At 43.7% G+C, this 144,179-nt stretch overlaps 3 protein-coding genes across 5 annotated transcripts; 2 read left to right on the forward strand and 1 right to left on the reverse strand.

Moving 5' to 3' along the window:
- Positions 1 to 44,956: 44,956 nt before the first annotated feature.
- LOC308339261 (uncharacterized protein) lies at positions 44,957 to 75,535 on the reverse strand. 2 transcript variants are annotated; one of them, XM_080797744.1, is made up of 8 exons: positions 75,305 to 75,535; positions 63,572 to 63,852; positions 63,229 to 63,299; positions 50,338 to 50,424; positions 48,465 to 48,591; positions 47,663 to 47,758; positions 47,065 to 47,147; positions 44,957 to 46,604 (listed from the first exon to the last, which is right to left on the reverse strand). In XM_080797744.1, exons 4-8 carry the CDS (start codon positions 50,347 to 50,349, stop codon positions 45,957 to 45,959), a joined length of 966 nt encoding a protein of 321 aa, XP_080653870.1. In that variant the 5' UTR covers positions 50,350 to 50,424; positions 63,229 to 63,299; positions 63,572 to 63,852; positions 75,305 to 75,535; the 3' UTR covers positions 44,957 to 45,956. The 2 variants fall into 2 exon arrangements, with proteins under 2 accessions (XP_080653870.1, XP_080653871.1); XM_080797745.1 differs by lacking the exons at positions 50,338 to 50,424; positions 63,229 to 63,299; positions 63,572 to 63,852; positions 75,305 to 75,535 and having other exon boundaries at positions 47,578 to 47,758.
- An 11,293-nt stretch (positions 75,536 to 86,828) lies between these two features.
- On the forward strand, positions 86,829 to 92,236 carry DEFB108B (defensin beta 108B). Of its 2 annotated transcripts, XR_013966441.1 has the most exons (3): positions 86,829 to 87,304; positions 91,519 to 91,847; positions 92,208 to 92,236. XR_013966441.1 is itself a non-coding variant. In XM_080797131.1 (2 exons), the coding sequence occupies exons 1-2, from the start codon at positions 87,124 to 87,126 to the stop codon at positions 91,677 to 91,679; spliced, it is 342 nt and encodes a 113-aa protein (XP_080653257.1). In that variant the 5' UTR covers positions 86,829 to 87,123; the 3' UTR covers positions 91,680 to 92,236. The 2 variants fall into 2 exon arrangements, 1 of the variants encoding a protein (XP_080653257.1); XM_080797131.1 differs by having other exon boundaries at positions 91,519 to 92,236.
- Positions 92,237 to 113,160: 20,924 nt separating this feature from the next.
- On the forward strand, positions 113,161 to 114,434 carry LOC308339031 (beta-defensin 109-like; the record flags this gene model as incomplete). Its single annotated transcript, XM_080797384.1, has 2 exons — positions 113,161 to 113,260; positions 114,229 to 114,434. 2 exons carry the CDS (start codon positions 113,161 to 113,163, stop codon positions 114,432 to 114,434), a joined length of 306 nt encoding a protein of 101 aa, XP_080653510.1.
- Between the last annotated feature and the right edge of the window lie 29,745 nt (positions 114,435 to 144,179).

A 144,179-nucleotide genomic window follows, 5' to 3' on the forward strand; every position in this document is an offset into this window, starting at 1 on the left:
TCTCATTGGTCTTTCTTTTGAATTTCAGACATGATAGTGGTCAGCCTATCATTGAATCCTGCTGTTCTGAAATCTGAGGGTTCCCACTGCCTGGCTGCTGCAGGAAGAAATGTAACTTTGTTTCACCTCAGTCATATTTGATTTCTAATATTTTAATTAAAACAGTTTTTTAAGTGTGAACATCCCTAAGAATATTCTTGTCACTAAATGCAATGCAAATCGCTATGGATTGACTACAGGTCTTGTTTAATCCAGAAATGATTTTCAGAACTCTCCCATACACGAATAACCAAATGGTGGCCTTTCTCTGGGCTATCATTTTCCCAAAGGAACAGCTGTGCAAATGATCTTCAGGAACTAACAGCCTGAGTAAGGGATGCGTTTGCATTTTAAATGTAGTGCTGTTACCGATCACCCAGAGATTGCTTTCCTCCATGGAAAAGACTAGAAACTCGGTGATTTTGCTCCTTGCCGTAGTTCAGGCTGACATACTCAAACTAGGACTGGGCTGAGTACAGTGATGGGGAGGGCCACTGAGCAGTGGGTAATGGAAAGTCATGTACTCGAATGGCTTTTTCTGAGTCGGTAACACCAGAACCAGTTTTGGAGACAGCCCTGCATGCCATTCAGCCTCTTACACATTTAAATTTTAAAAATCTCCAGGTCTTACACATGTCTTGCAGAGGAGATCCTCAAACGATCTGAGGACCTGTTTTCTTACTGTGGGGGTTTTGTCTGTGCAACTATATAGTGTGAGGTAATGGGATAGTAAAAAAAAGTTGGTTCCTGTGCGTCATCATCACAGAGCTAGTGACAGAGATGCACACTTATGAAATTACAATAAGAATACAGACAGTCTGTGAGATAAGTATTCTTAACCCATCATTGCTGAGTTCACAGACCAGTTAGTGCCTTCGAGGGAGCCCCACTGCCTGTCCTCCCACAGCCTTAGCACAGAGGCTAAGGGAAGATTGGGCGGGCTGCTGGGAAGAGGGGACGAGCACCTCTCAGTAGGGTTCTGAAGGTTGCCACAACCCTGAAACTAGTCAATCTGCTTGGACCTTTTTTTAGTAAACTAATCACATTTTACAGAGATGTTTAAAGCAGCAACAACTCTTAAGGGTGGTTTCCATTTCCTGTGGACAGTTCCCCAGTAACAAGCAGAAACCTAGAAACCAGGCGCCTCATACAAGTTCATTGTGTGATAGTCTCTGGGAGAGAGACTGTTTTATTGCTGTTACATGAGCAATTGCCTCTAAAACTTTTAATATGGTATATGGCAAATTGGGAAAATGTTTTTTTTCCTGGAGGTGAAATGGCTAGATTTAACTTTTTGTGTGACCGTGCCCTTCTCTGAATGTGACAAAAAATAACTATAGAAAGAAAAACCCTGAGTGGTGACATCTACAAGATGGAAGGCTAGGAGGTCCCAGTGCCCATTTCTCCCACAAAAACAACAAATAGACAACTACAAACTGGCAAAAGTAGCTCTGAGAAAGCTGTGGCCTATGACAAAGAAGCAGCAAAAACCTTGCAGAGTTCAAAACCCAAGGATGAAAAGTTCAGGCAGCATTCTAGCAGTGTAGCCCTTTTCCCCAGTCCAGAGCAGCTCTGGCAGCAAGAGGGGGTCCACCAGAGGAGTTCCACCCCACGTGGAAAAGGGAAGGAGAACAAGCCTTACCACTGGGTAGTGGGGCTACCACTTGTAGCCTTTGCTACTGAACTCTCCCATGGTCTCCTTCACAGCTGACTCCAAGGCCGTGAGACCTGCCCATAGGAGCCCTAGTTGCTGCTATGCCCCATCCCCCAGGACTGGGATGTGACTTACCATGCTCAGTAGCGGAGCTGCCACTGTTCTGAGCCCCGCCGACAGCAAAGCATCCTTCTCTGCTCCGTTCCCCACCCAAATTCCCAAATCACACTTGGACTATCACTACCCTTGACCCTGCTACCACTGCCCTGACACCTGCCCCCAGGCCTGGCCTGTCATTGCCAGCGCAGTCGAGGGCACACTGAAGCAGGTACTGCCATGCATTATGGATAGACAAAATAGAAAGCCTTTCTGGTAGCAGTTCCTGTAAATCAAGAGTTCAGTTCTGTTAGGCAAATACTGAGCTTTTCTGTGTGAGGTACTGCTGTATGCAGGTGACAGAGGCCCATGCTTACAGTGAGTGAGCACGCCCTGTGTGGGAGACAGACACAGGTAACGAACATCAGGAGGCGGATGGCAGAGACACCCACCACATGTGGTGAAGGCAGGAATGTGACCAGAGCTCGGCTTGAAGGGTTTGGAAGAATGATTTGAGAAAATGGTCCTGAGCGGAATCTTTAAGCATGATTAGAATTTAGTTGAAGATGAGCAGTGAGAAGGAAGAGAAGAGGGGAAGGAGATCTCTGCAAAAGTTGGAGCATGGACACAGGCATGGTGTCTGTGAGGAGGGGGACTGTAGTATCAAGTGTGAGGCACAGTGGCCAGGTAGGAGGCTGCAGAGGGACCCCACCACCCCTGCTGAGCCCCTGCTTGGGCAGCATGGACTTTACCCCAGAGGCAGTGTGAGGTACAGACACAGAGAAAACACACCACTAGAGATGTATTTTTTAAAATCCTGCATGAAAGTCACTGTGGTGTATTTCTCAGATTTTGAAAAGTAACTGATGGAAACAAATGACCCAGTTAAAAATTGGACAAAGGACTTGAACAGACATTTCTCCAAAGAAGATCTACAAACAGCCAATAACATGAAAAAGTGTAGAAAATCACTTCATGAGGGACATGCAAATTAAAACGACCATTGAGCACTTGACACTTGTTAGGATGGCTTTTACTTAAAAAATAATAAATGTTGGTAAGGATATGGGGAAACCAGAATCCTTGTGTATTGGCCATAGGGATGTGAATGGTATAAAATTTCTCCAGTGGAAAAATTTTGGCAGGTCCTTGAAAAGTTAAATGTAGAATTATCATATAAGCCAACAATTCCACTTCTAGGTGTACGTCCCAAATAATTGAAAGCAGGGAGTCAGATACTTACACAGCAATGTTCATAGCAACATCATTTGCAGTCAAAAAGTAGCAACCATTCAAATGTCCATCAACAACACATGAATGGAGAAACAAAACGTGGCATATACATGCAATGGAATAGTATGCAGCCCTAAAAAGAAATGAAATTCTGACATATGTTACAACATGGGTAAACCTTAAAAGTATTTTACTAAGTGAAATCAACCAACCACAGGACAAATACCGTATGATTGCATGAGGGACCTGTAGTAGTCAAATTCATAGACAAAGTAGAACAGAGGTTACCAGGGGCTAGGGGAAGGGAGCCATGGGGAGTCTTGGATGAAGAAAAAAATCTGGAATTGCATAGTGGTGATGGTTGCCCAACAAACGTGAATGTACTTAATACCACTGAATTAGATGATTAAAAAATGATTAAAATGGTAAGTTCTGTTATACATATTTTACCACAGTTATTTTTAAAAAAAGAGAGAGAAAAGACTGATCTACAAACTGAAGGATAAATGGTTGGAGGATGCCTGTTGTTTGTGAAGGACAAAGGGGTGGGGCCCCCTGAGAAAGTGTGAGATGTGCTTTCCGAGGTCAATGTCAGAGACTCCACTATTGCAGCCCTGACTCACAGCCCAGCAAAGAAGTCATGGTTTATGTCCGTCTCCACACAACTGGGAGGTGTTGTGTCTCCTGTTAACTCCAGTAACATAGTTAAATAGTTAAATTAACATAGTTAAATTCGGTAACACAGTGTTTGGCATAAGTGTTGGAACTCTCATCAGAGACAGAGTGTGTGCCATGGGACAGTGTGGGCAAGTGTGGACAAGTGGTGTGGAAGTTTAAAGATACACGTGAGTGTGTTTTGTGAATTAGGATATCTATTCCTGGTTCAATTCCAACAAAAATTCTTCCATATGGTCTCCAAAAGACATGCCCAAGAATGCTCGCTACAATACTCACATTGTGCCCGTCAACAAAAGGTGGGTATGCAAGTGTTGAATAGTCACCAAAGGGAGAATTAAACAACAGTATGAATTCATGATCCTCAAATCAACCAATGATTAGAACAAACTTAACAGACAAAATGTGAAGCCAGACGCAAAAGGGCACGTGATCTGTAAATTTCAAATTTAAAGGACAAGGTGAATCCATGCTGTCAGAAGTGGTGGGAAGGGGCTACCTTTGGGGTGACAGAGACCGACAGGGTGCCCAGGGGTTGAGTGGCAGGTGCTGGTCCTGTCTGCTTCTTAACCTGGTTGCCAGTTGCAAGGGATTCAGGTTGTGAAAATACATCAAGTGTTTCAATATCAGTAAAAATTTTTGAAAAAGTGGAAACAAGTTTTCAGAATGCTCTACAGAATTCAGTTGTGGCACGAGGTTGGAGACAGGGCTATAGAGTCTCTGGGCATAAACCAGATCTAGCCAGATGATCATTGTGATGATTAACGATTGTCAGAGCAGCAGGAAGACCCACAGATCAGGCCGCGGTGGCTCCAGATTCATACATTTGAACAAATAGTCAAGCACTGAAGCAGACTCACCCATGACTTTTCTCCCGTACACGGGCCTCCAGAGGTGAGCCAAGCTCCTTTCCCTGACTGCCTCCTCTTCTACCTGGGAGCTGTGGAATTGTTCTTGTTGAATAAAAGTCCACCCTGGTAAAAGGCAGTTTTAAGCGATTTGAGAATATTATCAAATTATTTTAGCAATTTCTAAAGGTTTTGATGTTTAAAAGGTTAGTATCTTCTATTTTGTTGGTTTTATTTAGGTTTCCTGAAATAAGGAACTTGTCTGAATTTTTTCAGTAATTTCTCAACGAAACTGTAGTCTCTCGGTAACTGGAGAGCCTGCCACACTGCTGGGAGAGAGATCGGGGTCTCCCTATTCTGTTTCTAGTTTCCACACTTGACTTATGTCTCTGCTCTCCCTTTTCTCTCACGCACATCATCATGTCTTCAGCCAAGAAATCCTTTTCCTGTGTCAGGTTTGTGCAGTGCTCCACAAGAAAATGCATTTCTTGACTCAGGCATTCGTCATAATGTCCACATTACTAGCAAGGGGACTTTGAGACCACATGATTGTGTGCATTGATTAAACAGGTGGTAATTGGTGGAGCCAATTAAGTTTATAAGTTTATAAGATAATTATAAACTAACTTCTTTGCATACTCCTGGGTTTTAAGTGATAACCCAAGATCCCTATGAATAACCAAATACTTTTATTTATATTCACAATATATTTGAAAAATTGTATGGGAAGAAATTATTGAGAGTGGAAAAATCCATAATCTAACTTACCTGTTCTTATAATTTTTAATCCTCTTTAGATTTATTCTTCTGTTCTCCTCCAAGTTATGCAGATCTTCAAGACCTTCTTTTAGTATTTGAATAAAATAGAATTTGTTTAAAACATAGTTTAGAATGGATTTTTTAATGGCAAATAACCTAGTGAGGTGTGACATTTAGAGGTACCACATGTCACTCCACACCTTGAAAATGTTACCTATTATTTCATATCACAAAAGCAAGAACTATTTAGGTTCAGCACGGAGGTATCTCAGTTATTTAAACACTTACTGATGGCAAACCAGAATCAGGAATAGCAACTAGAAAAAAAATAAGTATATATAGAATTTAAAAAAAAAAAAAAACAAACAAGGGGCACCTGGGTGGCTGAGTGGGTTAAAGCCTCTGCCTTCAGCTCAGGTCATGATCTCAAGGTCCTGGGATTGAACCCCGCATCGGGCTCTCTGCTCAGCGGGGAGCCTGCTTCCTCCTCTCTCTGCCTGCCTCTCTGCCTACTTGTGATCTCTGTCTGTCAAATAAATAAATAAAATCTTTATTAAAAAAAAAAAAAACAAGCATTGATGATTTTTGCTAACTTCTCCAAGCAATCTTCTTACCATATTTGATCAATTTAGGATGGTTTAGATAATGTATGGATAAACACGTCTGTGACCCACTTTTTGTGTCATCACGGTGTGCACAGAAAGATGCAGTTTAGGGGCACCTGGGCGGAGCAGTCGGTTCAGTGCTCAACTCTTGGTTTCGGTTCCGGTCGTGAGATCAAGCCTTGCATCTGCCTCTGCATTCAGCAGGGAGTCCGCGCCAGACTTCCTCTCCCTCTCCCTCTGCCCCTCCCCCCTAAAATAAATAAATTAATCTTTTTAAAAATATTTTTGAAAAGATACAGCTTGAAAAGTGACAAAACGTGGCTGCAGAAAGAGAACATCTTCCAGTAGGTGGCCAACACACAGGTAGGTAGATGTGGTGGCTGCAGGCTCAGGACACAGGCTCACCTCCAAACCCAGAGCCGTTGTGAATTTCAAATATTGGCATTATTTCTTTAAAGAGAATGGTCTCTTTAAGTTTTAAGACCAGTGATCTCACCCTTTTTCTCCCTTTTTAGTTGAAGAAACAAAAGCATAGAAAGGTTGTTTGTATTCCCAGATCCAAGCACAAAATACAGTGCAAACATAGCCCAGAGCTGAGTCTTCCTGTACTGATAATAAATACTAACATGATGGAAACCAGTCTTCTGGGAGAAAATTGGTACCAGAAAAAAAGTACCACTAAATGATACTGAAATAGAATTTAATGCAACCAGGTAAAACAAGCTTCCTTGATTTCCAAAGGTGTTAGGAAACAGGGTCCTTTAGGCCAGTGAAATCACACACACTGATAGCTTTGTGTTATTGTTTCTAGTTTCTGCACATTTGAATTTCGTAGTAAGAATAAATGAAGTTCCCCATAACGTCTTGATTCTACAGAACTAGGTGTGTTGCATCTACTCAGATTCTAGAACACCACCACTATTATAACTACTGAACATGATACATTGTCTATAAGCAAGACACCTCAATAAATTTGCCACAATTCAATATTCCAAATATAAAAGATTGCCACATCCATCAATATCACTGACTTATCAAACATACTTTTTGGCAATTGCAAATGAATTTTAAGTCAATTTATAATTAGATGTTATTTGTTTCAAGTTTTTATTTAAATTCTAGTTTGGCCAATTAAACTTTTCTAGTCAAGTTTAGTTGATCAGTTTCATTTTATTTCATGGCTCCATTAAATAGATTATAATTTTCTGACTACTGCAATGGGGACGGGAAATCCTTGAGATTATATAGTTCTGCTAGTACTTTAAAGAGAAATGACAGTAATTGTCACATCTCTAACACAGAAGCCCTCAGCAATTGCTCATAGGAGGAGACAAGGCAAAGAGGAAGTCTGGGGGGCAGCAGGAATGGGAGGTCGGTCAGATTAGGGCCACATATCTTTGTGGAGTTGAGTCTGCATGTCCATGAATGACCGTGGAGGCTCAGATTTCTGGCTGTTATGCTATAGTCAGAAACATAAGGGGTAAAGGTACCAGTCCTGAGGTTTTGTCACAATGTAGGAAAGATGCCTGTGCAAGTTGTGCCTTATGTCATGTATTTAGTCCCTTGGTTAGTGTGAGATAGTCCTGTCAAGCCGGGCAGGGGTCTTGCTTCATGCAAGGGCCCTTGGTGTTCCATCTGATTCTCTGATAGAGCACGGCCAGCAGTCAGGGAACCACCTTCCAGGGGAAGGTGGCCCTGCAGGGGCCTCATTTCCTCTTTGGAGCTTCCCTATGTCCCGCTCCAGGCGGTAAGTAGAACAAAGATGCTCACTTTTCAGGAACATACAGTGAAATGATTGTAATGCCAAAATTAAATCCTTCATGCCACTTGACCTGTCATTCCAACTGCTAAGATATGATCATTGACAAACAATTCTCCTGACAATTTATGGAAATGTCCTAACTAGATTATATATACAGACACACACACACACGTCTGTCTACGTGAATATAAATTTCGCTAGGAGCTTGGTGTTAGGTCATCTTCCATATCTTTTAATGTGATTTATATTCAATGCTAAAGTTTCAGTGGAACAAATGCTTATTTGACACAAATTACCGGATGTAATTTGCACACCTGTCTCTGTGTTGTATTTTATGAACGTTGGTCATGTTCAGTAACGCATCTTACCAAGAATACTTCTAAGAACAGAAAGGTTCTCCTGGCTGACTGTGCTTTGTGTGGTCTGAACTGGGGAGAGTCAGTGGTGCCCTGGTGACGCCTGGGCTGCTTTCAGGAGTCCAAGGTACCATCACTCATTTGTCCTTGGTGCTTGGGAGGGATGACTGAGGGACTCGACTTCAGTGATCCTGCCACTCTCCTGACTCCTGCACACAGTGTCTTCCTGGTGCTAGTCTCAGAGTGCTCAGACTTCTTATAGGTGGCCCAGGGATCCCAAAAAGAATGTTCCAGGAGAAGGAAGTGGAAGACACCAGTGTCTTAACTACTGGGATGGAAACAAACACATGAGTCTTTCTTCCTCTTCTCAGCAGTCCCGGTCCCCACCCAATTTCAAATTTGGGGACATGACCTCCCCCCGGTCTCCAGGAGGACTGAACACAGACAAGTCCTCAGTTGATCCTGATGTAGACAAGGCTCCTCTCTGCTCAGCCGGGGAACCATCTGCCTTCAGCTGCGCCTCCACTGAGTTGAGCCTGATGGGCTTTTGATGAATCGGTGTGGTGAATCATGTCCTCAGACGCTTGAGTGGTGCAGTTTCCCAAACGCCTAGTGTCCCAGCAGCAACTCACTGGGCTGGTACCTGCGGTTGTTGCTCTCGCCCCCAACCTATGGGTCCACTTCTGGGCAGGGAGGAAATGTCGAGTAGGAACCTCACGGTCCCTTCCTCATCCTAGCCAGGGCCACTTACACAAACCTGAGGCAGGGACTGTGGGTGGGAGTGGGTGGGAGTGCCCAGGGGACAGTGGAGGCCCAGAGATGGGACTCGAGGGACTGCCCTACAATCCTCACTGATCAGATCTCGATTTTCCTCCTCCGGGTGGCTGGGACAGGGCTTCCTAATGTCCTTCCCCCTGACCAGATGCCATTTCCCATCAGGGGACTTCTGTACTGTGAACATTTAGAGAGGTTCCTCACCTCTTCTTCCTCCAGACTGAACACTTCCTTCCACAGAAACCCTCCAAATAAAACTTCTGCTGAGGTATACGCCAAGCTCATAGTATGATCAGACACTAATAATGAAATACTCAGCTGTCATGGGTGAGGGAAAAAATGACATGAAAACTATCGTAATCAACTGAAGACTTCATGGAAAGCGTTCTTAGTTTTATTCTACTTCCCGTCTGTGACCAAACTAGGAATCATGAGAATTTTTTAAAATTTTAATTTTTATTATTAAATAAAAATATGACTAGGTGTTATTAAAATAAAATTTCAGGGGCGCCTGGGTGGCTCAGTTTGTTAAGCATCTGCCTTCGGCTCAGGTCATGATCCAGGGTCCTGGAATGGAGCCCCCTGTTGGCTCCACGTTCAGCAGGGAGTCTGCTTCTCCCTCTCCTCTGCCCTTCCCCCTGCTCCTTCTCCTGCTTTCTGCTCTCTCCCTCTTTCTCTCTCAAATAAACAAAACCTTAAAAAAAAAAAAGAACAGCCTATAACTATGCTTCTTAGGTGACAAACCATAGAAGATAAGAAGAAGCCATTTTTAGGTATCTTAAATAAAATACTACTAAAATATTACTGTATCAGATGTTCAGCAATAAGGGAAGGAAAAGGAAAGTCAATGGATCAGTGAAGTAGTAATCAGGAGAAGTTCATTCTATGCACACCAAAAAGACATATTGTGACCGAGGAGCTCAGAAACCATATAGGGATTGAATCTTGGGAGTATATTATTGTAAACCAGGTTATATAGTGAGAAGGCAGTGACTGCTTATTCTTCGCAGTGATAAGCTATACTATGAGAGTTTTCTTACATGGTAGGGAATTTCTAACTGGTCATCTCATATCAACTTTGGGAAACAGTCGTAGTTTTGTTTTTGATTTTCAGAAGCACAAAAAAGAAATGACTCAGTTCGAATTGTCTTACACACTACACTAAACGATGTTTTGCTTATTCCACTGAACTGTATCTGCTCAGGGAAATTTTTTTTTAAGATTTTATTTATTTGACAGAGATCACAAGTAGGCAGAGAGGCAGGCAGAGGGAGAGAGGAAAGGAAGCAGGCTCCCTGCTGAGCAGAGAGCCGGATGCAGGGCTCGATCCCAGGACCCTGAGATCATGACCTGAGCTGAAGGCAGAGGCTTTAACCCACTGAGCCACCCAGGCGCCCCTGCTCAGGGAAATTTTAAGGCTGGTCTCCATTTGTTCTGACTTTAACAGGCTTTAGTACTACCATCATTATTATAATAAAAGAATGAACAAGTGCACAAGTGGACAAGGAAGCATTCCAAGCCGTTGCGCCCCTGTGGCCAGCAGGTGGCGCTATAGCCTCGTGGTTTGGGCTCCGAGGAGCTGAGCAATCAGAGCAGGGGTCAGACACTGGTACCCGAGGGTCTGGGAGGAACTGGACCCCACAATATAACAGAGGCTGCTGACCCCTCACAAGCACTTAGCCAAGGAGTCAGCACATTCTGAGGAGGGGAGAATGAGTGAGGAAAAGCACAGAAGGAGCATGATTCTTTGGAGTGGAATAGCATTTTCACAGGCTTATGGGCTAGCGGGGGAATAAAAATCAGGACAGGGGTGGGGGGAGAACCTAGCATAAATTGCAAAGGTTCTGTAAAATAACTTATAAAAATGAATCATAGCAGGTGACAAATGAGAGAAAGTTACTTTTAAAAATCATATTATGTACCTTTAATAGAATATAAAATAATATGTAAAGATGGCAAAAATTCAGCAATAACAGAAGTAAAGCCGATGCAAAACCGAAGAGTACTCAGCAAAGCTTTATTGTGCATCCCCTAAGCACACAGAGCATGACCCAGGAAGACTCAAATCAAATCCGGGATGAGATTCAGGACTGTATTGTTATAAAGCAGCTTATATATTGGGAGACCTGTGAGAGTTTATTCTTCACAATGATTGGTAATACTATCAGAAGTCTCTGATGATAAAGGATCGGTTCCGGGTTGCCTGGTGTCAACCTTGGGAAACAGTTAAAGCTTTGCTTACGGCTTACCGAGGCATACACAAAATATGACACAGGACCAGTGAGTCTCGGAAATAACCAAAATTAAGATTTGCTTCTTTCGTGAAATTGGTTTTTCCTGCTCAGAGAAGTTTCAAAGCTGGCTTCCATTTCTTTTGGATTTTAACAGACTTCAATATTGCTATCATTATGATCATACGAAGAGGAACGCAAATGCTTTCACACCTGATGTACCGCCCGTGGCCACCAGGTGGCGATAACAATCCTTGATTTTGGCTCCAGGTTGCTGATCAGAGTCAGGATCTTGAGGGTCTGGGAGGAACCAGGACTCTACCGAGGACAGGGAGTTGCTGGCCCCTCCCACGGACTCCCTGAGGAGGACACCACATTCTGGGAGTGGGGGAAGAGTATGAATACAAAAGGCGCCCAAGAAGCATGATTTTCTGGACTCGAATACCATTTCCATGTGCTCACGGACTAGTGGTGAAGGACTAAAAGTCCGGACAAGGAGAGTGTGGGAAAGGATTGATCATCAGCTACAAAGACTGTAAAAATAATGCCATATACCAATGCAGCTGAGCAAGTAACAAAGGAGTAAGTAATAAAAAGAACCATGTTATGTAGCTTTAATAGAGTACATAGTAAAAATAATATATGTGAAAATTAAGCTATAACAGAAGGACAGCCAATAAATCACTAAGAAATAATAAAAATTTACTGTGCACATGGGATGAGTTCAGGGATGTTATTATAAACCAGCTTATACACAGGGAGAAGAATGACAGTTTATTCTTCACTGTGACTGGTTATAAGAACTTTCTTCAGTGATACGGAATTGGAGACTGGTTCCTTTATACGAACCTTGAGAAACACTTAAAGTTTTCCTTACAACTTTCAGAACCAGAAAAAGATCAGTTGGCATTAGAAGATATGGTAAATAAGCTTTGCTTATTTAACTAAACTGGTGCTGTTGCTCAGGAATTTCCAACACCGGTCTCTGCTTTTGACTTGAACAGACTACTCCTACCGTGATTATTCTTATTAAGAGACGCAAAAGTATTCACACCTGTTAAACACCCGATGGCCAGCAGGTGGCAGGAAGACCCCCTTGGTTTGGCTCCAGGGAGCTGATCAGTCAGGATCCTGAGGGTCTAGGAGGAACCAGGACTCTCCAGGGCACAGGGGACATGCTGGCCCCTCCCAGGGACTTACTGAAGGAGTCATCGCATTGGGGGGTAGGGGGGCTGAAGTTGAGGCAAGAAAGTGACAAAATTACATGCTTTGGAGTAAAATAGCATCTCATGAGCTCATGGGCTAAAGGCTAGAGGAATAAATATAAACACAGAGAGGAGAGGGGGAACAGATTTAGATTAAAACACAGAGACTCTGTAAAATAACTGCCAGTATCAATGCATCTTAACAGGAGACAGAGGGGAGAGTAATAAAAAAATTTTATGTTACATGCCTTTAATATAACAGTGTATACAATAAAATATAGCTGTGTGAACAATGAAGGAATAACAGAACTAAACCCAGTGAATCACTGACAGTAAAGAGTAAGAGTTCATTGCGCACAAACTTAAAATTTACTTTGAGACCTTAGAGTACTCCATCAAAGCATGAGGCACAGGGGTTTATTGTTTTAAAGCATATTGTATAGTGGGAAGACATTGGCTGTTAATTATTCCTCGCGATAGAGTATAATACTATATTTTTATAAGTGTCAGGAGCTGGTTACTCATTACCACATGCCAACTTGGAGAAAAGTTTGTTTTCCTTATGAACTTCATAGGGAGAAACAAGATATAACAATGTCACAATCACGTTAACAATTAGCTACATTCAGTTATCCATTCTTGACTAAGTGGATTTGGCTGCTCCTGGTTTTCAACACTGTTCTCCATTTGCTGTGCATTTTAACAGGCTTTACTAATACCACCCTCGTTATTATCATTATGAGGAACTCCGAAGCCTTCCTGCCGGTTGCATACCCCGTGGCCAGCAGGCGGCGCCAAAACCCTTTGTTTTCCACGCCCGGGCGCTGAGCCTTTGTAGGTCAGAGCCTAGAACCTGGTGTCCTGGGAGGAACTAGGACCCCGCAGAGCCCAAGGGAACCGCTGGCCCCTCCCCGGGACTCGGTGAAGGAGGCACCACATTTTTCTCGGTGATTGTTTATAATATCTGCTTATTTATAAATGACAGGGAATTGGCCTCTGGCTTCCTCACGTCAACCTGGGGGAAAAGTGCATGTTTGGCTCATGATTTTTTGAGCCACAAGCATGAATGTACCAGGTCACCTGCACTGTCCGTATTTGCTGAAGTCTGCTTTGGACGTTTGACTCTGGTGGTATTGTCCTCTTGGTGAGTTTTTACTCTGGTCTCTCTCTCTTTTTCCTTTAAGGAAGTTGACCACCGCCATGATCATGGGAGGACCCTGAAGCATTCACACCCGGTTCATCCCCCATGGACAGAAGGTAGGGCTTGGGGTCTGCACTTTGTGTCTTGACAGCTTGTCTGATCTGCTCCTTGACATGGCATCTGTGCCTGGGATGAACGAGGACCCCACAGAGGACAGGGGTGGTGCTGGTGCCTTTCAGAGACCCCATGATCTGGGCTTCTCATTCCGGTGAGGTGACGTTGAGTGAGGAAAGGCAGAGAAGGGGCGTGAGTCTTTCCAGTGGAATGGCATGTCCGTGCTGTCTTGGGCTGGGGGTATAGGAATATTTACCAAGAGGAGTAGGAGTGGGGAAAGGATTTATAATAAATTATAGAGACTCAATTAAAGCCTACACCATTGCATTGTCAGTGATAAAGCAGAGAGATTGAAAAAGAATGTGTCATGTATTTATGTAGTGTGTATATTAAAGTAATACATAGATATAATATCAATATATGGAGTCAAGAGATATTTGTATTGGTCTTTACTGGCAGGACTCTTTAAGTAAGTGTGTATATTCTAGAATCAGTTGCCTCTCAGTGTGTCCTGTGCCTTCCCCAGTTCTGTGAGGAGGTACACGGGTGGAGAGAGACAGTGTCATGCGAGGTAAACGCTGGTCTGTTCTCTGAAGGAAGACATTATGCAAGTTTAGAAGACCTAACCATGTTTTTTTTTTTTAATTAGGTACTTTTTGGTTAAAAGAAAAATATCTTTGTAAAACAAACACCTAGTGAGCAATAAAAGGGCTTTCAGGGGGTGTGTTTAATTCTAACGACTGTCTGGTCCTCCTTGTGCGGACGCGTGAGGCTGAGACCTTTGGAGGAGTCTTCCAATGGGAAAGATTCCCTCATACTCTAGAAGTCTCCTTGGAAAATGAAGACAGGGACCACTGCATTCAGGGAGGGATTTGGCTTTGCTATTGTTGTTACCATTTATGAACCAATTCAGAGATAATAGCAGGAAAACTCTCAATACTATCCTTTTCACAAAATATCTTGCAAGAGAATAATATGAAAAATGAAACAATTTTCAGGTTTTTAGGTATTATGTTATAATAATTAAATTCATGGCTATGAGTTTAAGTGTTGATTTAAATATTCATCATTGAATAACTTAAAAATTGATTATGCCTTATATAAACTACATATGAAACCTGGGGCGCCTGGGTGGCTCCCTCCTTAAGCATCTGCCTTCTGCTCAGGTCATGATCCCAGCGTCCTAGGGTCCCCCCCCGGTTCCCTGTCCAGCAGGGAGTGGGCTCCAACCTCTCCCTCCGCCCCTCCCCTTGCTTGTGCTCTCTCTCCATCAAACAAATAAAATCTTAAGAAAAAAACAAAACTACATATGAAACTAAATGCCTGCCAAGAGTTGATTTTGGATGTGATGAGGTATGTCTTCGTTGTTGGAAACTAGGATTAACTGTCATTAAACAGGGTCTACCAGTTGTTTGTTCCTGGGCATGCCTCCCAGTGAGGTGGAGCGGGGCAGGGCTGCAGAGGTGTCCCCTGCAGGCTCAGGTGCCTTCAGGTAGAGGCGAGGGCAGCGGTGCCCTGTGCACCCTGTCTGGAGTCCCTGTCCCCTCCGCCGGCACGCTGGCCCCCCCGGCTCTGTCGTCTGCGCCCACTGACTTCAAACCCCATCGCTCCATTTGGTAGAGGTGCTCCGGGGGGGTGAGGAGCTCCTCGGGGAGGACGTTACAAGCCACAGACCCCACCCCCACCCCTTCTTCAACCCCCCCCCCCCGCCATGCAGAGCCCCTGGTGTCTGGGCTTCCACCGGCCACCCAACCTGAGCACTCAAATGTGACTTCCAGGTCCCAGCCGGGATTTCCAGGGGTCCCGCCTGCTGGTGTCCACTCACCCAGAGCTGTCCCTGTGGAGAGGGGGGCTCCTGGGGGCCCCTCAGAAGACCCCGCGGGGAGCTGGAGCCAAAGCTGCAGCCCCACTCTGAGAGGCCATGGCCGTGTGCCCCTTGGGGGCGGGGGGGGGGCAGCACCACACTCCCTCCCCATCTCTGAAGCGGAATTTAATTAATTAATTTCTCGATGGTGGATATTCTAACTTGAAATTACTTTTAGACTTGGAAAATGTATTTACTCTTAGGCTCATAGGTATTTTTCTTTTTGTCTATTTGTTTTACATGCTCGTAGTAAACTACAGTCCTTTATTGATCAAATTAAATGGATATGTATTTTGTTAATATTCATTGCAGCCCTATAATATGATTATGATTTCCGTAGCTCTTTCCATACGTGATTACTACAGCAATGATGAGGTATTTCAACCATGTCTTTGTGTAAACACATATTACCTATTTAGAGAAGGAAGGACACGTGTCTGGGGCAGGTGGCTGGGGTCATAAGCACACTGGCATTATCTTTCCAGTGAAAATTGGGATACAGAACATGATTCGACAACGTTTCTAGAACAAGTTGAAGTTTTCTTGCAGCATAGAGGTTCAATCAAAACACAGGACCTGTCATTTGCAGTAGACACAAGATTCGCAAAACAATGTTTTATTGCATGTTATGCAAAGAAAACAGAATAAAACATGTTTGTCTTCAGAGGCATCTAGTAGATCTAAGTTCTACCTGGGATGCAACTTCTCAGATCCGTTTTCAGGGAACCTGGCCCTAAGGTGAGCTCCTTTCAGCTCATCGAACCCAAGTCCTCCTCATGTCAGCTCCTTACCGCCAGGGAACTCCCAGAGCAGGGACTCCCTCTGCGAGTTATCAGCCCAGCCCCTACCTCTCCTCATAGTCGCTGCTCATTTTAATCCACAGTCTTTTTTTTTTTTTTTTAAGGCTTTATTTATTTGAGAGAGAGAGAGAGAGAGAGAGAACAGGAGCAGGGAGGAGGGGCAGAGGGAGAGGGAGAAGCAGACTCCCCGCCCAGCAGGGAGCCCAACTTGAGGCTCCATCCTAGGACCTGAGCTGAAGGCAGACGCTCATCCGACGGAGCCACTCAGGTGCCCCCCAGTTACTCATTTGACCTATATTACCAAGACCAGTGTGATCGCTCGCCTCTGACCTTTCACTGTGTCTGCTGATCGATTCCCACATCCCTGTCCCTCTAATGCTGCGGACCCCATGACTCCGTCTGACACAGTCCAGGACTATGATCTCAGTTCTGGCCTCATTATAGAGACACAAATCTCTAATTCACTTTAAAATATATCTGGCACCCCAAATATATCAACAAGAAAAATCATTTTTTTTAATGCTCCATGAATATTTCGAACTTCTAGGCATTTTGAATATCATAGTTCTCAGGGTCCCCTTATGTTTTGTCACACAGATGAAATGGGTAATTTGAAAAAATATATTTGCTCACTGCCATAAAATCTACAAACATGCCTCCATTTAATCTTATGGTTTACGCCTTTCATTTAAACGGAATGGTCATATTTAGCACAGCTAAGTCTGATTTTTTACAATGTGTTTCTTTTTCTCTTTAACTTTCTCAGACTCTATGTTACCGATAATAAATTAAATCCCCATTATTAATCTCCCCGCCACCGCTCCATCTGTCTTCTCATTTAAACGCATTAAGTATCTTTCATCTTGAAAGGCAATCGCTTCTGCCCATCTTTTCTTCTGTTCAGCCTCACCTCCTTTCGCTTCACAACAAAACTGAAAGAACAGTTTCCTGACATCACCCTCATCCTAATTAGGATCACCAGTGGTTTCCTCCTTAATAAGAGAGCTCTCCATATAAATGATGGTCTCCCTATTAATAAACCTTAATAAGATCATGGTTACCCATAATTAAACCTATCATTTCTAGGTCTCATCTTACGTGGCATCAAAGAAAATTAGACTATGACCTCTTTATGGATTATTCATTTTCCTAGGCTTCTCTGACCCTTTGCCTCCTGACTGTCCTCATACTACCATGGTCACTCCTTCCCAGTGTCTCTCACGAGGTCCTCCTCTCATCATCAAGGAGGTGCATCTCAAGACTAGCCTTTGTTCTCCCTTTTCACTATATACTGTTTTAGCAATCTCATGCATTTCTTTGATTTCTTCTATTGTTAACATCTATGATAGCAATGTCCAAAAGCGCCTATGTAGATTTCCTTTGTGAGGTGTAATTTCTACTTGCATGTGGTACGGGCACCTGAAATGAAATATATCCCACACTGAAGCCATTGACTTCTCCCTCAAATAAAATTTCCTTTTCCTCCAGTCTCCAATCTTAGATAATAGCTCCACCAGATACCCAGGGACTAGAATCACACAAACCCAAGCAACCATTGTTTTTACCTCTACACTGAACATGAGTATCATCGTTCATTTCCACCCCAACATCCAGCAGCATATCAATATTAACGATATTGAATTTGCCTGTTATGAATATGGACTATCTCTACATTTACTAAGATTCTGTTTGATATCTTTCCAGGGTTTCATATTTTTCCACATTCACATTTCTACATGTTTTGTTAGATTGAATATCTAAGGATTTCCCTTCTTTGGTGCTACTGTAAATGAAGTTTTTAATATTTTAAATTCCAATCATTCACTGATTTTATATATGTGAACAGTTGATTTTGTATAGTTAAGTTATATTTTGCTTCATATATAACCTCCATGCTTTTACATCAACATATGGGAGAGTCAGCTCTATTTCAGTTAGAATTTCCAATTTTTTTTTTTTTTAAGGAAGTCCTACCTTTAGAATTTCCAAAATTGTGGCACTGATTAATCAGGATACTGAATTTTTTTTTATGTTTTCTTTAAGCATATTTTATTTCTTTTAATTTAAGATACATTTTATTTAACCCAAATATATAAAATAAAATATATGCCAACATGTGATTAAAGTAAAAATTATTGGGCGCCTGGGTGGCTCAGTGGGTTAAGCCTGCGCCTTCGGCTCAGGTCATGATCTCAGGGTCCTGGGAAAGAGGCCTGTGTCGGCTCTCTGCTCAGCAGGGAGTCCGCTTCCTCCTCTCTCTCTGCCCGCCTCTCTGCCTACTTGTGATCTCTCTCTCTGTCAAATAAATAAATAAAATTTTTTTAAAAAGTAAAAAGTAAAAATTTTTAAAAGTAATAAAACATTTTACATTCTCTCTCGCTCTCTCTTTTTTTTTTTTTTTTTGGTACTTAGGCTTTAAGTTCCTTTTTTTTAAATTCATTTAGCCATTGTATAGTACATCATTAGTTTTTTTTTTAATTTAATTTATTTATTTGACAGACAGAGATCACAAGTAGGCAGAGAGGCAGGCAGAGAGAGAGAGAGAGAGGGAAGCAGGCTCCCCGTTGAGCAGAGAGCCTGATGCGGGGCTCGATCCCAGGACCCTGAGATCATGACCTCAGCTGAAAGCAGAGGCGTTACCCCACTGAGCCACCCAGGTGTTCCTACATCATTAGTTTTTGATGTAGTGTTCCATGATTCATTAGTTACGTTTAACACCCAGTGCTCATTACAACACGTGCCCTCTTTAATACCCTTCACCCTGGATACTGAATTTCCGTGATTTAGGAGAATCTACCACAGGGGTTTCGCGGTCCCTTAAATGAGCACAAAGCTTCCTGCGCTGCGCCTTAGCGGCCGGCAGGGGGCGCGCCGACCCGTCTTTTCTGACGCTGCGCCTTAGGCCCGCGTGGAACGCATGCGCGTCGCGCCCCTTGCCCCGGACGCCGCGTCTGCAGGAGAGCGGGAGCGACGTTCCCTCGTGACGGACGCAGGCGGCGACGGTGCGGACGACGAGGGCCCGCGTCTTCCGTGAGTGACAGCCATGTGCGGCCCGTACTGCTGGGAGGGGGCTTCCCCTGGCCGCTGAGGGATGGTTTTTCACAAATGGTGAGGAAGGAACTCGTTCTCCGCCCTGCCCCGCGCGCCTGACGCTTTCCCGTGTGGTGTTTTAGCAGAACTTGCTCTACCCGCGCGCCCGCTCCCGGAGGGGCTTCGGGGCGACAGTGCGGCCTGCGGTGGTCATTTTCACGGGTTGGGGAGTGTTTCCGGGGGAGCCCTGAGGCAGGCGGCGGGAGGGACACGTGCGGGGGTGGCGGGAGGGGCGGGCTGCGGGGGGCGCGCGCGGTTCGTCCGGTTCTGGCCGCCCGCGTGCCCCCGCGCGCCCCCGCAGACGGGAAACCTGCCGAGAAGCCGCACGGTCGGTGCGTTACGAGCCGTGGCGTTGTGTTAAGTGTGAGTGCTGTGAGAGCGCGTGGGGAGCGTGGGCCCACTGGAGATAAAAGCTGTGAGTGATCGGCTTCACTGGAGGGGGCTCCTTGCCGAGGTCCAGCGTGAGCCACGCTAAGCAGGGTCTGCCTGTGAGTCCTAACCTCCAGGCGCTCGTGAGCTTCATGAGAGGGCGCCTGTCAGCGGTTCGCTCGCGTTTGGAGGGGCGGAGTGACGTCCTGAGGTCCTGGGAGTGGTGGCGGCGCGCTCGGTACGGACGACGCCCCACGCGGGTTTTGCCGGCCCTCTGGGTTCCTGGGAGAAGGGCAGACAATTGTCTTCGGGCAGAGGCAGCTTTCATTTTGCCAAGGAATTTTAAATCCGTTGATTGTTATTTATTCTGACTACAGGCAAAGAAAGTGAAAACCTTAGTAAATGTAACAAAATAGGTACAAATTTGCGTGCGGAAAACAAACTTGGTGGAAGGTTATCGAAGAAAGTCTTACTCAGTGCAGAGCTATTTCCTGTCCATGGTAAGCAAGTGCGGTTAAGTATATTACACTGTTGTCAAGACGGCACGTCTTCCCGACTTATCAGCAGATTCAGTGCCGTCTGAATCAAATAGTCCCAGCGAGGTGTGTTGTAGATTTTTTAAACTGTTGCTAAAGTTAGAATAACCTACACAGTTAGGAAGAACACGTCGAAGATCCTCCATCCCCTTCCTAATTCCAGAAATTAACCTAAAGCTCTGTCATGATTAGAGCATGACATTGGCGATAAATTAGACGCAGAGGTAAATGGGGCCGAATTAAGGGTCTGAAAAATAGAACCACTCAAATAGCTGAATTTTGCCATCGGAGCAGAGGCAGTGCAGTGGAGGAGAGTCTGTTCAGTAACCAGCACGACTGTTTGACCGTGTGGAAAACTGAACACACAGATTTCACCACACACCAAAACTTATTTTCATAAACTCAAAAGTAAAATGCAAAATTTTAATTCTATTTGTAGAGATCTGGATATATCTTCTTACATCTTGGGCTAATTTTGTGGGTGTTGGAGTGGTCTGGTAGATAGGCAGCTCAGTTCAGGGGACCGGTTGAAATAGGGTCCCCTACTCCTCCATCTTGCCCCCATCAAAACTTTAAAAATTCTAGAAAAAAAAGTAAGAAAAGTATTTTCTTGAATTTGGGTGTAGAGGTAAGTTTTGTATATACAACCAAGAGCAAGATCCATGAAAGAGAAAAATTGATATGGTGAATTCTATCGCAATTAAAATGTGACTCTGCAGAAGATACTGCTAAGAGAATAAAAAGACTTCTGCAGACAGGGGGATCTTTGCAGAAGATATATCAGAAAAAAGATTTGTGTGGAAAATATGGTAAGGAATCATAAAACCTAACAAAGTTTTAAAAAATGTAAAAATGGGTAACGATCTGAAGAAAGACACAGAAAATAGCAGATTAACATACAAAAAGGTCCTCAGCATCACTTGCTATTAGGGAAAAGCAAATTACATGAGACACCACTTAATACTACACGTTAGGAGGGGGCTAAAATTTAGAAAAATTGGCAAAACATTTTGCTAATTAGCCTGGAGAACCACAAGGACCTCTAATAGGGATGAATATGGCACAGACACTCTAGAAGGCAGTCTGGCAGTTTCTTACTATGGAAACATAGTCTCATTGTACCCATAATAATCGTACTTCTGGATATTTACCCATCTGGACCAAAAACTTATGCCCACACCAAAAGCAGCACACAAATATTTATATCAGCTTTATCATGATGGCCCCAAACTGGAAGGAACCAAGATGTTCCTCAGTAGGTGAATATATAACCAAACCAAAGTTTATAACCGTGAAATGGAATTTGGTCCAGCAATAAAAAACAGTGAACTATGAAGACATGGATGAATGTTACATGCATATTTCTGAGAAGAAGCCAGTCTGAAAATGATACATAATATATTATTTCTTTATGTGTGATCTAGGAGAAGATGCAAAATTATAGAAATGCTGAATAGATCAATAGTTACCAGGGGTCTGTGAAAGGAGGACATTGAATAAGTGAAACATTCTGTGTGATACTTTAATGGTGGGATACCTGCCACAGTACATTTTCAAATGCCATACAGTTGTTTTTTTTATTGTGTTATGTTAGTCACCATAAAATACATTATTAGTTTTTGATGTAGTGTTCCAAGATTCATTGTTTATGTACAATACCCAGTGGTCCATGCAATACATGACCTCCTTAATACCCACCACCAGGCTCACCCATCCTCCCAAAACCCTCTCCTCTAAAACCCTCAGTTTGTTCCTGAGTCCACAGTCTCTCATGGTTTGTCTTCCCCTCCAATTTCCACCAATTCACTTTTCCTTTCCTTCTCCTAATGTCGTCCATGTTATTCCTTATGCTCCACAAGTAAGTGAAACCATATGATAACTGACTTCCTCTGCTTGACTTATTTCACTCAGCATAATCTCCTCCAGTCCCGTCCAGGTTGATACAGAAGCTGGGTATTCATCCTTTCTAGTGGCTGAGTAATATTCCATCGTATATATGGACCACATCTTCTTTATCCAGTTGTCTGCTGGATAAAGAGCTGGCTCTTTCCACAGTTTGGAAAATGTTGTGGGGACATTGCTGCCATGAACACTCGGGTGCATATGGCCCTTCTTTTCACTACATCTGTATCTGTTTTCCAAAGTGGCTGCACCAACTTGAGTTCCCACCAACAGTGTAAGAGGGTTCCCCTTTCTCCACAATCTCTCCAACATTTGTCCTTTCTTGCCTTGTCAATTTTGGCGATTCTAACTGGTGTAAAGTGGTATCTCAGTGTGGTTTTGATCTGAATTTCCCTGATGGCTAATGATGATGAACATTTTTTCATGTGTCTGTTAGCTATATGTATGTCGTCTTTGGAGAAGTGTCTGTTCATGTTTTCTACCCATTTTTTGACTTGATTATTTGGTTTTTGGGTGTTGAATTTGAGAAGTCCTTTATAGATAGATCTTGGTTACCAGCCCTTTGTCTGTAGTGTCATTTGCAAATATCTTCTCCCATTCCGTGGGTTGCCTCTTTGTTTTGTTGACTGTTTCCTTTGCTGTACAGAAGATTTTGATCTTGATGAAGTCCCAGAAGTTCATTTTCGCTTTTATTTGCCTTGCCTTTGGAGACGTGTCTTGAAAGAAGTTGCTGTGGCCGATGTCAAAGACTTTACTGCTTATGTTCTCCTCCAGGATTTTGATGGATTCCTGTCTCACATTGAGGTCTTTCATCTATTTTGACTTTATCTTTGTGTATGGTGTAAGAGAATGGTTGAGTTTCATTCTTCCATACATAGCTGTCTAATTTTCCCAGCACCATTTATTGAAGAGACTTTTTTCCACTGGATATATTTTCCTTCTTTGTCAAAGATTTTTTGACCATAGAGTTGAGGGCCATATCTGGGCTCTCTACTCTGTTCCATTGGTCTGTGTGTCTGTTTTTTGTGCCAGTACCACACTGTCTTGGTGATCACAGCTTTGTAATAAAGCTTGAAATCAGGCAACATGATGCCCCCAGTTTTGTTTTTCTTTTTCAGCATTTCCTTGGTAATTCAGGATCTTTTCTGGTTCCATACAAGTTTTAGGATTCTTTGTTCCAGCACTTTGAAAAATGCCGCTGATATTTTGATCAGGATGACATTGAAAGTATAGGTTGTTCTGGGCAGCATAGACATTTTAACAATGTTTATTCTTCCGATCCATGAGTATGAATATTTTTCCATCATTTTGTGTCTTTTTCAATTTCTTTCATGAGTGTTCTGTAGTTCCTAGAGTATAGATTCTTTATCTCTTTGGTTAGGTTTATTCCAAGTTATCCTGTGGGTTTTGGTGCTATTATAAATGGAATCAGTTCTCTAATTGTTCTTTCTACAGTTTCATTGTTAGAGTACAAGAAAGCAAGAGATTTCTGTGCATTGATTTTGTATCCTGCCACATTTCTGAATTGCTGTATGAGTTCTAGTAATTTGGGGGTGGAGTCTTTTGGGTTTTGCACAAAAAATGTCATGTCATCTATGGAGAGAGTGAGTTTGACTTTTTATTTGCCAATTTGAATACCTCTTTTGTTGTTGTTGTTGTTGTTGTTGTCTGATTGCTATTGCTAAGACTTCTAGTATTATGTTGAACAACAGTGGCAAGAGTGGGCATCCTTGTCGTGTTCCTTATCTCAGTGGGAAGGCTCTCAACTTTTCCCCACTGAGAAGGATATGCCCTGTGGGTTTTTCATAGATGAATTTTATGAAGTTGAAGAATGTTCCCTCTATTCATATACTTTGAAGAGTTTTAATCAGGAAAGGATGCCGTATTTTGTCAAATGCTTTTTCTCCATCAATTGAGAGGACCATGTGGTTCTTCTCTCTTCTCTTATTGATTTGTTCTACCACATTGATTGATTTGTGAATGTTAAACCACCCTTGCACCCTGGGGATAAATCCCACCTGGTCATGGTAGATCATCTTTTTAATGTACTGTTTGGTTCTATTATCTAGGATCCTGTGGAGAATCTTGGCATCAATATTCATCAGGGATGTTGGTCTGAAATTCTCCTTTTTGATGGGGTCTTTGCCTGGTTTGGGGATCAAAGTAATGTTGGCTTCATAGAGTCTGGAACCTTTCTTCTGTCTCTGTTTTTTGAAACTGCTTCTGGAGAATAGGTATTATTTCTTCTTTGAATGTTTGGTAGAATTCCCCCAGGGAATCCATTAGGTCTTGGAGTCCTGTTTTTTGGGATGCTTTTGATCACTGCTTTAATCTCGTTACTGGTTGTTGGTCTATTCAGGTTGTCAATTTCTTCTTGTTTCAGTCTTGGAAATTTATGGGTTTCCAGGAATGCATCCATTTCTTCTAGAGTGCTTAACTTATTGGCATATAACTGTTGATAATAATTTCTGATGATTGTTTCTATTTCATTGGTGTTAGTTGTGATCTGTCCTTGTCATTCATGATGTTATTAATTTGGGTCCTTTCTCATTTCTTTTGGATAAGTCTGGCCAGTGGTTTATCAATCTTATTAAATCTTTTTTTTTTTAAAGTAATTTCTTTTTTTTTTTTTTTAAGATTCTATTTATTTATTTGACAGAGATCACAGGTAGGCAGAGAGGCAGGCAGAGAGAGAGGAAGGGAAGCAGGCTCCCCGCTGAGCAGAGAGCCCAATGCGGGGCTCGATTCCAGGACCCTGGGATCATGACTTGAGCTGAAGGCAGAGGCTTTAATCCACTGAGCCCCCAGGCGCCCTGATCTTATTAATTATTGAAAAGAACCATCTTCTAGTTTCATTGGTATTATTCTGCTGTATCTCTGGTTTCTAACTCACTGATCTCTGCTCTAATCTTTTTTTTTTTTAAAGATTTTTTTTTTTTTAATTTATTTGACAGACAGAGAGCACCAGTAGGCAGAGAGGCAGGCAGAGAGAGAGAGGGAGAAGCAGCCTCCCCACCAAAGCAGAGAGCCCGATGCTGGACTTGATCTCAGGACCCCGGGATCATGACCTGAGCCGAAGGCAGCGGCTTAACCCACTGAGCCACCCAGGCACCCTCTCTGCTCTAATCTTAATTATTTCCCTTCTTGTGCATGAGGTTGGCTTAATTTGTTGTTGATTCTCCTGTTCTTTAAAGTGTGAAGTTTGTATATTTGGGATTTTTCTGGGTTTGGATTTGTTGTTGTTGTTGTTGTTGTTGTTGTTTGAGTGAGGCTTGGATGGCTATGTATTTCCCCCTTAGGACTGCCTTTGCCATATCCCATAGGTTTTGGACTGATGTTTTTTATTCTCATTGTTTTCCATGAATTGTTTATGTTCTTCTTTGATTTCCTGGTTGATCCAACATTCTTGAGCAGGATGGTCTTTAGCTTCCAAGTGTTTGAATTCTTTCCAAACTTTTTCTTGTGATTGAGTTCCAGTTTCAAAGCATTGTGGTGTGAGAATACGCAGGGAATAATCTCAATCTTTTGGTATTGGTTGAGCCCTGATTTGTGACCCAGTATGTGGTCTGTTTTGAAGAAAGTTCCATGTGCATTCAAGAAGAATGAGTATTCTATTGTCTTAGGGTGGAATGTTCTGTATATGTCTATGAGGTCCATCTGGTCCAATGTGTCATTCAAAGCTCTTGTTTCTTTGTTGATTTTCTGTTTAGATGATCTGTCTGTTGCTGAGAGTGGCATGTTAAGATCCCCTACAGTTAACGTATTCTTATCATTATGACTCTTTATTTCGATTAACAGTTGGCTTATGTAGTTGGCTGCTCCCATGTTGGGGGCATAAATATTTACAATTGTTAGATCTTCTTGTTGGATAGACCTTTTAAGAATGATATGGTGTCCATCTGTATCTTTGACTACAGTCTTTAGCTTAAACTCTAATTTATCTGATGTGAGAATCACTATCCCAGCTTTCTTTTGAGGCCTGTTGGCATGAAAGATGGTTCTCCATCCCTTCACTTTCAGTCTGGATGTATCGTTAGGTTCAAAATTCATTCCTTGTAGCATATGGATGGGTCCTGTCTTTTTATCCAGTCTGCACCTTGTACCATTTTATAGTAACATTGAGGCTGTTCACATTGAGAGGGATTATTGAAATACAAGTTTTTATTGTCATGTTGCCTGTGAAGTTCTTGTTTGTATAGATTGTCTCTGTAAATTTCTGTCCTATATCGCTCTCGGGGTCTTTCTTCTTTAGAACCCCCCTTAATATTTCTTGTAGTGCCAGCTTGGTGGTCACATGATCTTTTAGACTTTGCTGATCTTGGAAGCTCTTTATCTCTCCATTCTGAATGTCAGCCTTGCCATATAAAGTATTCTTGGCTGCATGTTCTTCTCATTTAGTGCCCTGAATATGTCTTGCGAGTCCTTTCTGGCTTGCCAAGTTTCTGTGGACAGGTCGATGTTCTGATGTTCTTCCCTCTATATCTAAGGAATCTCTTTCCCCTAGCTGCCCTTAAGACATCTTCTCTGAACTTACAATTCACAAATTTCACAATTACATGTCTGGAGGTCTTTCTACCCTTGTTGATCTTAGGGTTGTGTCCTCTCTGCCTCTAGGACACGAACACTTGTTCCATTCCCCAGATTAGGGAAGTTCTCATCTAGGACTTGTTCAACTATATTTTCTAGTCCTCTCCTTCTCTCCACCCCTTTAGGGATCTCAATAATTCTGACATCATAATGTTTCATGGCATCATTTATTTCTCTAATTCTGTTTTCATGGCTTCTAAGCTGTTTTTTCCAGGCCTCTTCCTGATCCTTCTTTTCTATCAGTTTGTCTTCTAGATCACTAATTTGATCTTCTGCCTCATTTACCCTAGCTGTTAGAGTATTTAGATTAGATTGATTCTCATACACAGCATTTTTAAGTTCTGCCAGATCAGCTCTCACTTCCTCCCTTAGAGATTCTATGTTTCCACTAATGGTCTTCTCCAACCAAGTCATTGTCTGGATAGCCGTTACCCTGCTAACATATTGTTTATGTCCACATCCATTAGTTCTGTGGCAGAGATCACGGTCTCTGAATTTTTCCTCTGTTGGGTGTTCCTCCTGCTAGTCATTCTGGTGAGAGGTGATTGAGGGGATGTATAGCTGAAAATATCAACCACGATCAAGGCGAGGTGCACCCTGGAAAGTTTCAGAGAAATCAGAAGTCACCACCAAAAAGAAAGAAAAAGGAAAAAAAGGAGAGAAAAAGAAAAACAAGGAAAAAACCCTGCCGAAATGAGCCCCAAAAGTAAGATTTATAAAGTACAAAACCAAAAATAAACAAAAAGACCAACAAAAGAAAAAAAAAAAGCCAAAATGAACCCCAAGAATAAGATTTATAAAGTAGAAAAACAAACACACAGAAACACTGACAAAAGAATAAGATGGGAAGGTGGTTATAAACCCTCGATGTGGGTGAGGAAGGTTATTTCAGTTATTCCTGGGTGTATCTTATTATTTTTGATAAAGGACTTGACTTTTCAGAGATACAGGGAAATTAAAACTGGTGTATATATACATAGGGGTAGTATTGAATAGGGAAAAAGAACTACCTAGAAGCTTGTATCTATATCTATCTATCTATAAAAGAACAAGGAACAAAGGTATATGTATGAAAGAAGTTCAAGTTGAAAGGTTACTATGGAATATGTTGTATTAAACATCTAGTTGACATAGTAATTAGGTTGAAAAGAACAAGAATCATGAGAAAAAAAAAGAGAAAGAAAAGTTGTATTGACAAAATATACAGGCTGTTGGGGGGAGGGGGCAATACCCAGAGCTTAATATATTGTTTTCCCCTGATGTTGGGGTTTTAGAGTTTTACAGGGACCCTGTGGTTGCTGTCCTCTTGTTCTTTTGTCTTGTCTCTTGGGGGAGGGGCCTGCCTTGTTGTTTTTCAGTCAGTCTTGCTTGGGCTGAGTTGCTCTGCCCCCCCCATCAAGGGACTGGGCTCTGTGGAAACTGGTTTTTCAGGCTTTTGTTCTCTGGAGGTTTTGTTCTTTGGTGGCATTTTGCGCTTTTTTGGAGCATCAGAGCAGGGTAACTACACACCCAGCGCTCTGCCTCAGAGGGAAACCACAGTCTGCTCCCCTCTGAATGGTCCAGAACACACAGACTCCCCCTTTGCAAATTTGATTGAACACCGCAACCTCCCACAGGTGGTTGCACCCCCAGCCACTGTCTCAGTGGTCGCCCGAGGCTCCCACTTGTCTCCGTACCCCCGTGCCACCAAAACCACAAACAATAATGGTATGGACTAGCCTGGTCCCAGTGGCTGGTGTTTCCAGGACCACTGTCTAGAGCCCATGCCCACACTGGGTGCACTCAGCCTTGGTGGAAGGGCAGGCAGCGGAGGTAGCCTTGGTGGCCTTGGACCCAGGGACCGCCGACTGCAGCCTGTGCATGACTCTCTTAAGGTGCGGGCGGGCTCCAGCTGTGGCCATCCTGGGACCATGGGTTTAGGTCCGTGCCCAATCCCAGCAATTGTCCCTTAAGTCCCTTTGTTCTTTTTGAGTGCTATTAATCAATCTCCAAGCCAATGTTGGTCCCCAAGCACAAGGCACTTTCACATTGGGGTATTGCTTTCCAGTGGGTCACTTCTGGTAGCTTCTTCCTCCTATTTATTCTCCAGTATCAATCTGCACACTCCCATCTCCTCTGTACCTCTCCACTGATGTCCTCTGCCCCTGAAGAGATCCAGAATGTATAATCTTACATCTCAGGCTGATTTCGTGGGTGTTCAGAGTGCTCTGGTAGATATTCAGCTCAATTCAGGGGACTGATTGAAATAGGGTCTCCTACTCCTCTGCCACCTTGCCCCTCCTCCTGCTGTACAGTTTTTACAGCAAAAATAGTAAATATTAATGAATTAAATTTGAAAATAATTACTTGGGAGGTAGATGAATCCCAAGATGAAATAATGTTATAGAATAATATCATTAAAAAGTATGAAACAAAGAAAAACTATAGGTGGAGGAAAAAAAGGGCTGACCTAAGTAACTTGGAATGACTGGGATTGTAAGGCTAAGATCAAAAGGAATTGTTACATAAACAGTATACTTTATTTGATAAGGTTCTTCTTCAGGGAGGTACTAGTTAGCAATTCTGAAACCATTATACATGTGAACTGGAATTTAACAATTAATAAAAAAGGATGGCAGATAGCAGGAGCCAGGTATCTCACTGTTAGAGTGGGAAATTTTAGAGATAAGCAAGGAAAGAAAGTTAAAATAATCCATGTTGGATACATCACTATGAACTAGTGTTTAGCTTAGTATAGATACTGTTTTCATAAGCTGTATCTATGGTTAGGTGTATACACAAAGATTGGAATAAGCACACACACTTATACTTTCTTACAGTGTCAGCACGGTCAAGAAGCAAACCCCAGTAGCAGTGAGCACATTTAGCTCTAGAACCTGGGTTTTTAATCCTATTCTCCAATAAGATGAACCAGGGCTCCTTGCAGAAATGGCTGATACTAGGACTGGGCGGGAAATATTTGACAACCATGGAGAATGTTGAGTTTCCAAAAAGGAAGTTACAAAATAAAACAAAACATAAAATATGGATGGGATTATGTCAAAGGAAAACACAAGCCAAATAAAAGAGCTCCTCATGCCACAGTTGGAACACAACAAAATAAAGAAGAGTTGAATTCTAATTCAAGGTATAAAATAAACATACACGGATTGATATTGATGTGAATGCATGAATGGGAAAGAACAGATATTACTTATATGGAAAAGACCCCAGATAATTGATTTAGATAATCATCATCTTAAGATGGAACATAATTTTGCACTTCTTAAATGTGGGCTGTCTACAGTGATGTTCTTTCAAAGACAATGAGCAGTACGGAGAGTGGTACACAAGTAAAGTCAGCGGAGAAATGTGACAAACACTAAGTCATCTTGAGAGCATGTAGCCTTGCTATAAAGTCATGAAAATGGTGATTTATCTCTGTTATCTTCCTCTCAAAACCAAAAGACCACAGTCGTTTTAATCATGGGGGAAAAAATCAAATATACCTTTATGGTAATTCTAAAGACTCATAATCATCAAAACAAGAAAATCTGAGAAAATGTCATAGCCGAGAGGAGCCTAAGGAGACATGAATAAATGTGGTATACCGGATGGGAATCTGCACAGTGACAATAAACCCACAGAAATCTGACCAAAGTATGGAATTAGTTAATGACATATTAATTTATAAATTACATCAAACATGGCAAGATGAAATAAGAGGGGAAACTGGGTCTCAGGATTATGGCAAATATCTGTATTTTCCCAAATTTTCTTTAAATTTAATCTGAATAAAATCTGTTCCAAATTTAAAAGTTTATTAAAAACACATTATAATTTTCTAACACATACATGTTTGATTATTTCTACTATTAACTACTCATAATTGACAGTGTGTACCAGTCATACTTTTTTTTTATTTAGAAGCATTTTGACACAGATGAGTAAATAATACAGACTGATATGTAATTGTGTATTACATATGATATATATATTTGGATTTTGTATGGTCGAGTTTATATGTCTACCCTCTAAAAATAGCTTTTCTGGGGCGCCTGAGTGGCTCAGTGGGTTAAGCCTCTGCCTTCAGCTCAGGTCGTGATCTGAAGTGTCCTGGGATCAAGCCCCGCATTGGGCTCTCTGCTCTGTGGGGAACCTGCTTCCCCCTCCTGCTCTGCCGGCCTCTCTACCTACTTGTGATCTCTCTCTCTCTCTCTCTCTCTCCCTGTCAAATTTAAAAAAATAAAAAAAATAAAAATAGCTTTTCTGAGGAGGGGCAGTATTCAGACTTTAAATTTCTCTGTCACATCTTGGCTCAGCATTTTCAAAAACTCGTTTTGGCTTCTTCACTCCAAAGAATCTTTGGAGTGTTTTTATTTGTATTTGTTTCCATACAGTTTTAGCACAAATACATTGAACTAAGAGAAAATTGCCAAAGTTTGTAAGAATGTAAACAGAGCTTAGCACCATGAAGATTTGATGCCTTTTCATAAAGCCATAAAAGTCCCAGACTGTTTTGTAAGAGCTATCAGATGTTGCTATTTTGGGGGGAAAAAGTATGCCTCATAGTATTATTGGAGGCCCAACTCTAGGAATACTTATAAATATAGTTGGCCTTACAAGTCATAATATCGATATAGCTAATAGAGTTAGTGATCACAAAAGATTTGCATGTTATGTGTAGCAAAATTCAAATGAGATTTCTGATTAGGAAATCATATTAGAGCTAAATACTATTAAGAATATATGAATACATGCTTTTTCCATTGTACAGTAGAAGTCACTGCTTGTGAACAAATGTTAGATTATAAGTTAAGTTCATATAAACAATCGTAAAATAGATGAATTATTTATTGACTTATATGGAAGATGAAACTGGACATGATCTAGCTTAAGATATTAATAAATTGTTGAAAGATGATTTTGATATAAGTGTATCTGGCCAAGCCATGACCATGGAACAATTCTGTCAGGTGTATAAAAGGGTAGAAGCTATTATCTACCCTGTCTATCTCCTGCCCCCATGATTATGGAAGATCTGTGCTTTGCTCAAGTCATAATTTGTGTGCAAAATTTTTCTGTGTGTTTAAGTTGGATAGTCTTCTTAAATATTGCACAGGTGACAGGTACACATTTTTTGTGTGTCAAATCAGTGAGGAGATGCATATTCTCAGGTCTTTTCTAAAGACTTACAAACATATGAGAATACCCATTGGGCATCAATTCTAATGCAGTCACAGCACTTCCCATGTGAATTAATGACATCAGTCAAATTAGTGGCATTTATCAAATGCATGTTTTAATACATATATAAAAATGTATCATAAGTTACATAGGTAATAAAGCAACACATTATGGTACTATAAATTTCTTTGCAACTAATCACTGTAGTTTGGTATTTTGAGCACTGTGGAAATATTTAATAAAACTTTCCAAGGAAACATCTTGATTTTTTAAAATATCAAATATTGAGTTCTTATATCCCAGCCTTGTTTGTAAATGCAGTACATGATTTAACACATTCTCACAAAAAAACCTATGAAATATTACCCACAATTAACAAATGGTAAAAATGAGTTGCTCAAAGTCACACATTTCCTCAGTGATAGGGATAGTCTTCAGTGTAGTCTAGCTCCAGAGTGTGCTCCTATAACTACTGCTTCGTACTGCTGCTTCTCAAGATAAGATCTAGATACAGCACCCACCAGTCTCTGCGGTCAAGGGTAATTCTGTTGTTTATCACTGCATCCTGAGCTCTGAGACCAATGCCTGGTACATTTCATGTATAGAGGGGTTTTTGTTTGTTTGTTTTTTTAAGATTTTATTTATTTATTTGACAGAGATCACAAGTAGGCAGAAAGGCAGGCAGAGAGAGAGGAGGAAGCAGGCTCTCTGCTGAGCAGAGAGCCCAATGCAGGGCTCGATCCCAGGACCTGGAATCATGACCCGAGCCGAAGGCAGAGGCTTTAACCCACTGAGCCACCCAGGCGCCCCTCATGTACAGTTTTTATTGAAAAAAATGAAAACTCAACCAGAATTCTCTAGAGAAGTGATGTGGTGAAATTAAACCTGTAACAGAAATATGAAAACCAAGTATTGTGAAAGGTCTCAGGACAGGACCTTGGGCTGAAAGAATTAAGACAGGTTTTATTGATGAAGTTCTAGAACCTAGGTGAGGGTTCGGTGGGGTGAGGTCCAGAGCTGATGACCAAGAAAGAATTCTTGAGACATCTTTGGTGCAAAATGGTGGTTTATTAAAGCACGAGGACAGGACCTGTGGGCAGGAAGAGCTGCTGCCCCGGGTTGTGAGGGATTGCAGGTTATGAAGGTGAGGGAAAGGGAGGTTTCAACGGAGCTTTCATATGCTAAAGAGGGCCTACAAGGTGCTGGGATACCGGAGGCTTGATCAATGTTGTCTTTTGGCAAGCCATTAACATCAAGATAGTTGGGAGATTCCTGTCTTGCAGGATTGTGATCTCTGCAAGTTAACTATTTGTTTCTCGTTTATGGCAGTCAGGGGTACCTGAGGAATGTCACATATATTACCGAGGGGAGGGGAGCGGGTGGAGAGGGGGTGCAAGGTGCCAGCTTTTGCTTTGTCCTCAGCCAGCCTCCTGCTCCCTCATTATTCCCCCCTGAACAATTTTGACCCTTAAATCTTTAAGGTAGTTGAGGTGGAAGGTCTCCTCTTCTGTAACTTCTTTCTGCTGAATAGGGGCGTTTCGAGCTGTCCCTACCTACTCGGGTCAACATTGATCAGTTGAGGAACGTATAGGGGAGTTAACGAAAGGCGGAGGCTGCTGAATCCAGCGCTGACAGTGAAAAAGTGTCTCTGTGCGTGGTCAGGATCATCTGTCGCTGTGAAGTCATTGCAGCAATGGAGTCTTGGCACCAAGTAGAGAAACACTGAACAAAGCAACATATTGAGATTAATAAAGAGATAAGAATGAGAAGCCCGAAAAGGAGATTTTTAATTGTTGGCCATAGTCCTCCTTCAAACCAGGAACTTAACCAATCACTGAGAGAGAAGGATCTTATAGAGCCTTAATCTGGTTATTCATATCTTTTATTAGTCCTGAGACATTTTTGTGATAGTCTAGGATGTATACACAACATTCTGTTTTGATAATTGCGCATGTGCCACCCTGTGCTGCTGTCAGGACATCTAAGGCCATCCTATTTTGTAGGACTGCCTTGTGTTATCTGTGAGATTTCTGTATTAAGTAAGGAGATGCTATTTAGTGAATCATTGAGTGCCTTTGTAGTATATTTATTAATGGCTTTTACATGCCAAATGACATCCTCTAGTCCCACAGATGGAACAAAAATGGATGTTAAGTGATCATACCATTTAAAAACAGATCGTGTCCATCTTTGCTTTAAATTGGGGAGATTAGCTAGAGTGGTGATGGTTTTAGTAATGTGCCCATGAATCCAGGCAAATCCTAAGGTACAGTGACATATCCACCCTGGAGGAAGGCAGGGCCACAGGTTAGTTCCACATATCCAGTGGGTTCTGTTTGGAGCTGACCATCTAATGCCAGGTCGGCTTGCCCAATCAGTAGCAAACCAGTCAGTAGCCTGGAGTCCTATTATTTGGGAACATATTTCTAATGACAGCCATCCTAGATGTCATGTTATTTGCCCAAGTATCATATGTATGATTTCTTTATTCCCGGCATTAAACTGCCTTTTGACTGAGCTGTCCAATAGTGGGTGTGAGCCACAAATGACATATCCCAGATTTGATATATGCCATCCTTAGTATAGCGATAAGGAGGGTTTTGTAACTTAGGCCCATATTTGATTGGGGAGTTATAGCTTGACAGCAATCCCCTTTCCTTCCAAATAGCTCCATGGGCTTGTAGTACCAGGAAGGCATATTTGGAGTCAGTGTTATTTATTTCTAGGCTTTGGCAATTGCAAAGTGCTAGTGAGCACTATGGCATACCTAGCTTTTCTTATTCTTTCTATGAAAAGTATTGTCATCAGTAAACCAATTGTCGTTTGTATTTTTAATAGGAGCATCTTACATCTGGCCAACTAGAGTAAGCAAGATCAATAACCTCTGAACAGTTTTGCTCTATAGAGAAGTACAATGGTCATACAGGTGACTAGGATTAAAGTTTGACAAGTTTTAAGTATTATTCCTGGCATATCTGAAAGTGTAGCCTAGTATTTAATAAGTCGGCCTCCATCATCCATTGGTGGCCTTTGGTTTCTAAGACAAATCTGGACCTGATGTGAAGTCCTTACAGTCAGAGACAGTCCCATAGTGAGCTTTGAGGCTCTTTTTATGCGGAGGGCTGTTCTATGCTTGGCTAAAACATTTGTTTGCGATTGTACCTCAACAGAGGTGGCTTCTAGGATAAATATGACTAAGGGATGAAACCATTAAGAAGCCCTTTGAGTGGTCCAGCCTTAACAATATCCTAATTACAAAGGATCACTGGCAAGTGGGAGAAAACTTGTCAAGCGCTAAGGGGAGTTCCCTATGCATCATCCAATCCAATCATAAAGAAAAGTGGGGTCATCTATAATTAATCCCATGGAGTGCGGTATGCTGGCTTTCAGGCGATTTTATTATCCCAGCCACACACCAGGTGATAGTTAAGTTATACAATTGTAGGGGAATCAGTCCCATTTTCTAGTTGTTTAATCATGTGCCATGGGGTTCTGCTAATATCTCCACAAAATAATAAGATCGACTAAAGAAGCTATTGTGCAAATTCTCTGAAGTTTACCTCAAATTGTTTAGCTTAGGTAAACAAACATTTAAAGACAATCAAGTCGGGGCGCCTGGGTGGCTCAGTGGGTTGAAGCCTCTGCCTTCGGCTTAGGTCATGATCCCAGGGTCCTGGGATCGAGCCCCGCATCGGGCTCTCTGCAGGGAGCCTGCTTCCCCCTCCTTCTCTGCCTCCCCCTCCTCCTTTCTGCCCGCTTCTCTGCCTACTTGTGATCTCTATCAAATAAATAAATAAAATCTTTAAAAAAAAAAAAGACAATCAAATCTAGAATTTAACATCTATACAGGTGTGTTACTGAACATTTTTTTTTCCTCTAAAATAACCCTCATATCTAGAGATAGCCAAATCAGGACTAATTTATTTGAGAAACAAGTCCAGTTTTAACAAACTTGGCCTAATTATTTACATAAGCTCAGCAAGAACAGTGAGTGTGATCATATAGATCTTTTACAATCTGCTTTGCTGGAACTTCTTATAAGGAATCTCTAGGTTGAACTTTTAGTAGCCTCTCCTGGCCAGAAGCCAAGCCATAGGTACTTGCCATCAGACATGCCTACAATACCTGTCGATTTGGGCAAATGCCTCTTCTGAGGTTCCCAAAGTATCCTGCCAGGGAGTGACATTCTTTACTCACCTGGTGAGGCTGCTGGGAACTCTGTAAGCAAGGTATCAGGCCAACAGTTCCAAGGGGCTTTATGGCTCCAGGTTTCAAAAAGTCAACCTTAGTTCCTTTAAGCTGTCTGGTCATATCTGAGTCTTTTCAGATATGACAATCCAGTCAAAGCCTTGGTAAAATAACCCATGTTTCTAATGCTGTCCTGTTACAAGAACAGATTCTTATTGAAGTTATGCAAATGTGACTGATTGCCAAGGAAGAAAGAATACTTATTGAGACCTTTTGGTTTCAGAGGGTTCAGATAGAAAAGTTGAATGCCTTGATTTGTTTGCAAATAAATAATTTTACATTTCTGTAAGTCACAGTCATTTTAAGAAAAAAGTTTCCTTAGTCTGGAAGAGCAAACATTAGAGAAACAGCAATGTCTAAAACAAGACAAAACATTAAGAGACACAACGCTATAATCTTTTAGTTCATTTAGTCTCATGTTACTAAATCTGGTGAATGCAGCTTTAGTTAGTTTTGGAAATTCTTACCCATTTCAGTTTTAGGATTTTCAAGTATATCAAATATCTGTATTTGTCCTGAGAGTCCTTTATATGAATCTCCTTGAAGATAAAACTCATTTTACAAGAGAATTAATTATAAATGAGAAAAACTCAGAATGGATATGGTTAGAGCTGATGAGAGGAGAGTTTACACTTTAGCTGGCAAGGAAATCAGGTTATTTCTGTGACACATAGCATTTCCATAATTACAATATCAAGCGATGATCTCTCAAAACATTAAAACTTTAGGAAATGCATAGAATCTCTAGAATAGTTATAGCATTTTCCCAAATGTGACCCAAGGTTTATCATTGGTTTAGCAGTACTTCATGAGTAACTTAGCATACCAAGGAAAAGCCTGAGTTAAACAGATTTACAACTTAAGTCTTGTCAACATTTGCTAAAATCTTATAAAGTTTTAAAGCACATGCCTAAATATAATTAGGGATGTTAAACACCTGATAAGACAAAACATAGAAGCTGGGTTTTCTGGGCAGGCAAAGAGAAAACCATTTTCATTTTCTTAACAGCAGATCAATTAATCTAAGAAAACTTTGTCCTTTTGAAGAGAGAGAATTTCAGTCTTACACCAATGTACCTTTAAAACCCATTCATTTCAATCTTAGTCCATCCTGACCATAGCTAAAATTCCTTTTCTGAAGATTTCCCTTCACAAACCTTCTACAACTTTCCTTTGCATTCAGGTTTTGTCCCAAGTCATTTCCTTCCAAACAACCATCTTATTTAGGACAAATTTACCTTTTTAATAAAATGCATTTCCATTCCTTAAATCTTTCTTACATATCATCTACTTTTCCACAGAGTTGTTTCCCTTATTTTCCATCAGTCTTAGTTACACTTAGCATTTTTTACTCTTAGAAACACCTTAATCAGTTATTAACCAATTGTGAACTGTTAAAACAGAATTCTTTAGATGGCAAATTTATCAATCAGTTAATCACAAAACATGTTTACCAACAGATTTAAATACTCTTTGTTTCTTTGCAGTAAGAAGTCAAAAGCACAAGCCTACATCCAGTAATTAATGACTTAGCATTTTATCCTGTTTGGTTAAGACCTAGATATCCATAATTAATTCCATTTGTCATCCAAACAAAACTTTAAAGTTTCAGGTTACCAAAGACTTTGAAAGCTACTTCAGCAATTACCCATTAAAAATTTGAGACAGACAATTAACCATCAGTTTAGTCATTTCTTTGCTAACAAATTTTAACAAATAACGCGAGCTTATTTGACCTTCAGTAAACTTTGATAGAATAAAAGCTTCACATTTACTGCTCTAACTTCAAAGACATGTCTATCTTAATTAAACCAACAAACTTAACTTAGTTCCAAACTGATTTACGTTCCACCTGGGCCCACTCCATTTTGAATGTTTACCTGAGACACGGGTGGGAAGATCTGGAGTGGGGGGTGTTAGGTCCAGGGGGTGCTCTTCTTGCTCCTTGACAGTGAGGAAAGAAGGAGCCGTGGTGCATGATCTAGAGGCTAGTCATGCAGGCTGCACGCACATTGGTGCAGAAACACGAGAAGGGGGAAACAGAGGAAATAAAGTGCTGCCAGGAGGCAGAAGAGGGATTCCCAGTTTTAGAGCTCATAAGCCCCAACAGTGGAGCAGACGCCATGCTTTCCCACCAGCAGTGGGGGAGGGGTTAAGCAGTCCAAGTCGGGCCAGAGAAGACAGGGAAATTTCTCCGAAACAAAGGGAGTTTCGGCAGCTGCTTGGGAATATTCCTTACGGTCTCTGTCTCGAGTTAAGACTAACCCCAGTTGGCTTCAGTTATAGCTGTTAACACGGGAAATGAGTAAAGGAGAAGCCCCCACATCTATTAGGAGAAACAGAGAGAGATAAAGTCAGAGAGTACCCTTTGCTTAGGGATGGCCCAGCAACCTGGGTTTATCTGAAGTCCTACTAACATAATTATCATCCAGTATGTCAAGATTAAGTTTACTAGCTGACTCATTTGGGCAAACACATTCTGCAAAAGCCCCTTAGTTCGGGGTCCTGGTGCAGAGCAGTGAAGGCCTAGGTATGAGCAATGAAGGTATCCTAGGTCCATTTGCCCTGTTTCCTGCAGAGGCGATCTAACTGATAGATCCCACTGAGGCCATGCAGTGTTACAGGAGCTCAGTCCTTTTCCAAGTTTTGCAGTGCAAATTATTTCCAGTGGGTTAAAAGACACCCCAAAGTAGAGTCCTTGGGAACTGAAGAAGCCTACTGAGGCCATGCTCCCAGAAACATAAAGAAGGTCCATTACCAAATCCCCCCTGACTCCTGGGTGGTGTCCCACGCAGGATATGTCAGAGGTTCCCATGTGTCAAAGGCGACCAGAGACGTCCCTCAAGATATCGCTATTGATCACCATCCTGCCTTCCCTGGGAAGGCATTCCTGCCATAAAAGGCCCAGGAGGGGTGCTGCATCCCTCCTCTTCCCCATCACATCCTAGGCTGCTGATGGGTGCCTGGTGAATGGACCAAAATACTGTGCCATGCCATGCCATCGTCTGTACTGAAAACTGCATACTGTTTTGCCATTTTAACTCATAGAAATACTAGGAAGGTTTTTACAAGGGGAAATTACCCAGTTTTGTAGCTTTAAGTAGTCTGTAGAAGACACTGACAAGAAACAGTAAAGACTGAAATCCATCATGGTCTATGCGACATTCCAACACATGTGTCCCTTACAACCAACTTCCCCAGGAAACGGTCCCTGGTTGCATTTTAATTCAATTGGGTACTGGTTTTGGCCTGCTCCCAGTGGAGGTCCTGCGGCCAGAAGTGGCTAGACCAGGGATGTGGAGGGGATCACATTAGATCAATCAGGAGGGAACCTCACACAGGAGTCTTAAGATTGGCAGCCATCCTGGTGACTTAGGTGGCTGTCCTGTGCCCAAGAGAGACAACTTTATAAAAGAACAGGAATACAGAGAGGGTATCAAGTTTCTGGGTCTTATTGCCATTCCGGCCAGGGTACTAACTTAAAGCCAAAAGGCAGATGCTCTCCTCCCCGTAGAGCAGCCCCGGGCTAGAGGATTACAGCCTGAGCAATTGACATGCAAGTGTTGCAATAAGACCATACTCCTTGAAAAACCCCTGAAATGAGAGTAAAGGAAAAGGAGAGAGAAAGTACTCACCAATTTTGCACCGAAGCTCAGAGTCCAAATGTAGACTCACAGCCCCACGTTGGGCGCCATATGATGAAGTTCTAGAACCTAGGTGAGGTTCGGTGGGGTGAGGTCCAGAGCCGATGACCAAGAAAGAATTCTTGAGACATCTTTGGTGCAAAATGGTGGTTTATTAAAGCACGGGGGCAGGACCCGTGGGCAGGAAGAGCTGCTGCCCCGGGTTGTGAGGGATGTGGGGTTACCTACTCTGCGGTTGGGGGAAGGTGAGGGAAAGGGAGGTTTCAACGGAGCTTTCATATGCTAAAGAGGGCCTATAAGGTGCTGGGATACCGGAGGCTTGATCAATGTTGTCTTTTGGCAAGCCATTAACATCAAGATAGTTGGGAGATTCCTGTCTTGCAGGATCGTGATCTCTGCAAGTTAACTATTTGTTTCTCGTTTATGGCAGTCAGGGGTACCTGAGGAATGTCACATATATTACTGAGGGGAGGGGAGCGGGTGGAGAGGGGGTGCAAGGTGCCAGCTTTTGCTTTGTCCTCAGCCAGCCTCCTGGTCCCTCATCATTATGAAGGAGTGACATGTGAGCAGTGTTTGAAACCTATTAGCCACAAGAATATTTGTGGTATGGAAAACAGCTTTGCCAAAGCTCCAAGTCTCGAATTGAGTTCTGATGCTGGGTGTTAGTGAAATACAACAGAGAGGAGAAAACTGGAAAGTCCATCTGGGAGTTTGTATTCTAGTTTTAGAAATGAAGGTAACTAAAATATAGACTAGGTTTAGGGTCATACTAAATTTTTGTCCTGGTAAAACAAAAACAAATCAAAACCAAAACCCCAGCAGCAGAGTATTTCCCATTCTTACAGACCACAGATTAAAGCTTATCCCAGAGAAATGCATGCTAATTCTTTCTACATTGTAGTTTGTCTAGAAAATAAAGGTAGGGGTATTTAAATATGCTATACATGATAATGGGTATTGTTTCAAAAAACAGTTGGGTGCTTCATGTTAGGCCCAGATAACGGGTCTGTGATTAAAGGAGCGAGACTGATACAAAGCAAAGGTCAAGCAAAGCTTTATTTCTCACCAGACTTCAAGAATTAAACTGGCCGGCCAGGGCCACACCTCTTACAGAGAGAGGGCGACCCTTCTCTGTTTCACAGACTAGCTTTTAAGGGCAAAGGCCATTTGGTCGGGCCTGGCCAGGCACAGATGGCCAATGAAATTGTAAAACACACAGGAAACTCCACAGTGATGCTAGGTGACCAATTGAATTACAATTTACCTTAGTAGACATTAGAATCTGCATATTACACCTTGATTAGGATTGGCGCCAAAAAGGGTCCCAAAGGGCGGGGGCCCATACTCCTTGGTAGCTAGGGAGACAGTATGCAACCCCCCACTGATCGGATGGATGTCTCCACCTGGTCTGACCCACCCTTGTATCTGTGTTTTGTTACCTGAGGCTGGCTTCCAGGATTTGTTTTTAAGTAGGTCCCCTGGGGGAGGGGAAGCAGGGACAGTTTAAGGGTTAAAAAACAATGTTATTGTTTAACCTCAATGGAAGCCTCTGGCTAAAATATAGAAATATAAAATAGGTCCTTACACTTCAGTTAGTAATAAAATGAAAATGAATGTTTCAGGAAAAATTGTCCAGAATTTGTTTGGATGCAACAACATATTTACCTATTTTTAGTAAGATTTTTTTAGAGAGTATAAGTAAGTCAAAATCTTGAAATGACAGGAGAAACAACTGAACTAGGCAAACAAAAATTACAAAAGTAAGTTGAGAATGAGCTATTGATAATTTAGATAATTGGGGGAATACTTAATGAAGAAAAATGTTTTACTTAATTTCAGTAAACAGCATTGTGGTGTTTTAGCTTACCCACCTACTATGACACACTGCCCAGCTCTGTGGGCCCACACTCCTGGTGCAGCGTAACACAAAGGTTCTCAAAGAATTGTGGTTGTGTGTTCTGACCTCTTTGGGAACTCTAAGACAGACAGACGGGAGCTTTCCTTTGTTTCAACTTCCTCAGAACTTTCTAGGGGCTGAAGGGCCCCCTGGGTGGCACTGTCAAGAGCATTTCAGTGAAATAAACTAGTAGCTTCTGTCTGGGGAAGGGATCAACCAGAGGGGCCAGAGTCAGACAGGCAGACCAAAAAGCCTGAGAAGGAAGATGCTGGGACATAACCGAGGGACGAAGGGCATTGAAAATCTGCTGTGTGCTGGGCAGCCAAAAGGCCATGCTGATGCCCACGGCTGGACATAAAAACACTGGAGAGCACCATGTGAGTTCGCCTTCAGCACTAGAGCAACAGCAAGTGAAGACAAGAGGGAGTTAACTCCTTGCCTAAGCCTTGGAGCAGAGTGCCAGCAGGGGCCAGTCTGCAGTGACTTGCAGAGGCTTGCTCTGGCTCCAGGCACTGTAGGAGCTCTCTCTCAAATCACAAGGGGATCACTAAGCTAAAAGAACAGACTTCAGGGCCACCTGCACAGAGTTCTTACAAAAAGTTGAGAAAAGTCATTAAACAAGTACAACCCTCATAACAGCAGCAACAGATGCGGGGAAAGCAGGAGAATCTGATTTCGAGATACATTATAATATTTAAGATATCCAGTACTCAACAACAACAAAAAAAATTGAGCCATATAAAGAAAGAAGAAACACTTCTTCACACCCCACGCACAGGAAAAGAAAATTGAACAGACATGGTCTCTGAGAAGCACTGACCTTGGACTTCCTAGACAAAGGCTTTAAACTTAGTAGTTCAGTGATGCTCAAAGAACTGAAGAAAACAATGTTTCACTAAATGGAGAGCTTCAGTAAAGAGATAGAAATTATAAAATGGAATCAAATAGAAATCCTGGAGCTGAAAAGTATAACCAAAATGAAAAATAAAAGGTTGCAACATTGGATTTGAGCAGGCAAAAGAAATAACTGGTGAGTAGGAAGAAAAATATGTTGAAATTATCAAGTACTTTATAAATGATCCAAAGATTTTACATCTTCACAGCAGACGAGGCCCATGAGCTTTAAGTCCACCAGTGCCAAACTCACATTTTTACACTGAATTGTTTTAAACAGCTGAAATTAGCATATTTTTAACCATACAGAGCTTACATTTTGTGCATACTGTGGCATCGTACCCATTATCTGCTAGCCATAAAGGTAAACTGTGGACTGTGCAAGTCTCTAAGCTGCTGCTAGCCACCACCCTCCCCCGTAGTTCTGACCCAGAGACTCCCCATCTGTGACTAACACTTCCATCTGGACGGTGAAGACCCCTTTTCCCCAGGAACTCCCTTTCCATCCTCCCCTTCTGGATGGGGGCCCCACACTGTTGCCTCTGGAAGGAGTGAGCTTGTGTGGGACTTCCCTTTACAGCAAGCTCAGTGTGTCACTCAAACAAAGCTAGTTGTGTGGGTCTGTCACCTCGTAGTCCTCTAAATTTTTTTTATCTGCCATGAAGTCCCTTGATCTTAGTACAACTGCTCAATGCACTTACAGCCCTAGGTCAGTGAAGATAAAACCTGCTATGACATGGCCTCCTCTGAGAAGGGTGTGTGTGCATCGATCTTAGGGGTCCCAATACTAGCACAGGCCCCACCCCCAACAGGCCCCAGGACCAGTTCCTCCCTTGTTGGAGACATACTGGGGCAAAGGGTATGTGAGTCCTGGCTGAGCCACTAGATAGTTCTCAAAATTTAGTTAAGCCCCAGGATTACACTTAAAAACAACTATAGCATAGAGATAAATTACATATTGTTGTAAGTAGATCAAATATAATAAGGCAGAGTGGTATATTCACATTTCAAGTTAATTTGTAAAATGTTTGCAAAAACAAAGTACCTGTTATGTGTAATAACAACTTGGTGTATGCAGTACCAACTCATTAGTTTTCACAACACCGTTTTTGTTTTTTTTTTTTAAGTTTTCACAGCAACTCTTAAGATGTAGGGACTAAGCGTATTTACATTTTAGAATTGAGGAAATGAGTCAGAAAGTTTCAGTAACGAGATCTAATTGGCTGTAATGGTGGAAATTACAACCCATGTTTGTCTCCAGGGTCTGAATTTTTAAAAAGATTTTATTTATTTATTTATTTATTTGACTGAGAGAGAGATCGATCACAAGTAGGCAGAGCAGCAGGTAGAGAGAGGTGGGGGAAGCAGGCTCCCTGCTGAGCAGAGAGCCCGATGCGGGGCTCAATCCCAGGACCCTGAGATCATGACCTGAGCCGAAGGCAGAGGCTTAACCCACTGAGCCACCCAGGCGCCCCCTGAGTCTGAACTTCTGATCCCTCTTTTGTTCCCTTCAACCCTTGTTCACACCTCCGTGTCCCCACCTGATCATGGACCCTGCCTCTCCAGCAAAGGTGCCAAGATGCTGGATATTGATTGCTCATTGTCCTCACCTATGACTTTGACTCACCCTGGCTACACAGTAGAAACACTTGTGGATATGTATTTTTTTAATGATGTATCAGTTCTACCCAGAGATGTGCTCATTTAATTGGTCTCAGGCTAAGATTATGGGACTGTGTCAGCTTGGGAAGAGAACAGATCAGCTGGGTTGTCTCTAAAGAACATCTCCCTTTGTGGTTTAGGTCCAGTATTGGGGTTTGTTGAAGGGCAATCCATTTCCGAGCCCTGGGACCAAAGCCAGGGAGACTGCCTTTGTGAGAATTTTTATTTTGTTTGGAGAAGATTAAGTTAATTATAAGGGCTTAATGTGATGTCTGATAGGGGATTTTATCATTCTTGAGTTTTCTTTGCAGGACCATTGTGGGGGTACATAGCAGTGGCTCTGTTAGGGGAACAGGAAGGCACATAATTCTGGACTCACTTGAGTAAGATCTAAGATGTGGTCACTGGATGAACTCCTGCCGTCAAAGAAGCTTCATGGAAAAACTCTAAGGAACATTCTTGGTCTGGAAAGACCGAGTTTCCCAGGGGCATAGGAGGGCTGGAGCAGCCTCATGGTTTACACTAGTATCTGGGATACTATGCTTGTGCTTCTACTACCAGGCTCATAGCACAATGAGTAAACTGTCAGTTGGGGTGAAGGTCCCTGCTTTGCCACCACCAGGTGCAGAAGGAGCTAGCTGATGGTGGGAAGTTGGAACAGTGGAGCTGATCTCTGTGGAAGGAGCTGTTAGAGGAAGAGGAGACTGTCTTGTTGAGTCTCTAATCTACATACCAAGGAGTGTAGGCTCAAACCCGTGTGTTTACAACTGCATAGAGAAAACCAGAACCTCAACAACAGATTTTTCAGCAACAGGGTTTATTAATTAAATATTTACAGGAAATAATGTATTGAAAAAGTTTTACCTTTTAAAAAATTCTGTATTCAATATGCTTAGATCAACGTTACCTTTTTGTATTTATATTCCACATTTTCCCCATGAATAGTTATTTTTCTCAAAATCCTGAATTACTGGTTACATTGTATGTCTGCCTGAAGTTCCCGCCACTGTGATTTCCTGACTGCCATCTCCTCAGGTAAGAAGCTTAATGTTGGCTGAGAAATAAGTGATCACTGACACTGAGTGCTGTACACAGTCCGAATCTTCACACGTGCCCCAAATGCCTCTCTATGAACAAAGGGTCTCTCATTTCTCACTGCAATATGAATTAGTTGTTATTCCTCAAGAGCATTCATCCTCTTACATGTTGTGTTAGTGTTTATTCAGACTTCACTGAGTTTTCTTGTGTGCACCACACCTGGTGCCTGGCTGCACGCCGTTCAGTGATCTCAGAGCTAGGGGTGCTCCCTTGTGCAGGCCCAATAGTGTGTTTCAGGTTGACAGCTGTTGCTTAAGACCTCGCCATCCCTTATTTTTTTTTTTTTTAAAGATTTTATTTATTTATTTGACAGAGATCACAAGCAGACAGAGAGGCAGGCAGAGAGAGAGGAGGAAGCAGGCTCCCTGCTCAGCAGAGAGCCCGATGCGGGGCTCGATCCCAGAACCCTGGGATCATGACCTGAGCCGAAGGCAGAGGCCCCAACCCACTGAGCCACCCAGGCGCCCCTCGCCATCCCTTATATTTACAGAGTGAGTTCTCTTACATCCTTCATGGGTTTGCTGCACAGTTGTCACACACAGGGATTTCTTCCATTTAAGCTGGTGTATGTCAAAGGAGGAAGAATGAGGGATCTTCTACATTGATTACAGACAGTTTCTTCAATGTGCAAGTCCTCTAGAGGTGTGTTTAAATGTTAACGCTATGGTTGAAGTCTCACCCACATTCATTACATTTATAATACGATGTTATCTAAGGTCAGAATATTTACTGAAGGCATTCATAATTTTCTCCCCATTGTGGGTTCCCTCGTGTCGTCTAAGAGCAGAACACTGACTGAAGGATTTCCCACAAAGATGACATTCATACGGTTTTTCTCCAGTGTGAGTTCTTTCATGTCGTCTAAGGGCAGAACACTTACTGAAGGCTTTCCCGCACAGGTGACATTCATATGGCTGCTCTCCAGTGTGTGTTCTCTCATGCTGTCTGAGGTTGGAGGACTGACTGAAGGCTTTCCCACATAGATGACATTCATATGGTTTCTCTCCAGTGTGAGTTAGATTGTGTTTTCTAAGGTCTGAGCTTTGAATAAAGGCATTCCCACAGATATGGCATTCGTATGGTTTCTCTCCAGTGTGAGTCATCTCATGTCTCCTAAGGCTTGAGCAATTACTAAAGGCTTTTCCACACAGGTGGCACTCACATGATTTACCTCTGGTGTGAATTTGCTTATGTTGATTAAGGTATGACTGGTCACTAAGGGATTTTGGACACTGTTTACTGATACAGGGTGTCTTTTCTGTGTGAGTTAACAAATGCTGAGTCAACATGAAGCCATGAGTGAAATCTTCTTCCAAATCTTTATATTCAAAGGGATCCTCTGGAGTATGAGATGCCTGTTTTGGGGAAAGAGATGGAAGGTTGTTAAAGTTGGCCCACATATCCATACATTCACTTTTCTACACAGAAATCCTCAATTAACCACTCAGTGATAGTCTCCAGTTAAAATCTTGCCAGTGTTACTTGCATACACATGATGTGTTTGTTCCTCCCCTGCCTACATAAAGATTTTTTCTTTTGTAGCATCCCAACTACAGAGCTTACAGATTATGTTTCAAAGGCTGGGCATACAATCAGTGTTTATACAGTTGTCTTTTTTTTTTTTTTTTACGATCTCAGGTTATGGTTTGGGGGTTCAGATTAATTTCTTCACTAAATTCAAACTAGTAAAAACTTTTTGCTCAAAAAAAAAGTTTAATCCCAACTTAATATGAATTAGGCTATTGTGCTCAATTATTAACATCCATTTCTAGGTCTTTCATTGGGATGACCAGGGTTACTACTCATGAAACTTACCACTGGCACGATTGCAGATGTGTCCTTCCTGCTGATATGTTGTGTGGCTATCATTTCTTGTTCTTTAAAGGCACTTCCCCTGCCTGAAATAATTGAAAACAAAACAAAACAAATAGAGTGACATTAGGGTAATGAAAATGTTGAAAAGCACCAAGACCCATGTGAGTATCTTTCAAAAACTGGCACTTTGATGGGGCAAATATGTCAAATGAAGGAATACTCTAGGAATACTAACTAATTCACAAAGATTTTCAGGATTGAATTATGAAAATATTCTAATGAAGGCAGATTGGGTAGGGAAAGAGAAGAGAAACCTTCAAAGGGGAATATTAGAGTAGGAGTTACTGTGTGAAAGTTTAACTTCATTTAAGTATATGAATATGCTTTCCCCAAAGCCAAAAGAAACACCGGCAAGAGGAAACACGAATTGTGATTGACAAATGCAAGGAATAATGACAACATTTGAAGAATTTTGCCCCAGTGTTGTTCTCCACATTTTAGAAAATCACTCACTTGACAAAATCTTCAGTTGGTATTTCCAATAACATACAGTGAGTAGGCACCTCCTCATACGGAAGCACAGGTCGCTGCAGCTCACCTGGGCTCTGGCCTTGAAGAAATCCAGTTTCTTCACTCCACAGCTCTTGTCCTTGCTCCAACTGGAAAATCAAATCTGATTTGCAATGCTGATATCCTGTTCATTGAAAAAAGGTACGTGGATTTTGAATTCTGTACTACTAAAAGTCCTCTCCTTCCCCAAGGCTAATCCTCATTAAGTCCAGGACAGGCAACTGAGGAAGAATAAGGAGAACACAACAAGAACTTGAATGGAAAAAAACACAAATCCAAGTATGTGTCGAAAATAGTGAAGACGTCTGGATGGTGATGTCCGTGCCCGAATTTAAAGACAGAATGCAGAATCCTCAGTCTTTTCAGAAATGGAGAAATTAAATGTCTCCACAGTGGGTTGGATTATTACTTTCAAACAGACACCAAATAAGCTCAACAAGAGAAATCAAAGTTCTATTTTTGTCATTGGTCTAGTTTCAATCCTTGAAATAATGACTACGGCAGAGTAATTATTTAGAAAATGTTTAAATAGTTTGTTTATGCATTCAGAAATACTGAATTCCCAGTTCTGCTCTGGTTGGTAGAGACTGAGTAGTAACAAAGACATTAAACTGTGGTCAAAAGTATATTCTAGTGGTGTGACAAACCAGATGTAGTAAAATATAAAGAAACGACTTCCTTTGAAGTAAGGTCTATGAAAGATTCAGGGTAGAGAGTGGAGTGGATACGCGGGATACACGGGTGTGCAGAAGCTGTTCCAGTGACTTGCTGCCCGACCAACTACCTTCCTACCCACCCATCTATGGAAGTGTATGCGCTGGCAGACTCACCCAGGGAGACGAGATGACGTATATTTTCCAGCATGACATCCCTGAACAGCTTTCGCTGGGATATGTCCAGCAGGGCCCACTCTTCCTTGGTGAAGTCTATAGCTACATCTTCAAATGTCACTGATTCCTAAAACATCACGGATATTCTGTTTTAGAGCATTCCCTACCGGCGTCCAGAGCAGGAGGGTTGCGATGACAGCACTGAGGAAGAAGAGGGTGGAGGAGCTGGGTGTGTAGAGAGATCAAACTAAGTCTAGGGCCCCTGTCGTTCATTCTTGGTGCAGAACTGGCATCTGCCTTTCAGATACATTACACAGATATAGTAATGAATTAATAAAACTTTACTATAAAGGAATATCACACAAAGTGTGATATTACACAGCCTCGATTTTTTTTTTTTTTTTTTTTTTTTTTAAGCAACTGGTAATTATGGGGGCACCTGGCTGGCTCATTCAGTAGAGCTTGCAACTCTTGATCTCTGGGTCATGAGCTCAGGTCCCAGGTTGGGTGTAGAGCCTACTTATTAAAATAAACACATAAAGTCTAAAATAAAAACTGGTAATTATATCAGACATATGATTATAAACTGGCACCTGAAAATTCATAACTAAAATTCACTTTTCTGATTAACTTCAAGTAACTTTACAGACTCAGTAAAAGGCAAACAATAACCATGACTTGCCACTTTTAAACCATGACACTGTTCCCACAGATGAACCTTTAATGACCTGTTGGGAGTATTGAAAGACCCAATGAACTAATGTATGAAGTTCTTCCTAAGTAAACATGTATTAAATACAGGCCATTAGTCATTAAAATATCCAAGAACCTTGAAACCATGTCTAGCATTCTTCAGAAATGAACACGTTTCATAGAGAACTTGGTATACACAGTGCAGTATTGCTCAAATCTGCAGTCTCAGTTGTTCATAATAAGGTGTAAGGTCAGAACAGAAGGTTCAGCAGCACAAGCCAGGAACCTCTGAGACAGCTGTACTGAAGGGCAGTCCTAGCCTGACCATTCCTGTGTTAGGAGGACTCCTAATTTTCTCTGGACCTTCGACACCAGTTATTACCTGTCTCCTGTCTTGTCCCTCTGCTAAAGAAGAACAGAAGCCTCTTGAATGGTTTTGCTTTATGTAGTTTTTAAAAAGTTTCTGCAAGATCTTAAAATTTACTCTACTATACGCCCTTCTCCTGAATATATAGCCACAATTACGGAGTTAATACTCCCTATACACTAAGTGTAGTTATCAAATATGAAAAAGGTTAATTACAAAAAGGTAAAATATGTGAACATATTTTGATAATGAAAATTTAGTAATCTTTTTAAGAAGTTTCCAGAAGTGCAAATATATTCTCTTGAAACTTTAAAATTGGAAAAATATGAATGATTCCTCATGCCCTTTCTGGCCTCAACTTCTCCTGTGCTCCCTTCAACACTCCACAGCCCTCACCCAGCACCTGAAACACTGGACTCGTGGAAAGCACCTCCTGATCAGACCACAGTGTTCTCCTCCTTGCTCAGCTCTTCAACCACAACCCTTTGTGAAAGGATCTTTAGAGCCAACACTATGCTCAATGGGTGGATTATGTCCCAATAAGGATATGGACTGAGTTAGAGAAAGCAAACTTCTTTCTTCTTTTCTGTAAATATACAAGTTTAATGGAGGCTGGGATAAACCAGTGTGCTATTATGTTACTAGTTATTGAGTTTTTGAATCATTATAACCATCCTAGAGTCCTGGGGAAATTTCACTGGAGCACCGATCCCTGAGGATTTCCCACCTGCAAGTGAACGTTTAAGCCAATAAAATTCGCCCATCTGACGGCCCCAGGGTGTTATTTCAGCAGAAAGAGGCTTCCCTACTCACCAGTGGCTGCATTGTCAGTAACTCAGTTGCCAGGTGTCTTTCTCTGGGTTTTCACTCTCAGACAGTCCAAGCACTAAGCAGGCAAAGCTAAGGATGGAGAAAGAAGCCATGAGATCCCAGTCCTGTGCCCAAGATTGCCAGTCTCACCTGTCATGAAGCCCCAAACCTTACCTGGGTGTGACCCCCAGCCTAACCAACAAACATGCAGTGCAGCCTATAAGAAATGAAGAGGACTTGCTTCCTCTCCTATGTTCAAAAGAAAGAAGACCAAAAAAAAAAAAAAAGACCAGGACTACAGGTGCTAATAAAAAACATACACATACAAATACAAATACAGAGATTTTATGAGTAAGAACATCGAAAGTATTGAGTTATATATGTTAATGAGCCCACAGCATCCAGAGTTATTTAATTCCTCCCTGATTCCAAAGCTTAGAGATCCTAGACTCGTGCCACATACTGATTTTTATCTCCATCTGTAGGTAAACACAGAATTTCTCAGATTTCATTATTCTCATACCCAAGCAGTGGTTCCCCAGCATCCACAGCAGCCTTCTGGAGCCATCCTCCCTTCCTGCTGTCCCTCAACTCTAACTTTTAGATCTGCTGCCCATGGACTTGGATGCCAAAAAACCTAAAAAGTCTATTTTATGATAGGGTTCATCAATTCAAGGACTTATTCCATTTGGAGGGATCAGTGGCACTCATTCTGCAAGTCTAGTCCTTAAAAATGCCCTGCATCAGAAAGGAGGAATATGAGTCATAATGTTCCTGTCATTTACTGTCCAAATCCTTTATTTCAAGGTCGTCCAGATAATCCAGAAAGCCTGTGGTTCAGGAGAAAATCTAGTTGCTCTGATTATTTTAATAAAGTGGTAACTGAAGTCCTTGAAATCCTGTTCTGTGTTAATCTTCAGTAGCTGTACTATGCCCACATTTCATTACACACACACGTATGTATATGTACACACATTTACATATATACACACAAATGTGTGAGACACAGTGAGAAAGCATGTATAAATTGTCAACTCTCCCCTAAGACACCAATAATTAGATGTATTTCGTGGGAAAGTTATGATAATGTGTCATAAACAAGGTAGGATTAACTCACCCATTTGTACCTGAGGTCCAGAAAAAGAAAAAAAAAAAGAAATTTGTATCAAATGTGACCCCACTTCGATATTTATATGTATTCGTTTATTTAACCCTCACAATAAACCTGGTGATTTTATTTACCAGTTTAACAAATGACATGAACAGAAGAGGTTCAAAAAACTTCAATAATGTAACAAAGTTACACAGCTAGGAAATGACCTACTCATATTTTAATTTTGCTCTGTCTCCTATGAAAAATTCCTTAAGGATTACACACCACACCTAGGTTTTACCTGGAATATGGCATCACTTCTAACTTAAATCAGTAGCCCTACCATCATTACAATTTCTTCTCCTTACTTTTTCACAGAGATTACACCCCACACTCAGTTCTCTGTACATGGGAACCTCTGTGGACTGGCCACTTCTCAAACATCAGGCTTTCCCCCTCTTCATGTTTCCTGCCCACTTGAATCCACACCGACTCATTTCAACAGGCACCTACCAGGACCAGCACTTTCTATGTTCCCTACACTATTAACCACTATTATCCACATTTCCCCTTCAAGATCTCAATCAACAGCAGGTGATTCCACGTACTCGCCTTTCCTGTGACTGCAGCTGACACACATGGCTAAGAAGTTGATCCCTGTCTAAAAACAGAACTACTTCTCCTAGGGGCTTTTAAATGTGTCTGCCAACTCTGTCATTCTTCCATGCTCCCATAAATATTTCAGATCTTCCCCATGCCTGCTGATGCTACACATTCTCGCCTTTGAAAAGGCAAGATTATTCCCTACTACACATACTGTGCTTGCTGTAACAGAGTAGCACTCACTGAGGGGCTTAAACAATAGAAAATTATTTTCTCACAATTCTGGTGTCACCAGGATTGGTTTCTTCTAACCCTCCCATCCCCACCCAACTTAGCTCACAGCCAGCCATCTTCTGTCTCCACATGGCCATCCCTCTGCACATGTCTGTGACATAATTCCCTCTTCTTGCAAAGACACTAGTCAAACTAGATTAGGGCCGACCCTAATGCCCTCATTGTACCTTAATTGACAAATTTTAAGGCCCAATCTCCAAATACACACTGAGGGTCGGGACTTCAACATTTGACTTTTGGGAATACAAAATCAGTCTATAAGAGAGATGAATTATCTAAGGTGACACACTAACTCAGTTTTTCATCATAATATCTACAAATATTCCTACATTCATATCCATTGCTGACTCTTTTTCTCCCATTAAATAGAAGTCGTGCTACCTCTAGGTCCAATGTCTCCAAATGAATTCCTTTTTCTCCTGTTTTGTTGAGAACTGTATTCCTGTTTATAAATTAAATTTCCTTTCCCAAAAACCTGTCCATCTCTCCACAATCAATCCCCCCATCATTTAAATTCATTGTATCTCATAACTTAAAGCAAAAATGTCCTCTGAACCTATTCTCTCTCCAGTTGCTGCCCTTCTGTCCTCCCTTCAGAATCAAACTGGAAGTGTTGTCCTTCAGCTCACATCCTTCTCTCCCTTTAACTTAAAAGGCCACCACTGATTATTTTATAAATACGTATTAACATCACTGATTGTCTCTGTCTCTCCAATAAATCCTTACCTGGAAACAGAGGAGTTAAACCTTGACCTCATTTTCAGAACTTCTTCCCCTCTATAATCAGTCCTTCTCCCACGTCCTCTGTGAAGAATTCCTCAGCCCTACTGGAACGTCTCAAGACTTAATGTGAGTGCCTGTTCTTTTATACCATGTCCTGGCAGGCACATTTCTTCAGTTGTTCCCATTTTTCTACTGTTGTCTCTAAATTGAAAGTGACCAATTTCTTATCTGGATTCCCTTTTCTGAGAGATCATCTCTGCTTGCAAAGTTACACCTAAAATGAAGTACTTCTCGGGACAATAACTCTAGCCCACCAAATATAGGAATTACTCCTTTGTCTGAATCTTAGTTAGTGGCTGGCTCCATCTGAGTACTGACATTTTAAATGCCTTTACCAAACCAACAAACACACCAGTACTATTTCTAGCCTGGGCACTACTATCATTCTTTGTTTCCAATCCCATCCACAAACTTCCTACCCCATACTCTTTCCACTCCAGTTTCAGTTCAAATCTCCATTACACAGATATTTTCATTAAATTCCAACCAAAGTAAGTGTTTCCCTTGCCCTCTGCCTTGACGTAAATAGAACTACTATTTTTTCAGGTCACACATGTAATTTGTTATAGATTTATTTTTATTTATGCTGTCCTCTAAAGACCTAAATGCAGAAAAATCTACCTACGAATGGTAGAATTAGGCAAGTTTCCCTGTGACCACTACATCTGAATTTTAAGAGAAATTCCATGTCCATAAGAAACCTGCCCCCAAGTGCCTGCAGTCAGATAAACCATCACTTCCTGATTATAAATTCCTCCCTGAAATAAAGGAGTCTGTCTTTCCTCTTAAAAATTCTATCCAGTACTTACCCAAACCCAAACAGATGGAAAAGCGAATGAAGCCAACTCTTTGATGTGTAGCTACCACACAAAGGACCTCAGAGTTTCTTTCTCTACATAAATCACCCTTTTGATGGTGATCTATCTTTATAAGCAGTTGATAACCTCATCAGTGACATAAATCAAAGGATACACCCTGGTCAGTCTGAATGCCAGTCAATATAAACCTAATTAAGCCAAGCCTTTCTAACAAAATCTTTTCTAATTAGGTAAATCCTATAGATGCAATTAGGGAAAACAGATGATACCCTTTTTGTCTAATGATATTTTTTAGAGTTGTTTTATGTTCATCACAAACCGAGCAGAAAATATAGACAGTTCCTATACACCTCCTATCCCCACAAAAGAACAGCCTCCCCCCCAATCCATATCCTACTCCAGACTGGTACATTTGTTAGAACTGATGAACCTACACTGATACATCATTGTCACCTCAAGTCCTTGTTTACAGTACTGTTCACTCTTGGTGCTCTATCTTCTGGTGGTTTGAAAAATGTATGATGACATATATGCACCTTTACAGTATCCTCAGAGTATTTTCACTGCTCTAAAAATGCTGTGCTCTGCCTCTTCATCCCTGCCCACCACCTCAACCCCTGGCCACCACTGAATGTTTTACCGTCTTCTAGTTTCACTTTTCTAGAATGTCATAGTTGGGATCACACAGTATGTACTTTTCAGACTAGCTTCTTTTACTTAGTAACAGGCATTTAAGGCTCCTCCATGTGTTTTCACTGGCTTGATAGGAAGTGAATAATATTTTTTTTACCACTGAATAATATTCTAGCATTTAGATATACCACTGAATAATATTCTTTTTTACCACTGAATAATATTCTAGCATTTAGATATACCAGGTTTATTTACCACTGAATAATATTCTAGCATTTAGATATACCAGGTTTATTAATTCATCACCCACTGAAGGACATTTGGGTTGCTTCCACGTTTTGGCAATTATGAATAAAGCTGCATTCATGTGGAAGTTTCTGTGTGGACATATGTATTCCAACTCATTTAGATAAACAGCGAGAAAGAAGCATGACTGCTGGATCACGTGGTAATAAGTTTAATTTTATAAAAAGCTTCCCAACTATCTTCCGAAGTGGCTGCACCAGTTTGCATTCCTACCAGCAATGAATTAGAGTTCCTGGTGCTCTGCATCCATACCAGCATTTGGTGGTCTCAGTATTTTGAATTTTCCCCATTCTAATGGCACAGTGGTTTTTTGTTTGTTTTTTGGGTTTTTTTTTTTTTTGTGCATTTCATTGACGACATGACGGTGAGCATATTTCAAGGGCTTGTTTTCTATCTGTATCTTCTTTGGTAAGGTTCAGATCTTTTGCCCATTTTTTAATGGAGTTGATAATTTTCTTATTGATTTTTAAAATATTTTATATAAGTCCTTTATCAGATATCTGTTTTGCAAATATTTTCTCCCAGCTTGTGGCTTGTCTTCTCACTTTTTTGACAGCATTTTTCACAAAGCAGAAGTCTTGGATTTTAATCCAGTTCACTTATCAGTTACTTCTTCCATGGATCTTGCCTTTGAGGTTATAGTTAAAAAGTCATTGCCAAACTTAAGGTCACCTTGATTTTTTCCTGTGTTTTCTTCTAGGAGTGGTTTTTTTTTTTTTTTAAGATTTTATTTATTTATTTGTCAGAGAGAGAGAGCACAGGCAGACAGAGTGGCAGAGGGAGAAGCAGGCTCCCTGCGGAGCAAGGAGCCCGATGTGGGACTCAATCGCAGGACACCGGGATCATGACCTGAGCCGAAGGCAGCCGCTTAACCAACTGAGCCACCCAGGTGTCCCTCTTCTAGGAGTTTGATAGTTTAGATCTGTTATGTGTTTTGAGTTAAATTTTTAAGAGTATTAAGGTCTGTGTTTAGATTCAGTTTTGTTTTGTGTATTGATTTCCAGTTGTTACCTGCTTCCTCACTGTTGATAATACTTTCATTGTATTATTTTTGTCCCTTTGTCAAGTATCAGTTTACGGTATTTGTGTGGGTATACTTCTCGGCTCCCTATTGTGTTTCATTGATCTAGCTGTCTGTTTCACCAATAGATTTTATTCTTTAATTCTTCATCCTTCTAAAGATCTCAAAAGCAACCTTCATCTCTTTTCCCAGAGGCCTCACCATTTGGTGGACTTTGGTAGTTTTGGGAAACAATGGAAAAAAGCTAAAGCCAAGAGCTCTATCCTGCTCTTTATTTATTTAGATTTTATTTATTTTCGAGACAGAGCATGCATGAGCAAGGGGCAAGGGCAAAGGGAGGGAGTCCCAAGGGGATCCCATTATATGCACAGAGCCAAAGGCATGGCTTGATCTCATAACCTGAGCTGAAACCAAGAGTCAGTTGCTTAACTGAGTGAGCCATCCAGGTACCCCTCCAGCTGTCTGTCTATTTATCTGTTTATTTATTTGACAGAGAGAGAGAGAGAGAGGAGGGAGCAGGCTCCTCGCTGAGCAGAGAGCCTGATGCGGGGCTCGATCCCAGGACCCTGAGATCATGACCTGGGCGGAAGGCAGCGGCTTAACCCACTGAGCCTCCCAGGCGCCCCACCTGCTCTTTATTTTTAGGAGGCCTTGTAATCTGACAACTCTGACTGTGAGCACTATGGTGACTCCAAATAACAGAAATACTTACACTTAAAATACATGCAGGTATCTAGAGTGTGACATTTTACTACCAAGAAATAGAAAAAGAATTCAGCATAGGTCTCCATCAGATTTCTCTGACTCATGCCTAAGAACTGTAATACCCTAAGCTTCAAAATATTAGGGCTTCCTAGAATAAATTATATAGCTTCATTACTGGTTTTTCTATAAATAGGATGTGCTTTGTTTTTGAAAAGAAAAGTTTCAAAGAATTAGGATGTATCTTAACATATATTGAGTATATGTATCTTAACATATATTGAGATATAAAAGAACAAATTGTTTTTGAAGAGAAATCATTCAGTATACATTTTAAATATAAGCATTTGATTTAGAAAAAGTTGTCACTGGCATCCTTGTTACCATTATCACTGCCACCACCATCAAATGCTGGTGCACTAAGGCCAAAAGAGTGTCGAACCAGGTGCTCCCGAGGCCACATGCTCCAGAGGGCCAAGGCTCTAGTCTGAGTATAGTCTGCACATGAGTCACTGCTGTAATTATGTCTGGGGCAATACAGGCAAACCCAGCTAAGTACAAGGGCTCAGAGACTTTGCGCTACATCTGTGACCCACTCTCCACAGCTCATGTTTTTACATCTGTTGTCTTACATGTATGTTTGTCTTTCATAGTCTTGGATAGATGGATCTTCTGTAGAAATATAAGCCATGGGGCGCCTGGGTGGCTCAGTGGGTTGGGCCGCTGCCTTCAGCTCAGGTCATGATCCCAGGGTCCTCGGATCGAGCCCCGTGTCGGGCTCTCCTGACGAGAGCCTGCCTTCCCCTCTCTCTCTGCCTGCCTCTCTGCCTACTTGTGATCTCTCTGTCAGATAAATAAATAAAATCTTAAAAAAAAAAACAAAAAAAAAACCATAAGCCAGTAAGTAACAGTGAACTGTTTACACACAGGAAACAGCATAAAAACAAAACAAAATTTACCTTATATTCTACACTAAAAGTGCTGACAATTCCATGGTACGATCTTTTGGGCACAATTAAACAAATAAAGTAGCCACAGTGCAATAGTGAGGATGACAGCAGCCTAACATGAACTTATGGGGCCCCTGACTCACACCAATCACAATCACAATCCTCACAGGGTGAGAATCCCCTGGAGAATGTGGACATGCGAAAGATGACCTAGCAGTCCTTCCTTTCCATGTAGTAGGATGGACATGAGGAGTCTGCATTTTGGCAAGTACACCAGGGATGGTGCTGTGGAGTGTGGAGTGGAACCCTGAAAAGTGTGAGGAAGTGGCTAATAAGCTAGAGACAAATTCTTAATATGGGCTCAGGTCCCTAATCTGACATGGCCAGATTCACCTCCTCAGAGCCACTCACTCATCCTTGGTTGCACGGAAATCATCTGGCTCATGGGCTTGCCTCATTCATGGGCCACGTGCCCCCTCACCACGTGCCAGCTCACTGTCTCACCCACGAACAGCCCTTTTACTAGAACGGCTCTCCCATCCCCAATGTGGCAGTCTTAACTTCCTTACTCTATAAGAAGCTGCTTACATATCATACCTCCTTTGAAGGGTATGATCCTTTTCCCTGAACATTTAGTCTAATGTTGGTGGCCAAACCTCCCCGTTTTCCTAGCAGGGCACGCAGGACACTTCCCTACACAGCTAGTTTGACTGTCTCCTCCTCTGGACTGTGTGAACTTAGGGGAGCAAGGATAACACCTGTCTCGGGCTCAGCAACGTACCAGAGTCTCTTTACACTGTATGGGATACAGAGATTCGATGAATGTAAAAAAGCAGTGTAAGAGTAATTTACCATTGAAACAAAGTCCTCTGTTTTAGATCCATCAAATGTAGGGCCAAACCTTCGTGCTCTGGTGGCACTATTCTTGCTCAGCCTTCTACCAGAGGCGAATTTTAATCTTCTAACTGAAACACAAAGTGATGCAACTACTTTCTATACTACAACTTTCTATACTACAACAGTTTAACAATGAGGGCCTCCAGAGTGCAGGCCCAGGATCCAGGGTCTTGCTATCTAGACTAGCCTGCTTCTGAGCTAGTGACAAGTCCTCTTCTGAGAATTTGTGAGGGTTTTCTTGTTTCATTTTGTTTTTTTCCCTCCTCCAATTCAATGGAATTGGGTTTAGTTTGCAAACTGGTTTAAGTACAGGAAATACCTGAATGGACTTAGGTCAGAGGTCTTCCTAGGATCTACAGAGCCGTCTTAGAGCTGCTGTCAATCAAGTGATCCTCAGAAAGTGGTTGGGAGACTGGTGGGGTATCTCACTACCGCACAGGCCGATGAAGTCTCTGCGGCCCATGTGCACAGACGGTCCCCTTCACACTACAGTATAACTGGAGAATCTATCCCCATATTCTGTGGGGCTGCCTTGTACATATGATGACGCAGTGCCACCTGGGAGGGAATGCTGGATAAACATGAGCAAATTCTCCTGAATGCTTTACCATGGAAATTCTTGGGCTTTGTTTTTTTAGATTGAGAAATATTTAAGTAAGGATTTACTATTACACAGGGACGACTTATCATCCAGAAAGCATTTTCTACAGACAAGTAAATATAAATGCTTGAACATTCTCTAGAGAGCTCAATACAAGTATAACTTTTAAATCTGGTTTTAGTAAAACTGTTTTTAAAAACACAAATTAGGGGGCGCCTGGGTGGCTCAGTCAAGCTCCATACCGGGCTCCCTGCTCGGCGGGAGCCTGCTTCTCCCTCTCCCACCCCCCTGCTTGTGTCCCCTCTCTCACTGTGTCTCTGTCAAATAATAAATAAAATCTTTAAAAAAAAAAGCAACAACATACAAATTAGTATGTTATACTGTTCTTTTGTGGCTTTTTTTTTTTTTTAAGATTTTATTTGACAGAGCACAAGCAGGGGGGAGTGGCAGCAGCCGAGGCAGAGGGAGAAGCAGGCTCCCCACTGAGCAGGGAGCCCGATGCGGGACTCAATCCCAGGACCCTGGGATCATGACCTGAGCTGAAAACAGATGCTTAACTGACTGAGCCACCCAGGCACCCCATGGCTGTTATTTCTATGAAAAGAAATTTCCTTGGTCAAGTTAGGTAGATGCAAATTCTGTTCTTGCTATTATCTTATATTCAATAAATAAATGTTACTGTGCCAGTATTACTGCTGTAGTAATGCCTTCAGAGTTCCAAAAGATCTATTGTATTAAGAAGATCAACTGCCCTTACATATTCCAGGTAATTCAAGTCACTTGGATCAATCTGTTGGGTTGCTAGATCAATTATTATATTTCTCATCAATCTATGTATACTTTACTAAATAAAATTTCTGAGCAACTGACCTTTATTTGATGCCTTGGGAAACTTATCAATAAATCTTAACTGGAGGTTTAATGGACACCAGGTAAAATTCTGCGAACTCTAAATGTGCCCAGTCAGCCTCACAAAATAGTAACGTGTTATGACTTCCATTATTATGAAGAACTGTGGCCCACGTTCCGTAAAGCACATGTCAGGCCCGTCACAGTCAAAACTGGTGGTGAAAGTCTTCCTTGGGGAGTCCCACAGAATCAGCAGCTTTAGACTGAAATGAGTGAGGGCTTCATGTTATTCTTACTGCCCAGATGCAGTAAAAGGAGGCAGAGAGAAGCCAACTATCCAAGAAATGTCAACTGTCCATTCAGTTCCTCACTTCCAGGCCACTGCTTCCAAGCCGGCACTGGAAAAGGCTGTGAGGTGCTCAAGTGTCCAGGTAAGCTGTTTTCATATTTGGGACTTGTATTACATTTCCCTCTGACAGGTCCTCCTTTTCACAGTCCTGGAGTCTGGAGTGTATACTGGTATGGGACTAGAGCCCACCTTTTGTTTGTTTGAGCTAGGTAATGGCACTGTCCGGGTTTAGGATATTTTCTTCCTATTGTTCAGACAAATAACTTGTAATTAAGAAAAGAAACAGCTGCATCATTCTTCCTTAGATCAGCCATCCAGTAACTTCTCCTTTGCTGAATTTAAACTGACCATAGCGTTCACTTCTACTTAAAGTCTGATTTGGACTACTGTCCACCCGTTCTCAAGCACCTTCATTATGCATCAGGGAAATTTCCAGTCATTAAGCTGTGGAACGTAGAATACGTCCAAAGAAGCCTACATGATCCATACCTAGTGGCTAAGGGGGAAAATAACTTAGAGAAACATGTAAGGCTTGAAGAGGCCGGACCACTTAAACTGTGGAGATCTGCCGTGGCAGCATCGCAGAATTCCATCAAGAATGAATCAATGCTAGAGCCACCTAAGTAAAGAGGCATGACGCTAATACTGACGCAAGAAAGTCATCCACAACCAGGGTTTTCCCCCAGGTCCTGATTGTGCAGAATCATGGAACTTCATTCACCATCGCTGAGATCTACCTTGGGCAGCAGAGAAGACCCTTGTAGTTCATCCCTTCTCAAGCAAATGGAACAGCTGTGACAGCTGGTTTCGGAAGGCACAGGCTCCTGTTTCTGGACTCTATTCCTCCCAACTATAAGAAGTGGGGTCCACTCAAGAGGTCACCGAGGCAGAGGTAGGAGGAGCTACCCTAACTGGCTTCCTTAAAAGGTAAGACAAAACATCCCAGTTCTTTCTCAGTTCTACCATTATACTCCTATCCTGGAGCAACAAAGGAGAGTTACTAATTTTTTAATATGTTCCTTCAATCCCTCTGGTAGTTATGCTTGACTTGGCATGCACTGGTTCCCAAGAGTTGCTTATAAAATATTCAGGGGTTTTGTAAATTGGATGGTACGCCCTTGTTAGCTTGAGTTTTGTCAGTATACAAGGAAATCAGCAAATGATATAAATCAAGACTTGTTTCAGAGAGTCAGTTAACTACTGCAAGACTGCCAGAAGCCACTGACCTGTATGTTTCCCTTTCCAGCAGGACCACAGAATGTGGACTCTTGCCTCCATTAGCATTATCTTGAGAGAACACTAATTTCCTCCATCATTTAGTATTCATACGGAATCCTGTATATCTGACTTAAAATTGAGAACATTACCTTAAAAATAACATGCTTTATGATTTCTAAAACAAACACATTTGTTTAAAAAGTATTTCACATTTCTGCAAAAGTTAGCACTGTGGTCCCTAGCCCAGAACTCCCATTCCAGCAGAGGTGTCCATTCCCAGACTGTAAGCCTAAAGGCTCTCTTGAACTCGCTCACATCTTCCAACCCCGCTCTGCACGAAGTCTGTGGATGACTCACAGGCGAAGAAGCCATCTGCCCCAATACGCCATCAATATTGACCACATATTAGGTGACAGGTATTCACTTATGGTCTTGCCATTTACTCAGAAAACCCTTTATCATCTTCACCTTCCCTCTCAGGAAACCAGTCTGGACAGAATTCACGTGACCTGACAGAACCCAGAGAGCATATCATTAATTGGCTCATATTTATCTGGTTCAAAAACCTGTTCCCTGACCACAGTTTATGATGAGTTATGTCTTCTCATGGTTTCAAATGCCTCTGAAAAATAGCAACTCCAGAGGATAAACGATTTGGCAGGAAGGGAAAGGATAAAAAAGGATGCTGGGTGTGTAAGTAAGGGCGGTGAGAAGTGGGACTGAGCCATTTCGTGGCTTCACGTCCACCCTTCAATAGATGAGCTTGGGCGGGATTAAAGGGGACCAGAGAATGGAGCAGAACTTTCTACAGAAGAGCCTTGGCATTCTCTCTCCTGACATGGGGTATGGACTTCCAGGAACTTGAGGGTTTGGGGTCTGGGCATCTTAGGCAAACAGAGAAGATGTGAGGGGTAGCAGGGACATCGTCAGCATTGGAGAACTTGGCTCAAATGGCGGCAGTGAATCCATCCTTTCTAGTTGAGACAATACTTGGGTAGTGAGACCGTTCACTCTCATACTGAGTTTCTAAAACTTCTGAAGATGCTGGACTACTGCCTGTAGGAACTCATCTGCTGAGAAGGAGTTCACCAGTTTTAGGTTCTGGAATCTATCAACTTCACAGAGGGTCCATCATAAGCCCCATATCTGACACTTAAGGAAATGTCCACCACTTCCAGGAACTACAGAGCCTTCAGCCGGGACAAGGTCACCACCTGCCTGTCACTGAAGGCAGGAACAGCTTCCAAGCCACAGTTGTGTTGGAAGAAGAGCAGTCATTTTCCTCGAAGATCCATGACTTTGAAATTTTAGAGCTGTGCAGCTCCAGATTTGTCAGGAATTGGGGGAGTTTGGGTGACTGGGAGTTTCCTCAAGTGTGCAACATGCAACTATAGTTTAGTCAGGTGGGGGCACCTCTTCCCAATCTCCTTTCATCAAAGCTGGAATGATTTCAGATTTATGCCTCAGCTCCCACACTGTGTAGCATCCCACACTCAGTGACAAGAACCCTGGTCCCATGTATCGCCAGGAGAGAAGTCTTACCTGCAGTAACCAAACATTATCATGCTCAAAGGACTACAATCTACTGACTTCAACTTGAATCAGACAGCGGAATGATTAATGTTCAGGGCTCTTGAACAGTATCAAAGCTCCAACGAGCCACCATATATAAACCCTCTGAGGAGGCCAGCATGGGTTCTGTGTAAGAACTGCCATCCATATAAAGCAGATACCCTCAAGCATTTTCGCAAATAAGAGTCCATACATACATACATACCCTGTAAGGTGTCAGGTACATGTCTCCATAGTGCAGAATGCTCAACTAGCATCTTCCAAAGCTTACAAACTCTGCAGAGGAAGAAAACCGACATTCATCTCCAAAGCTGATGAGAGCACCCACAGTTTCACACCTGGCCCCTTGCTGTCCTCCTCCATGGCTACAAGGCCAGAAAATGCATGAATACCCTGTTCCAACTGTGCCCTCAGTATCTTCCCTTTTAGGGCACTTGGACTGGGCCCTATGGCTCCATACCCCTCCGACACCTGCCTTTTCCCTGAGCTTTGAGGTACTAGCCCTTCCGAAGAGTGACAACACCCCTCCCCTGGACACTGGTCCATACCTGGAAATCTGACTCTCTTCTGTAATGCACAGAAATGAGAATGTCTTCAGCATCACAGAGCTAAGCAGTGCCAAGGTGATAACCAAACTTTGCTCTCTGCTGGCTGTATGCATGTACTGTGATGAAGAAATTGAATCTTTTGACTTCTTGGGTGAGCTGAAGGGTCTGAGAACGGGATAATTGTTTAAATGTCTGGAGAGGTGAAAGCAGGATTCTGGGCACCGGATCCTCTTATTTTCCTCTCAGTCACCCAGTGGAGAAGACAGGGCTTTGATTCAGATCTGAAAGAGAAACCATATATTAATGCGAGGATCTGGCAACCGGGGAAAGGTACCAACATCCAGGACACTCAACAATGCCTAAAATATACTCTATAAAATATGGTTTACCAACTGAGTTATCCAGAACATACGGGAGAATCCAAGGGGAGAGAGGGAAAATCTAGAGAAGCCGGTATCACACTGGTCAGGGGATTATGTTAGGTTTTGCCTTCAAGGCAAATTTAGATTGAAATGTAAATTTCAATTTAGAAATTCTACATTTAGAATTTTTCTACATTTTAGAAATTTTTCTACATTTAGAATTTACATTTAGAATTTCTACGTTTAGAATTTTTCTTCAAAGAAAATATAGGGATATGTAGGGAATCCCTATACACACGAAACAGGAAAGTCCTATGAGTGGGAAGGAAGACTTTACCTAGGTATCACTGTGTTTTGTCCATGTTTCCAAGTGGTACACATCAAAGGTCATGAGTGGATGAAAACCGTAAATAAAAAAGCAGCTTCTCGGTAGCTGATTATTTCTTAGATTATGGAAAATGGCAGCTAGATCGCACAAACTTTTGAAATGTCCTGTGTTAAACAGTCATCATTTTGAGCCAGGAAGAGGTCCTAACATGTATTTCTCTGCAAACTACAATCATGAATTCATAGGGTTTAAGGAGAGTTCAACTCAATGAAAATGGCATGGAAAAAATAACTAACACAGTTAACTATTAAAAAAGGAAGAGGAAGGAAAGAGAAAATGAATGAATATTAATAGTCAAAGAATCCTTTGCCTTGGAGCAAAACATTTAAGAATTATCCAATAATTTTAGTAATGGATAAGTAACAAACTATTAAAAACCTTAAAAATAGGAAAGCCTGGGTGGCTCAGTCCATTAAACATCTGCCTTCAGCTAGGTCATGATCCCAGAATCCTGGGATCAAGCCCCGAGTCGGGCTCCCTGCTCAGTAGAGAGCCTCCTTTTCCTTCGCCCTCTGCCTGCTGCTCTCCCTCCCTCCCTCTCTGTGTGTGTATGTGTCAAATAAATAAATAAATAAAAATAGGACTTCAAAGCAGAATTATAAGGATGAAAGAGATTACAAGGAAGAAGGAAAAATGACTTGGCAAAGCTCCCAAACTTCCAAAAATAAAATAAAAACCATTTAAAAGAGAATACACTGGGAGGTACAAAAAAGAAAGAGAGACCCTGCTGCAAAACCACTCATTAATGTTGCTGACAGGCTTAAAATGAGCAAAAGAGAAAAGGATTAAGTGAAAATCATTCAAAGCTGTGAAAGACAAGCCCACCCGCAACCTATGCAATCTATGTTACTGGTAAAGACCACAAAGGAAATGATATGACAAAAAATAATTTCATAAATTCAACAAAATATTAAAGCATACAAAGAATTTGTGAGTTTGTGGAAATGCAGTTTGGAAAATCACATATAAAGCAATACAAAATAAAAGTGCCCCAAGAGTCTATAATTCAAACATGAATGATTTGAGGATCATTGTAAAAACTCAAGTGAGATATGAGATGATATTCAGTGAACAAAATGTGACCATGAAGAAGGCCTACAAAATCTTTGGGGAAACCAACTGTGACCCTTAATCTTATAACCAAGTGAACTCTTCCTCAACTCCCACGAGATGGATTTAGAGAAGATTTGTAAGTATAATACACAGATCAATCAGCAATAATTTAGTGGCACGGAGACTGTGCCAAAGAGAAAAAAAGGGACACACACTAAATATTTTTAGAGCACTGCTAAACATTAAGATTTCCCAACCCTTTCTGCATTATTTGGACATAACTGCTTAGTTCTGAATACATTTATTTTCTCCATACCAAAATCACGTTCTCCAACAAATCTGCCAATGAAATGACTGATATCTATACCCATTCACCTGTCTTTCCTTCCCTTTCAGAGCTACAATCTGGAAAAATGATGTTATTAAGTGAGCTCCCTAGAATCCCAACACCAGTGATGGGCTAGACTATTCTAGGTGCTAGGGAGATAAAAGTTTACAAGTTACCATAACCAAAACAGTCCTCCTTTCTTGCCTCTTACCTTCTAGCAATACACAAATTGGAAAGCAAAGGAACAAAGTACAAGCTTTAAATATGAAGGCAGTACAAAACCAAAACAAATGTATCTTTCAAATTAATACTATATAGAAAAACCTTTCAAATCCAACCTTTCATAATTTTAACACCTCCCCACAACCCCAATCTGCCCAGGAACAGCACAGGTCCACAGCACAGGAGTCCCTAAAATTTGGATTTGTTTTGTTTTGTTTTGAAATTCAGACCTTTGAAACTCAGTCACATGCCAGAGATAAAAAGGCTTGAACATGGGCAGGGTGAGTGCAGGATTCAGATGGAAACCAGGGTCACAAATAGGTCACTTGATTCCTCTTCTGTAGAAGTTCACTGAAGAGCATGAAGTTTTAGCTCCCAGGCTAGAGGGCAGGGTGCAGCCATTTTCATCCGGCCCATGAGTGCCAAAAGCCTTCAGGGAGCAAAACAGGGACACATGGTGGAGGCTGGAGCCTGGTACACCGAGACCTGCCCACCCAGCATCCTGGAGAGGCATTTCCACGGAAACAAGATGGCCTGAGAACCAGCACAGCAGGTCCCTCCCCCAGAGGACTAGAACAAACAGCCAGGTCTCACCAAGTTTATTGATCAGAGAGTGCGGCAAAGCTTCAGCTCTAACGGAAACAGAATCGAGCTTCCTTTTTACTTCTATTCTTTATTTTTTCATTTTTTCCTATTTTCCAAGTCCTTTTATTATTATTTGTATACTCCATATGTGTGTGTGCGCATTTGTGTGTGTATATATTTGCATACTTTGATTTCATTTTATTTTTTTCTTCTGGATTCTAGATTCTTTTAACAAGCAAAACAAAACAGACCGAGGATCTAGTTATTTTCTTTTGCTTTTTTTGTTTTTGTTTTTGTTTTTTTCCTTTCTTTTTTTTTTTTTTTTTGCTTTGTGTTTTTCTTCTTCTTTTTTCTCTTTCTTCATTTTTTTTCTGAAATAAATGACAATAACCCCAAAAGGAAGAACACGAGGTAGAACTCACAGCCAGGGATTTAATCAACATAAATATAAGTAAGATGTCTGAACAAGAATTTAAAACAATGATTATAAGGATACAAGCTGGGCCTGAAGAATGCAAAGAAGAAAACAGAGAATCCCTTAAATACAGAGACAAAAGAACTAAAATCTAGTCAGGCCAAAATTTAAAATGCTCTAACAGAGATGCAAACACATATGCAGGTCATAAAAAGGAAGGATGAACCAGAGGAGCAATCAGTGATACAGAAGATGTTATTATGGAAAATAAGCTGAAAAGAAGAGGGAAAGAAAGGTAATGGACCATGAAGGCAGACTTACAGAATTCAGTGACTTAGTAAAACTTATTAACATGTGTATCATAGGAGTCCCAGAAGACAAGGAACGAGTAAAGAGTCAGAAGGCTCATTTGAACAAATCACAGCTGAAAACTTCCCTAATCTAGGGAAGGACAGAGACATCAAAATCCAAGAAGCACAGAGAACTCCCATTAAATTCAAAAGCTGGCCATCACCAAAGCATATAATAGTTAAATTCGCAAACTACAGACAAGAAAATCCTTAAAGTAAGAGAAAAAAGGTCCTTAACCTACAAGGGAAGACAGCTCAGGTTCACAGTGGATCTGTCCAGAGAACTGGAAGGCCAGAAAGGAGTGGAAGGATATATTCAACATGCTGAATAGGACAAATATGCAGCCAAGAATTCTTTACCCAGCAAGGCTGTCATTCAGAATAGGAAGAGAGAGAGATTTCCAGACAGCCAAAAACTAAAGAAGTCTGTGACCACTAACCCACCCCTGCAAAAAATTTTAAGGGGGACTTTCTGAGTGGAGAAAAAACCAGAAGCAACAAAGACTAGAAAGGACACATAACATTGACAGAAACACCAACTCTACAGGTCACACAATGGCTCTAAGTTCATCTCTCTCAATAACCACTCTAAGTGTAAATGGACTAAATCAATCAAAAGACACAGAGTATCAGAATGAATTAAAAAAAAAAAGACTCATCTATATGCTGCCTACAAGAGACTTATTTTAGACCCATGACACCTGCAGATTGAAAATAAGGCAGTGGAGAACCATTTATCATGCTAAGGGTATCAAAAGAAAGCTGGTGTAGCAGTCCTTTTATCAAGACAAATTAGAATTTAAGTCAAAGACTGTAGTAAGGGATAAAGAGGGACACTATATCATAGTTAAAGGGTCTACCCAACAAGGAGATCTAACAATTAGAAATATCTATGATCCTAACTTGAGAGCAGCCAATTATACAAACCAATTAATAATAAAATTAAAGAAACACATTGATAATAATACGATAATCATAGGGGACTTTAACACCCCATTCACAGCAATGGACAGATCATCTAAGCAGAAGATCAACAAGGAAACAAGGGTTTTGACACACTGGACCAGATGGACTTCACAGATATACAGAGCATTCCACTCTAAAGCAACAAAATACACATTCTTCTCAAGTGCACATGGAACATTCTCCAGAATAGATCACATACTGGGTCACAAATCAGGTGTCAACCAGTACCAAAGATTGGGATTATTCCCTGCATATTTTCAGACTACAATACTTTGAAAGTTGAACTCAATCACAAGAGGAAATTTGGAAGGAAGTCAAACACTTGGGAGGTTAACATCCTACCACAGAATGAATGGGTCAACCAGGATATTAAAGAATTTTAAAAATTCATGGAAACGATGAAAACACAACTGTTCAAAACCTTTGGGATGCAGAAAATGCGGTCCTAAGAGGAAAGGAAATAGCAATACAAACCTTTCACAAGAAAGAAGAAAAGTCTCAAATACACAAGCTAACTTTACACTTAAAGGAGCTGGAGAAAGAACAGCAAATAAAGCCTAAACCAAACTGGAGACCAGAATTATTAAGATTAGATCAGAAGTCAATGAAATAGAAACCAAAAGAACAGCAGAACATATCAACAAAACTAGGAGCTGGTTCTCTGAAAGAATTAATAAGATCAACAAACCCAGAGCTGAATCAAAAAGCAAAGAGAAAGGACCCAAATTAATAAAATCATGAATGAAAGAGGAGAAATCACAACGGACACCGAAGAAATACAAACAATTATAAGAATATATTATGAGCAACTATATGCCAACATATTAGGCAATCTGGAAGAAATGGATACACTCCTAGAAACATGTAAACTACCAAGCACTGAAATAGAAACAGAAAAACTGAACAGAACTGTAACAAGCCAGGAAATTGAGCAGTAATCAAAAATCTCCCCAAGTGTCCAAGCCATGTGTCTTCCCACAGGAATTCTACCAAACATTTAAAGAACTAATACCTATTCTTCTGAAGCTATTTCAAAAAACAGAAATGGAAGGAAAACTTCCAAACTTGTTCTATAAGGCCAGCAGTACCTGGATCCCCAAACCAGAAAAGACCCCACCAAAAAGGAGACTTACAGACTAATATCCCTGATGAACATGGATGTCAAAAATCAACCAAGACATTAACCAGTAGGATTCAACCAGTACATTAAAAGGATTATTCACCACAACCAAAGTGCGACTTATTCCTGGGCTGCAAGGGGGTTCAACATTCACAAATCAATGTGAAATAATACGTTAATATAAGAAAGGACAAGAACCACATGATCCTCTCAATAGATACAGAAAAAGCATCTGACAGAGTGCAGCATCCTTTCTTGATTGGAACTGTCCACAGTTCTAATAGAACTGTGAGGGAACATACCTCAATATCATAAAAGCCATATATCCCACCATGAATATCATTGAATGTGAATATCATTCTCAATGGAGAAAAGCTGAGAGCTTTTCCCCCAAGGTCAAGAACACCATTCTCCCCACTGTTGTTTAACATAGCATTAGAAGTCCTAGCTTCAGCAATCAAAAAACAAAAAGGAATAAAAGGCATTCAGATTGCCAAAGAAGTCAAACTCTGTCTTTGCAGATGAAATGATACTTTATGTGGAAAACCCAAAAGACTCCACCCCCAAAATGCTAGAACTCATACAGCAATTCAGCAACATGGCAGGCTATAAAATCAATGCACAGAAATCAGTTGGATTTCTATACACTAACAATGAGACAAAAGAAAGAGGAATTAAGGAATTGATACCATTTACAATAGCACCGAAAACCATAATGTAACTAGGAATAGACCTAACCAAAACTACAGGAGACTTATGAAAGAAATTGAGGAAGACACAAGGAAATGGAAGAACATTCCAGGCTCATGGACTGGAAGAACAAATACTTGTTAAAATGCCTATGCTACCCAGAGCAATCTACACACTCAATGCCGTCCCTATCAAAATACCATGGGGGGGGGGGGAGGGGGGGCGCCTGGGTGGCTCAGTGGGTTAATCCTCTGCCTTTGGCTCAGGTCCTGATCCCAGGGTCCTGAAATTGAGCCCTACATCGGGCTCTCTACTCAGCAGGGAGCCTGCTTCCCCCTCTCTCTCTGCCTGCCTCTCTGCCTACTTGCGATCTCTGTCTGTCAAATAAATAAATAAAATCTTAAAAAAATACCATCGACATTTCTCAGAGCTAACTAATCCTAAAACTTGTATGGAAACCAAAAAGGCCCCGAACAGCCAGAGGAATGTTGAAAAAGAAAACCAAGGCTGGTGGCATCACAATGCCTGACTTCAAGCTCTATTACAAAGCTGTAATCATCAAGACAGTATGGTACTAGCACAGAAACAGGCACATAGATCAGTGGAACAGAATAGAAAACCCAGAGATGGACCCTCAACACTCAGGTCAATTAAATGTAGAAGAATGAAACTGGACCATTTTCTTACACCATACACACAGATAAACTCAAAATGGATGAAAGACCTAATGGTGAGATAGGGATCCATCAAAATGCTAGAGAAGAACACAAGCAGAAACCTCCTCGATCTTGGCCACCGCAACTTCTTACTAGACACGTCTCCAAAGGCAAGAGAAACAAAGGCAAAAATGAACTATTGGGACCTCATCGGGATAAAAAGCTTCTGGAGAGTGAAGGAAACAATCAACAAAACTAAACGCAGCCTATGAATGGGAGAAGATATTTGTAAAGGCCATATAGGATAAGGGGTAGTATCCAAAATCTACAAAGACTGTATCAAACACCCAAAAAACAAATAACCAAGTTAAGAAATGGGAAGAAAACATGAATAGACATTTTTCAAAAGAAGATATCCAAAATGGCTAAAAGACACATGAAAAGATGCTCAACATCACGCACCATCAGGGAAATACAAATCAAAACCACAATGAGATACCACCCCATACCTGTTCAGAATAGCTAAAATTAAGACAAGAAACAACAGGTGTTGGCAGGGATGTGGCAAAAGGGGAGCCCTCTTGCACTGCTGGCAGCAATGCCAACTGGTACAGCCAGCCGCTCTGCAATCAGCATGGAGTTTCCTCAAAGAGTTAAAAATAGAACCACCTCACCGTCCAGCAACTGCAGTACTAGGTATTTACCCAAAGGATACAAAAACACAGATTCAAAGGGGGACACGCACCCCAGTGTTTTATAGCAGCGTTATCAACAACAGACAAACTATGGAGAGAGCCCAAATGTCCATCACCTGGTGAGTGGATAAAGATGTAGTGGGTATAAATATGCAGTGGAATACTGCTCAGCCATCAAAAAATTGAACTCTTGCCACTTGCAACAAGGTGGGTGGAACTAGAGTGTATTAAGCTAAGTGAAATCAGTCAGTCAGAGAAAGACAAATACCAAATTATCTCACTCCTGTATGGAAGTTAAGAAGGTAAAGAGATGAAAATATGGGAAGGGAGAAAGGAAAAATAGGACAGAGGGAAACAAGCCATGAGACTCAACAACAGAGAACAAACAGGGCTGATGGAGGCAGGTGGGTGGGGGATGGGCTAACTGGGTAATGGGTGTTAAGGAGGGCACTGGCTATGATGAGCACTGGATATTCTATTTAAGTGATGAATCACTGAATTCTACTCCAGAAACCAATATAGCACAGTAGATTAACTACCTAAAATTTAAATTTAAAAAATTTATTAGCTCATTTTTAAAATGAGAAACCCACCTTATACTTTATTTTTTGGCTAAAAGGAAGTGAAATGTTAATACACAACACAGTGTAGTTAATAGTTTATTCAGTATCTCATTCACAACTGAATTATACATTTAAGTGGCATTTCTACTGCTGCAGAGATAAAATCTTCTGGCTTAAAAAAAAAAAATCTACAAAAAAATAATTCCAGTAAGGAGCACAATAAATATCCACTGTATCTCAGATTATTTTGGTCATTTCTCAAAAATATCTGGCAATCCTATTAGGTCTTGCATGTTAATTCCAACTCCCATGTAAAATAAATGCTATTTCAAACTTTTGCTACAACAGATTAGTTTCCATAGACTTGTCTTTCCTCTTTCATTCATCAGATGATTGGTAACTTACTTCACAAATGACGTAGGTAATTTTAGAGGCAGATGCTTTGAACCATTAAAAGAATTACTTTTAATCTCAGGTTTTTTTATCTCTAACTTTATGTTTGGGTCCTGTTATTTCCTGCCATATCATGAATTTTATGTTATTGCTTATAAACTAATAATTTTACTCCCTACTTGATAGAATTCTCTTAGCACTTAAATGTTAGGTATCTTCCGATCTGAAATTTGAATTAAAAAGTTTCTGGGCTGCTGTTGTGTCCAGCTGTTGCCCTCTGTGTCCTTGAATCCACCAGGAAGTGGGGCCCATTCATCAAGCACTTCTCCTCATCTCACACTATCTCATCCCACTCCAGTTTTTGTTTGTTTTTGGTCCTCATTAGTTCATGGACATCATTCCTGCTGACATTATTTCATAGATGAACCTCCTGAATGTTAAAAGTCCTGTACTCACAGGTCTGTGCTGATAGGGGAGACTCAGTGAGGATGTCCTAAGACCGTCTGAGCCTCCAGAAAAACGTCAAACCATGGGATAAGGTCACGGTTATTATATTGAAAACATGTATAAATTTTAGGGGCACCTGCCAGGGTGGCTCAGTCAGTTAAGCATCTGACTCTTCATTTCAGCAAAGGTCATGATTTCAGGGCCACGAGATTGAGCCCGACATCAGGCTCTGCACTCAGAGTGCAGTCTGCTTGAGATCTTCTCTCCCTCTGCCCTGCCCGCTACCCCCAACCCTGGCAACCGGAGTGGGTGCGTGCCCTCTTAAATAAATAAGTCTTTTCTTACAAAAAGAAAAAATGTATAAATTTTAAGTATACTTACTAGAGAGGACTTGAAAATGAATGAACCAATTGTTCAACTTTACAAACTAAAAGAAAATAAAAGAGTAAACTGACATTTCAAATTTTACAAAGCAACAAGATAATTAGTAAAAGTTAAAAGATTAAAAGATTAAAGGAAACAAGGAGAAACTGATAGAAATCAATTAAACAGTTTTTAACTTCAAATTAAGAAATTAAAAAGGACACAAGAAAAGTTTCTTTCTCAGGCAAGATGAGTCTTACGAAGTCACTCCTGAGTGTGGAGATGACTTCCGGTCAACGTAACACTCCACTGTCCCGCCGCCACACACAAGGAGGAATTCGCTCTGTGGCAAAGGCAGTCCTCTGTGTTCACTGGAACACTGGGGACTCAGGAGCATGATGCTCCGATAGAAGATCAACAGATGGGCTTTTCGACCTATTTCTTCAGAACACTCTCCTGTCCTAGAGAGGCCCACACATTTTGTGGCAGCAGTGAGTACATGCACTGGGCTGACTTTCCCTTGAAGACACAGAACCTAGGCCCTGCTAGTACCTGCCAAGCTCAAGGTCAGAGCAGACACTTCCATTTCTCCTGCTCCTGAGCTTCTCATCTCTCTCTCATTCCTGAATCCCTAACCCCCAAACACCACCCTTATTACCCCTCCAGGCTCCCTTCACACAGTCAACGCGCTTCCGCCTCCCTCCTCCTTGGAGAGAGATTTTTGTTCTACGCTTGGTTTAAAAAGTCTGGACCCTTTCCTGTCAACCTATCTTGTGACTCCCTGCATGTGTACTGAGGCAGGTGAAGAGGAACAGCACTGTCCTCACAGGAATAACATGGCCTGGATGGGATAGTGTGGCAGGGTTTGCCTTTCACACCCCTACCCCCAAAATTTCAGATCATATACCTCATACTCCCAAGCAAGAGCCGCTTCTCTGTCATGGTTTTACTCACAATCTCGAATATTCAGTTCCTCTTTTCCAAAACATCCTATTAAACTATTAAGATATATGAAATTAAGGAGACCTAATTAGTAGCACTGGAAAACATGAAAGAAGGTCAGCAATGGAAACAGCTGAGAAATTTATTCAATTACGAACAGATGGACGCTCTTTCAACAAAGTTCCACAACAATTCAGCTCAGCCTTGATCATTTACAGAAAAAGGGCAAAGGGAACAAACATACTTAACTAGTAACTAGTTCACAGCCCACTACAGTAAAAGATAACCTAAGGGGAGAAAGATGATGTAGAATATTAGACTAATTGGTTAAACTGAAGTTTGACTGTTAACATGAAAAATTACCAACATTTTTACCAAGACCACACTGAAATAGTGTACAATCACTAACTAGGCACCAAAGAATATTTTCAGTGTAACAGACTGTAAAACCAGAGATCTCATCATATGATCTGACATAGCACATTTCAAAAAACACAGAAGTTAAAAATTAAAAACAAAACTCTACCGAATTCGGGATCTACCCTTCTTTTGCCTCCACTGCTACTGTTGCTCGACGCCCCCGCCCCCATTCCGTACTCTTGTCACATCTCCACTCCTCCTTTTTCATTATCTTCTTTTACTCCACTGCTTCTAGCCCAAGTCACGCTCTCTTACTCTTATTTGGTCTAAGCCCATCGGACCCACTTCCCTACCCTCAATTTTACCCCCGCTTTTTCTCGTCCCTCTCCTTGGCTCTGTTTCCCTGGTTCTCCCTGCTCTCTCTCTTTCCCCCTTATCCCCCTGCCCCACCTCCACATTCGCAGGAACAGAATGAAGATGCCCCTGCCCAGGGAAAGCACACTTTCTGGTGACTCAGCCAGTGGGAGCAGATGGGACAGAACAAGGGGTGTCAGCGGACGGGGCGGATGAGCGCCCCAGCACGGGGTCGGCCCGAGGAGGTGACGGTGGTGGAACCCGAGAAGCAGCCGGGCCGGCCTCGGGACGACGCGAGGAAGGTGAGAACTCAGGACCGGGTCCACAGGGTTCGGCCGCAGGAGAGTGAAGCGCCCTGGTGCCGCGAAGGGCGAGAACCCACGTCGCGAGTGGGGACCTGACGCGCGGGGTGCGGAGGGGAGACAGTGAAAAGAACAGAGGTAGAAAAGTTGCGGCGCAGACGGCCCGGGAGCCAGCCTACCGGGAGGAAAAGGCGCGGATCCACACCAGCAGCACGCGTCCCGCGACCGGGCGGGGCTCCCCGCGGGCGAGGCGGGCAGAGGTGGGGGCTTGTGAGGTTCGGGAGGCCCGGGGCTCGGGGTGTGAAGGACGCAACGCCGGGGGCATCAACGTGCGAGCTGCAACCAGAAACGCTGAACCTCACTCCAGCCAAGACGCCCTTCCATGCGGGAAATCTGCTTCCGGGTGGCCCGGAAACGGCGGGCGCGGGCGGGGCGGGGCGTGCGCGTGCCTCCGCCCCGCCCCTAACGCGTTTCCGGTCCGCGCGTACTTCCGCCCACGGGCCGCGCGGTTGCTCCGCGGCGAGCGGGTAGAGCCTCCTGTGGGGCCGGTGCCCCGCTCTGCTTCAGGTGATTGAGTCAGGCTCTCGCAGGCGAAGCTTGGCGCTGGCGCCAGCCATGCGGAGTGCGGCGCTAGTTCCTTCTCAGCCGGTTGAGACCGGCGTGAGTAAACCGTGCGTGCCCGCGGCTCCCGCGGGCTCGGAGGGCGGCCCGGGCGCGGGGGCCTCTGTGCTCGGAGACGCAGGCGGTGGCGGGGCTGGGACGTCCGCAGCTCCACCTGGTACGTGTCTGTTTCTTTTCGGTGGGACGGGTGTGAACGCCCAGCTCGCCCGTGCGAAATGTGACCCTGCACCGCGACAGCCGCGGGAGGAGGCTTCCCTGTGGCCTCCCGGCTCGCGGGGCGGCAGGAGGACTTCGCGAGCCCGGGACTGTGAGCGAGCACGGACGGCCGAGGCACGGGTGTGACTGCCCACGTCTGGAGAAGGTGTAAAGCTCACTTACCTTTGAGACAAATGTGCGTGACATCCAGCAAGTTGCCCGAGTTACTACATTTCACATTTTTATCTTCATTCCGGAGTTACTCAAAAGAGCATTTTTAATTTTGAAAAAGCAGATGTTTTAATCTATGTTTTTTTCTATTTCTAAATGTTTTGTGTCAAGTGTGGACAAGTATTAGTTTTTCATTCTTTTTTTTTTTTTAAAGATTTTATTTATTTGACAGAGACACAGCGATAGAGGGAACACAGGCAGGGGGAGTGGGAGGAGAAGCAGGCTTCCCCGGGGCTCCATCCCAGGCCCCCGGGGTCATGACCTGAGCTGAAGGCAGAGCTTAAGGACTGAGCCGCCCAGACGCCCCTGTTTTCATATACATCTTATTGAAATGTCTGTTCTCTAACATTAAAAAGCATGGTAAAACTGGATTTTCAGATTTCAGTTGCCTCATTTATACCCTTAATAAAAATTAATTGTGAAATAGGTGAGTGAAAAGTCTCCTTTTCTATTTCTGCAAATTCTGAGGTTCATGCCAGAGGGAATGTGGCAAAACTAAATCCGAGCTATTCTTGCTGCAGAAATTTCTCAAAGACGCTGCCCAAGAAAAACTCTTCTGGTTTCCCCAAAACCTAACATAAATTTCTCCACCTTTTACATTAAAATATATATATATTAAGTCTCTGGACTCAATGGATTTAAGTTCTGGAAGGATAACATTCTCTTAGAGGAACAGTAAACACTGGGGTTCATAGAGGGCGTCAGGGGAGCCCTGCCCACGGCACCTCCAGGTCACCAGGGCAGAGATCACTTCACCTGAGCTCACTCACTGGTCTCAGATCTGCGGGACTGGACCCAGATTAAGGAGGGCTGTATGTGACTTGGGGTCAGGGAATCCAACTACCTGAGCCTCTCCCCCATTCAGTCCTCCTCCATCCCCCGCTCTCTACAAAGAAGTCAAGTGGTGCAGTTCTGCCCGTGTGAACTATTCCGCCTCCAAGCCACCTTCTCCATCAAATCTGTGCTCTGGTTTACACCAGAATGCTGCGGGAGGCTGGAGGTTGACCGGAGTGATGACGTGGGTGCACACAGGATGTGCCTTGTTTGGAAGTTCCCTATGAAAAGCCAAGCCCGTAAGAGGGGGTCTTAGTAGACTACTAAGTCTACTAAAGTCTGCCCACATCTCTCAATCTCTCTCCCTGGCTGAGAATTAGGTCCCATGAAAGCGGAGGAGTGAAAAGAAGGAGCGCATTGAAGTATAATTACTTCTATCTATGTTTTCATTATATTGTTATTACAATGAAAAAATATTTTCCAGGCATTCCTTATAAAAATGCCTTCACTAAAGAATGAGTCCTGTTTTGAGGAGCTGACACAGCCCTACATAATCATAATGGCTGCAGGATGGCACTTTGAAGATGGTCACTCCGATGGCCTGATGACAGCACGAGCGCTGACTGGGATGCTGGCTGTGTATGTCAGTGGGGAGCCCTCAGTAATCATCTCTGCTATTTTGTGAAAGGCGGCAGGTAACTTTTTTGTTAGTGGCAATTGGGAAAACTTTATAAGATCTTAATACTATGTAGCTCAGAACGCAGGAAAAAATTATTCCTGACTCATTTACATATCCATAAAAACCATTATTAAAGGAGAGGGCCTCTTGCTCCTAATTTTTGAATACACCATTTACCTCCACTCTTTCTAACCACAAAAGTCTACGGATTCAAATACCGTCTTCATATAGAACACAAAGACATTCTCCCCTCATTTCTGAATGCACATTAAACAAACTTGTCTCTAAATACAAAATCCCAAATCTGACCAAGGTCAGGCAATGTGCACACATGCCTGCAGTCCCAGCTGCACACACTTACCCTGCACAAACACAACCCCCGGCGGTGAGCCACCAAATGTATAATAAATGCACCAAAAGCTATGTAGATGGCCCAGCACACTGCCCCTTAAAAACACACCACTGAACTTGCTTTGACGACCTGCCAAAGATTGAACTTACATTGACAGCTCTCAATACCAGCACAGGAAACGTGAAAACAAGCCCCCGTACCCCCCATATCATGCAAACACTTCCACATTCAGTTCTTCTAAGTCACTGAATATGAGTCCCATATTGCAAAATGGAAACACCCCATGCCCAGCATCGGCTGACTTTCCAAACACAACTGGCAAGTCCTCAGACCTTGCGACAGACCCAAACCTCTCCAGAAATCTTGCAGTAGAAACCTACACCCCAAAGCCCAATGTACACAGATGCACACTGAGTCCAATGTCCCATGCACACATGCAGAAAGACAGTCTCCCCACATGCCTAGACCCCTCCATGTCACAAAATACTTCTACATACGAATTCAGTCTGGAACGTTGTCTCCACTACCTACTGGGACCAGTGGGCACAAACTTTCTGCCCTCATTTCTTCATCCGCGAGTGACTGTGTGTGTGTGTGCACGCGTGCTCGTGTGTCAACACTTGTTGACTGGGATGCACCGAGAGACCTCTGACCCTTCTTGCTCTTCCTCTTGCTACCCCGGCACTCTCCAGGCACGGGGCTTTGCCAACGTGCACTGCCGCCTGAGCGGGGACGTCCCTGCCTGAATGGTTCTACAGACACATTCTGTACTTTGACTAGTGAATCACGACAGCACTGAAAGGCAGGGGCAATTCTGTTTTCCCTGGTTGGATTCAAGCTTTGGCCAGTATTGGTCTGGAGGAATTTCCACTGGTCTAAGGCATATTTGTTTGGTTTCCATTTTATCCACGTGCTCCTCCAACACAAGAACTTCACGCAGGACTGTCTTTCAGGCAGTGGAACTGCTCCTTTCTCTGGATTGGCAGCAGAGTTCTTCACCCTCTTCCAGAGACTCTGCAAGTTTTCCAAGTTCATTTTTGAGCTCTGGGAACCATGACTATGTACGCATTTGTGTTGTAGGATGGCATAAACCTCTGAAAATTTCCTAGGTACCTCTTGTGTGCAAGGCTGGAGCTCGACTACAAGTCCCGTAGAGGGCTCTCTGCCAGTCTGAGTGAACTCCGAATCTTCTAAGTCCTCTCTAGAAGCCCTGGAGCCCCAGGGGCCGGCCGGTTTTGCCCCCCTGCTAATGGGGAAGTACCAAGGACAATGCCCTCCAGCAGGCTTTGGTGAAATCATGGTATGGAGACACGGCGAACATAATGGAGCTCAGGGAAACTGGATGGCAGAAGGGGAGACAGGACGTGAGACCTGATGTAGAGCGGCGGCTCGGTCTGAGACCTGGAGGGGGCATGTGGGTCTGGTCACTCCTTTCTGTTTGGGAGCCCTGCCGAGGCATCCAAGTGGCAGAACGACAGAAAGCTTCTGAGCGGTCTGTGGTTGACAGAACCGGGACCAGGGTCCCTGACCAATGCCTGGTAGCGACGTGTCCCAGAGCTGGTGCACAGGGCCCCCCTTTCACCCACGGCCTCATGTGGCTTGTTTCCTTTTCCCTGCGACTGCCCTTCTTTGCCATCACAGAGCGCATTCCACGGTGCAGTCCTAGGACTTCGTCTCTAAACTAGACCATGAGGCCGGGATTACTATTGTCATATACTCAAATATATCATATATCATATATGTCATATACTCTCTCTATATATATATATATCATATATCATATATGTCATATACTCTCTCTATATATATATCATATATCATATATGTCATATACTCAATATATATATATATCATATATGTCATATACTCAATATATCATATACTCAAATATATCATATATCCGTTCTCCCACCGTAACTCTTTAATACTGTCTTCATTAAACTGATTAACATTCGTGTCGTCATGATCATCATGACGTAACTGTTAACTCTTGTTAACTGTAACTGTTAACTCGTAACTGTTAACTCTTGTGATTCCTCATTTGTTATTACAGCTCCTATCATGGATCTTTTGATGTGATTGTTGTTATACAACATGGTCTAAAGTGTCTCTGTTCTCGAAGGCTGTCCCGTCTACTGAAGGTGCTATGCAGGGAACCTGAAGACATACGTAAACCCAGGACTCCAGGCTCCCGATGCTAGTTCGAAGCCTGGCCCCCCCTCAAGTATTCCAAGTTCCCTCTGGATGCAAGGACCTGCTCGTACCAGCAGGGGAGACTTGGAAATGACATTCTGGTCTGGTCTTAGGCTCTGGAAAATATCGGACCCTCCGCCACATGCCGGCGGCTCTCTGCAGACCTGCAGCCCCTAGGGAAGGTTTCCTTGCGCCAGCTGGGCCGCCTAAAGATCTTCCGAGCGAACTCAAGTCCACAAACTCCTCTCGCTGGCTGGAATGGATCATGAATGGCTTCTTTCACCCAGCTGGGATTTCAGGTTTCTTAGTAAGTCAACTCAGGGCCCAGGAACATGGGCCTGTAACAGGAATGGTGGGAAAGGGCCCACCTGCTCGCCGGAGACCCTGCAGGATGTTTCTGGTCTCTTTAGGAGCCCGCAGCCGAAGAGGCACACAGAGAGTCTTCCAGAATTCCTGAGCTTCTGGAAATTTTCTAAATCTCCCAGGTGTCCAGGAAAGGCTAGAGCAATACGAAAGGCACTGAGAGGGTGACTGGCCTGTTGGAGCAAACACAGAAGCTTCTAGGAAACACAGGGACCCGGACTTTGGCTGTTTCCCTCCCAAAGGCAGGGAAAAACGAAGGATGACTCCCTCCAGCAGCCCCTGGAGGAGACACAAGTACCCAAACGTATCAGTCACGAAGGGCCATGGGAGGACACACAGCAGAAGGGCAGCCAGACGGTTTGGGATGACACAATGCGGGGGGCTCACTGTTTGTCACGGTCTGGGCTTCTGGGCGCCACATGTGGGTCTGGAGGCTGCCTTCTCCAGGGGGAGCCCTGCTGCCTCGGCCAGCTGTCGCATCTCCTGCCGGCTGCCGGCTGCTGGCTGGCACGAGGCCCGGGACCTGAGCTACGTTAAAAGGTCCCCGTAGGCCTCGTGACCCGAGGTTCACCCAGGAGTCCCTGTGTTTGCCCGTGCCTGCCGCCAAGCTGACTTTCTCCTTTCTGGCTCTTCATCTTTGCCGTCTGGGACTCAAAACTACCCCGTGAGGCCCAATATCCGTACCTGGTACTCACTGAAGGAAATCTCTTCTCTGTGCCCTGAGTCCGTAGGTTCAGTGTCATTGTCAGCATCGTCGACAGTTACTAGTGTGAGGACTGGGACGACGATCATCGTTATTGTGATCTTCATCGGTTTGTATCACGGCCACTGTTACGCCCGATTATAGCCGCGGTTCTGCTCCACGGCAACGGATGTCGTGTCTCCATTCATGAAGGGCGTCTGGTTACCTAAGACAACTACGAGGGTCCCCAACAGACACACAAGCACCCAGCTGCCCCGAGGATCCAGCGGTCCCAACTCGTGGTCTTTCACAGGCGGACCTCCTGAAAGACGCTGACCCGAGGGAGCCAGGGCACACCTGGAAAGTGCCCTCTGCCCTCCTGAGACGTTGGGCACATTTACAACAAGAACATCTGCAGCCAGTCAGCTCCACTAGAAAATATTCTGAGGCGACGGAGGGGCCCAGCAGCCCCTTTTGCTGCATGGAGCACCGGTGAAGGACAGGGGTGAGACCAAAAATGTTACAGTGATGCTGTGAGGACACAGCGACCCATGATGACCGCCCACACAAGGTGCCAAGCGGCCCGTCTCTCATGGAGTGTTCGGAAAATTTGGGAGCCAGGGATTGCCACCACCCAAAATGGAGGCACAGGGGCAGCCTGAGCTTCTAGAAATGTTCTAAGTGACATCCTACCCCAGCAGTCTGAATATTTTCCACTTCCCTCCGCTCAGAGCCAGGAGGCAACACGGACAAAAACCAAGGCATAACAAGGTCTCAAGGTCACCAGAGCTGCTGGAAATGTTCCCAGAGCCTTCAGTGGCCCCAGAAATTCTGTTACTGCGCTGAGAGGTACAGAAATGTCCGCCAGCCGACCTGAGTAACCACAGGGTTTTCCAAGTCCTCCAGGAAGCCCTCAGTGTTGTGTAAGTCCACCACAGACTGACAATCCATAAGAAAAGAAGAGAGATGGAGACCATTACTAAGAAAATATTCGCAAGAATAATGACTGACTGACAATGAAATGATAATCAACACAATGATTCTAGTCATACACCAGCTACTGGGAGATTAGAGTGCAGACCCCCCGTATGAATGGCAAGGGACCCATTTCTAGCCTCACAGGACATCTGGATGCCAGGGTCCAAGGTGCGCACACACACACACACACACACAAATATTAAGGCAGAAAGTAGCAGCAGAGGAGAAGGAGCAGGACAAGGGTGAACTTGGGAACTCTTGCACAGACCCCAGAGGGGTGTAAGAAGGGAGAGAAAGGCACCTCGGTCCTGAGTCTGCCCATCACCTACAGCCACCATGTCAGAAGTTACGCCCCTGGATGACACGGCGGGCCGGGCTCCACACAGGGAGGGCGGGATCCAGACCCACAGCCCCTGCACAGGAGCCCCAGCTCTACCTACGTTCAGCCCCAGCACTGCCTCAGCCTTCGCCTCTTGCCTCCTCGATGCCCTCCTACCCGCCTTCCCCCATAGAAACCTGGGGGTCTTGTCGGGGGGCAGCAGCGAGACCCTGCAGAGGGGCTACGGAAAAGTGTTCGCAACGGTTGTTCCTGGACCAGCAGGGGCGACAGGCCCACACCAGTGGTTCAAGGACACCCTGCCCCTGTCCACACTGCCCTTGCCCAAGCGGCAGGGTCCCAAGCCCTGAGCCTTCCCGGGCAGGACCAGAGTCCCCGGGCCCCTGAGTTACCTCGGAGAACTTTGTGGTGACTCTGATGTGCCAAGAAGACCTTCGCTGGGGCTTCCAGGCCGGCGAACACGGCTCCTGGGGCCCCGAGAGCTCTGCTCCGCTTTCCCAGAGGCTCCAGGAACAAGGACGCCAGGGGCGGTTGGGGGAGAAGAGGGAGCAGCTTGTGACTGCGCGTCTGGAACCCCCTTCAGGAAGCCTTGACCACCGGTGAGCCTCTACTCGGTGTTGTAGAACCACCGCCACGGCGAGCCCTGGCTAGAATGCTAAATACAGGAATTGACGATGAATAACCAGTGGAACTATCCTGCTAATGAACCAAATAACAGATGCTCGTGATCCTTGTAATTACAGTAACATTCAACTAAGGGGGAGGAGCTTAGCGCACACACTGCTCTGAGGGAAGGTCGAGGCACTGATGGGGCGCGCTGCATCGCGGCCGGAGACCGCACCGTGTCCTGCGCGCCGTGATTGCGAACGCGAGCCATGGTGGACAAGAGTGGGGGTCTCAGGGACGTGGGGAGCACAGAGACCTGTGCGAGGACGTCTGAAGGAGGAGACTATTGAGGAGAATTGAAGCACTCTGGTCCTGGCCGCCACAGGACACTTGCTACTTTCCCTGACTGGGCCAGCGGCTGGTTGTGCAGGGCCCCCCAGCAGGAAGGCAGGGCTCTGGGCCACGGCTGTCCCCCACCGCATGCAGAAGACTGTCCTCATGGAACTTTCAGACCCAGCACTACCTCAGCCCTTTCCGCCTTCGTGCCCTTCTGCCGGCTGCTCTTTCCAGGCCCCTCGTGGTCAGGACGTACAGGGCCCCTCTCTGCACCTGGGTCTGTCTGTCCGAGCAGTGGTCTTCTTGTTTCCTCACCAGCAGGGGTGTGGAGTGACATGGGCAGCTGTGGTTCCTCCAGGACCTCGGAAATTTTTTTTTTAAGTCTGAATTTCAGCTTTTTAAAATTATTGTTATGTTATGTTAGTCACCAAACAGTACATCGTTAGTTTTGATGTTGTTTCTCATAGTAGTCTCGTCTTTACTGTTGGATATGGTACTAGAAGTCTGAGCATCAGCAAAGAGACAATAAAAAGAAATAAAAGGTATTCATATTGGCAAAGAAGAAGTCAAACTCTCTCTCTTAGCAGATGACATGATCCCAAAGACTCCACCCCCAACTTACTAGAACTCACACAGCAATTCAGTAATGTGGCAGGATATAAAATCAATGCACAGAAATCAGTTCCTTTCTTATACACTAACATTCAGACAGAAGAAAGAGAAATTAAGGAGTCGATTCCATTTACAATAGCACCAAAAACCATAAGATACCTTGGAATAAACCTAACCAAAGAGGTAAAGGATCTAGAAACCACAGAACACTTATGAAAGAAATGGGAGAAGACACAAAAAGATGGAAGAAACATCTCATGCTCATGGATCGGAAGAATAAACATTGTTAAAATGTCTATACTGCCCAGAGCAACCTATGCTTTCAACACCATCGCGATCAAAATACCATTGGCATTTTTCAAAGAGCTGGAACAAACAATCCTAAAACTTGTATGGCACCAGAAAAGACCCAGAATTGCTAAGGAAATGTTGAAAAAGAAAAACAAAACTGGGGGCATCACATTGCCTGACTTCAAGCTTTACTACAAAGCTGTGATCACCAAGACAGCATGTTACTGGCACAAAAACAGACACATAGACCAGTGGAACAGAGGAGAGAGCCCAGATATGGGCCCTCAACTCTATGGTCAAATAATCTTCAAAAAAGCAGGAAAAAATATACAGTGGAAAAAAGACATTCTCTTCAATAGATGGTGCTGGGAAAACTGGACAGCTATGTATAGAAGAATGGTCCTTGGAAAATTTAGAAAATTCAGTCATTGCTCTGGTGGCCTGCCCGCCCCCCCAATACCTTTCAGAACAGCTAAAGCCTTCGTTGTACATTTATGGAAACAGAGAGCATCCCCAGAAACTCCGGCATCACAGGACGCCCTGTGTGTGCTTCCTCTGTCAGGAATGGCAGCTTCCAGAATGCAAACTGGCCTAGATAGAACATTCTGAGGACGCTCTGGTGGGCTCGGAACACTCTCCCTGCCACTCCAAGCAGGGACCAGTGGTTCTGGCCTCTCTCCGGTGATTTAGAAAAGTCCCCCAAGTCTCAGGAGGGTCCCAGATGCTGCTTACACCGTGCATGCAATCAGGACGGTTCCTCGGCCTGAAAACTGTACTGGCTCTGACAGGGCGGAGATGCCCTGCTTTCGCCTGTAGACCAGCATCCGTGGTTCTGGGCCCTCAAGGGTTCTTACCAACGTTCCCAGAGGTGGAGGTTGGACAGGGAGGCTTTCTCTAAGGTCCCTGTCTGCAGAGAAACTTAAACCTCTCAGGAAGCTTAACCAGTTTCAGGAGTTTTGGTAGAGAGAGTATGTTCCAGGTCAACCTGGGGGCTGAGGAAGGGCTCTTGACCAGAAGCCAGGACAGAGTTTCCCACTCATCTGAGCCCTCCCAGAATTTTCTGTCCTCGGGCCCGCAGGACCCGTATCTCTGAACGAGATGCACAGGGCTGGCTTCCAAAGCCTGCCCGAGCCTCTGGAAGTGTCCTGTGCTTCCGGCCCGCCGCCGAGACTCCGGCGCCGCGCTGGAAAGCAAGGAGCCTGGGATGTGCGGGCCTGGCCCACCGCGTCTGCAGGCCCCGCCTTGCGGACGGCTCGCTCACAGGAGGCCTCACTCGCTCACCACGCAGACACCTCCACTGACTCGGGTGTCTCTGGCGAACGGAAGCTCGTTCCACCCAGAGTGAGGGTCCCAGTCACTCAGGCGCGCAGCTCCGACCCCTCTCACGACCCGTGAGAACTCGCGGCCCGCGGTCTGGGCAGCACCCGCGGCTCGCGCACACCGGCGCCCTCGGTCGGGAAGGAGGCCGGAGCGGGCGCGGAGGCTGGCGGGGAGCCCGGGGAGAGCCAGGCTGGCGGCTGGCGTCCAGCCAACTCGCCATTCCGGATCTCCGCCCACGCCGCTGCCCTTCGCGCGGGCACTCCGGGGAAAGGCCGATGCCTCCCGTACGCCGCTTCTTCACACACGTCCCTGTGGGACTGGAAGCCCTCCCGGACTGCTGTCCCTCCCCGCTGCACACTCACGCTGCCTCGGTCTGGCGTCTCCTCCAAACCGACGCCCCCGGCCATCTAGGAAACCCCCAGGCCGGGTTCTGCGTGTTCTTCTAAAACCGGCATTTCCTTTGGCGCGGCCTGAGATGTGGCTTCGCCCTCCCGCACTGCACACACGCGGGCACACGCATGTCGCTCTCGGCCACCAGAGCCGAGCGCGAGACCTACACTAAGACAAGAGAACCTCGGATTCTCTGATAATCGAACTAGAAAGAATCTGAGGGATGATCTGCGTTGGTACCTCCCGGTGAGAAGTGCAGGGAGGCTCCAGAATAATCACCGGGGCACTGGTTAAAGCCGACTCGCAGGCTCCGCGCCGCCCACCAAACTGAACACGCTGGGAGTGGGTCTACGCGTCCGCGCGGGAAGGCGCCCTGCGTGTCGGCTGCGCGCGCCAGCGCCATTAAGAGCCGCCTGTCCGGCTTCAGCAGAGCCGGGGTAGGCGCCGGTGACATCCAAGGACGACCGTCCCCCTGCCGAGGTCCCCGCCTCCAGACAGCGCTGGTCCGGGGACGCGGCACCTACACCCAGACCTTGTGCCTCCACGGTCCGTGGCATTTCACTGCGCTGCCTGTTCCCCTCCTCCGGGAGGGTTGGCAAGTAAGTGACCGCGACCGCAGGATGCCCGCTCGGGCAGCGAGGCGTGGTCCCGGCGAGGAGGACGAGCGCACCCTCGTGGGGGCGGTAGGGGGCGCTCCGGGCAGGGCGCGCGCGGGCCGGAGAGCGGCGGCGGGGCGGAGCCCCGAGGGCGCTCGGACCAGGAGCGAGTTCACCCGAGCGGGGCCGGGCTCCCCGGTTTCAGTCGGTCACGGACCCGGAGACCGGTTTCTCACGGTGACTGACCCCGGACGGGCTGCTCGGGCCCTTTGATCTGCGGCCAACGCGTGTGCAGCTTCCGTTCCCGCTCGACGAGCTCTCCCGGTCCCAACGCGGCGCCACCGCCTCCTCGGAACGGAGCGTCCGACAAGACAAGGATCCCCGGTTTTCTCACGAAGGCCCCCGCGGGTGCACCGCACCCCTCCGCCCACGAGTGTGGCTAATGAGGTACGGAAGGGCGCTTCTCGCCCAGACCGACAGCCACACGCCGCCGCCCCAGACAGCCGCGGACGCAAGCGCTCGCTGCCTCTCGGAAATGCGGCCGAGCCTTCTCCCGCCCGCCGCCGCGCCGCCCGCCGCCCTCCTCGTCACCGCGCTCTTCCTCGCCAGCCGAGTGCTGCCAGGTAAAGGGACTTCGCAGAAGCCTTGCTGACAGTCCAGGGCCTGAGACCTTAGGGGGCCGCCAGTCGTAGGAGCAGAATCGCCGCCACCTGCCCCCGGAGCGGGGGCTCCGAGGAAATCCGGGGCGGGGGCTGGGACCTGCAGCCGCTGTCTCCTGGCGCCCCCAGCAGCTCTCAGTCAGACGGCGGGAAGTCAGGGGTGTCTCAAGTCCTCGAAACCCTCTTTGCTCCATCACTGAAGTGCATTTGAATTAGGCGAGTTCACCTGCAGTTTCCAGATCTGGATGACCCCCCAAATGGCGCATTCTTCTAGTAAATCTTGGCTTCCAAAGTCCTCCGCTTACTTGCAGCCAAAGTCAGGAACCGTAAAACCCATGCCAAAGCCGGGGGGCCCGGCAGAGGCATGGGCAAGGGGGTCTCCTGAAAGGCCTTCTCCAGACTAAGACATGTCCAACCCTTTGCTCCTCTGTACCGTTGGTCTCCCGCCTTTGACTCTGGCCCTCGAGGCTCCATCCCATCCCACCCCCTGGTTTTTCTTCTCCCGCGCTTCACTCTGGCCCTTGAGGCTCCATCCCAAACCCTGGTTTTTCTTCTCCTTTTTAACGTCCAGTCTTCTGCAGCAGAACTTAGCCACAGGCATCAGCAATGACACAGCAGGGGAGTGTGTCCCCCTTCACTCAGCCTGCAGGCATGTGTCACACAGGTGTCAGGGGGCCTGCACAGACCTCACTTTCACCCGAAGAAGGCACTGGACACCCCAAATGGGCCATTCCATTTCCTAGAACTCAGGCATTAGATTCAGGGAGGAAGAAGCAACTTCCTGCTCTACGAGGACTGGAATGTCTTCCTCTCCCTGTTCCTGAGAATTCCAGGCCTCAAGGATGACGAAGGGACAGGAAGACGGGCATAGGTGTGTGCAGGTGGACTGTCCTGTTATAGCTGAAGGGACTGCTGACGGTTATGCTTTACGTCGTTCGCAAAAAGATGCTCCCCAAAATTCCCGCCGGAAAACGTAATGGGAGGTGTGCCTATTCCTGGTGAGCCCCAACTTTTCTGGCTAGCTCTGCGTCTTAAGGGATCGCTTGCTGCTAACGGGCTGGGGCTCCTCAGGCTTGAGGGGAGGGCGCAACTTATAAGGCAAATGCAACTTGGCTTCAGGAGAGCTAGTCTGGAGGAAGGCAGGGAGAGCTTCGGTGTGGAGAGACCAGGGGTGGGAAACCAGTTCAGGTGATCAGATACCTGTTAGGCACCCCCAGTAGGGGACGCCCCTTCTAAGAAGCAGGCATACAAGGAAGCTAAGATGGCGCCTGACTCCTGAGAAGTTTGGTGGCTGTATTGCCCCAGGGAGGGCCACCAAGCCCCGAAGAGAACCCTGGCACGGAAGTAGGAGAGATTTCCCAAGTGAGGACTAGACATGGCCAAAAGAAAGACAAAAGCCCAAAGCAACACAAGGTTTGGTGCTGCAGGCCGTGAGCCTGGGAAGGTCTGACTGGAGGCAGGCTGCCGAAGGCAAGTCACGGAAGCATTCGGTACTGAGAGGGCCGGAGGCTGTCCGAGGCTTTCATCCGGATCTTTCCTCTAGGAATATTGTGTGTGCGCATGTGTGGGCCGTCTACCCACGGACCCACCCTCACGAGGGTTCTGGGTGAACAACAGTCAGGGTCTATACCCCCGGGGCTGGGGCTAAGCTACCCCAGCCCGCTGGGAAGAGCTACTACGTAAGAGCCTCGCGGATCACATGATGAATTAACTGGAAAATTTTTCTCTTGTTTAAAGGGAAGCATAAGTAGTTCTTACACAAATGCAGAAGTGCTTTTTAAAACAAAGCGAAAGAACATTTATCCTTGTCACGATGAGCAACCACGTGGCTGGGTGGAAGAAAGTCCCTGCTCCGGAGATGAATCCCGTTCACCCAGCCTCACGGCTTTCACCCGAGTCTTCCGAACTTTGAAAACGAATTCATTCTGGGTTGCTGCTGTTTTCACTGTCACTGAACCAAAAAAAGGCGAGTAGCATGATGGTGAGAAAAGCGGAGGCAGAGACATTTCCGCCACCCGTGCTGGGAGGCAGGAGCTACGGGACAGGTCGGCGCGGGGGTGGGGGGGGTGGGTCTCCCCTGCTGCCCTCAGGTGTCATTTGCCCGGGACTGAAGCTTTTCTTCTGGAAGCGGGAGAGGAGAGGGGGATACAGAGTGGAAGCAAGAGGGGGAGTATGATGGGGCTGAGGCCACAGAAGTTTTACGTCCGGCCAGCTACCCCCCGCCACCACAGCATTAGGTGAGCTTGGACTAGTCGCTCCCTTTCCCTGGGCGTCATTTCCTCGTCTGTGAGAAAACTCATGAGACCAGATCATCTCTTGTGTTCCCTGTGACTCTAGCTTCTGTCTCCGCAGCAAAGACACCATAGCAAAGACACGCGATACACACGATTCACTAGCAAAGAGTAAAACAACAAGTAAGAGAAATGCCCTTAATGGGACTTGGATCCTTACACAAGTGACAGTATGCCATCTTTTACAAAGCTCCTTGCGGTTTAAAAATGTGATGCTCAGGAGTCAACCTCAGCAAGATCGCACACGTAGCGCCAAGACATGGGAACAACCAGCTTCCAGGCCGGCGTGTTCCCGGAGGGGCGGCGGCTCTGATCCGTGACCCCCCTCACTGACTGAACACCCGTGGGACGCCAAGCCTTCGGCCGGGTTCCGGTGGGGACAGGCGGGGACAGGCTGCTGTGCCCAAAGGACTCCTCCTCGGGGGACACCGCCCGTCAGAGAAGGAAGAAGTCCAGGAATGACTGATGCATCTCACGAGACAGCTCCTGTCGCTGCTTCGCCCGCTGCAATATCCTCCTCCCCCTGATCCCAGTGGCGAGGGGCCGGTTTTAGCCCACGGGAAATGGGGCCTGTCTATGGACAGCAGCTGAGTTATAGGTAAAAGGGAGAGAGGCACGGTCTAGGGAATGAAAAGCTGAGACTGCAGCTTGTTTCTACATCGTGCTCAGCACTCAGTGTGATGATGGATTTAAAACAGAAAACTGGGCACCTGGGTGGCTGAGTCGGTTGAGCGTCTGACTCGATTTCAGCTCAGGTCATGATCTCAGGGTTGTGGGATCGAGCCCCACACTGGGCTCTGCACTCACTACAGAGTCTGCTAGAGATTTTCTCTCTCCCTTTGCCCCTGCCCCGCCCACCACTCATGCGCACACTCACGCGCACACTCACGCATGATCTAAATAAATAATAAATAAAACCTTTTAAAAAAAAACCCAAAATGAAAAAAATACTCTTATAATTACTTCCCAGTTCACATTTTCAGTAAAAATCCCGTGTTGATCTTCCCACCCATTAATTAGCTCACAGCCTTGGAATACTCAAGAGTTAAACTCAACCGAATGCACTTGAATTTCAGCTCAATTCCTTCCACAGGGATTTACTGAGTGTATATGAATGCCCTCTACTGATCTGAGCTTTTCAAGGACTAGCCTTTGTGGTTCAAGGGACAGACACCTACAAGTGGCCTGTGTGGGCACCTCTCTTAATGTCAGCCAAGAGCTTAAGAAGTTGTCCCAGAAAAGGCGCCCTTTGTTACAGAAATGACTAGACGACTCAGAGGGGCTCCCCTTCTGAGCCCGAACACCTCACCGTGTGGCTCAGCCCCACAACAGTAAGAGAATACAAGCCCAATACTATTCGATGTTTTTAACAAACGTATTCGTGACCCCACAGGGACACTCTCTACCACTAGGGACGTGGGCATGCTGTCCCCCCGCCCCGGGAAAACCTCCTCACTGACATTTCCCTGAAGTATCTGCTCCTTCCAGATGTATGTTCTAGGTCCACTTCTGAAAGATGCGCGCGCACAGAGATTCCTATAACAAGGTCAGCAGCACAAGACTGCTGCTCCGCTGACGGTATCGGCCGTCAGTGACGGGAGATGGGGAGGAGGAAAGACTGGCATCTGCGCATGCCCCACAGACCTTCTGAGGAGACGGGGTGGCCCAGGGCTAGGCTCTCGTTACTCAGATGCAGCCAACAGCTCCTGCTTTTCAAGAATGCCCCAAATCCAAACTTTGAGTGAAAGCAGATTTTTTAAGCACTGGTTTAAGAAATTAAATAACAACAATCCGCCCAAGATTGTTTCCAGACACTCCTCGTAGCAGGTAATTCCATAAAATTTCAGGGAGACTTAAATAGCTACAATAACCCTCTCTCCTGTGCAGCCGGGGGCAGATTCAAGGAGGTCTGTGAGCGTCCAAACGGCTCCTGCCAGGAATTTTGCATTGAATCCGAACGCCAGGCGGGGAGATGTTTAAACGGCCAGTCATGCTGCCTGCCCACGGGGAACGAGCCCATCATCGAGCCGACTACACCCAAGGAATGATGAACTCTTTTTGAAGCTCCAAGTTTCTGCAGATGTTTTATTCTCTATTTTGTGCACTCTCTCTCGGTCTCTTATTTCTGTCTTCTCCCAGGGATTCTTTTCAGTCCAAAATAAATAATAAAGCAAAACTAGCAAACATAAGACCTATTTTAAAAATTCATATTGGAGGTACCCAGGTGGCTCAGTCACTAAGCGTCTGCCTTTGGCTCAGAGCATCATCCCAGGGTCCTGGGATCGAGTTCTGCATCAGGCTCCCTGCCCATCGGGGAGTCTGCTTCTCCCTCTGCCTGCCACTCCCCGGTCATGCTCTCTCTCTTTCTATCAAACAAATAAATAACACCCCCTTTAAAAAAAAAAAGACTGTTTATTTATTTGACAGAGAGAAAGATAACGAGAGCCGGAACACAAGCAGGGAGAGTGGGAGAGGGAGAAACAGGCTTCCTGCCGAGCAGGGAGCCCAATGTGGGACTAGATCCCAGGACCCTGGGATCATGACCTGAGCCAAAGGCAGAGGCTTAACTGACTGAGCCACCCAGGCGCCCCTAAATAAAACCTTTAAAAAATTAAAAAAAAATTCATATTGTTCATTTTCAGCCCATTACTGTTTGGTTCCCATCTTTCTATCGGGTGTGGACGAGCTCCCCCAACCCTTCATCTGAGGACACTGTTCCCCCTTCCACTGGGAAGATGTGCTACCTCATACCATGCAGCCTAGTGGGTCTCCCTCCCTGACAAAGGGGCAACATACAGGAAACTTGCACAGTCAGATTCCCCCACATCAGTCAGACCTCACGGGAAATCCGAATCACGGGCAGAGCAACACCCACCAGATCCAAGACGATCCTTCTACATGCTCTCCCGAGGCAGGGCTCTGGCCTGTCCCTGTATTCCTGGCTGAGATCCATGGAATTTCTCATTCGGTCACCTTTCACCGGGCACAGCCACTCGGCTCTTCCTTCCATCCATCCACAGCATTGCCTCCTGGGCCTGCCCTAACGAATTGCCACAGACTTAGTAGGCTACAACTCATTATCTGACAGCTCTGTAGGTCCGAATTTAACCAAAGACCCAATGACATGGATCTCAATGGGTCAAAATGAAGGTGTCCGCAGGGCTGAACTCCCTTCTGGAAGCTCTATGGCTCCCTCTCCCCGTGGCTGGGACAGCAGCGGTGGGCGGCCCCGTGCGTCATAGGCAACCAGGCTTCTTCGCCCACCTCTAAACCCGGCAACAGGCTTGGTCCTTCTCACATCCTAACCCTCAAAACTTACCTTTCGCCTCCACCCTCTTCCATTCTTGTCGGGGCTTTGTCATTATATCGGCCCCGCCGGGTAAGTCCAGATCCTCTCCTATTTTAAGATCAGCGGATTAGCCTCCTCATTTCCACCTTCCACCCCAATGTCAATTGCCATGTGAGGTGACATGGAAACATGTTCCAGGGATGGATGAAGAAAATGTGATATATGCACACACACATACACGCGCGCACGCGAATATCATTCAGGCACAAAAGTAAGGGAATCCTGCCATTTACGACAATATGGATGGATGTTGATGACGTTATACTAAGTGAAATAAGTGAGAAAGAGCAAGACAAAAACCGTCTGATTTCACTTATATGTGGGACCCAAAAGAAAAAAAAACAACAACCCTGAACTCGATGATACAGAGAAAGACTGGAAGTTGCCAGAGGCAGGGGTGGCGGTTGTGTGGGGGTGAAATGGGCGAAGGGGGTCAAAAGGTACAAACTCCCAGTTATGAAATAAATAAGCCCTTGGGATGTAATGTACGGCACCATGTCTACAGTTAATAACACTGTATAATTACACAATATTTTACATTGTATGTGTGCGTATATATCGTATATGTAATAATTATGCAATAATTATACTGTAATAATAATACTCAGTACATTTGAGTAAATCTTAAAAGTTCTCATCACGAGGAAACAAAATTTGTAACTCCGTGTGGTGACAGAAGTTCCTGAGACTTGGTGCGGCCATCACGTCACAACACACATACAATGAATCATTGTGCTGTACACCTGAAACTAGTACAATGTTATGTGTCCATTATATCTCAATAAAAAATGTCTTTTTCAGTTATCAGTAACACAAGAGGATACTCAGTAAGCATATAAAAGATCTGAATAATACTTCAACTAACTTAATCTAATTGATATTATTTAAAAACTTCACAGGACTACAGCAGAAAAAACATTCTTTTTAAGTGTGCATTTACCCATATAAACCACAAAACAAGGCTTGATAAACAAAAGTATCCAAATCATACAAGTTGTGTCCTGTGACCCTAATAGAAGTAGAGTAGAAACTAATATTTGGTATTTGGAAAATTCTCATATATTTGGATATTAAACAATACATTGAATAAAAGTGAGTGAGCAGGGGTCCCTGAGTGGCTCAGTGGGTTAAAGCCTCTGCCTTCGGCTCAGGTCATGGTCTCAGGGTCCTGGGATCGAGCCCAGCGTCGGGCTCTCTGCTCGGTGGGGAGCCTGCTTCCCCTCCTCTCTCTGCCTGCCTCTCTGCCTACTTGTGATCTCTGTCAAATAAATAAATAAAAATCTTAAAAAAAAAAAAATAAGTGAATGAGCATTTGGAATCGAATAAAAAAGAGAAAACATCATATCAGAATGTATGGAATAAAGCCAAATTAGCATTCTGAAATAAATTTATAGTCTCTATATGCTAATATTGTCAAAGAAGAGCAAATTAAATCTAAAACAAGAGAGTCAGGAGATTGGGGCGCCTGGGTGGCTCAGTCGGTTAAGCGTCTGCCTTCAGCTCAGGTCATGATCCCAGGGTCTGGGGATCGAGCCCCACATCAGGCTCCCTGCTCAGCGGGGAGCCTACTTCTTCCTCTCTCTTTGACCCTCACCTGTGCTCTCTCTCTCATGCTTTCTCTATCTCAAATAAATAAAATCTTAAAAAAAAGAAAAGCAGGAGATTAATAAAGATAATAAGAGAAATTAATTAAACAGAAGATCAATAGGGAGGAAAGATGAGATCAAAAGTTGGTTCTTTGGAAAGAGGAATGAAATGTACAAACCCCTTACAGGCTGGTATGAGAGACAGAGTCAGTGGAGGAACCGCACACGAACGACCAGTATCAGTAATAAAGGAAAGGAACCAGATCCTGCAGATCTCAGGTCAATTAGCAGGTCTTCTAAGGCACAGCTTTATGTCATTATATTCAACAACTCTGATGAAAAAGGGTAAACTCCTTAAAAGAAACAAACTATCAAAATTCACCTAAGAAATAAAAAAAGGCAAAACTAAATGGGTAAGTGGCTGTCGGTGGCTGGGAACCAGAGCACAAGGACGTGAGGAAACTTCTGGAGGTAAGGGAGCTGTTCTGTGCATGTCTGTGATGTTGGCTACACAAATACATGCATTTTTCAAGACTCACAGAAATGTACACTAAAATCCGGGGGCGCCTGGCTGGCTCAGTTGGAAGAGTGTATATCTCTTGATCTCAGGGTCATGAGTTCAAGCCCCATGTTGGGTGTAGCGATTACTAAAAGAAATAAACTGGAAAAGGAAAGAAAGAAGGGAGGAAGCAAGGGAGGAAGGAAGGAAGAAAGGAAGAATTGTACACTAAATTTTAATGAATAAAATTTCACTGTGTGTAAGGTGTAGCTGAATAATTCCAACTTAAAACAAATATTATCTCTGTTCTTGTCTTAGGGTTTTGGTGCTCCCTTTATCTAACTTCTAATAACTGTGCCTTTTTTTCACTGAGCAAGCATGACATGATGGAATTCATTTATTAAGAATCTGCTGTATTTCTCCACCAGAACATGGCCTTCCCGACTAACCGTAGCTTCCACCCCCATAACCTCCCTGTACCTTTGAGGCCCGGCACAACGGCAGGGGCAGATAAAAACCTGGAGGAGGGCCAGTCATGCAGAAAACCTACCTCTTCCTCTCTCACGGCCCAACGTAAAAAGCCCTGAGTGCTGACACTGGGCGGCAGAGACAGAATCCCATCTGGCCCTGCTCCGATACAGTCACAGAACCTTAATTTCTTCCCGGGTTCATTCAAAGTCAGTTGCAACCTCGTAATCCTAGAGTCAAACCTCAGCCTAAGAACTGGTCCAAAAAGCCAGAGGAAAGCAGACCGTGAGTCAGGATTTAGATGCCATTAACCAGAGTTTTTTTGGGTTTTGTTTTTTTAAGATTTTATTTATTTGAGAGAGAGAAGGAGCGTGAGAGAGCACAAGAGCAGGGTGAAGAGCAGAGGGGGAAGCAGGCTCCCCGCTGAGCAGGGAGCCCGATGCGGGACTTGATCCCAGGACCCTGGGATCATGACCCGAGCGGAAGGCAGACACGTAACTGACTGAGCCACCCAGGTGAATCCATAACCCGAAGTTCTTAATGGGAGGAGGTTTTGCCCCTGGCACATAACTGGCAATGTCTGGAGACGCTTTAGTTCCGGCCACGAGAATGTGCCCCCGCCGTCTAATGGCCAGGGGCCGGGGATGGTAGCAGCACCCTGCAGTGGACGGGAACGACCTTGAAAACAGAGAACTGTCTGCTGCCAATGTCGGCAGCGCTGGTTTAAAGACTGCTCTAGGCTTTGACACGGGGCTAAGAACCAGAAGAACAGGAGTGGATAAATGTTCTGCCGCAAGAACATGCTGCAGCCTCCCGAGGGGAGCCCAGAGCGCCTGTAAATAGGCATGAGGCACCCCCCACTGCCACCCCTGCTCTCCTCGACGTGGTGTCTTTAATTCGTGGACACACAGCACATGAAAGTAACTTTGGGGCCCTCAGCATAATTACTGACATTTTTTATTCTTACGGACCATTTCTCTCTTGTTTTTGCTTCTCCATCTTTCCCTATGCCTGACAAGTTCCTGGCCCGATTAGAACGAGGTCTGATTTTCCAAACAAATCTGATGAATTCATTCCCAGTTCCATACGGAGTCTTTGTATATTGCCATGGAACTTAGTTTCCCTAAATGACTTAAAATCTGTCAAAGAAACTATAAACGGATTTATAACAATCACATAAAGCATCTGCACGTCCAAGAAAATTCTGACTGTTCTAAATGTAGACCATTGTGGCCACTTTGTTCCTATGTCCCTCTCCTCCGGGCAACGCTGGGTGGGACAGGGACTGGGCAAACTACACTTCCCAGACTCCTTCGCTGACCTGCTTCCAATTAGGTCACCACAAACCTTAGGTGCTGGCATTTGGAGTTTGGAAAAGAGCAGAAAGGGCTTCCTTCCTCACTTCTGCCCCCGTCACCATTGCCACCGCAGCAGTGGCCAGCCGCAGCGTCCCCCTTCCTAGGGCACTACTAGAACCAATGTCATCATGGCCTCACAAAGACATCGGCGACTAGTTCCTGCCCCTTCTGCATACGTCTGAGGACTGACGCTGAAAAAGTCTCTCCTCGGAGCTCCGGGGGTGCCCACACTAGCTGAGAAGCATGCCCCTCCTCAGAGGCCTGACAACCGGGGGACCCCTCTGCAGGCTTCTGGTCTCTTCCATTTCATTGCCTCCTGAGAGGTGGCACCTGCTGCTGGCAATTATTTCTGGGTAACCCAGCACACCCTTGAGCCCTTCATTATCTATGTGTCAAATCCGGTTTTAAATTTGTTCGAAATACTAGTATATCCTAGTCTACTGAGTCCCGACTGATATGACTCTACCTTCGTGGCTTCGGCTACCGCGCTGTCATCCTATAAACCTGCAAGACAGACAGGCCCCGTTACCTAATGGATGTGGTGACAAGGCGTAATGAAGACTACACTTCGTCACTCACAACTGACAGAGCAAGTGGGTGAAAAACACATTCAGACTCTAGAGGATCTAAAACAACAATTTGTAAAGTAAAATCTGGAAGACCTATGTCCCACTTGAAGCATCATAAAGGGGAGATACAATTCAATTTCTCTTTTCTGCGGGACACAAAGTAGAACTGATCCAAGATCCTCAGTCATCCTAAGTGCAAACAACAGAGACAAGTATGTTTGCTGATCAATGTAACTGGAATGTAACTGGAATTCAGTAACAAAATGAAAACTAAGATAAGAAAGCATAAAATAATTCAAAAGTGTCCTTAATAACCGGAAAGGAAATAGTAATGAAGGTCCTCCTTATACTGGTTTACCTAGCAGAGAAGCTAACATTCCCACATAGTATATAGGATTATTATGAAAAATAATGTAAAATGTACAATTCTATTCAACTAAATGGAAGGATAAATCTGGCAATAACTACGTTCCCTAGTGTACCCACAGAAACATAATTTTCATGTTTCGCACTACTCCGCTCACAAAAGACCATCACTAAAAAACTCTTAGATGTCTATTTAAATACCCACCAAGTATTTTAGTATTTAAAAAAGCACTTAAAATGTCAGTTTCCTCATTATTTAACATGTAACACACAGTAGGTCCATATATATAACAGTACACAACAAAATCTTACAGGAATTATGTTTCCTTCTACAGTCCAATCAGCAGTGTTGGAGTATAAATAAAGTGATATAGCAAAGGTAAAGAATGAGTAAACTAACATTTAGCAAAATAACAAAAAACAAGCAGACAGTATTTTTAAATAGGCAGTGGCACGGTTAATTGAATGAGGTTTGGTGGTGGGAGGAGGGAGATGAGACAGTGATCATCGCTGGGTTGGGGCAGGGGGAGTTGAGCAGAAGAGAAACGGCCACACTGGGAATGAATCAGAAAATGCGAGAGATTCACCTAGGCTCAAATCCAAAGGATGTGGTGGACAGCCTTTTCTTTCTGGTACTCAGAGCTCAGAATCACGACGGCCATGAACTGTGATCTGTCTGAAGCTCAGGGTGAAGCGAAGAGAGGAAACAAAACAAAGCTCTAGGTGGACACTTGTTTGCTGTCTTTCACTGTCATTTGATAGCTCCTGATGACTAGAGATGGAATTTGTAACGGAGCATTGTAATGGTTTGTGCTCACTTCCTCGTTATGGTTACTGCCAAGAGCACTGATTATTTTCCAGAAGGATCTACAGTGTCTCTTACAGCTTTATCAGGAAGTATTCATTGATCTTCCTTCAATCAACAATGAGCGTGAAGTTGAAAAAAGAAACATCAAGTGTTTGTTTATAACTTTTGGGAATACTGCTGAACCAATGATTTTTTTCATGGTATTTCTTTATTCTTTCTCTCTCTCTTTCTCTCTCCCCCACCCCATCTCTCTCTCATGCACACACGTGCACATACAAACTCAGATGCGTAAGTGTGTGCAAGGAGTACAGGATCATTCGTTCGGTGATTTTATGTACATGTATACCTTCGCCTCTTTAGCCCGTGGCTGGAAGAGCCCTGAAACGCAGCTCTGCCACCGCGGGTGTCCTCACACCTGAACTCATGCCCCGAGGAAGCAGTTTTGCTAGAGGGCAGCTGTGTACTTGTATTACTGGCTATCTACTGTTGCAGGACATATTACCCGAAACTTACCAACCTAAACTGATGAGCATTTACTATCTAAACAATTTGTATGGTGAGGCGCAGGTCAGTGCCTCGGGCTCGGGGGCTCTGAGGAGGTTGCTGTGCAGCTTCTGGCCTGGATTAGAGGCTCCTCTGAAGGTTGGACTGTGGGTGGAGGGGGGAATGCACACCTGAGCTCACCCATGTCACTGTTGACCGGCCTCAGGTCTTCATTAGCTAATTGCTAGTCACCAGTCCCTTTCCATAAGGCAGCTCAGAACAAGGCAGCTGGCTTTACTCAGAGTAACTGAATAAGCCAGTGAAAGGGCTTTGGAGGGTGCCCAAGATGGGAAAAAAATGGTCTTTTTATAACCCAATCTAGGAAGTAACATCTCCCCCACCTGCTGTCACCTATTCACACGTCCAGTCTCGCCTAAGGAAAGGAGTTGCACAAAGGCATGAACACAAAAGGACTCGGGGATCAACTGGGACCGTGACAGAAGCTGATGATCACACCCAACAGAGCAGACTTTCAGCCAGAGAGTGCAATTTAGGTTAAAACAAAGTACAATTATCATAATGTTTATTCTGCCGAGATGGCAAAGGACAACCATTCTGGGAAAAACTTCCCCAAGTCTTTAGCTATGATTGAATTTCAGTCGCAGGATTCCAAGCAATTTAATTTTTTCATACTTTTCAGTGTTTCTAGATTCCCTATCATGCCAGATTTTAATGATAACATAAACATTTAAAGAAATAATAAAAATCTATTAAAAAGACCACAAAATCTAAAAAAAGGGGGTGCTGTCCATGGAACAGTGTCGCTGTAAAGACAAAACACCGCAGTCTCCCGCGGCACGCTCGGCGTCGTCCTTGTCGTGAAGCCTCCCCCGACATTCTCACGACCCCTCCCACGCCCACGCCTCGGCAGAAACAACCCGGAAAATAACCACTATGTCTTCCGGTTGTGTCCACTACACGGCCTGCTGCCCACACTCGCTTAAGTCTCCATCCCCCGCTCCCCGACCGCCATCGGTCCCGCGACGCGCGGCAGATACACGGCCACGAGCCGCGGCCCCGCGCGCGCCCAAGGGAGGAGCGCGGCGGACAGCGAGGACGGCCTGGGGCACGGACAGCGTTACTCCTGCCTCCTCATCCGTGAGTTACCACCGCCTCCGTGTACTTTGGCCCTGGACATTTCCTGTGGAGACCGGCTTCTCCCCTCCTCGCTAGGCTCGACTAACCAAGAGCAAACCGCAGGCCCGGGAGCGCCATAAATAGGCCGGGGGCCGCCACGCTCGGAAACCCCAGGCTCCAAACAGCCGATGCCTCTCGTCTTTGCCGGCAGCTCAGCCATGAGACTCCGCGGACTTCTCTTCCTGCTCCTCTCCATGCCCCTCTTACCACCAGGTAAGGCGCTGGCTGGCTGCCAGGGTCTGCCATCCGAAGCCTACCTGGCAGGTCAGACAAGAGCCTGGATTCATCAACCCGAACTCGGCAGCTTCATGAGGGTCACAAGAGGGTAAAATAGGGAAGAGGTCGTTCCTTTGCCATTATACCCTCTGCCTGATGCGGTCTCTTCTGCTTTGTCCTTACCTTGTGCCCTGGGGTGACTGGTAAGGCGTGGCGACGGGCTTGCGGACAGGCAGGTCTGAAAGGACTGGGTCGCGGCCGCATCCACCACGGTACCTCCTCACCAGGTCAGGGGCCAGACGGATGGAATCCCACCAACAGGGGCTAGCGCGAAGGGCATGTCTTAGGGAAGCTGCCATAGAAGTATTCGGCTCCCAGAGGAATTCAGAGAGCAGTACTGCGTAATGACACACAGCTCTCATTATGGGACAGGTGTGTCCATAGTTGTAAAAGTAGGATGAACAAATGGCTTTTTTTTTTCCACCCCAAATAGATGCTTCAGGAAAGTAGGTAAACGGAGCACTGTTGTAACCACCACAACAGCAGGCGTAAGTCAGAACTGCCCCAGAAAAACTGGCCACAAGCTCACCCTGTATAAACGGCACAGACACAGCACGGGGTTTCAGAAAGAGCGTTACAGTCCCCAGGGAGGGATTACTGAGAAGACCACGGGCTGCTCCATATTCTAGGAAGGGATTCTTATGACAAATGACAATCACACAGAATAGGTACCAAAGCATAAATAGTCTTGAATAATGAAGCAAGTAGGAGGAACACATGCTTTGCAATACTCGTGGGTGAGCCACGTAGGAAGAAAGTGGTTGAGCAGGGAAACGGGGACAGTAGCACGAAGGTGACGCTCTGTGATCACAAATTCTCAGAGCTAAGACGGGTGATTCAGAGGTACCAGGTTCGGGGCACCTGGGTGGCTCAGTCAGCTAAGTGTCTGACTCTCAGTTTGGGCTCAGGGTTATGAGATCGAGCGCCGTGGCAGGCTTTGCACGGGGCAAGGGGCCTGCATGAGTATTTGGTAATCAGCTATGGGGAAGGAGGTAAAACAGTTTGTGGGTCACACAAGAAGCGCTGGTGTCATCTGGACCATGTTACGAAAACACTTACTAGATGAAATAATCTTTATGTTTGCACTCGGAAATATTTTCTTTCGTCACTAAAGGAGGATTTGTGTAGAACATACTAACTGCCGGGCACTGTCCTAAACTTCATATTGGGAGGTAAGGTCCACTAAGACTATCTCATGCCCTGATTATGGCTTTGGTCATGACTAAAATAGAGAAGGATTTCCTCTTTTAATGGAGCTTCCAACGTTAACCTTCCATGTCGTTCACATGCTGCTGTTTTTATCCTTTGACAAATTTTGGATAACTTGAAGGATAGGCTGAATCAAGAAGAGCGCGTTCATGTCCTCATGCTGAGAACAGCCCATCAGTCCGACGAGCACAGGCTTCTCCAGTCTCTGAGCCCCTAACCAGGGACGAGCTCTGAGACCCGAGCAGTCCAGATGCTGCCTTCTTGCTCTTTCTCTAGTGCTCTCAGCTCTCCCACCTATTCCTCTTGCTTCCATATCCTCTTCTTTCACTTTCGTCCCTCCTTCTAGGTCCCCTGTGGAAAAGACTGCCATCTTGTAGTTTTGTTTTTTTTTTTAAGATTTTATTTATTTATTTGACAAAGATCACAAGCAGGCAGAGAGGCAGGCAGAGAGAGAGGGGGAAGCAGGATCCCTGCTGAGCAGAGAGCCCGACGCGGGGCTCGATCCCAGGACCCTGGGATCATGACCTGAGCCAAAGGCAGAGGCCACCCAGGCGCCCCCCCACCTTGTAGTTTTGCCCCTAACTTCTCAACCCCAAAATATCATTTTATTCAGTTTCAGTAGTTATTAGTCTGTCATATTATATTCAACATATATTATCTTCCAGGCACTTTTCTGAGCTTTAGACCTAAAAGACAAATAAGCCATATTACCACGCGTAAGGATTTGAAAGTTTTATGGGAGGAGACAGAGAACTGAACGATTATATCAAAATAAGAGAAGTTAAAGCATGGATGCTTGGGGGATTGGGGTTATAGAGGAAGAGATCAAATTCTTTCTGTGAGATTACTCAAGGTACAAAAAAGCCCACATAACACTGATTTTATAAAAGAAATCATGACTGTATCGCTTGTAAATGAAAGATGAACCTGAGAATTGGAAGGGGCTTCAGACACGTGAATGGACATGAGTAAAGACACCAAGGTGTGACAGTCACGGGGAATTACAGGTTCCGCATGCAGCACGCTGAGGTGGGGGCTCATGCCTGGGGCTGGCAGAGAGACTCAGAGGCAGCCCACAGAGGGTCCCGAGGGCACACGCTGCGGGAGGAGGAGCTCGCCATGTACTGGCTGGCTCTGAAAATGGAACGGACAAAGTCTTCTGCATTTAGAAACATCTCTTGAAGCAACGAAGAAGACGGGGAAGCCTGAAAGGGAATGATCACGGGACTTCGCCTACAAGAGAGTACGACTAACCAGTAACTCAGTGAAGAGAGGGACACCTGAAAGGCACATGTTTGAGCTGTGACATTACAGTTAATGAACAAATGAATGCACTGGGATGGCAATGCGTGGGTTCCTGAATAAAGTCAAAGGGCATTAACCCAGAAAGAAAATACAGTAAGGAGAATGTTTGTTCTTATTTTTATGTTTTTTTTTTTATTTTTGAGATTTCAGACAAGGACAAAATCAGGGCCAGTTTCAAGATCTTGAGTTTTAGGGACCTGTGCATCTTTCAGGTGAAGTGTGTAGCACTGAAAATATGGGCCCGATACTCAGATAAGAAATCACTGCAGGGTCATATCATTGTTCAGTAATGAGTGTCTAAAGCTTCAGGAGTTCCAGGGAACGCTTACGGGAAGCCAGCAGCATGAAAAGAGAAAGCAAAATAGAGAAGATGAGAAAATGGAAGTAAGGAGGTGAGAGCATAAGAGGGAACTGGAGAAGAGAAAGGAAGAAAATACCATCGACAGAACCAGGAAAAAGTGCCACACACACTGAGCAAATGCAGAAAAGCTGCTAGGAGTCTGTCAGTGATTTAAGAAAAACATTGAGTTGATGAACATCAAATCAAGTCAAGTAACAGTAGCAAGACTTTCGAGACATCACATGCCACCCAAAGATTCAATAAAGCTGGAACTAAAATAAGGTCAGAGGTTATTTTCAGAAGTTTTCCCCAGCTTTACTGGGTATGATTGACAAATCAAAATTGGGTATATTTAAGGTTATATAACACGAGATTTGATTTACAAACATATTCATAACAACGTGGAAGAACCTGAGGACAAGACGCTAAATGACGTAAGTCCTACACGGAAAGAGAAATGCTGCATGAGCCCACTTACATGTGACTCAGTAAGCATTGGGGTGAATAGTGGTCACCAAGAGCTGGAGATGAAGGAGATGGGGAGGTCGTAAGTTTTCATGGAAATAAACCGATGTGGAAGCTGGACTGCCTCACTGCCCGCAGCCAAATGCGGCAATTGTGACAATTCTATGTCACAGTCCCCTACCTGTGACAGTGAATCAGTCTCCTGCCTTCCCTTTGCCAACATTTCTCAAGTCCTTATGGGTAACCCAAAGACCATGATTTTGAATGCCAAGTTTATCAGTGAGAAAATGAAATCTTATTTGGAAGAAAATGTGGTTCATGCTACTAGTTCAATCAGGAATGAACTACGTAGTGTCTGGTCAAACATACAAGCCCAATAAATAATGTGTAGCAAGAAAGAGAGTATGGATAGTGTTTGTTTTGTTTTGTGTTGTGTTATTCCATGTGAGGCTAACAAGAGTTGTGACCCATCTTGTCATTTTCCAGTCCTTTAAAGACAGTATCTATAAAACAAAAGAAGAAATTGAAGATAGCCTGGAAACTACGGTTTCCTGAGAGACTGTAAGACAAACATTCTAATGAAAGGAGCCTGTAAGAGGACTTTCAGCATTTCTACCATTTTCGTTTAGAAATCATCCAAAAGCAACATGAATGAGAAAAAGAACTGAAAATACCATCTTCAAGTAAACCAGCATATAGATGGAATGTGAAAAACAGAGGCACATGACATCACAGTTTAGGAGGTTCTAGAAGAGAATACTTCTGGAAGATAAGGGGCACACCCTAAAAACAAACTCGAAAACGACCCTTTGCAAAATAAGAACAGAATTCCTGGGTAATTCATGGGAGCATCCCAGAGGTCAGTAGTGGACTTGACAGATAATTCAGACCAAACCAAGAATGGTGTAAACAAGTTATAGATGCAACACATAATCTATTGGTGAGTCTGGAAGGGGGACAGAGACATTATCTTGTGAATAGCCATGGTGAGTCTGGAAGGGGGACAGAGACATTATCTTGTGAATAGCCATATATCTGGCTTATCTCCATGGTCTGAATAAAAGTAAAAGTTAACATGAATAATATAAGATATTGGTTATTAAAAGTAACTCCTGCAACATACCCTACACAAGGCTTTTGGTCCAGGAAAAAAATCATCTCATAAACAGGAGTAATGAAAAGTTAATAGCACTAGAATCTAAACAAATATTTTTTTTATATCATGAAAGATAAACAGGCAACAAAAAAAATTTTTAATTCCTAGACCCACCATTCCATTCCCATGGGAATATATCTTATAGACCTACTTCATTCATATTCTAAGTAGCATGTGTATAATGTTAATCATCCCTGTAGTATATGTAAAGACAAAAGACTGTACATTACCTAACTGATTTCCATCAATCAAAGCACAGTTAAATAAATAATGGCCTGTTTATATATAAAAATGTTCTGAATTATTCTGAATTATTATAAAGTAGAATGACAAGTCAATAAGACAATGAATGATGTAGAAGAACCAGAAATGAAAAGTATTTGACTATTCTTATTTGCAGTTGATACAACAGTAATGACACATTTAACTATTGTAATGATGGTGGAAATTTCATGTTTTTCTGGTTGCTGGCTATTATAAATAATCTTACTATAAAACTTCTCTCACATATGTCTGAGTTTCCCTGGAGTGCCATCTTAGGGATAGAATGGAGTCTTAAAATATGAATCTTCAACTTTACTAGGTAAAAATACACTCTTCTCAAACTTGGATAAACCAATTTAGAAACCCATCAAGCATCTGAAAGTGGTAGGGATTAAAAATAGATGTAGAATTAAAATACCTGGCAAAAAAAGCAAATAACTGGGAGGCGTTAAATGATGATGACAAAGATGTAAGGTCATTGTATTATATAAGGATAAACATTTTGATTAATTTTAGACTTTGCTGTATTAAGAACATATGTTTTAATTCTATGAGAACTACTACAAGAATGGGAACAAAGGGGGCACCTGGGTGGCTCAGTTGGTTAAGTGTCTGCCTTCAGCTCGGGTCATGATCCCAGGATCCTGGGATTGAGCCCGGCATCGGGCTGCCTTCTCATTGGGAAGCCTGCTTCTCCCATTCCCACTCCCCCTGCTTGTGTTCCCTCTCTCACTCTGTCAAATAAATAAATTTTTAAAAAAAGAATGGGAACAAAGCTTTAATTTCCCAACTAGTAGGAAAAAATGAGATGATTAAAAATAATCCAGTAGAAGAGAGAAACTGAGAGAGAAAAAAGTAGTAGAGACTTGGCAAACAGAAAGCAAAGTAAGATGGTAGAATTAAACCCAACTATATTAGTGACAACATTAAAATGCAAGTAGGTTAATTTTCTACTTCAAAGCAAGAATAATTAGCACTTAAAAAAATGAAACAACTAAACTCAACTGTATGGTATTTAAAAAAAAAAAACAAACCCAAAATCAAAACCAAACCAAACCTAAACAACAACAACAACAACAAAACCAAAAACCATCTAAAATGAAAGCAGTCAGAAAGGTTTGAAGGAAAAGAAAGGTGTTATGGGCTAAATTGTGTCATCCCCAAAATGCATATATCAAATTCCAAGACTCAGTACATCAGAAGTGACCATATTTGTACACTGGGGTTTGACAGTGGGGACTAAGTTAAAATGGAGTCATTAGGGTGGGACCCAACCTAATAGGACTGGTGTCTTTCTAAGAGGAGGAAATTTGGACACAGGCATATAAGGAGGGAACACAGTGTGGAGACATGAGAAGATGGCCATCTATAAACCAAGAAGATGGAACTGATCTTTCTCTCGGATCTCTCAGAAAGAACCTTAATGCACTACATCCAAATACGGAATGCAAATTTCTAAGTACAGCCAAAGCATTTATAAAAATGGCCATACACAATCATAAAGCAGCTACCAAAATTTCAGAAGATCAAAATTATTAGTGTATTAAATCAACATGTTGCACACTTCAAACTCACACAATTCTATCTCAATAAAGCCAGAAAAAAAATAAAATTTTGCAAAATTGGAGAAAAAAGTCTTTGAACCTAATTCATTTAAGTCAGAAATTATTAACAAAATTATAAATTTTTGGAAACGTAGAAATATACTTATGCAATAGGCACACATCAAAGGAAACATCAAAATGAAAATTAGCAAATGAATCATACTAAAATAAGCTACAGGTCAAAACTGAGAGATGAAGGTAAGTTAGAAGTTAGAGAAACAAATGAAAGAGACACAAATATATAAAAGACAAGAAAAAGGTTGGTATTTTAAAGAGTAATATATTTTATAATAATCCGGGGGACACCGATCAAGAAAAAATGAGACACACTTAAAATAACCATCTCAGGAAGGAACAGGTTTGAAATCACAACAGATGTTGCAGAGACTCAGAGAAAATAAAGGGTGTTAAAAATTTTCACACCACATCTAGGAATTTCTTAGTGACAATTCTTCCCTCTTCATCCTATCATCCTTTTCTTTCTACTGGATTATCACCACTAGCTTACAGACATGCTGCTGTTTCTTTGATTTTAAGGAAAAGCTTTTTCTTTTCTTTTGCTCTTCTTCCAGTGCTATCCCCCTTCTTTGCTTCGTCTGGCAGTGAAACACCTCAAAATCATCCCATATTTTTTACTCTGGTTCTTCTCCTGGAACCCTTAACAATGTCCCGAGCAGGCACTCTCCCGACCCCTCTCCCTGCTACCGAAGCTGTGGTTTCAGTCACCAAGGATCTCCACAGGGCTGGATCCAAGGGTCACGGACCACTGCGACCTTGGCCGGCTCAGCACCAGACCCACGCAGCTGGCCGCCCTCCTCCTCCTCAAGTGCGCTCTTCACCCAGCTTCCGGGGGAGCGCGCTCACCGGACCCTCCGCCCCTCCCCCAGAGGTGCCCCCCTCCTCTCTTTGGCTACTTGCCCCCTCCCCCCCAATGTTCTCCATACTGGGGAGCCCCAGGGCTCATTCCCGGGACTTCTCCTCTTCCTTCTCTCCACGTGTTCCCCGGGGCCAGCCGCGCCCTTTTAAACACTCCCCCGGGCCTCTTCTCAGCTCTGGACTTGTAACGAGCATCCAGTGACAATTTATGTCTCTGTTTGGGTATTTAAGTTCAAGGTAAAATATCCAAATCCGAACTCCTGATTTCCGCCCACACAGCTGCCCCCTTCACAGTGTGCCGCGCCTGCACCCTGGGGAGCCGCTCTGGGCTCTTCTGACCTTCGTTAGTATTGCTCGGGCCGCCCATGTCGTCGGGCCGCCCATGTCGGCCTCAGCTGGCAGCTGCTCTCCTCAGTGAAAGGCTAGAGTAGCTGCAGAGTCTCCCTCGGCTCCCCTGCCCCGGCCTGTGTCCGCCTTCGTGGGGCCTCTCGCCGGTGCACCTGCGGCTGGAGGTCGAGTGGACTTTCCCAGCTCCCCCGCCCCGCGCACCTCCACTGCTGCCTGGGACAGGGCGAGACGGCAAGTCCGTCCCCCGGCGTCCCCCGGCGTCCCCCGCCCAGGTTCAGACTTCAGGAGCCCCTTCCTGCCTGTCCCTCAAACAGGTCATAGGTGATTCTTCTTGCTCTTTACCCAATCTCTCTTGAAAACCTTTAGTGGAAGGGCAGGAAAGAAGACTGAGTCCGGCGTGTCTGGGACCCAGCGCTGCTAGGATTTGTGCTACCAAAGCCCACACTCAGATCTTAAAAGTTCGTCTGGGGTTCGGCTGTTTGCCTCTTGGCTCCAGCAGCAGCTGATTCCTCCGGCTGTCCACACAGACAGGCCCCTGTGGGTCTCCCGCCTTTTATTGTTTTTATTTTCCACATTTATTGAGATGCCACTGACATATAGCATTGTGTAAGTTTAAGACAAACAAGGTGATGATTGATACACGTATATATTAGGAAACACAAGATAGGCTAATGCGTCCTTTACCCCACATGGTTACCATTTTGTTGTTGTTACGGTGAGAACACTGCATCTCTACTCTCCTAACAATGTCCAAGGACACAACACAGAATCGTCACCTGGAGTCACCATGCTGTATGCCACCTCCGCAGAACTTACTCATCTCGTAATTTGGTTTGTACACTTGGGCCAACATTTCCCCATTTCCTGACCTCTAAGCCCCTTGCAGCCACCATTCCATTTTCTGTTTCTATGAGTTCGATATTAGTGGACTCTACATATAAGTGAAATTGTACAGTGTTTGTCCTTCTCTAATTACACAGCACAAGCCCATCGCAGTCCACCCATGTGGTCGCGGACGGCAGGATTTCTTTTCTGCACGGCTGAATTATGGTCCATTGTTACAGACATCACAGTTTGCTCATCCGTCCTCTGTTGATGGACTCTTGGATGGTTCCCATGTCCTGCTATCATGACTAAGGCTGCAGTGACAGGAGAATGCAGGTGTCTCTTCTAGATAGTGACTTCAGCTCCTCCAGATATACACTCAAAAGAGGGATTGCTGGGTCACACGGTAGTTCTATTTTTAATTATGGCTTTAATTTTTAATTATTTGAGGACTTTCCATATTTACTCTCCAGTTTACATTCCCACCAACAGCACATCAGAGCTCCCCTTTCTCCGCATCCCTGTAGGACTTCTTATCCGTCTTGGTGTTGGCAGCCGTTCTGACGGGTGTGAGGTCCTGTCTCACTGTGGTTTTGATTTGCCTGTCCCTGATGCTGAGTCATGTGGGACTTTCACGTACTTGCCGGCTACTGGCCAGTCTACTCTGAGAAGGATCTAGTCAAGTCCTCTACCCATATTTTAATTGGATTGTTAGAGGGTTTTTTTTTTTGTTTTTTTTTTTTTTTACTTTTGAGTTGTAAGGATTCCTTATATATTTTGGACATTAACCCCTTAACAAATACATGGTTTGTAAATATTTTCTCACATTCTGTAGACTCCCTCTTCATCTTGGTGATCACTTCTTTAGCTATGCAGGAGCTTTTCAGTTGGCTAAAGTCCCACTCACTTATTTTTGCTTTTGTGGCCTGTGCTTTTGGTGTCATTCAAATAATCACTGCCAAGACTGATGTCAAGGCAATTTTTTTCCTATTCTAGGACTCTCGTAGCTCTGGGTCTTACACTTAAGTCTTTAATCCATTTTGAGTTAATCATGTCATCTGCAAACAGAGGCAATTTGACTTCTTCATTTCCAACTACACCTTTGTTGTTATTGTTTTTTTCTTGCCTGACTGCTCTAGCTAGGATTTCCAGTCCTACGTTGAACAGGAGCACTGACAGTGGAAAACACTTGCTTTTTTTCTGACCTAGAGGGAAAGCTTCAAACTCCACCACTGAGAACGATGTTAGCTGCGCATCTGTCATGTTCGGTCTGTTCTTTTTCAAACCTCATCCACTGGAGAGCATTATTATTACTATCATCCACTTACTGGTATTTACTAGAATTCCACTTTGATTCTCAGGCCACCTTTCTGTGTTACATTCTTTCCTCATGGTGTGTGTCCTCTAGGATTTCCTTTGCTGTAGAAATCTTAGTGGTAAATCATTTCAGTCATTTGTAAATGTTATCCTTATTCTGGAAAGAAAGCATTACTGAGAACCCAATTCTACACCAGCAGTAATTTTCTCTCACAAGTCATTCTTTTTGGCTTTCACTCTTCTGCCATAGTTTAATTATTAAATTTTTAGATTTATTATTTATTATTATTATTACTTTTAAATTAGTATTTTGAGTTATTGTCCTTTTTTAATGTTTTTATGATCTAGCATTTGTTTTATCACTTAATGTGAATTTCTTTTATATTATCTGTTAGGAATGCTTTTTTATCTTGATTCTGTGGATCTGTATTTTTTCCATCATTTCTGGAGAATCTCTTTAAGCACTGCCTCCTCTCATTCCTCTCTTGTCCTGGAATAAATTTGAGACCTTGTGTCTTTGTGCAAAGTTCTGGGTAAATAATTCAGATGTATCTCTTTGTTTGCTAATTTTCTTGTCTAATAATTGGTCTTTAATACCTTGTATTTATATTTTTCAAAAATTTTTTTTGAAAAAATGAAATGAAATGAAAAAATTTTTTCATGTCTAAACCTGCCCACTAATTCTCTTATCTATATTGTTTCCTTGTTTGTGCAGCTTTGTGATAATAGGTTTTATTTCTTTAAACAATTTGATACACAGATGTTTAATTGTCACACTGGCAATGCCAAAACCTTTAGTCCTTGAGGGTACCAATACGTTGTTTATTACATTAACTTTAGCTCATGGTGCCTTATCTTCCTGATGACTTGTCACAGTGAAGTCACGGCTTATCCTTAGTCTGCCAGTCTCCTAGGTGTCTAAACTGAGATGGTGTCAGTTACCATCCAAAGCTTCCATTGTGAAACCGCCTCCGTGTTTATGTCCGTACCCTAGCCCAGCCAGCCAACCAATCTAGAGGGCTCGCTGCTTAAGCTTCAGTTCACAGACTTGTCCTCTAGGGAGTGAGTAGTCTCGGAAACTACCCCACCACTTTCAAGAAGAGCAATATTTCAGAGATATTCTCTATGACCCATTCATTCTATAATGGCAGGCACTTGAGAGTATCTGACTTGCAATGGTGGCCAAAAGCCTAAATCTTTCAATCTGATCATATTTGTTTTGTATCTTCCAGGAATTTCCGTTTCTGATGTACTGCTGGTACCCTGTGCTTGGGGCACTCCTACAGACTCTTTCAAAATGCAACTGACCTAATTCGAATGACATTTGAGGAGGAACAGAAGAAGAGGAAAAGCAGTAGGCTCAAGTCACCCCTGACTTTTCTTCTCATGACTCCTAGTGCTGTCCAGAAATTTCAGAACTATATTAATATATATCAACAGTGGACATTCTTTTTTCCCTTCTCATTTTAATGGGACTAAGGCTAGTATTTCACTATGAAATGCTATATGGATTTTTGTGTTCAGATGAGTTTTAATTTGGTTAAGGTAATACTCTTCCTATTTTTAAAATAACATTTATCAGAAATCATTGATCATATTGATTTCCTTTTTAATTCTCTCCTTCCAAATATATATTCAAATTACTTGACCAGCTGGGTATATTGCAGATGTCATTCTGCTATGGCAAAGAGGAACATTATCACCAAATTTTAACCTAAAAATATTGTCTCACCACTCTTAGCCAGGAATGGCCTCACAGGCAAATATAAACAAAAGTAACGCGATGACTGAAAAATTCTCATTTGTTAGGATCCCATCCATTACTGAGTGGACCTTCGGTGACCTCACGGGTGGGAAATCCTTGGCACTATGCAAACTCTCAATACAGAGGTGACACGGACTGAAGCTTAACTGTCTTCCTTCTACCTCTTTCTTAAGTGGCTTTTCCCCTGGGCAGTCACTTGATTTTGAGGATGGTAGTGCCAGGTCATCAGCTCTGCCATTAGAGAGTTTCCTACTAAATTAACTTGGCTAAACGGTGAGTCATCTGGAGAAAATAAGGGTCTGGATGTGATGACAAATTTTCAGCTTTTTAAATACAACTGGGAAAGGATTGTCCAGAATGTCTACAAATTTATTATTTTTTCTGCTACACGCAGTGACTAAGGTACATTGAGTTAAGTAGATCATACCTAGATATAGAGAGAAAAAAATAACTTCTGCTTGTTTCTGAGCTGCCTGAAATGTGACAAAAGGGACTTATGTGTCTGTAGAACAGACGAGCACCACAACTAGTACCACACGATCTGATTTCCTGAAACTTCACCTGACCCCTCAGGTACATGACTGGAGGGAAAAAGGAGATAGGAAAGGTAAAAAACCTGAACATTTTAATTTATTTGCGCGAGAGTGAGCGGGAGTATGTGGGGGTGGGGGGGGAATGGCAGAGGGAGAGGGAGAAGCAGACCCCCTGCTGAGCAAGAAGCCAGATGAGGGGCTCGATCCCTGAACTCCAGGATCACAGCCTGAGCGGGAGGCAGACGCTTAACCGACTGAGCCACCCAGGGGCTGTGAAACTGAACGCTGTAGCAGAAGAATGAGCCTGTCAGTTGTTCAGGGAGCTGGAGCAAGAGGACAGCAGCATCAGGTCCAGGGACCTGAAAACTCACCATGGCCTACGAGGAACATGGGATCCTCCTTCTCTGTCTTACCTCCTCTCGTGTCTTACCAAACTTACTTTTCTCCGTAACGCTCAACCTATACAGATCTTTCTGTTCTTCCACTTAACGAAGCAAGGGACCTTGCTCTTGCTGTTCCGTGTGCCTGGAATACCCTCAAAGGGCTATTTGCTTGTCTCTTTCATGCCCATCATTCAGGCCTCCGTTCAAACACTACAGCCTCAGAAAGCCTTTCTCTCTCCCTTCGTCAGCCGCATCCTGCAGATTCTACTGGTCGAGGACTGTATGATTTTGTTCCCAACGCCACTTTCTGAAATAATCCTAGCCACCTGTTTTTGTATGGTCAGATTGATTCCCAGAAGATACGTCCTGTGAGAATAATGAACATTTTTCCCATTTTCACTGTTCTATTATTAGTGCAAAGAAAAATGCCTGCTGAATAGAAAAATGCCTGCTCAGCAAATACTTGTTGCAGATCCACATAAAGGAGTGAAACAGTTAAGAAACTGGTATACTTAGAACACAGATGTGAAAGGAAAATGATATGGGGTCAAGTATGTCAAGGGGTTTTAAAACGGAGCTGAGAGGCCATTTAGGAGGTGGGCCTTATGCGCGTCTTCACTCGTGGAGCCATGAACTTTTGACAGGGGCCAAACTGCGAATATTCCAAGGACTCAGCCCAAACACCTGAAACCTGCTACAGTAAGAGATTTTTGCTTAGTGAGATCATTGGCGACCAATCAGATTCAGCCAGAAGTAGCTTTCTGCTGCCAACACCGCTCAAAAATTCTTTGTGAACGATGTATACAATGCATTCCCTTTTTGCTTTAAAAACCTCTGACTTGTGCTCCCTACCAGGACACTACCCGGGTTGCTACCCAATCTCTGTCCTCAGATCGCAATTCTTTGATCCGCCCCAGCACTATTGCTGAATGGTGCCCCCCCACAATTTTATGTGGACACGTATTTGTTCATTGAGCCACTGTGACATTTACCAAAGTTCTTTTTGAAGCATCAGTTAGGAATGCCAGGAACCTGTAGAAAAGGGCGTGAGGAGTCTGTTCACACTTGGGCTGTTGGGTAAAAAAGGACAGTGAAAGTGATGGAACAACTGAACAGATCTTTTGTCCAGCTTCTTCTCTCCATACGGAAGTGCTCATACCGGAACCCTCTGGCCTCACACTTAACAGTGTCTCACGTCTCACATTCCACTCATGAGCTAATTATTTCACTACCTCTTTTCTTCTACAGTAAGAAGTGGTTTGCCTTCTGCCGAAAACCATTGTTTAAATCTGTCTGGCATTTGCAGAAGAGACATCTGCAAGTTAACAGAGGACCAGATTGGAATCTGCAAAAGAAGGTGGAGATGCTGCAGAGCGTGGTGGATCCTTCTACCAATCCCCACCCCGCTCGTCTACTCAGATTATCAAGCACCCCCTAAGCACAGGTTGAAATGAAAGTAGGGAGAGCATCAAAAGGAAAGTTCTTGGCATCTAAAATCACTGGAATGTATATGGCAAACAATTCCAGCTTTACTGCCAATTCCCATTACCCCTTGTCAATAAAAATAAATAAATATGGATTTCAAATATCCAGATACTACTTCTTTGTGACTCATCTCCAGATTCAAACAATCTCTTTAAAAATGAAAAAGCACATTTATGGAACAACAATGGTTTTTTAATTTGTCACAAAAAGACCAAAAGATTAGCAAAAAAAAATTGCAAATGAAGACAAAACTACGTTTTGTATAACATACACACATGGTACAAAGGAAATGCAAAGTAGAGGGGAAAGTGGGAAGAGCTGTAGGTTGGGGAAAGGAAGAAAATTGGGATAGGGCAGGAGGAAATCATTTGGGATAATACATAACGGTTTTCACTGTGCGGCAGATAACTGGAAGGAGATGAAAACAAGAAAGGACAGAGAATGAGAGCTTGAAGGTCAACAGAAATGTATATTACATAATCTAAAAGGTAAAACCTCAACCAGCAAAGAGATTTTTATATTTCCCTCTGATGAAGGAACATTGTGATCAGTTAGAGATTCTCAATCTTTTACTCCTTGAGACAAATAATCCCCTTTCATAGGACCTAAACATTTTACTGTAAAAATACAGTACCGCCTTTCAAAGCATGCCGTTAATATCCCTCTCTAAATAGACTTCCTACGCCTATAGAACTCCTGACTGCAAGTTCCTCTTCTCTCTAGCGTCATGAGGTCTCATTTTCCTGTCCCGAGTGTTGGGAGACATCAGCTCAACAACATACCTCAAAGCAGACTGTCAGAAAAAGTTTTAGATTTCACTCATGTGGAGAATTTTGATGTTTAAAATGATGTGGTTTGGTAGTGAGGATTCCTCTTCTTTCTTCTATAATGCAAAATTTATGAATTCTTTTTGATTTCATTTTAAATTCTCAGACCACGGACGTTTTTCACAATAATTTGGTTGAGGTTTTTTTTTTTTTTGTTGTTGTTGTTGTTTTTAAGATTCATTTATTTGAGAGCAAGAGCAAGAGAGAGACAGAGAGCTCACAAGCAGGTGCAGAGGCAGAGGGAGAAGCAGACTCCCCACTGAGCTGGCAGCCCAATGTGGGAGTTGATCCCAGGACCCCAGGATCATGACCTGAGCCAAAGGCAGATGCTTAACCAAGGGAGCCACCCAGGCATCCCTAAACTGGTAGAGTCTTAACTTACTTTAGGGCAAAACTGACCTTAAAACATGGGAGATGTACCGCAGGTCATGAACTCGGTACGCTACCAATGAAAGATCATGACGGTCTGCTTGCCATTTCTTCTTCCTTTCCTCCTCTGTCCACTATCCGGGGATAAACTGGACAAGCACCATACCTGAGTTGCATTTATTTCACAAAGATTGTGCCTCTTTTGGTTGATAGGATAAACCAAGCCTCTCTGCGAAGTCAATACAACCCTGTGTTACTCATCCGTACCCGGACTTCGTAAGCCTGACTGCCCGATATTCGTTCTTCAACTACACTAACTTCCTGTGAGTGTTCTTGAGCCTAAGAGTTCAGAAAAGACCTTTAATCTGGCTCAGTTCAGTTAAAACAGCGTGGCATCCATTCTCTATAATTTGGAACTGCCACGCCAGAGATGACCCAAACAGCTTGTTTTCTTGATTTATCCTAAAATCATCATGTCTCATATAACTCAGGAAAAAACCCGAGACGGAATGAGATGGAATGAGATGCAATCATAATTTGGGAGGGAGGAGGATTAAACGAGAAAGACAAAACCTTTACAGACACGCGGGAAAGACTGCACAACCTTGAAAGAAAAAAAGGCTCTGGCTGCATCCCAACTGCCATCAGAGATGGGCAGACTCTCTGCAGTCCCTGAGGGAAAGGAACCAGTGGCAGGTTCCAGAAAGCTGCTCTGCTCACTTTTTATCGTGTTCTCTCCTGCTGACTGTAATAGAATAATCTCCTTACTCACGAGTATCTCCCTATAAATATCTTTTAATTAGTCCTGTACAGCAATAACATCTTCTGTCTCTTGGCATGTTTTAAGCCATTTTAATCAAAACACTCTTCTAATATTTAATTGACACCAGGCCTTAACATGCTGTCTAAATCCTTCTGATTGTTGGGCATGCCACACTTCATTTAGTGAGCCAGTATGGTGACTAAGTTCGATGAGACTGTGTGTGTGTGTGTGTGTGTGTGTGTGTGTGTGTGTGCTGTAAGTTCCCACTTACGTTCAGACTCTAAGTACTAGACTAGGGGCATCTAAATTACAGGGGTCATGGTAAGTGACAGAATGGGAGGTCCCAGATCTTTCTTTCCACGGAAACACTGATTGAACCCCCAGCCATGATGAAAAGACCTTTCCGTGGGGCGCTTGGGTGGCTCAGTGGGTTAAAGCCTCTGCCTTCAGTTCAGGTCATGATCCCAGGGTCCTGGAATCGAGCCCCACATCGGGCTCTCTGCTCAGCAGGGAGCCTGCTTCCTCCTCTCTCTCTGCCTGCCTCTCTGCCTACTTGTGATCTCTGTCTGTCAAATAAATAAATAAAATCTTAAAAAAAAAAAAAAAGACCTTTCCAAGAGCTCTGGCGTCACTTTGAGAGATGACGGCATGCCACTCTTGAACAAAATCTGACAACAGCCATATGGAAAAGGGTAAGAAGACCTCCACTTTACCTGTCACCTGTCACCCCCTGCCTCACGGTGGCAGAGCTCAGCACAGAGGGAGATGCCCTCAGCCTATGATTTCTTGAGAGTGCGGTAAGTGACCGCTTCCCCTTGCTTTGGGGCACTGCCCAAGAGGCCCATTTCTGTCTCAACCCACCCGGAATGCTGAGGGGATCTGCACATCGGCTGGAGAGCAGATGAGAATTAAGAGAAGTTGCAGGACTCACAGCCACCAACACACGATCTCAACAACCAGTCTGCAAACCCCCCACTTCCCAACTTCCAGACCCACGAGGGCAGGGTTTGGGCTTCCAAGACTTCAAGCATCCCTGCCCCTAACCTCTTGGGATGTCCCTATCATTACGTCTCTGGGGGGGCACGGCCCATGCCAGGGTTCTCATGCACTGGTGTCATAGGCCCAGGACCCCCCTGGGCTATAATGCACACTACTTCCTCTACTGGTTTGGAGTCATAGGGACCTCTGTGCCCGCATGGCTCCACTAGGCATTGCGCTCATGGGGGCTCTCTGGGTCGGTTCCAGAGCAGCAGTAACTCTCTGTCTGGGGCCCACAGCTCTCCGGAGCATCTCTGAATCTAGGCGGAGGCAGCCATGCCCCCAAGCTTTGCTAGGCAGAGCACACAGCACTCTGACACCTACTGGAGCTGGGCTAGGGCTGCAGGAGGGCAGGGACAGAGCCTGCAGGGTGAGGTGGCCCCAGGCAGCAGATGGCTCCTCCTTTGAAATCACTCCACTCCAGGCTGGTGATGGGAGGCACAGCCGCTATGATCTCTGAAATGCCTTCAGGAGCCATTTTTCCACAGGACAGTGCATCCCGCCTTCCACGGGGATGTTGACTCATCAGCCACTGTCCTGAGAAACAGCTCCCAGCTTTTGCCAAGGTACCCCGGTCCTCGCTCATCTCCTTCTCCGACGTGGCCACAAGCTTTGTGTTCTCTCCCAAACAGGCTTTCTCCTCCGTTCAACAGGGTAGGCTGAGAGTTTCTAAATTTTTATGTTGTGCTTCCTCTCTGGTTGACAATTCTGTCTTTAAGACATTTCTCTCTTGTTGCATTTCACAGAAGCAGTGGAGAGAAACCAGGCCACACCCGCAACACTTGGCCTAGGCAGTTCCTCAGCCAGGTGGCCAAATCCACGGCCCGGCCTGCTGTCCCCCAGCAGAGCGTGGGGACATGGACATGACCCTGCCTTGTTCTGTGCCACGTTTTGTAACAAGAACGGCTTTTCCTTCTTTCTCCAGCACATTTCTCATTTCCGGCTGAGACCTCAAAGAACAACCTCTGCTGTCTGTTTCTAGTAGCATCCTGTTCAGGGTTACTCGTGTTCTCTAGGAAGACTGAGGCTTTCCCTGCACTTTTTTCCCTGAGTTTCCATCTGCCTCACTTTTAAAGGTCCTGTTCGGGCAGTGTGGGCTTTCTCAAAACTCCTCCAGCCTGGGACCAGTTCCAAAGCCAGTTGCTTATTTCCAGGTGTTTGTCACAGTAGCATTTCCTTGTCTTGGTACCCATTTTCTGTCCTAGTCTGCTTGGGTTGTCATGACAAAATACCACTGACTGGGTGCCCTATAAATAACAGAAATTTATTTTTCACAGTTCAGGAGACAGAAATCCACGATGGATTTGCCAGCATGGTCGAGAGCTCTGGTGTGATCCCCTCTCTGGACTGCAGCCTGTCTGCGTCTCGCTGGATCCTGACATGATAGAAGGGACAAGCATGCTCTCTGGGATGGAACGAATCCTGTAATTGCTCCTGCCTCGTGACCTGATCACCCCCCAAAGGTCCTAATACCATCACTTGAGGGGGGGGGAGGGTAGGATTTCAACATATGAATTGGGGGCGGTAACACAAACATTCAGACAATCGCAGTATCACTGTCATATTTCTGTAGGTCTATTTCTTTACTCTGTTCTATCCCATTAATCTACATGTTTATCCTTACATCAAAAGTATAGTCTTGATACTACACATTTATAGTAAGCTTTAAAAATAGATACTATAGGGGTGCCTGGGTGGCTCAGTGGGTTAAAGCCTCTGCCTTCGGCTCAGGTCATGATCTCAGGGTCCTGGGATCGAGCCCCGCATCAGGCTCTCTGCTCAGCAGGGAGCCTGCTTCTCCCTCTCTCTCTGCCTGCCTCTCTGCCTACTTATGATCTCTGTCAAATAAATGAATAAAATCTTTAAAAAAACAGATACCGTAAGTGTTCCAATATTCTTTTTCTTTTTTAAAGTTTTGGCTATTGTATACCTTTGCATTTCAGTAAAAATTTTTACAATCTAGTTATCAATTTAAAAAAAAATTGTGCTGGGACTTGGTTGGCATTATATTGGATATATAGAGCAATCTGGGGAGAACTGAGATCTGGGCAATAACCAGTCTTCTATTCTGTGAATACTTTATGTCCCACCATTCATTTAGGTCTTCTACAATTCCTTACTTTAGTGTTTTGTATTTTCCAGGAAGCTAATTTTGCATATATATTGTTAGATTTATCCCTAATTATTTCATGTTTTTTGAAACTATTGTAAATTATGAAGGTTTTTTTTCTTTCTTTCAGTTTTCAGTTGTCCATTGCTTGCATAGGTAAATACAATTGACTTATACACTGTTTCCTGCAAACCTTCTAAACCCACTCATTATTCTAGTAGTTCTTTGGTGCACTTTGAGATTTTGTACATAGAAAATGACACCATCATCTGTGAATAAAGACAGTTTATTTCTTTGCTTCTGCTCTGTATAAATGTTTTTTATTTTGCCAGATTCACTACACTGCATAAAACCTCCAGACATAAGATTGTTGCTTAAAATTTTTTCTAAAGATTTTATTTATTTATTTATTTATTTATTTGAGAGATACACAGTGAGAGCAGGAACACAGCAGGGGGGTTGGGAAAGGGAGTAGCAGACTTCCCACTGAGCAGGGAGCCTACCCGATTCAGGCTCAATCCCAGGACCCTGGGATCATGACCTAGCCAAAAGCAAATGCTTAAGGACCAAGCTACCCAGGCACCCCTAAAATTTTTGACAGATATTGTGAACAGGTTAGTAAATCCTTTTTTATTTACTAGTTTGCTGAGTTTTTAAATCATAAATGGATCTTGGTGTTGTCATCTGTTAGTGTTGTATGTGTGGGAGATGATCAAATGTTTTATCTTTTCTCGGTCTGCTGACAGGCTGAAATATATAGATTTTTGAATGTTGTAACAATCTTGTATTCCTAGAAAATACTCCATTTGATTATAATATATTGTCCTCTGGATACAATGATGGGTTAATTTGCTAAGATTTTATAAATGACACTTGCATTTATGAGAGATAGTATTCTGCTTTAAATTTTATTTTCTTGGAAAGACTTTGCCCAGTTTTGGATTAATATACAATTGGTCTAAAAAAAATAAAACAAAAAAAACAAAATTAGTTGGGAAGTCTTTTCTCATATTCTAATTTATGAAAGATTTTTGAAAAATTGGTATTATTTGTTCTTTAAAAGCTTGAAAGAATACATTTAACAATGATGCTATCTGGTATTGAATTTTCTTTGCTGAAATGCTTTAAATTGCATGTTAGATTTCTTTAATAAATATAGGATTGCTCATGTTACCTATAACTTCTTTTTTTTTAATTTTTTTTTAATATTTTATTTATTTGACAGAGAGAAATCACAACTAGGCAGAGAGGCAGGCAGAGAGAGAGGAGGGAGCAGGCTCCCTGTGGAGCAGAGAGCCCGATACGGGGCTCGATCCCAGGACCCTGAGATCATGACCTGAGCCGAAGGCAGAGGCTTTAACCCACTGAGCCACCCAGGCACCCCTACCTATAACTTCTTAAGTAAGCTTTGGTAGTTTGGGTTTTTCAAGAAATTTGTCTATTTTAAATAAGTTACAGGTTTTCCCCACTCTCTAAAAACAGAATATTCCTATAAAAACTTTCATAAGCTAAAATGGCATAAAATAATGAATAACAATCCCTTCTTTTTGAAGGGTCACATTACACTACTTTCTTTTTATGAAAGACCTATAGTAGTACGGGAATGGCCTTTTTTGCAAAAGTGAAAATCCTCTTCACTTTTTTTTGGTTAGTGAAACAGGTACTAATGTATAATAGACTTTAAACTAAAAATGGTTTAAAGAGACAAAGAAAGTCATTATATAATGATAAATAGGCCAGTCCATCAAAAAGATATAAATATTTAAGCACTCATCATCAGAATACCAAAATATATATCGCAAGAATTAACAGGACTAAAAGGAGAAATAAACAGTAAGACAGTAAGTTTGGGGCTTTAATACCCCACTCTTAACAACAGATAGATTATCCACACAGAGAATCAACATGGAAATACTGGATTTGAACAATGCTACAGACCACATGGATCTCACAGACATACACAGAACATTTTATCTGACAACAGCAGGATACACACTCTCTCAGGTGCACATGGAACATTTACCGACATACCATATGTTAGCCCATAAAAAAAGAAAGTATGAGTAATTTCAAGAAGTTTGAAAACGTGCCAAGTATCTTCTCTGACCACAATGGTATAAAACTCGAAATGGGTAGCAGGAGGAAAACTGATGAATACGGAAAAACTAAACAACACTCTCCTGAATAGTCTGATTGAAGAAGAAATTAAAGAGGAGATTAGAAATTATTTTGAGAGAAAGAAAATGAAGACACAATACAAGAAAACTTCTGGAATGTGGCAAAAGCAGTTCTAAGAAGGAAGTTCATAGCAATAAACTTCTATATTAAGACACAAGGAAGAACTGAAATAAACAATCTAACTTCATACCTCAAAGAATTAAAAAAAGAAGAACAAACTGAGCCCAAAGTTAGCAGAAGGAAGGACATAATGAAGATTAGGGCATAAATAAATGAAACAGAGAACAGGAAAATAATAGAAAAGATAACCCAAACTGAGAGCTGCTTCTTTGAAAAGATAAAATTGACAAAGCTTTAACTAGACTAAACAAGGGAAAAAGGGAGAGAACCTTCCAGCAAAATTATAAATGAGAGGAGACATTGCAACTGGAAACACAGAAATAAAGAGGATCATAAGAGTCTACTATGACAACTCTAAAAAACTGGACAACTTAGAAGAAATGGATAAATTCTTAGAAACATGCAACCTGCCAAGACTAACTCAGGAAGAAATAGAAAATCTTAACAAACCAATTACTTGTAAGGACACTGAATCAGTAAACAAATGAAGAAAACCCATAACCAGATGGTTTCAACGGTGGACTTTAACAAATATTTAAAGAAGAATTAATGACAATCCTCCTGAACTCTTCCAAAAAAATCAAAGAAGAAGGAACTGTCCCCAACTCATTTGATGAGGTCAGCATTACCCTCATACCAAAGCCAGAAAATAACCTTACAATAAAAGAAGTCAATAGGCCAATATCCCCAATGAAGATAGCTACAAAATTTTTCAATAAAATACTAGCAAATTGAATTCAGCAATACATTAAAAGATCATTCACCATGGTCACATGGGAGTTTTCTCTGGGATGCAAGCATGATTCATGACATGCAAATTAATATATATGACATATCAAATTAGTAGAATGAAAGATAAAAATCATATGCTCATCTCAACAGTCGCAGAAAGAGCATTTGTCAAAATTTTATATCCGTCCATGAAAAAAAAATCCCTTAACAAATTAAGTATAGGCAGAAAGTACCTCACACATAATAAAGGCTACATGTGACAAAACCACAGACAACATCATACTGATGAAAGGTTGCAAGCTTTCCCCTAAGATCAGGAACAAGACAAGGATGCCCACTTTCTCCACTCATACTCAACACACACTAGAAGCCCTAGCCAGAGCAATTAGGTAAGAAAAAACAAAAGGCAGTCAGAATTGGAAAGGAACAAGTAAAATTATTTCTATTTGCAGATAACATAATTTTATATACAGAAAATCCTGAGGACTCCACCAAAAAACTGTCAGATCTAGTTAGCAAATTCAGTAAAGTTGTACAAAATCATTAAAAAAATCAGTACCATTTCCACGCACCACCAACAAAAATATGAAAAAGAAAATGATTCTATTTATAACAGCGTCAAAACCAAAAAAATAATAAAGTACTTTTGGCAGAAAAACAGACACATAGACCAATGGAAAAGAATAGAGAGTTCAGAAATAAACTCCTGCAAATACAGTCAACCAGTACCTGAGAAGGAAGCCAAGAACATTCAACGGGAAAGGACAGTCTCTTCAACAAATGGTATTGGGAAAATTGGACAGCCACATGGAGAACAATGAAATTGAACTCTTATCCTACAGCACTCAAAAATTAACTCAGAATGGACTGGACTTAAAAATAAGACCAGTTACTGTAAAATTTTTAAAAGAAAACACAAGGGAAAAGTTCCTTGACATTTGCCTTGGCAGTGACTTTTTTGGATATGACACCAAAAACACAAGCAGCAAAAGCAAAAATCAACAAGCAGGACCACATTAAACTATAGAGCTCTGCACAGCAAAAGAAATAATCAAGAAAATGAAAAGGCAACTTATGGAATGGGAGAAAATATTTGCAAACCATGTATCAGATAAGGGATTAATATGCATATGCATATAAATATATAAAGAACTCACTCAACTCAAAAAAAATAATAAGCAATCGAACTGAAATGAAAAAATGAGCAGAGAAAGTGAACAGACATTTTTCCGAAGAAGACATATAAATGGCCAGGAACTACCTGAAAAGTTCCCAGCATCACTAATCATCAGGAAATGCAAATCAAAACCACAATGAGAGTTTATTTGTGATACCTGTGACACCTGTGACAATGGCTGTCATCAAGAAGACAAGAGATAACTAGTGTTGGGAAGATATGGGGGAAAGGGAACCCCTGAGCACTGCTGGCAGGATGCAAAATTGCTTAGCCACTATGGAAAGAGAGTGGAGTTGCTCAAAAGATTAAGAACAGAAAGACCATACGATCCAGCAGTCCCACTTCTGGGTATCTAGCCAAAGAAATAAAAACAGGAATTTGAAGAGATGTGTGCACTCCCATGTTTACTGCAGTATTATTCACAATCGCCAAGATAACAGAAGCAACCTAAGTATCCATCAATGGTACACAGATAAAGAAAATGTGGTATATATACACAATGAAGTATTATTCAGTCATGAGAAAAAATTAAATCCTACCATTTGCAATAACATGGATAGACTTTGAAGGCATTGTGCCAAGTGAGCTAAGTCAGAGAAAGGCAAATATTATATGATATCACTTACACGTGCAATCTAAAATAGTTGAACAAAAAAAAAAAAAAAAAAAACCAACAACAGACTAAATGGTGGATACCCGGGGCTGGAGGCTGGGGAAATTGGGGAGATGTTATTTAAGGGTACAAACTTACATCTAGCAAGTATGTTCTGGAGATCTAATGCGGAGCATAGTGGTTACAGTCAGTAACAATGTATTTTGAACTTCAAAGTTATGAAGAGACTCGATCTTAACTGTTCTTACCACAAGAAAGAAAAGATGACTGTGTGACCTGATAGAGATGTTAACTAACACTATAGTGGTAATCACACTGCCACACATATCGGCATCAAATCACTCACTGTACATCTTCAACCTTGGCATGTTATAGGTCAGTTATTAAAAAGAAATTAAATAATTACACATTAACAAACATGAAAATGATCAAAAGTAGCCAAAATAGAAGACATATATAAAATATCCCCCCCCAAAAGCTGGTATCACATATGAAAGTTTATAAATGAAAAAATAATTTAGATAAATGTATCATTAAGCCATTGATCAGTAGGTAAATTAGCTTTAGAAGATCTGGTTTTAGGTCAACTGATTCTTGGCCAAAGGCATATTCTTAAATTTTCAAAACACTGATTCTATATGGAGGGGCAGGGTGAGAGGTTGGGAGAAGTCTCCTGAAACTGTGTGCATACAATCTTTGGACAATAAATTACTGAAGGAACAGTGTGCTCTTGATCTTTGATCTTTTAACTCTCCTGATCTCACCATCCTTGTCATGTGGGACTGTTAAACAAAGGATTAGTAATAGATGAGAAAATGTTACTTTTCAGTGTGACCTAAGCCTATTTACCTTCCAGGTACTATTAAGAACATCATACACGTGGGTCACCTGGGTGGCTCAGTGGGTTAAAGCCTCTGCCTTTGGCTTGGGTCATGATCTCAGGGTCCTAGGATCAAGCCCCGCATCGGGCTCTCTGCTCAGCAGGAAGTCTTCTTCCTGCTTCCTCTTCTCTCTCTGCCTGCCTCTCTGCCTACTTGTGATCTCTCTGTCAAATAAATACATAAAATCTTAAAAAAAAAAAAAAAAAGAGCATCGTACACATATGACACTAGTCTCTTTTTTCAGGAATAACTTGAAAATGCAACTACTTCTTCTATTTTTAAAACAGTCCTTAGGCAATTGTTTTAACCTTATTGTGGACAAGAGTATTTATGGAAGAGTTCCCTTGCAAGTCAGAGTACTTTGGGTAATAAAGGCTTTACACTCACCTGACCATACTTCTTGGCCTCCTTCAAAAGACGATTGGCCAAGGGCACTGGCCTCTGGGGAATTTGAGGTCCCAAAGGAAAAGTAAAGGGTTAACCATCTAGTTTCCTGTAAATTAGGTTAGTCACCAAATTTAGAGACTCCAGGGTTTGGAAATATTCCAATGAAGGTTGTTTTATTTTCTTACTTGTTAAGCTTCACTGACCAAAAGGAACCTCAGTTCCCCAGAAGTAAACAAAAGGGCCTGTGTTCCACTACCCCCGATCACTCGCCTTTGTACTGGGCATTCCACCATGAGACTCCATTCCCTTCTTTCTGTGCTCTTCCTCTTTGTGACTATAATCCCAAAAGGTAAGATGGTGAACAACTGTGGGTTTCTTAGGAGGTCTACTGGGATGCTCAATGATACTGTGCCCATTTTAACTCACACCCTAATGTTCAGCCTTAGGGAATCAGAAGTCCATCATGATCCTCTCCCTTAGAACTGATGAGGCCAAAACTGCAAAACCACAGATGTCCATCAACGGAAAATGAGATCCAAGAGCTCAATGCTTAGAAAGTGGGGCTCAAATAAAGATAGAGGTAGAGAAGCTGTGACATATGACTTAAGGCTTAGCAAACAAATCAAGTAGCCTTTACCAGGCCCCAATCTCCAAAAAGAAAAAGGAATATGCAAATGGCAGCTCTTGGTTCAAGCTTGGCTAGTGAATGGAAGTGATGTAGACTCTGTTGGTGAGGAGTATTGGTGAAGGGCAGAAGTTAGGTCCTTAAGACAGAGCTCCGCAAGAAAGGATTGCATTAAGTCATAAAGAAGCAACAGGGAGCAGGGGAATTCGGAAAAAGCATAAACAGTGGAATAAAGCATCAGTGGCAAAATTTTAAGCATGGGAAAAAATACAAAGAAAGCATTTTAAGAATATGAATTATATTTTTAGGAACCATGATTCAGAACTTTGAATATGACAATGTAGACTCAAAGGAAAGGGGAACGTGGTCCTCTTCAGGCTGGTTCAACCAGATCCTCATAAGAACTGATAATTCCTCTCCCCACTGTTAATGATGGGATGTTCGGATCTCTCGAAATAATGTCTGTGGTCACTGAACACAGATGAGGTCTGGATAACTCTCTTGCTTTGTTGGTCCATCTCGAAGATTCTTTTAAATATAATCAACAATACTCACTTGTTTGATCTTTGCCTACTCTGTGGATATCTTGGAATCTACCTGACATACAGTTATCTCCAACTGAAGGAGTTTACATAATTCTCATTTGATTCTCAGTTCTGTCACAAGAAGACACAGTTGCAGGGAGACACACTTGTAGTGACATCTAATGTAAAATCATACAACCATCATGCCTTAAAATTGGAAGGCAATATAATGGCCAATTCTGTAATTTTACAGATAAGAGAATCCAGGTCTACATAAAGAATATGATTTTGCTGAGGTCACACAGGTAATGGCAACAAGGCAGCTAGAACCATCTTTAATCTGGATCAGTTTTGGTTCCATCAATGTACAGGTGTGGATATGCCCATAAAATGGTAACCCTGATTTCTCTCAGAGTTTTTACCTCAAAATCTCCTAACTAAATATTGAGGAATCTAAGCAGATCCCTATGTTTCCTCTTTTGGAAGATACAGTGTTTATGAAACATTTTCTTTCACTAACCTCCAAATTCTTTCCTTCACTGTTTGAGGTAAGCATGTCAAATGGGCTAAATGTTCTGCCATTATTTTTGGACTATTAATCCAATCTTTAGATTCTCCTGATCTGTGTTCCTTAAAATCAGATAAACTGCTATCCATTCTGAAAGCATTTGCCACAAGAGAATTATGGCTGCAGAGTTGATGAGTGAATAGGTTTTGCTCATGCTAGCCCTCCACCGTCTGAGCTAAAGTCAGCTCAACATAAATCACTGTCTGCTCCCCCAAGTCACAGCCCATGTTACCAGCCGGGTCTTTTTAAAAAAAGGTTGACAAGAAACGGATCTCCTTGAATTAGATTTTAGCCAAAACCCACCGGTCTAGTGGGAAAATGGACACGGCAATGGTTCAGTTGTAGTGAGGGAAGCACACTGAGAAAAAGGCTGTCCTAAAGCAAAGGCCAGAAATGATTTCTGGTAAAATAGGATTCTAGGAAACCTAGGCCTGACATTTAGAGAAGTTAACACAATAATGACAAGACTCGATACTAACAAATATAATAGTGCATCCAAAGTAATATAGTGGGGGATACTAGACAGTCTAAAACAGACTGAAGCCAGGAGAGAGTGTGTGTGTGGTGTCAGAGTACCTTACTGTGTTCAATGGCAACAAAGACTGACTGAGCCCCTCTTGTTATTCTCACACTGGGTCTTTCACAAACACCTGGAATACGGTGGGAAACAAAGGAAAGACAGACACTGGTCAAATGATTATGCAAATTAATGTATAATTATAAAGTTAATAAGCACAATGGACAGGAACAGAGTACTACGAGTGCCCCTAACATGTGGTCATTGTCTTGTCTGCACTGTCAGAGCCTTCTTGAGGCTTGCCTTTCCAGCCCCGAACACAAAGATATGTGTTAGCTGATGAATTCCTTTCGAGAAGCAGTCAACACTGCTGGCAAAGGACGATGCCGGTGCAGTGTCGCTGTTGGAGAAGAGAGCACAGGGTGCCAAGGAGCTGCAAGGAGGCCGCCATGCTAGCTGGGTACAAACTAGCAGTAGTTCATACTAGAAACTGTGCCAGGCACTTCATGGAATTATGTGAAGGTAGAAGTTGGAACCAAAGCTAAGTCTGTAGGGGTGGGGGGTGGGCATTTTAAGAACAAGGAGGACAAGGCAATCAGACTTTACATATGGGTAACAGAAATTACTAGTACCTAAATCACACAGGGGCTCTTGATTTATGCACACAAACTAGGCTTTTCTATGGATTCCTGACAGGCTGCAAACTTGACAGGTCCCTTAACACATCTGGCCTTTGTTTCACCATTTCAACTGTCCTGTCCTCAGAGTCTCTCTTCTCTCTCTTCCTGGTTCCACTGCAGAAGGGGTTTGAAATTTACAGAAGCTTCCTTCTTTTGTAACCTTGGGAGAATCATCTTTTGAGATAAACACATGGAATTAAGCCTGAGAAACCACCAGCAACTGTGTGAAAATAGAGAAAATGTATAAAGAACAAATGTTAAGAATTAGGAAGTGAAAATTCCCAACTTTTCCATCTTATAATTCTGGTGATCTAATGGTAAATAAGCCTGGACTAGCTCTCTGTCCATTCTTTAAGTCAGGATCAGGCTCAGACTGTGCTCTCTCTGTCAGATAAATAAAATACTTTCAAAAAAATCAAATAAAAAAGGTCACTGTTTTCATGGAGAAAATTTCTCCAAAGAAACTACATAATCCAAACAGGAAAATGTTGGTTTATCAACCTACAGTCCAAGGAATGTTACGTGATCACTACCTGAGCATATATCATCATGTGTCTCTCAAAAAGAATCCGTGACATCTTAGGAAAGAATATACACGTGTACTTTGCACATATAATTATACACACACACACACACACACACCTGCCTGAGAGCAGGGGCATAAAGAGGTTAGAATGGCATAATGCTTTTCTTTAAAAGACTTATTTATTTGAGAAAGAGAGAGAGTGGAGGGAAGGGGTAAGAGAGAGGGATACAGAGACTCTCAAGTAGATGCTTGAGTGTGGAGCTTGCCCCGGGGCTCCATCCCACGACCCATAAGACCACGACCTGAGCCAAAACCACCAGCTGGACGCTCAACTGACTGGATAGCCCAGGTGCCCCAGAATGGCGGAACTCTTAAATTGATTGATTAGCCCCCTGAGAAATAAGACAATTATAGCATTCTTTGTATACTGACTCCAGAGAATAACATAATATTTAAACAGACCATATTGGACGGGAGCAGAAGACAGCTTGAACTCTATGTTACCTACAGAAAAGAAAATTGCCAATCTATTTCTTAGCTGATAAAGGTCCAGGAAGAGCCCACCCCATCCAAACCCTGTTCCCTACCCCCTCCACCAGAAGAAATAGAATAGCTAATAACTCAGTAAGTTCTTATGCTGAGAAAATCATATCCTTTTTGAGGTTGGATGTACTTCTCTTCTTTTAGTGTGATCCTATGTTTTCCCCATTTCATCTATGGAAATTTATGTTGTGATGCCGTATAAAGTAAGCGTCTACATCTTCTTTTCCCAACAGCAAAGATTAAACATGTATCCCTTCTCCTACTGCATGTGATACAACCATTAGAACACATTAATATCCTATCAATTCTGAAATCTATTAGATCATTCTCTTCAGTTGCATCTTTTTTTTTTTTTTTAATTTTTTATTTATTTGTTAGAGAGAGAGCGAGCGAGCACAGGCAGACAGAGTGGCAGGCAGAGGCAGAGGGAGAAGCAGGCTCCCCGCGGAGCAAGGAGCCTGATGTGGGACTCGATCCCAGGACGCTGGGATCATGACCTGAGCCGAAGGCAGCTGCTTAACCAACTGAGCCACCCAGGCGTCCCTTCAGTTGCATCTTAATGTACATCTTACATTATGCCGGTGAGTGAAAACAAGTGTCAGTATCTGGGAAGAAATGCCCTTTCTTAGGAACCACATAATTTCATATTACCTTCTCGACTTAAAGTAGTGCCTGCGCACAAACATACGTCCCACTCATTGTTAGAAGGGAGGGTAGAACTCTTGGGCTTTGGTTCAAGTAACACCTCCTTAAATCAAGCTTTGGATTCAGTAGAGAGCACATTTCTGGAAGGATGAATTGCTCTGAGCCTGCTGATTCAAGAGAGGGGCATCTGCCAAGAAGAGAGAGTGGTGCTGCCCTAGACCATGGACCGTATCAGGAAGTTAAACATTTCAGTACAACGCGTGACAAGACTACCCTGCTGCCTCTCACTACGTCTTTCCCCGTACCAAGAACTTTTGATTTTAGTGTCGTTAGGACACCTGAAAATGTCCCCATGTGTTACACGGAGCGCCTGGGCAAAGTTACCCCCGGGGGAGACTAAGGCACCAACAGGACCACCATGCAGCGGACCATGAGCCTGTGCTCTGGGGAGACGGGGCGGCCGAGCCCGGGCCTCACACAGCTGTCTAGTGAGAACTTCAGTTCTCTCCCCGGAGGACAATTTATCCTTCAGAAGTGGCCCAGCAGAGACACCGCCACAAGGCCTTGCCTGAGAACATTCTCTTGCTGCCTGGAGACCTGGAGTTTATGGAAGGCCAGCCTGCGGCCTGGGGGTGGGGGGACCCCAGCCGGCACTGGGCTGGATTCTCTAGCAAGGCTAGAGCAGTCTCACACACGTTCTGAAAACTCGGTTACAAAAGGCTGTGTTGGTTTATTTGGCTGTTATTTTTCTACAGAATGCAGAAACAATTATAACAGGCTGATTTATATAGCGCCCCCCCCCCCGCCAAGTAGGTTCAGAGGCACAAAGGGGGTTAAACTAGGAGTTAAGACATAGAAGTCAGGCAACAAAGAAGCCAGGCCCGGTATGTTATGGGGAAGCAAAGACAGCAGGAGACGCGGGTGGACTAACAGGACGGTTAGGGGACTAACCTCTATTAACGAACATGAAGAGAGCGTGTCTCGGGGTGCCTGGGTGGCTCAGTGGGTTAAGCCTCTGCCTTCCGCTCGGGTCATGATCTCAGGGTCCTGGGATCAAGCCCCACATCGGGCTCTCTGCTCAGCGGGGAGCCTGCTTCCTCCTCTCTCTCTGCCTCTCTGCCTACTTGTGGTCTCTGTCTGTCAAATAAATAAATAAAATCTTTAAAAAAAAAAAAAAAGAGAGCATGTCTCTTATGCGACATCCGCCAAGATCCACAGGGGAAAGGAGGAAGCCTCGTTATGCCTGAAAGGCTACTGGCAGGACCCCAAGACTAAAGGAAGCTACCCCCTTGGGGCGCACACTTAGTTCTGTGCTTCTCAGTGGCCAAATCAATTAGCAAAACAGCCACATTTAAGGAAAAATGCTTTTCAGCTTTTGAGAGAAATTCTTTTCCTGTATCGACAGATAAGTTTCATTGGACAACACGGAAAATGTGTTGTTTGCCTAGTCCTGTGATGGGGACGTTAGGTAAGGCGGACGCTACAGGATCGGGAAAGTCTCTGTAAGAGGTGCCAGACACGTTCCATGGGACCGAGATGTCGTCAGCATGGATGGGCGATCGGCACAGACAGGGACATGGGAGGACGGATCCTTCCTTCAAAACAGTGCTTCTCAGTGAAGGTATTGGCATTTGGGGCAGGACAGGTCATGAAGTGGGAAATCCAGGAACCTCGTGCTTTACCCCCTAAATACCAAGGATGCCTCCCCAGTCCTGGTGGCAACAACAAATCGAGCCAACATTTCACAAAATGCGAATGCCCCGGGTGAGGACAACTCTCTCCAAGCTTCTCGAAATCAGCCTGCCCTGCACTCTTGCACTCCTGCGCTCTTAGCCCTCCTCCCCACGAAAGGCACCCCTTTTGCTGAAACACCTGATCTTTTCCTAGAGGAAACACCATCCCTTCTATCCCAAGGCCATCCTTCCATACATTTAGTGCTCTGGGTGCGTGACTGATAATTTCATGGTCACTTAATCTGCTAGTGATTTAACGATGTCAACTCTCTTTCTGTGCAGCAAGGCCTGGTGTTATTTCGGGGCAGAAACAGTGTGTCCTTTTGAAAGGGGTGTGCAAGGACGGAGGCTGCACCACCACGGACAATACCACTGGTGAATTGACGATGAGAAAAAGTGTTGCAGAAGTGCTGGGTGCTCTTTCCCCACCCAACACCAGCTCCCAGAGCAAAATATCCTCAGTGGGAACAAGCTGGAAGCCCTTCGAACTCCAGAACACCTGGATACACTTTGCAGAGCCCTTTTGAACCCGCCTTGTGTGTCTCCCTTGACTGGAAATAAATGTCCCAAATCCGCACATTCTTGTCCCCGGGGAGTTTCTTCTTGATGTGCGTACGAGCCTCATAAGAGCTACAAGAGGCAACTACAGGACAGAGGAATCTCGGACCCTCAGGGTACTTAGAGAACATTTCTGGAAAAGGATAAAGACAGAAACTTTAAATGGGTAAAAACTGAGGGATATAGACCAGCAGTAGGTTGTGTCTGACCACCTCAAGTGGATTATCAACCTCCCACACCACCTGACTCTGGACAAACACTAGAGACCTCCAGGAGTGACGGGGATGAAGGTCTCCCAGCCACGTGGTCTTGCAGGCACCGCCCCCGGGAACGAGGCACACTGCACCGGTCTCAGCCACGCAGGCCCGAGGCTGGCCGCCCCTCCTCGGCAGACAGCCCTGCCAGAGCGAAATGGGACCGCCCCGCCCGGCAAGGAGGCTGTCTGCTCAGGGGAGCCGGATGGCTGAGCAGCGGAGAACCCAGCATGCCCAGTAAGTCCTTTCCGGATTCACCATCAGATAATCCCACCTGCTGGCTGGAATAATTCCCACCGTCATCGTTACAATTCTGGATTCATTTCTATTTTATGGCTAAGCAAATTCAAGGGCAAGAGGCCAGGAATGTTACATGACATGAGTTCCACAAAGATGGAAACAATTACCCCACAAACAAAATTCAAGGATTTTTTTTAAAAGATTGTATCTGTTTTGTTTATTTAAGAGACAGTGAGCGAATGGGACGGAGAGGGAGAGAGACTCTGAGGCAGACTCCGTGCTGAGCCCAGTGCAAGGTCGCAACCCACCACTGTGAGAGCCGGACCTGAGCTGAAACTGAGATGGGAAGCTTAACCGACTGAGCCACCCGGGCGCCCCAGGGCTTTTCGTTTCTTGACCAGATAAATGTCTTGCACACAAAAGCTGCCCTCCTGCCTATCTGTGTGGCCCAGAACCACACCGCAGTCTCCTGACGCCCTGTGTTGATGAGGACAGGGTCTGAAATCAGTCATATTTAAGTTAAGACTGTAGTTCCCTTGCTTACCAGTCACCTGACTCTGAACTATTTATTTAACCTTCCTTTGCCTTAAAATTCTTCTTCAATAAATGAGTGAAATAAACAATTTAACTTCTGGGCTTGTTGTTACAGATTAAAGGAGATCAAGTACATAAAGCACTTAGAGTGGGCAAGGTAAGACCCCGGGGAAGTCAGCCGACAGTCGTGTCCCTTTTCTCTTGTCACTGAAACCCTAGAGGGGAAAGAAATCGTCGTACTTCACAGTCTTGTTATTTTATTATCAGATGAGGCATAGTTTACCAGTTTAACATAATGCCACAAAGTATATTTAAGATTGAAAGAACATATGGGAAACAACTATTTCTTTGATATTCCAGAGGAAACCACTGTGAAAAGTTAGAGTTTGTATTATAATTACCATTTCCTTCTGATATCCCAAACTGTATCTGTTTAATAAATACATCCAATTACTCCTATGAAAACCAATATTAAGTAAGCAAGTTAGAAAAAAAATTAAAAGACAGTTTTTATTGATAATAAAGCTGACATTTCAGTAGCATTAGGTAATCCTTTCTCATGACATAATAGATTAAAATAAGTAACAATATCAAGGGGAGGGAGTGACATGACAAAGGAAGCTAGAATTTTATTTTAGCAATGGTGTGCTGGATGGTTAGCATCTCTGAGAAATCATTTCTCCCAGAGCCTCGGCTCTTCTCTGTTCTTCCTGACCTTGAGATCCCATGAAGACATCAAAGCTTCCCTTTGGACTCTGTATTATTACTTAGAATACTGCTAGGTACATACTCAACAATGCACAGGGTAACTCTTGGTTTCAAACCAGAAACACAGAGAATGCAACTGGAAGTCTCAGCTGCAGGAAAACACAATAAGCCGTAATCAAAGCCAGTGTATGTTGTCAACAATGCATTGACTGGAACATTAATGATACTTCCGAGTGTCTCCTCTCTTTCGGTTCAGAAGGACTGACGTGAACAGCCTATGCTCTTTGTAGAGGTTACACCTGGCTGGGACATCAGCTGAAATGTCCGACTGCCCGAGTGAGCAGTCCCATAACATTGCAGCCGGGTCCCACTGACAGGCCTACACAAGCAGAGTAGGCTGCACCCTCCACTAGTTATTTCAGAGGTGAGAGAGTAAACATCTCATTATAATTCAAATGTGTTTTCTGGAAGACGGTGATAATAATAAACAGTTTTCCTTTGCTAATATGCTCACATAGTTTAAGCTAGCGGTTAGCGACTGCACTATTTCAGAAGTGTTGGAAACAGTATTGAAGACCATCAGTAAAATACTCAAGAATATCAGTGAACTGGAATCAGCCTCTAGACTCTAGGGCAACAATGTCCGGTAGAACTTTTGACAATGATGGGAACTCTCTGTTTCTGCCGTGTCCACCAGCCGCATGTGGTGACAGAGCATCTGAAATGTGGCCAGTGACTGAGAGAATGACTTTTTATTTTATTTTAATTAATCTTAATGTCACTAGCCACGTGGCTAGTGACTCATGTCACACAGCAGAGCTTTTGAGCCCTGAGCCGCTGTGGTGACCCAGTGATGAAGGACCTGGGCTCTGGGGCAGGAGGATGTCTGCCGGCGCTCAAATCTCAACTCCAGACCTACCAGCTGTGTGACCTGGCATAGGTTAGGTGACCCTTTTGTGCCTCAGTATCCAATTCTGGAAACATGAGGACAACCCTAGCTTTTTCTTCATTAACTGTCATGAGGGACACATGCATCTGCATATTAAAATCCCTGAGACAAGTTTTTGCATTTTTCCTGAGGGCAATGCTCTCTCATCCGGGGTTCTCTGGGGGTGGTGAGCTAAGAGAAGGGGAGGGCCATCTGAGACCCTGGGCAAGCGGTTCTAGTTCCTTCCTAGTTTCATCCTAGAAGTCACCTTCCTGTCCTTGAAACTGTTAGATTAGTTTTCTTATGAGTTCAAAGAGCTCTATCTGGAAGGTACTGGGACTCACAACTTAGGACCTGGTTTTCTGCAACTAAAGTTACACTGGATACATCTGTTCCCCATACACTGAGGAAACGTTTTAGAATTAAAAGAATCACAAGCCAAAATTTGTCAGCTCCCTTGTGAATCATCTGGAGACATGTATCCCTAAGCTGCCTGTGTGACTCATACCTGTCGGAACTTTCAGGAGCTTCCTTGAAACAAGAAGGGAATGCACCAAAGAAAGGATCCTGAGTTGGCTGAAAGGACCCAATCCCACAGGCAGACTCCATCCTATGTGGTAGCAAACTGGGAAATCTCTGGCTGAAATGAGCCCTTCCTCTCAGCCTGGCATTCTCCACAGAGAATGAAATGCTATAGATTGGAAACTCAGTTGCACTGACCAGATTCCTGTTCTAAAATCTGAGCAGCCTCGGGGAAGGCAAGGACCTTTAAATCTTCCTTCTTCCACCATGAGTCAGTTTCAGGACATTGTTTTCCTCCCAGCCTGACCTGTGACCGAGCCCCTCAGAAGATAGAGATTTGGAGGGAACCAAAGAAAAGACTCAAAAATACTTCGGATGAGGGGTGTCTTTTAGGGGAGTGAAGGCTCCTGTGCATCTCGGTGCTGGTGCCTGGGCATCTGAGATAAAGGGAGAAAGGTGAGTCTGGGAAGGCTTAGTCACTTGCAATCAATGAGAAAAGGATGCTTTGGTCAGGTCAGCTCAAGGCTGAGAGCGAAGTACGACTTAGGGGAAATACTAGAATAATTGGCAATAACAATGCAATGTGTTGCTTTTCTTACCACTCCTTATTTTTCACCTGGTAAATCCCACACATCCCTTCAGGGATAGTCCAACTGGCAGCCCACGGCTTAGCCTTCCCCCGGCGCACTTCAGTCCTTCCTGAAAGCCCAGTCACTCTCTCTCCTTATGCTTCTAAACACACTGCACATAGTTCCACTGAGGTTTGCACCAACTTCAATTTGGTTCAGGAGTTTCTCAACTTTAGGAGTCGTTAATGTCGCATTATTATTCCCACAGCACCCTGGACCGAAAGAAATACCTAACATTCTGCTATTAAGAAATTAGCCCCAAATTACTTAATAAGTATCTGTGTTCTGACAACATAGTAACCGTTTGAAAAAACAATGCACACAAATTGAAAGAAAAAGTAATATTCAAATATAACTTTCAAATAAGCAACCTACTGGGGCACCCGGGTGGCTCAGTCCGTCAAGTGACCTATCGTGGTTTCAGCTCAGGTCCTGATCCCGGGGTCTTGAGGTCAAGCCTGTCAGGCTGTGCACTCCGCGCTCAGTCTGCTTGGAGCTTCTTTCTCTCCCTCCGCCACCACCTGCCGCATGCCTGTGCACACTCGCTCTCTCTTGCAAATAAAAACATAAATCTTAAAAAAAAAAAAAAAAAAAGCAACCTACTGACTAAATGTACGTGTGTGCCACGGGGCAGTGAGCAGCTTCTCAAGTCTTGGACACAGAGGAGACTCTGTCCCTACTGCCTGCTCCCCGTCGGTTTCCCGTGTGGCTCTTACTTTTTTACAGCAGCACACAGCGCAAACCCACTTGGATAAAGTCTCGAGTCACTGACACGACTGTCAGCAGGGTCTGACGCTCACACTGCGAAGTGCTCTGAGCTAGTCATTCTTGCAGGGTCTAACAAATACTCAACTTCTACCTTTCCCTTGAATTTTTGCAGTATTTTCATGATAACCTTGGAACCGGCTGGGGAGCGCAGGGACGCCTCGTCCCGGGGTCTATGAACCACTACTGCAGGTGTTTCTTTAAAACATCCACCCTGGGGTGCCCGGGTGGCTCAGTGGATTAAGCCTCTGCCTTTGGCTCAGGTTATGATCCCAGGGTCCTGGGATCGAGCCCCACATCGGGCTCTCTGCTCAGTAGGGAGCCCGATTTCCCCTCTCTCTCTGTCTGCCTCTTTACTTGTGATCTGTCAAATAAATAAATAAAATCTTAAAAAAAAAAAAAAAAAAAAACAACATCAACCCTTTGTCCCAAATGATGAGCAGCTTGAGGAAAGGGACTGTGTCTTATCTGCAGCTTGGACATGCAGCTTGCCACATGGTGAGTTAGTAAGTATTATTGAAACCATGGGTGATACGAGATGAGCAGACACTGGCCGTGATTTTCAGGCTTTACTGCTGCAGCAGATGACCCGTGAGAACTTACCTTTTTTTTTTTTTTTTAAGATTTTTTTTTTATTTATCTGAGAGAGAGAGAGAGAGAAGTCACAAGTAGGCAGAGAGGCAGGCAAAGAGAGAGGGGGAAGCAGGCTCCCTGCTGAGCAGAGAGCCCGATGCGGGGCTGGATCCCAGGACCCTGGGATCATGACCTGAGCCGAAGGCAGAGGCTTTAACCCACTGAGCCACCCAGGTGCCCCGAGAACTTACCTCTTGCATCTCACGAATGACCCAGAGCAGGCTGTCACTGACTGTGTGCGGAACAAGAAGCCTGAAAACTGACATGTGAGGTCAGTGGTTCAAGCCAGCGGAGGGAGGTTCTCAGTGCCTGGCCAGAGAGGCGACAACAGGCACTGGAGACAGGACCTTACAGTTACTTCCTGCCGGACGTGGCCAGGACAGCAAGAGTACTTTCATTAACCCTGTAAGTATTGTACACTCAGTGGCAGAAAAGATTTCACCAGCAACTCCAACGTTCTGCACGGATTGGCCCTCTCCTCTGAACGCTGAGTGGGACATGGCTGGGGTCCCTCATTGACCAGTTTCTTGCTAGATGCTGGGAGGGTTCTGGAGAACTATCTTCATGGCTTATCACTTTTAGTCTACTACTCAACACTTGTTAATGTTTTATTATTTTTATTTATTTTTTAAAAATATTTTATTTATTTATTTGACAGAGATCACAAGTAGGTAGAGAGGCAGGCAGAGAGGGGGAAGCAGGCTCCCCGCTGAGCAGAGAGCCCAATGTGGGGCTCGATCCCAGGACCCTGAGATCATGACCTGAGCCAAAGGCAGATGCTTAATGACTGAGCCAACCAGGTGCCCCAATGTTTTATTATTTTTTAAAGATTTATTATTATTTATTTTAGAGGAAGAGAGTGTGCGTGGGGGGTAGGGGCAGAGGGAAAAGGAGAGAATTTCCACTGACTCCCCACTGAGTGTAGAGCCCAACAAGGGGCTCGATCCCAGGACCCTGAAATCCCAGCCTGAGCAGAAACCAAAAGTCTCATGCTCAACCAACCGAGCCACCCCGGTGCCCCACACTAATGTTTTAAATACCATTTCCTAAGGTATTTTCTGAGAAACATTACTGTTCTAGTAGATGTTAATAAACATGCCATGATACACAGCTTATGGTTATACACATCTGAGAGCTGCATGACACCAAAATCCTGCCCTCGGGAGAGTCACAGTAAAAATCAGCGTATTACAAAGAAAAAGTCAAACTCTCATCTTCACAGATGACATGATACTTTATGTGGAAAACCCAAAAGACCACCCCAAAAATGCTAGAACTCATACAGGGATTCAGCTATCTGGCAGGCTGTAAAATTAATGCACAGGAATCAGTTGCAATTCTGTACATTAACAATGAGACAGAAGAAAGAGAAATTAAGGAACCGATACCATTTACAATGGGATCCAAAAACCATAATACCTTGGAATAAACCTAACCGAAGAGGTAAAGGATCTGTACTCTAAAAACTACAGAAAACTTATGAAAGAAATTGAAGAAGACACAAAGAAATGGAAAAATATTCCACGCTCATGGACTGGAAGAAGAAATATTGTCTATGTTACCCAAAGCAATCTACACTTTTGACATAATACCTATCAAAACACCATTGACATTTCTCACAGAGCTGGAACAAATAATTCTAAAGTTTGTGTGGAACCAGAAAAGACCCCAAATAGCCAAAAGAATGTTGAAAAAGAAAACCAAAGCTGGTGGCATCACAATGCCTGACTTCAAGCTATATTTCAAAGCTGCAACCATTAAGACGGCATGGTACTGGCACAAAAAGAGACACATAGATCAATGGAACAGAATAGAGAGTCCAGATATGGACCCTCAACTCTATGGTCAACTAATCTTCAACAAAGCAGGAAAGAATGTCCAATGGAAAAAATACAGTCTCTTCAACAAATGGGGTTTGGAAAATTGGACAGTCACAAGCAGAGAAATGAAACTGGACCATATTCTTATACCACACACAAATACAGACTCAAAATGGATGAAAGACCTATTGGTGAGACAGGAATCCATCAAAATCCTAAAGAAGAACATGGGCAGCAACTTCTTAGACCTCAGCTGCAGCACTTCTTCCAAGACTGTCTCCAAAGGTAAGGTAACGAAAGCAAAAATGAACTACTGGGACTTCATCAAGATAAAAAGCTTCTGCAACACAAAGGAAATAGTCAACAAAACTAAAGGGCAACCTCCCATTCCTCAAAGGCATGGGAGAAGACAGCTGCAAATGACATCAGATAAGGGGCTAGAATCCAGGATCTGTAAAGCACTTCTCAAACTCAACGCCCAAAAAACAAAGAATCCAGTCAAGAAATAGGCAGAAGACAGGAACAGACACTTCTGCAAAGACGACATCCAGATGGCCAACAGACACATGAAAAAGGGCTCTGCGGCACTCCGCATCAGGGAAATACAAATCAAAACCACCAGGAGATACCACCTCACACCAGTCAGAATGGCTATAATTAACAAGACAAGAAACAACAAACGTTGGTGAGGATACAGAGAAAGGGGAACCCCTCTTACATTGTTGGTGGGAATGCAAGCTGGTGCATCCATATGTATACACACACAAGCACACACACACACACACACACACACACACACACACACACAATGGAATATTACTCAGCCATCAGAAAGGATGAAATCTTACCATTTACACTGATGTGGATGGAACTGGAGGGGATTATGCTAAGTGAAATAAGGCAATCAGAGAAAGACAATTATCATAGGGTTTCACTCATAATGTGCAATATAAGAAACTGCCCAGAGGATCATGGGGGAAGGGAGGGGAAACTGAATGGGAAGTCATCAGTGAGGGAGAAAACCATGAGAGACTTTTAACTCTAGGAAACAAACTGAGGGTTACTGGAGGGGAGGCAGGTGAGGGGATGTGGTAACCGGGTGATGGGCATTAAGGAGGGCATGTGATGTGATAAGCACTGGGTGTTAAATGCAACCGATGAATTACTGAACTCTACATCTGAAACTAATGATATGTTAGCTAACTGAATTTAAATTTTAAAAAATCAGCCTATTAAAAGATTCAAAGTGAATTAAGTTCAGGATTTCTCAAAGTTGTCGATATATTTTTTATATATTAAATTTATTTATAATACAATTATTATTATAATAATTATTATTGAATGCTTAATAGGTGCCACATTTGGAATACTGTTTCTGTAAAAGATCAAACAGTAAATATTTTAGGATTTGCCAGCCACATACAGTCTTTGTATAGCTTTGGTTTTTGTTTGCTCATTTGTTTGACTTATAGCCACTTGAAAATGTAAAAACAAATTCTTAAAGCTCCCAGGTTTAAAATAGATTTTTGCTTCCTGAGAAAATCTAGCAACAAAAAATAACAATTTTCTACTTACATGGGACTTTCTTACATTCTTGTGGGAGAGAAAGATGATTAATGACCAACTTAGCTTTTAAGATAAATATAAGTCCTACTTTATATGTGTGTACCAATATTTACATATTTTATATGTATATATATATATTTTGTGTGTATATACGTGTGTGTATATACACACATACACATGTACACAGGGGTGTGACTTCACAGACCCCGCAGGGAAGGGGTTCCAAGAAGCGGGCCTGGCGCGCGCCCTGCAGGCTGGGAAGGCTGGAGCCGGGCCGTCTGGGGAAGGGGAAGAGCACGAGCGTCCCGCGGCGTGTAGAAGCCGACGCGGCCGGCGCAGAGCAGGCAAGAGGCTGCGTGGGAAACACAGCTCGGCAGAGGGAAGGCTTCGCAGAATACAAAGCTCTGCATTTTACTGCCATCCCGGGAACCCGTGGGTGGTCTGGGCAGCAGGGACCCGCTCACCTGACCGAGTTCTAGAAAGAGCGGCCCCACCGCGAGGCGAAGAGCGGACGCGCGGGGCAGGAACCGGCCGAGAGACGCCGTCGGAGCTGGCGGCGGCGGAACGGGGGTGGAAAGCAAGTAGACTGGGTTGGATTTATCATATATTCTGAAACTAGAGGAACAAGATCTTCCAATTAATAGGAAACGGCTGTAGGAATCGCGGAGGCCGCCCGTCCAGTCTGGTGGCCAGAGCAACCCGCCTTCGGGGGACGGAGACGACGCCGGGAGCGCCCGCAGGCCAGCAGCCCGGGCGAGAGGAGTCGCTCCAGGGGCCTCGTGCACCCGCGGGAGGATCGGTTCCGCACGGGTTCGCGAGCGGGAGCTCAGCCCGAGACGCGAACGCGGGACGCGACGGAATTGAAAGGGCCCTGACCGCCGTGACCTCCGGGTGGTGCCGCCCGGGCGCGGAGGCGCGAGCCGAAGGGTCAGGGAGAGAGAGCACTCCACGAGCCGACGGAGAAAAAGAAAACCAGAGTGTGCCGGAAGCCGAGACAGAGGCCGTGACTCCAGCATTTCCTTCTTTGATTTCCCTAGGAAACACCTGTCACGCCCGCGCTACTGGCTGCGCTGGCTCACGGGGGCCGCTGGGACACGGGACCGCACGCGGGTGCGCGGGGCTCGACGGCTCAGCCGAACCATCTCCCAGCCCTGGCGCCTAGAGGTCCGAGATGCAGGGTCTGCGGGGCCGCTGCCCTCTGACGCCACGAGGGAGAACGTACTCCTGGAACTTGCTGGCATCTCTGGTGTTCTTGTTTGTGGCAGCATTAGCCCATCTCTGCCTTCCTGTTATCGGGGGTGTGTGTGTGTGTGTGTGTGTGTGTGTCCAAATGTCCTCTCTCTATCCAGTCACACTGGAGAAGGGTACCGCCCTACCCCAGTGTGACCCCTTGTTAGCAAAATCCAGCTGCAGAGACCCTATTTCTAAATCAAATCACGTTCTGAAGTACTGGGGGTAAGCACTTGCACATACGAATTTCAGAAAGATACTATTCAACCCATAACACCGCTTCTGCGTGTAATATGCTTTGGGAACAGCTGGTTTTTATGTACTTAATAAAGCCAACGCGTGGGAAACATAGGATTAAAAATGTCTGCCATGGTATTATAATTTATATATAACTATAAAATGTATCTAGATATTGATGTCCCATTTTCTTTGTTAATCGAGGATAATGATAAGTTGAGTTTTGGAATTTTGACTGAATGCCCAATCTTTTTTCGTTTAAGTCAAGTTTGGTTGAATTCAGTTACACTGACATTTTCTGACATAAACTATCAGATACTAACAATAATAAATTATCTAGAACATTCTGGGATTGTTTTTCTCATGAGTGTAAATGCTTTGATAAAACTGTGACCATGCATAATTGTGAAGACACTCCTGATACCCGAGCGACTTCATATCTATCATGCTGAGTAGGAGCTATGTGCTGGGGGGGACTAGAGATACATGTCAAAGGTTGAAAAGACAAGTTGGCTCTTAGACCCATCTCTAGAAATGGCATTTTGAAATGAATACTTCATGTCTACCCAGTTTTTATCATCTCTTTCTTTCCCTTGCAAATCAAATGCACTTGAAACAAAACAAGGATTCAATAAAGAACAAATCTGGCTAATGCAGGCCCTCTTAGATTTGAATAATTCAAACCAATCTGTTCTTTTGAATTTAATTAATACTCTGTCATTTTACTAACTTTTCAAGAAAAATCTAAAATTTTAAAAAACCTTGTAAATATGACACCATTGCCATGGAAGAAAGTGTATTACTTAAAATTCTTATGCTTATGACACCCAGAGCTGACACATAGTCTGGGAAATTGTATCAGACATAGAACAGGGGAAATCAGACTGTGGGAATGAAGCAGCCCGATTGTGCAGCTGAGCTCAGCAAAGCGGACGGCTCCTTATTCCTGCAGGCTCTGTTGGAACTCAAGACGGTCACAGCGCCTGCACTCGAGAAGGGACAAAGACATTGTGTGGCTACGACACTTTTTCCACTCTCGACAATTCTGAGTTTCCAAGACAGCTAAAAGTTGTGGCTGTTTTCACAGGAGGCACAGCATTACAGAAAAGAATCAGAAATCTATCATAATATTGAAAATACAGGAGCCGGGGCATGCTAATGCACCTGGGAGAGTGAAACAGAAGACTGATGGAGACAGTTCCAGTTTCCTCTTCCCAGAAAACTAGCATTTAAGGTGATTCTAAACTGACCATCCAAAGTAAAATAATGAAAATAAATTAGGAATGGGTATTTTAAAGTCCAATCATGTATATAATTTAACATCGATAAACACAGTAACTGACATCCCCAAGTACTTCCTACAGCCTCAAGACTCAGTTACTGGAAGCCACGTGCACAACGTCCCTATTATGCAAAGCAGCCCAAAGAATCATCTTTAAGTCATAGTTCTTTGGTCAAGATTCAAAAACAAGGGGGCACCTGGGTGGCTCGGTTGGTTAAGCATCTGCCTTTGGCTCAGGTCGTGATCCCAGGT

This window comes from Martes martes (assembly GCF_963455335.1).
Source record: "Martes martes genome assembly, chromosome: 2".
NCBI classification, from domain to species: Eukaryota; Metazoa; Chordata; class Mammalia; order Carnivora; family Mustelidae; genus Martes; species Martes martes.

Excerpts from the sequence above, each read along its gene's own strand:
- LOC308339261 (XM_080797744.1), bottom strand. Across the intron at positions 47,759-48,464 it reads ACGTCATCTCGTCTCCCTGG|GATATCAGCATTGCAAATCA; the intron begins GTGAGTCTGCCA and ends TTCAATGAACAG. Across the intron at positions 47,148-47,662 it reads TCTTCAAGGCCAGAGCCCAG|GCAGGGGAAGTGCCTTTAAA; the intron begins GTGAGCTGCAGC and ends CAATTATTTCAG.
- DEFB108B (XM_080797131.1), top strand. The coding sequence starts at position 87,124 with ATGAGGTACGGAAGGGCGCTTCTCGCCCAGACCGACAGCCACACGCCG. Across the intron at positions 87,305-91,518 it reads CGCCAGCCGAGTGCTGCCAG|CCGGGGGCAGATTCAAGGAG; the intron begins GTAAAGGGACTT and ends TCTCCTGTGCAG.